This window comes from Patella vulgata, chromosome 7, assembly GCF_932274485.2.
Source record: "Patella vulgata chromosome 7, xgPatVulg1.2, whole genome shotgun sequence".
NCBI lineage: Eukaryota > Metazoa > Mollusca > Gastropoda > Patellidae > Patella > Patella vulgata.
Window position 1 is genome coordinate 57551858 of NC_065885.2, and position 106811 is coordinate 57658668.

Here is a 106811-nt window from a genome sequence, read left to right on the forward strand (position 1 = left end):
CACCATATAAATTAAAGCAGTAGTATCGATTTAGCGAGGACCCATGAACACGAACATAAAGTTTTCAACGATAAACCAAGATTCCAACCATATTCGCTACAGACCATCTAATGGTAGATTGTATGTGATAATATTGGGGAAGCGGAAGTTAAACCACAAAGTGACAGGCAATAGTCAAGGTGAACAAGTCCCTTTTATTTTATACTTTTACTACCAGCATAACATAAATAGAAACAAACATTCTACTTTCATTCCATAGTTTTACAATCAGTATATGTTTTTATAGTTTTACCAACGGTACAAGAGTGTTAAGCCTCATGAGTGACGGGAGATAACTCCATTTTCCGTTTCCGAGTAGAGTTTTTGCAAGTGTAGAGTGAATATAATGTATAATACTTGATTCCAGAGTCTAAGATGGATTTATTTGTTACTACGCTCTCCGAGTGTAGCCGAGGTGTAGAGTGTCATACAGAACCTTTGAAAAGTATAACAAAGAGGATTACAAGAGAATTATTGAAGGCTCATATTAATGCCTTCTCACAAAGGAAATTATGGTTGTAGTTACAATTACTATCGTCCAACAACATGTTTGAATTGTAAACAATCTTCATTGCCACCATTGTTATCTGGTTGGCCAGTTTCCCACCCCTTGGTAGTTACATCTGATCCATCTATCCATGTAAACTCGCTTTTTGAAGTCAGATCATTGCTTCCAATCCAGTGTTCGCCGTCTACAGCTAATATAAAATACAGAATCTAATTTAAAAAATTGTCATAATCGAGGAACAAATAATACTACTTTCATTTTATTGTTTTACCTAAACAGAAACAATGGACATACTAATATTAGGGGCGTTGGGTGGTCTGCCATCGAGACAAGTGGCGTGGTTTCGATTCCCACTTGTGCGTGACAAGGAGTTGGGTCGCCTGCCCAACATGGTGGGTTTTCACCGGGTTCTCCAGTTTTGTCCCACAGCTAAAGACCTTTACGCTCACGCGAATGAAATAAATTAATTTTATCTCTATGTTAGTCCCGAAATGACATAGTTTGTGTCGAGTGGATGTTAAACCAAATTCTCTTTCTCATACTAATATTACGCATTTGCGGTTTGTATATGACTAATTGGTGATGAATAAAATCTTAGATAAAATTGCAGGACTTGAAAAGTGCTAATACTCGGCAAATTTATATGTTGTTGTGTTTAAGACACAACCACGCCATTTGTGAATATACTTTTGGTCTTTTATACATATGGATCTTGTTTAGTAACTAAAATACAATATCCATCCCCGATTCCAATAAAACCGAAGATAAATTGTGGAATGCAGTGACACCTAACTAGTCAACTGACAGAAACGGTTCAAGAAAAGGTGGGGGGAGCAACGACTTGAGTTTAATAACATCTGGACGTTGCTAGATTGCTTAACAAATCCCCGAACTTATAGCTACGTTATATGCAGACATGTGAACAGTAACGTCCAATCAGAAGTTGTGACATAGCGATCTCCACGTAAACCTTGACATTGAACGAAACTTGAACTTTGCAACTCGATTATTACATGTAGACGTTTTAACTCGAAACCGCGAGCCTTGGAATTCGCGATGATCGATGAATCTGATAGGAACCCAACAGCTGGTTGAGTACCCAACTCGATTATCACACGTAGACATTTTAGCTTGAAAGCGCGAGACTTGGTATTCGCAATGATGAAGGAATCTTGCATACCCAATCGAAGTTAGTGCAGAAATATGCAGGGTATTACGTGAAGGCATTGATAAGATGTACGTAGTTTAAGCGTGATCAAGCCTTCTATTGAAGATGGAGCAAGATGTGATGGTGGGAAGTGGCGATTGAAGGGTGTCATTTTGTTTTCTGCACCAACCAGGCTAATAAACACGGAATAAGATACAGATCGTTGCCATGGAAAGTAATATATAAACATTCCCTTACATAGTTGAAGTGTCTTCAATGCCTCCAGTTTTATGTTGAAGACACTCGTTCTCATCACAAGTAACTGTCCACCATCTTGTTCACAAGTTGTCTTGGCGTCTGTCCAAATCATTAATGTGTCATATACCTTTACACACAATACTTCACCAAATATGGCATTATACCCATCTAGATTACAATTATCTGTAAAAAATAATATGGTAATATACTCATCTAGATTACAATTATCTGTAATTATAATATGGTAATATACCCATCTAGTTTACAATTATCTGTAATAATAATATGGTAATATACCCATCTAGTTTACAATTATCTGAAAACATAATATGACAATATGCCCATCTAGATTACAATTATCTGAAAACATAGTATGACAATATGCCCATCTAGATTTGAATTATCTGAAAACATAATATGACAATATGCCCTTCTAGATTACAATTATCTGCAAACATAATATGACAATATGCCCATCTAGATTATAATTATCTATAGACCTGAAAATACGGTAATATAAGCCATCTAAATTACAAATATCTTTAAACATAAAATGGCGATTTAACCATCTAGATTACAAATATCTATAGACATAAAATAGTTATATAACCATCTAGAAAACTATTATCTGTAAACATAATATGCTAATATACCCATCCAGGATTATTGGCATATAGATGCAACAAGTTTTATTGGCGTGGGGATGGTATGAGGTCATTAATAATCTTCGAAAACAATGGGAAATCCGCAGATCGTAATTGTATGACCACCACCTCAAATATATATGTATACGACACTCCACATCATTCTGGCTACAGCGATAAAGATAAATTTAGCTGAAATATATCGGATTCGTGTCTGAAATTTGCGTGGTTTATTGCTGGTATCCCAGTAGGTACAGGTTGTGCGTTATCGCATACTGTTTTGTTGTCCCCCGCCTTTCGAAGAAAACAGGGGACTATTAAAATGGTTCTGTCCGTCTGTCTGTTCGTTACAATAACTCTCCGTCACAAAATCTAGAGTGTTCAAACTTGCTGTGCCTTAATGGAGTTCGAAGATAAGCATTTTCGGTTTAGGGTAAGCTTTGGGACACAATAACGTTAGTTTTAATTAAGTGAATAAACATAGTTCGAAAAATTTGTGTGTGAAATACTCTCTTTTTTTAGTACACTCGCATAATAATTCGGAGCTTGTGTTGTTTTGTATATCTCAGACAAATTCTTTTTAAACGTTTTGATATTTTCTATTTTCTTTGTTGATAAATCCAATAAGTTCTGGTTTCGAAATGTTGACGGAAAGAACGAATTTTTATATAATGATGTTCTACAGTAGGGTCCAAAGTGCGTTTCCATACCCACTCTATACATCACTCTAAGACCTAAATTATATCGAAGACCTGATTTTAATATAATCTGTAAGATTATTTTAAACTCATGTATGAGTTATGAATCTAGGCTAGGCAAATAATCTGAATAGAACCATGGAAGATAATCTCTGTTAGTTTTTAATCGTTGTCTTTAAATCTTAAATTCTTATAGTTCTTCACTTGACACATGTATACCATTTTTGATATTTGCATCACATACAAGTTAATATGTGTACATTGATATCAACGCCTGTGTGGTAAATTCATATTTTGAACTACACAAATGATCATTAAAAATTTTATGGTTGAGTTCGAATTTCGTGAAAATCGGTTCTAAACTGCCCGAAAAAATGGCCGCTCATTGTACGCAAATAGTGTATAAGTATGCAATACCAAGGCCGTGGCCCCTCTAGAGGTCACAATTGTTGTCAGATTTTGATGAGCCGTAATATGTTTAAATTACAAAGATCTCCGCGCATATCGATCGTATCGTCCTGGAATATGGTCCCTGGAAGTACGAAATATCGTGTATTTAGCCTGTGGACACTCACATTTATCACATTTACACTCTAATGACGGTTAAGTTCGAATATCTTGAAAATCGGACTAAAACTGTCCGACAAAATGGCCGCTCCTTGTACGCAAATAGTGTGAAAATAAGTAATACCAAAGCTCTGGACCCTCTAGAGGTCACAATTTTTATCCGATTTTGATGAAACTTAAAAATATGGTTATAACCCAAAGATCCAAGTTCCTTTCGATATTCGCGCATACATGTATCGGGGCGTAACTTCCTGGATTGTGTCCGATTTTGATGAAACTTAAAATATATCTTTTATCCCGAAGATCTTGATTCCTTTCGATATTGTCGCATGTCAGATCGTAACATCCTGGGTTATGCCCCCGGATTGTACGAAAAATCACTTTATTACCCTGTTCTCTGTCCACCTCTGGTAAAATGTGGGCGTATATTGCATGGCAACCGCTTGTTTATTTATGCTTAGGCGCTCGGGAAGGTACAAAACGGACTAGAAAGGAATACAACGCCTGTTTGTGGTCAAGCTGGGGGGGGGGGTCCATCAAATGGGCATAAAACCAGACCCAACATTTCTAGAGTAAAATTTTGCGTAGAATACGATGCCAAGTGGTAATCAGTCCGCCGTTGGGGCGTTTTCGAGATATTCGGGGTCAAAGGTCAAATGAGTTCATTTGCACTGAAAGTGAATGCGCAGTATTCTTGTATTGTGAAAAGAAGCTGAAAATGATCGAAAGTAATCACACTTTCAATAAAAATGTAAACTTGCTAAATTCACCTTTAGTCTTAGTGACCTTGGAGGTCAAAAGGTGAAATTTACCGTTTTTGCACTAAGAAGATTTAAAGCAATAAAATGTAAACGTAAAATATAAAAACTAAAGCGAAATCTGTTCTAATTAATAATAGGAACATTTAAAATTAATCTTTAGGTGGTCTTAGCACCGAACCTTTACTTTGGAACGTCGAAAATGATCTTGCATAACAGAACCAACAAACTTTGTAATCTGTTTCAAAAATACGTAAATCAAAATCTCTAAAGATAAATTTTAAATGTTCCTATTATTAATTAGAACAGATTTCGCTTTACCGACATTTATTACTTTAAATCTTCCTAGTGCTAAAACGGGGTCACAAAGAACAAAAGTGAATTTAGCAAGTTTAAATTTTTACTGAGAGTGTGATTACTTTCGATCATTTTCAGCTTATTTTCATGATACAATAATGACCGCGCATTCACTTTCAGTGCAAATGAACCCATTTGACCTTTGAACCCGAATATCTCGAAAACGCCCCAACGGCGGACTGATTACCACTCGGTATCGTATTCTACGCAAAATTTTACTCTAGAAAAGTTGGGTCTGGTTTTGTGCCCATTTGATGGACACCCCTCCGCGCTGACTATCTGGTCTCCTGTAATTGAGTCAAACAGCGATAAGTCGGAAAAGCACAACGATAAGACATATGTATCAAATATTCAGATTAGAAATGTCGACATTTAGTAAAACTCACAGTAGCATCAATGGAGACAGCCGTTATGCTAACGCATTACATATGTTGATTCCGAGGTAAATGAGAGGGCCTATAGCTTTCAAGTAGACAGAAATTGATCTAAAAGTACTATATAAAAGATACATTATGGAAAATTGGATAAAGAGCTGGCAGTTCTCACTATAACAGTTAAAATCTAGATAATGTAAATGGGATGTGCTGAAAATGTCAGTCCAATTGCTCCACTATGAACCGAGATATTAGCGTTTGAATTTTAGGCCTAGCCTCAATCATCATTACTAAAGTCTGATTGTATAGTCTCGATTATCCATTTTTGGATTACATCATCAATGAGCGTTGAGCAGCAAATCGGATTTAATAAATCCAGAGACACATAAGATGACATCGAGAGTTGAATATGGTCTTTTCATGGGGGTTTTACATGGGTTAAGCCTGTTCCCCAATCCCATCCAGACAACCTGAATAAAAATATTGTTTAAAAAAAATAAATGTCTAATTAATACATGTAGTTCATGAAACATTTCAGGCACATACAATAGGCAGATTGACCTCTTGCATAATGTATGTTTAATGTTATATCAGTATATCGTGATTTACATTCAATTTTTATACGCCCACATTTTCATGTGGACGTATTATGCCGTCGCCCCTGTCCGTCCGTCCGTCCGTCCACAATTGTTTGTGAACTCTCACAGGTCACAATTCTTATCCGATTTCGACGAAACTTGAAATATAGGTTTATCCCCAAAAGATCTCGGCTGCTTTCGATATTGGCATGTATCGGATCGAAACTTCATGGATTATGGCCCCTGTTTGTACGAAAAATCACGTTTTTAGCTTGTGGACCCTATAGAGGTCACAATTTTTATCCAATTTTGTTGAAACTTGAAATGTACATTTATAACCCAAAGATCTCGGTTCCTTTCGATATCCGTGCATATCGGACCGTAACTTCCTGAATTATGACCCCTGATTGTACGAAAAATTGCGTTTTTAGCTTGTGGATCCTATAGAGGTCATAAATTTTATCCGATTTAAAAAAAACCGTATTATTATATCACCGTTACACCCTGAGGACGACTGAGTTCGAATTTCGTGAAAATCGGCCCAAAATTGACAGACAAAATGGCTGCCGTTCGTTCAGTTCCTTTCGATATATGCGCATATCGAATTGTAATTTCCTGAATTATGGCCCTTGATTGTAGGAAAAATCACTTTCTTGTTAGCTTGTTCTCTATCCATCTCTCGAAAATGTGGGCGTATCCTGCCTGGCAGCCGCTGGTTAATATTTTTTTTGTAATATTTTATCAATTATATTCGATGAAATACGCTGAATAACGAATATTATAATATTTTTTTAAATTAGAGGTTTAGTTCCTTTAAAGGTAAGCAAAACATGTTTACCTTGTGATTATGATACTCAAAACTGAAAAGTATGAAGGTGTACATAACGGGTCAAAGGAGAAAACACAGATATATTTAGAAATGGCATGCGATAGGGTTGGATGTCCTAATGCAATCGGCATAATGAGGACGGGCATATGCTCTTCAGTGTGCAGAGGGGAATATTTTCCTGTGACGGCGGTGCTACAGCTTATTCTTATTTCGAATTCGTATTCGTACTTCGAAAAATGTTGTGTTACGTGTACACCAACGCCCTATCCGACCATCCGTAATGAACCGTCAATCAAGCTAGACATTTCATCATTATTCAAGACATACCTGCTGATGGTGGTGAACAACCGTGTAAATCAAGGCAATAGTAACGATATAGAGCGGGCCCATCTTATGAACATCAACTAATATTCCAAACGTATTCGCGAAAAACTTTCTAGAAATTATTTTCTGCGATATATCACTCGTGGAACACAGACGTTAAACCACCAAGTGAAAGACTAGAGTGGTGGCGAGCAATCCCCCAGAGCCGACTTGTAACTGTCGCATGGACAACCTGATCACTATAGCGGTCGTAGGAAAAGATGGCGATGACCTCCCGCGATTTCATCTTGTGAAGAAAAAACATATATTAACATTCGAAACTTACAAGATGATATTAAAAAGACATGGAAACAAGGAAAGGCCAAAATGTGCCCGTTGATCAAGTTTCAACAAAATTGGATAAAAATTGTGACCTCTATAGGGTCCACAAGCTAAAAACGTGATTTTTCGTACAAACAGGGGCCATAATCCATGAAGTTTCGATCCGATACATGCCAATATCGAAAGCAGCCGAGATCTTTTGGGGATAAACCTATATTTCAAGTTTCGTCGAAATCGGATAAGAATTGTGACCTGTAGAGAGTTCACAAACAATTGTGGACGGACTGACGGACGGACAGGGGCGACGGCATAATACGTCCACATGAAAATGTGGGCGTATAAAAATTGAATGTAAATCACGATATACTGATATAACATTAAACATACATTATGCAAGAGGTCAATCTGCCTATTGTATGTGCCTGAAATGTTTCATGAACTACATGTATTAATTAGACATTTATTTTTTTTAAACAATATTTTTATTCAGGTTGTCTGGATGGGATTGGGGAACAGGCTTAACCCATGTAAAAACCCCCATGAAAAGACCATATTCAACTCTCGATGTCATCTTATATGTCTCTGGATTTATTAAATCCGATTTGCTGCTCAACGCTCATTGATGATGTAATCCAAAAATGGATAATTGAGACTATACAATCAGACTTTAGTAATGATGATTGAGGCTAGGCCTAAAATTCAAACGCTAATATCTCGGTTCATAGTGGAGCAATTTGACTGACATTTTCAGCACATCCCATTTACATTATCTAGATTTTAACTGTTATAGTGAGAGCTGCCAGCTCTTTATCCAATTTTCCATAATGTATCTTTTATATAGTGCTTTTAGATCAATTTCTGTCTACTTGAAAGCTATAGGCCCTCTCATTTACCTCGGAATCAACATATGTAATGCGTTAGCATAACGGCTGTCTCCATTGATGCTACTGTGAGTTTTACTAAATGTCGACATTTCTAATCTGAATATTTGATACATATGTCTTATCGTTGTGCTTTTCCGACTTATCGCTGTTTGACTCAATTACAGGAGACCAGATAGTCAGCGCGGAGGGGTGTCCATCAAATGGGCACAAAACCAGACCCAACTTTTCTAGAGTAAAATTTTGCGTAGAATACGATACCGAGTGGTAATCAGTCCGCCGTTGGGGCGTTTTCGAGATATTCGGGTTCAAAGGTCAAATGGGTTCATTTGCACTGAAAGTGAATGCGCGGTCATTATTGTATCATGAAAATAAGCTGAAAATGATCGAAAGTAATCACACTCTCAGTAAAAATTTAAACTTGCTAAATTCACTTTTGTTCTTTGTGACCCCGTTTTAGCACTAGGAAGATTTAAAGTAATAAATGTCGGTAAAGCGAAATCTGTTCTAATTAATAATAGGAACATTTAAAATTTATCTTTAGAGATTTTGATTTACGTATTTTTGAAACAGATTACAAAGTTTGTTGGTTCTGTTATGCAAGATCATTTTCGACGTTCCAAAGTAAAGGTTCGGTGCTAAGACCACCTAAAGATAAATTTTAAATGTTCCTATTATTAATTAGAACAGATTTCGCTTTAGTTTTTATATTTTACGTTTACATTTTATTGCTTTAAATCTTCTTAGTGCAAAAACGGTAAATTTCACCTTTTGACCTCCAAGGTCACTAAGACTAAAGGTGAATTTAGCAAGTTTACATTTTTATTGAAAGTGTGATTACTTTCGATCATTTTCAGCTTCTTTTCACAATACAAGAATACTGCGCATTCACTTTCAGTGCAAATGAACTCATTTGACCTTTGACCCCGAATATCTCGAAAACGCCCCAACGGCGGACTGATTACCACTTGGCATCGTATTCTACGCAAAATTTTACTCTGACAGCCTTTATGATGCAGCGCGCAACGCTAACCATTCGTCTATCCCCTTTAAGTATTGTAATGTATGTAGACTATTATGTAATCTGCTTCTATATAAAGATGTTAAAAAAAATGGTATTCCTGAAACCATATAGTTAGCTGCTGTAAATACACAACGTTAAAGTGGGTCCCAGATACTGGAGAATGTTGTGCTAAACGATTTGATGACACCGCTTTATATATCCGACCGACTGTATTGCTACGGTTGGGCCGCTATCGTGGCTCATAGCATATCAGCCCATTCGGAGCAAAACAGTAGGGCGTTTAAGGCCATTTCATTTCATTTATCTTTTGGATAAAAGCACATAAACTATTCTGAAACAGCTAATGTTTACCAAAGAATAACTCTGTTTATGTATCAACTATCAATTATTCATTGTAGTGCATGGGATCTGACTTCCCTTCAATTCATGTATGTTAAGCCAATACTTATTTCAAGATACAATATAATGCTATTATTAATTTAAAGATCAAAAATTCTAGCTATCTTGCTACACCTGATAGGATCACAGCGATTACTCCGCGATTAAAACTACGATTTGAATCGTAGCGCGAATCGTGATAGTGGGAACAAAACGTCATGGAACTAGTCGGGTATGTTTATGATTTGACATCTAGGATGACCACAAGTTTTGGTTTAAACTGATAACTGCATATTTTTTGGTTTTTTGACGGCAAGTTTAGCTAGAGTAGTTAGAGTGGCAGTACTTCGGATGCACGATGCCAGACAAAACTATTGCATCACATCCGTACTTCAAAGCTCTGTTTACCTCTCCCATGGATACTATTTGATTATATGACGAATAATGCGATTTTTCATTATAGCGATAAATTGATGTTGATTTACCATTTCAGTTCGTTATTTGGTCTCATGTTGTCTGTTGCACAACGATGTAACCAACACCGCCTAATACAACTATATCAATAAATATGAGTTAAATCGCGGAAAAAATGCAAAAATAAAAATGTTCGATCTAGGGCAGGGTTTCGTGCAGTAGTGGGAAATTTGATTCTTTAGCAATACTTTAATGGATTTTTTCCACAGACTGCATTATAAAATTAACACTTGAAAACCCATTTTCATCGTCACTTAACATTTTGCTTTGTTGACTTTACTAAAGTGAAAGTAGGACTTAAATCCAGAACGTAATTACTTGCATTAAAGGTAAAAACAGAGCTGTTTTGACTTTGAACCCATATGCATTCTTATTAAATTACGTATTTTATTCCCCTTGTCAGTGATGCAGGACGGAGGGCCTGACAAGGACAGCTGTCTAGTCCTTCGGATGAGACGAAAAACCGAGGTCCCGTGTATACATTGGAATGCACGTAAAAGATCCCTTGGCAGTTGGAATTCGATATAAGAGTAGGCGATAGTGCCGCTGCCCGGGCAAAATTTCCCTCATAGCACACTGTATGGCGTATGCCCGTCTTCATTAGCCCAGTTTGGAGCAGAACAGTAGGACGTTAAACCCTATTTTATTTCATTTCACGTATTTTATTTCCAATTAGGGATTTATGTAATACAGTGTCGTGGTGTTAAAATTAAATGTTTGACTTTCTCTTGAACGAAATGTAAAACAACTGATTGTTTTATTAGTAAATAGTTCTTTCGGCAACTTCAATATTTAAAGTGAAATAAAATGAAATGTCAAGTTTTTCTGCACCAATCGGGATAATAAAGACGCGTAAAATGTCTTTTTGTTGACCAAAAAAATATCCACTGGCGACTCCTTAAAGTTACAATTTCATATTTTTAAGTTATATTTTAAAAATGTATTAAAATAAAGCCCTAAAATAGATGGTATCTATAAGCAGTCATACCTTGTTAAAGAATAATCCTATTAATCCTATAATTCACTAGTGCCAGTTGAGAAATTGGCAAAAATGTCATTTTCTACTTCAAATTCAAACGTTTGAAGATAGCTATTCCATGGTGAGGAATAGGAAAACAAGGGAGGTAATTGTGTTATTATTTCCTGTGTGAAGATTTTTAAGTGTGAGAAAGATAACCTATGATCGTATAATATTGAGTTGACAGCCTACTGAGAAAAAGACATAGAAAAATTATGTTTTGACTTTCTTCGAAAATATGAAATTGTAACTTTAAGCTTAGCTATGAATAGGTTCTCCTAGAAACAATAATGAAAGGAAACGACCTACTTTTCTGCCCCAACCGGGATAATGAAAAAGTAAATACGTCATACAATGTGCCATGGCGGAAATTTTGTCTGGACAATTGCCATGGGTTCTCTTACGTGCACGCCAAATTGTACAAGAGAAAGCCACGCCTGAAAATCCCGAGAAGCTTTCACTGCCAACAGCGAGATCGATTCCAGGATTTCCGGGTTAGCGAGGCAGTACCTTAGTAGCTAATCTCCGAGTATCTGAAAGTAGTAATATTGTTATCACTTTTAAACCCCAACCAGGTCCAGTCTTTGTGTCTTTCTTTAATTGATGATTTTCAAAATAACGATTGTTTACAGAATGTGACGAGGGATATACAATGGACAGTTTCAAAAATATTTCAAATTTCTAAATTAATGTGCATATCCAATAATAAGTTTGACACAAAGCTGATAATATAACCTTGTGATTCGTTTAGGAGCAGTGTCTTTGGAATGGGGTCTAAATGGGTCGTAAGAGAACTATTCAACACTGTATCGCAACAAGGCACGATCGCACCTTTAATTAAAGAAATGGAGGCGATAAACGTGTTTGATCGCTGCTCTTATATCTTACCTATAAGAAACCAGTCTCTCATTTACGACTGTCTCTTCTTGTATATCTCCTAGCAAACACTAGTATCCGATATCACCTTCGGTGGAAGCGAAAGTTTAATTTCACGATCGAACGATTATATCACATTTCTAATATTTCTTTGGTATGTCCACAGCAACGGTTAAATTGCTTTGGTGAATTTCCCACTGAATAGTTAAACAAGGTCTAATTGCTGTAAAAATAGAAATATCGATAGGACAGGTTTTGATTCAAATCAGTTTTGAAAGCATTGCTGAACTGGAAAGACTTTGACCGATGTTAAACATGTCCACTCTCACTGAGAATCATAGTGATCTGAAAGTTTTTCTCAAGCCATATTTCACAGTGATGACAATACTGGGTGTAAACAGCTCTCCAGGAGAAACTAATCAGGTGGATGTGTTCACTGTGGATTCGTCTAAAAAAACAAAAATGATTCGTTGCAGGAGAATTGTCTATAAAGCTTATCAGATACTGATGTTGCTCTCGTTATGGTTACAAGTTATAAGATACAACGTGAGTCTGTTCATCGCACAGCCTATTATTTCACAATCCTCCATCTACAGATTATGTATCCTTTGTTTCTCTCTTCAAATGGCAATTACAACCACCGTCTTTGTCCGGATATTCAGCAAGAAAGATAGGTTCTGCATATTTCTTGAGCGATGGATTGAACTGTCCAAGAAGGCCGCATCCTTAGGACTCAAGCAAGATATAATTTTATTGAAAGTAAAGCGAGTAGTTAGAGTCTTATTGGTAATAATGTTTTTTGCATTTTTTATTATGGGGACGAATTTTACTGTGAGACGACCAGGCGAAAATAAACTCATCAAAGCAACTACCGCCCTATCTTTTAATTCTAAGCCATGGGATGTTTTGACATATGTCTTCTGGGTTTTTCACACATCGATATGGTTTAATTCGATACCGTTCTTTGCAGCTGTTACCACAAGTTTAGCCCTGCAATTTAAATCACTGTCAGACGAAATAACAGAGCTTGTTAATACTGCGAAGTCGTTCCCTGCTACAATTCATCAGTTCAAAAGACTTCATATAGAATTGTGTGAACTGGTTGGTTTACTAAATCAAGATTTCAAGTACATTTTGGCATCAGCTTTTCTTCTGAATATTCTAGTACTTCTGTGTGTTGGCTATTCCTTAATCAAGACAGCTCTTGTTGATGTGTCTCTGATAACTATGCTGGCTACCATTGCTGTAATAAGTAGCTACAAACTTGTATCTCTATCTTTTATATCTGCTTATCTACACGAACACTACTGAAAAGTGAAGGCCGGGCTTCAAAAAGTCATCGATTCTTCACGACTGCCGCGGCGATTCGTACACCCAAATTATGTATGAGGAAAGTATGGAATACTCAGTATATCCTTAATAACGCTTTTAAAAAAAAAACGTGCTCTTTTTCGTTCCTTCTCCAATTGATTTCCTCCAACTGATAAAAACCCATACGCCCACGCGAATTACTGAAATAAATATATACCATTATGTCAATCCTGACGAGAGAGAAAGAGAAATGGGGTTTAACGTCCACTCGACCCAGACTAGGTCATTTCGGGACTATCATATGGTTTAATTTTATTTCAATAATTCGCTTGTGCGTAGGGATTTTTAGTAGTGGGAGGAAACCGTGGGACCCGGAGAAAATCCACGAGGCTGGACAGGCAACCCTTCTCCTTGTCACGTACAATGGGGATTCGAATCCACGCCAGTTGATTCAATGACAGGCCTCATGATACAGCGCGCATGATACAGCGTGGTTCCCCCTTGTCAGTGGTGCATGACAGAGGGCCTGATTGGTAAGGGACAACGTATACTCGTTCAGATGGGACGAAACAGCGTGTACACACTGGCATGTACGTAAAAGACCCATTGACTCAATGGCAGACCTTATGATCTAGACCCTTTCATTAACAAAGTGGATTTAAAATCATGTATTGAACATGCTTTAAACCCAGATGCAAAATTGATTTTCGCCGTTCTTAAGAATACTCAGATTAGATGTTTAGTAATTTATTAGTAAATGTTAATTACATCAAGCTGATCAATTAGATTGCACGATTTATCCTCGGGAGTTCGTTTTAGTGCATGTTGAACAAAACATCGTCAAGTGTTTTGTTAATAAATTGCCATATTATCATTTAATTGAATATTTACATTATCTGAACCGAGATTAGAAGCTGACATCATATAATTACCGACCATGCGATTGGATGATTATGTTAACCTTTAAAATGGGTATTTACTTCATATTTTCATAACTTGTCGATTCTATTATCACAGCTAGGTTTTTGTTTTAAATAGTTTATTTTCCTTTCCTGTCACGTTTATTAAGAGTAGTCGTGGGGCTTTAAATTTTCACAGCAATTTGATACGATATTGCTCAATCTGATTAAAACACATATGTGAGCTGCTCCCACAAAACCAGGCTCTTGGTCATTTTTATAAAGATAGAGCTGGAAGCATATTTGAATAGTCCACAGCCTAAGCTTTTCAAATATGCAATTCTATTTAAATTTGTCGTATCATCTGGAGTTGAGTTAGGCTCATTCACAGCAACCAGAAGGCATACAGTTTATGCTTTTGTGCCCGTAGTACAAAATGAAGTTGCGACAAGCGCCTGGTTTCTTGGGAGCGGATCACATATTCTATTTCGTGCCGTTTTTTTAGTTCAAAAGTTTGTTTTACCTGCCTTCATTACACTAGGATCTGGTTGATGTGAGGGATTAGCCAATGAAATTGTCCCTTGTAGCGTTTTCTTGGCGTGCTGTGAACGGAACTGTGGGTAGATTTCATTTAGAGCCATGGTGTTTAAGTGGGTAAGACGCTGGCTCGCTAGCCTGGAGGTCGGGTGTTCGATCCCTGCATTGGCTGAGAAAGTTCATCCAGATTTTCCGATGTGGTTTCGCCTTGTCAGTGGTGCATGACGGAGGGTCCGACAAGGGCAGTTGTCTAGTCGTTCGGATGGGACTACAAACTGAGGCCCCGTGTATACATTACATTGGCGTGCACGTAAAGATCCCTTGGCAGTTTGAATTCGATATATGATTAGGTCATAGTGCCGCTGCCCTGGCAAAATTTCCCTCATTGCACACTCTGCGGCGTATGTCTGTCTTCATTAACACAGTCGGAGCAGAACAGTGGGACGTTAAATACCATTTTATTTCAGTTTTCCCATTTTATTTATTTCACTTTTCAACGTTGTATTTACATACCGGAGTGTGTTTGTAGATAGTGCTTCTCAACACGTTTGGTGGTACCATAGGATAACGGAGAACTAAATCTACCAAAGCCACCCAAATCGGCCATTAGTTCAATTGGTCAATATGGCCACTAGTTCTAATCACATTCACATCGCTTGATTGAAATTGTATCTGTGTGAGTGCAAGACATCCCATATAACATCACGTCGTTAGTTTTATGTAAAATTAACGTTAACATGGTCTGTCATTTACCAACATGTTGCCGATTGGTTGGTTTAACGTTAGAAATATACATTACGCCATATTGTGTGCTATGAGGGAAATTTTGCCTGGACAGCAATGGAATTCGGAATGCCGAGTGATCCTTGCTAGTCATTCTGAAAAATCGTGGGTAATATTCTCGGCCAATACCAGGATCGAAACTTGTCCCCCTAGTTAGTGAACCAGTGCCTTACTCGCCGAGCCACAATGGCTCTCTGATAAATTAACGTAAATGTTACGCTTGATTAACCTTTCTTTTCCGACGTAAAATTAACCTCATTTTTTTACTTAGATCAAACAAACATATGCGTCAAAAGTGGGGGTAAGTTTGCTATGGATGCATAATGTGTGTTACCGGGAAATACCCGCCTAGATTCCAATAAATATCCATCTCTGCTTACTCTGTTTTAATTCCCACAATGCGGTCCAGGTAGTTAGGCATTTGATAAAAGCTAATCATACAATTATTTTTGTATTTTCCATCTTTTTAGTATTTTCCTGACTTACTTATCCAATTTTCTCTCTGATGGAAACAGAAAAGCGACGAAGACCGAAAAGAAAAAACTAAACATTCAACAATTTTACAAAAACTCCTAAACCCCATCTCCGACATTCAATTTGAACTGCTCGCGTTTCTCGACAAACAAAAATGATCAGAAATTACAATAAAAGTGAATATAACTTAGTTTATATATACTCATATTACATTAATATGTGCTTTTTGACCCATTTTAGTCCATGTTAGGTTCCAAAGAATAGATTTTTAGCTCCTTTAAGGGTGTGATGACCAAGATTAGACACAGAGCACAGACGACCCTTCTCCTTGTCGCGTACAAGCTTTGGAGTATCGAAACCTCGCCACTTGACTAAATGGCAAATCTTATGGTCTAAAGCCACCGCTTAGACAACAGTGTTCATTCACCTGGCTTTAGGGCCAGGAGGATTCCGAACAAGATGTACATAAATGATTACATGCATATTATGATGTTATGGATGATAACACAACGGAAACATTCCAATCTACCTGATTCTATAAGACCACGTTCGACTTTGATTTTATACAACTAAAATTTTGTTTATCCCATGTATTTCAGCAAACACATTCAGCCCAACAAAACAGTGTTCATTCATCTGATTTTAGGGCTAGAAATATACCAAACAATTTACATAAATGATTACATAAATTGATGCTATGGATGATGACGTGATGCTATGGGTGATGACGTAACAGAAACATTCCAATTTTTCTGATTCTATTCTCGGTCTACGACAGCCATACTTTGACAGATGACAAACTATTATGTACTGTGTTTGTAGGGCTGTAAGATATTTCGTTCTCAAAGAGCTTGATTTCTGAAAAGGGGTTGGGGCATTGTTAAACCAAATTAGCAAAGTTCAATTTGAACTGAATTCCAACTGTCAAGAGTTCTTTAACGTGCAATCGAACGTGTACACGGGACGTGTGTCGAGCAACAATACTATTACCAGCTAAAAATGTAAAAAAAACGCAAATCAAAAAAGCAACCATCCTAAGCAACAACGAAAATAATTAATTTAAAAATAAATCCGAGCAAACGAAGCATAAATTGTTGAATTTCTAAAAGCCCAAAAGGGTACACAGCGGTTCAGAAAGCGTCCAGTTACGTTCAATATTCACAAAAATGTGTTTAATAACAAATTCGCAAATTTCTGCATCCTGTGCAGAGATATAAACAAGACAGTGTCAAAATTGCTTATTGAATGCTAGTTCGGTGATTATCTGCCGTTGATGTTTTAATCTTTTCTCACCTGCTAAAGAAAATCAATCTGAATACATTTTAGCGCAAATAAAGCCATGATACCATTAAGTATTTTGATAACAGTAACCTTTTACCTTCATCACGCTAATGATTCATAATATTTCGCTGAATATTTGCTATCGCTGCTTTTGGTGTAAAGGAGGTCGTGTATATATAACGAGGACTTCACGTCATATTTAACTTGCTTTTAAGCAAAACCCGGTATACGATTGATTTCCAAATCTCTTTTCAATAAAAACATAAAATATCATCAAATTGATGTTTTGGTTATAAATTGAATATTTACATTACTTGAGCCGAGATAAGAAGCTAACGTAATTTAATATTTTAATGGCACCGATCTAGCGAATGGTCGATTCGTTTAAAACGAATATTTACATCATTTTATAACCTGTCGATTCTCTTATCAGTTAGCGATATCTGCTTTGGGGAAATTATAGACATTTTAGACCTTAGATACGTTTTATGTCCGCATCAACAGTTACATATACCTACGTTGGAAAAGTTACAGCGATTTCAGACTGATCGGTATAGCAAGAGATATATACGTTTTGATGTTCACAGCGACAATTATTAGGGATATATACTTCGGAGAAGTCAGAGACTTTTCCAATTGAATAGTGAAACAAGTTCTAAGTGTTGTTAAAGAGTGTCGGGATTTCAAATCTGTTTTAATCCAAATCAATTTTTGTAAGTATTGTGGAAGTGCGGAAAGACTTTGACTGCAAAACAATGTTCACTGTCACTGAGAATCATTGTGATCTGAAAATACTTCTCAAACCATTTGTCATCGTCATGACAATACTGGGTATATACAGCTCTCCAGAAGAAACTACGCAGGTGGAGAAGTTCACTGTGGGTCCGTCTACAAGAACAAAGATGATTCGTTGCAGGAGAATCATCTATAAAGTCTACCAGTTGATAGTCTTGTTCACAGGATGGTTACAAGTGATAAGATACACCGTGAATTTGTTCAACGCAAGCCCTATTATTTCAAATTTCTCGGTCTACAGATTGTGTGTTCTTTGTTACTATCTTCAAGTGTCCATTTCAACCGGCGTGTTTTTTCGGATGTTCAACAACAAAGATAGGTTCTATGTATTTCTTGAACGTTGGGTTACACTGTCAACAAAAGCGGCATCTTTAGGATGCACGCAAGAAGCAATTTCTCAAAGCGTAAAAAGATTTATGTGGGTTGTATTAGCGGTAATGTTATCAATAAACCTTATAACAGGGTCGTGTTTTTTGGTAAACCCACATGGTCAAAACGAATTCATCAACGCAGCCTTGGCTCCGTTTGATGATTCTAAGCTGTGGGTTGGCGTAACATATGTATTTATGTTTGTCCATGCAGCAATATGGGCATGTTCTACATCGTTCTGTTCAGTTATTATTAAATGTTTGACTACACAATTTAAATTACTGTCAGACGAAATAACAGAAAGTGTTAAAAGAGCGACGTCGTTCCCTGCTAAAATTCATCAGTTTAAAAGACTTCATCTGGAATTGTGTGAACTGGTTGATTTACTAAATCAAGATTTCAAGTACATTTTTGCTGCAGCTTTTCTTCTAAATATCCTAATGCTTCTATGTATTGGCTATTCCGTCATCAAGATAGTTCTTTTGGATGTCTCTATGATAACTGTGATGGCTATTATTACTATGCTAAGCATTCACAAAATTGTATTTCTGTCGTTAGTGTCTGGTGATCTTCACGAACAGGTAAGGTGGATGTCGTCGGGGTTTCTGGTGAAAGTAAGATTTAGCCTTTGCAAAACACCAGTTGCTAAAGTCGCAACCTAATGCGTTAAATGGAAGAAGACCGTCATGCAGCATATCGACCTTCATATCTGTCACGAATCTATGAACCTAGATGAGTTAGCTGTGAACCCTAGGACCGGATTAAGAAGGTGCTGACTGGGATGCGGACAAGGGCTCCTGTATTAAAGGGACCTCCCAATCATTTCTAAAAATATTTTGTACCATATAAATAGATATGTCATATGTTACGGTAGTGACCTTTTCAGCAAGTGAGCCCAGTAAGTGCAATATACTCACATTTACCTATAGGCGCGTGTACACAGGAAAACATAAACCTATCGCCAAATAGTAATGGAGAGATAATAAGTGAGATAACCAAATTCAGGGGCAAGTAACTTGTCTCAAAAAGTTCGTTTTTGCTTTACAAACGCTGATGCAAATTCCAGTCACTAGATCTAAAGTTTCAAATGATCGACCAATCAGATTGCTGGTCAGCCCTTAGGTAAGTTGGGAGAGATTAACAAATTGTATTTGTATATTTTCTGTAGATCCACAAACCGTTACCAAGCCTGTACAATGTAAGGAGTGAAAATGTTAGCTTGGAGGATATGCTGGAGGTAATCGTCGTTTAAATGCTCCTCTTTATCATTTATCTAGTTACTGGTGGAGGTGCGCCCATTTTTTTCTGGGCTCGGGCTTATGTCTACTCCATTTTGAAAATAGATATTTCTGCTTTAATATAACTGACAACATTTGGCTACTTTTTTTCTTCCTTTATTATGTAATCTAACAAAATGTAGTAAATTATACCGTGAGTGGGTGCCATTGACTGGGGATGCTGGATTTCAGAAATATTCGGGAAAGCTGTACCCTGGATAGTTTTGAAGTACCGGTGATTATATTTCGTAGTGTTTTGTAGACCTATTGTCTGTGGGTGAAGACGGGCGGAGCCGGGGTACAAATCTATTTCTTGCTCTTCCAAGTCTTTACTAACGTGACAATCACGTATCATTATTGTTTATGGTATCATTATCCTTACTTTTGACATGTTCCACAAACACAATCTTTAGATGCATTTAGTAACTGAGCGGAACAATAATGATAAGTTCGCAGGTTTTGTTTGCATGTAGTGCGGTCCTCCTGCAATTAATATTGGTACTGAACTTGTGACGCTTTACAATGACCTCAAACATTGTGTCATCAAGGGCTCGCTTCATCGGCAATTATGCCTTCTCTGATTCTGTTTGTAGGTGAACCTATTTATAGCTAAGCTTCAAGAATCTGCAGTGGGTATAACAGCAATGGATGTTTTGTTGGTTAAAAAAGGCACCTTGTTCACGGTAAGACATTGCATTGCCTCAGGCGCGGATTTAAAGAGGAGCCAAGTAAGCACCCCTGTGAGACAAAGTCCCAAATTACATATTATCTGAATCTTTTTAGCTCATTTATATTAAATATTGTAGGTAGCGGTCTGAAATTTTTTCGCGCTTACGGCGCTCGATTCCATTATACAATCCTGATCTGTGATCTTATACTCCCTCAACACTATCATATTCACGGTTATAGTAAATCGCCCAGTTAGTAATATCACTAGTGAGTGGGTCGTGGGGCGACAGGCTGTGCAAATGTTTTGTCAACTCTCACAAAACAGGCGGAATTAACATGCTAGCCCCCGGGATTATGTCCATTTCTTATCCTCTCGTTCACAAGAATTTGCTCCCGTCAATGAACTCAAATGCCATGAAATTTAGGCCCAGTCCCAAAAATTAAAGCTTAATTACATATTATACGTTATTATCTGAAGACGGGTATACGCCATAATTATACGTTATTATCTGAAGACGGGTATACGCCATAAAGTTTGCTATGAGTACAATTTATCCGGGCAGCAATTGAATTCCAACTGTCGAGTGATGCTTGCTACTTCTCCTTCCGGGGAATCAAATATTAAATTACTGGACTAATGAAGACGGCTATACGCCATACAGTGTGCTATGAGGGAAATTGTGCCGTCAGGGGTAACCACTCTGAGCAATTGTGGGACAATTCTCGGCCAACACCGGGATCAAATCCCGGACTTCCTAGTTATTGAGCCAGTGCCATACTGGCTCCGACGTTAACTCAACATCTGTTGGGGTTTTTTTGCATCCAAAGCGGCGTTATTCTTCTTGGGAGCTATTTACTGGCTGTTACAGAACACGTCGTCCCTTGAGTAAGATAAGGTCGTAAGTGACAAAATCTGAAAAATCACTTTTTGTTAAAAAAAAAAAAAAAAGACTAATAATACTATATCTATCTTACACTAGAAAATGGTCACAATCGAAGGTTTTTTTAAGTGCATTATGGGTAATTAAGAAAAGGTCGTAAGTGTTGAAGTTCACCATAACTTCCCTGTAATAAGGTCGTAAGTGCATATGTGTGAGTAAGATAAGGTCGTAAGTCCATGTGTGAGTAAGATAAGGTCGTAAGTGTAGCTAGGTATAAAGTAATACTGTCCATTGATAAATGTACTTATCTCCCTTTAACCACTAGATTAATTGAAGCGGCCTCGTTCTCATTCTCTATCGAGAAGACTTGGTTTTCCGCCATTTTATGTTATGCTGATATATCTGTGTCTAGATAAAGTATGTCAAATACTTAAAATGTGTTATTTATTATCAAGTAACATGGTGACAGAAGTGTGGATTTTCCCCTAAGAACATTTTAGGACAACCAGTATCACAAGAAAAACAAACACATGGCAGAGTATCTTCGTAAACCAGGGCCACTGAAGTTCACAGGTAACGTGGCAGAAAATTGGCGAATTTTTGAACTGGAATTTAACATATTTATTGAAGCAGCTCATGCTGATAAATCTGAAAAAGAAAAAGCTTTTACCTTTCTGAATTTAGCGGGGCGTGAAGCAATTGAGCGCGAACGATCGTTTGTGTATGGAAGGGATGAATCACGAGAAAATCTCGACAACTTGAAAACAAAATTTGCTGCTATTTGCAATCCAATGCGAAATCTTACAGTAGACAGACATGCATTTAATTCCAGAGTTCAATTACCAAATGAATCTATACAGACTTTCGTTTCTGATTTGCGCAACAAAGCATCTGTTTGCCAAATGAGAGATTTAAAAGATGACTTAATAAAAGATCAAATTGTGTTTGGAATTCGAGAAAACAGCGTCAGAAGATTACTACTTCGCGAGCCGGATCTCACCTTAACCAGAGCCTTGGAAGTATGCCAGATCCACGAAACTTCTGAACGTGCACTTGTTGATCTTAGCCAACCAATACCAAACAGACCCACTGTCCGTGATGAAAATTCATTTTCCACAGAAATAGATGCTATCCAAGTACCCAACAGAAATCTTATGCCTAAACAAGGTCGTGGAAATCCACCTAGTTATAATTCGCGTTTCCAAACACAGATGCAACCTTATTTTCGACCGAGTTATAATCCACATTTTCTGGGCCCTCAAAACTATCAAGCACGTGGGTTGCGTCCTTGGGAAAACACTCGCTTTATTGGTTCCAGACCCCCGTTTAGCCATCAACGGCCATGTAATAACTGTGGATGTAGTCATCCACCGAGACGTTGTCCAGCATTTGGCAGATTTTGCGCATCCTGTGGCAGACCTAATCACACTGAAGACGTATGCAGATCCAGTGCAAACAGACGTTTTGACAATCATACTTACAGGCAACCTGTCCATGACATCAGTCTTCAATATGACTATTCGAACACAGAATCTCCTCAAAATGATATTACCCAATTCAAGATAGAATCATTGGATGTTTTCGGTCTGTCACCAGACAATCCCTCTGAATTATTTGTACAATTTACCATTCACAACAAGAGCACCAGATTAAAACTAGACACCGGTGCTAAATGCAATGTGTTACCGTTTTCATTGGTACAAACAATAAGGGACAATCGCCTCATCAACACTACAAATGTGGTCAGACTCATATCATATAGTGGGGATGCCATTCAAACAATAGGATGTATCCAATTACCATGTTTTCACAAAGGATCTTTGTATGAAATCTCATTCTATGTTGTCAACGAGCAAGTTACCCCTGTTTTGGGTTTACAAGATTGTTTAGCGCTAGGATTAATCTCTATTAATATCGACACTGTAAAGCACGATACCACACTCCCAAGAGCGCAGATACCACCCATCGGGGAAATAACTGAAGAGTATGTACTACAACAGTATAAAGATTTACTTGATGGAGACCTGGGGTGTCTTCCAATCTCGTATAACCTGGATCTTGACAGAAACGTTTGCCCAATAATCCGTCCACCACGACGTATTCCAGTGGCCCTACAAGACCCCGTTAAGAGCGAATTGGACAGAATGGTTACTATCGGGGTAATTTCACCAGTGACTCAGCCAACCGAATGGGTATCAAATTTGGTTGCAGTAAAGAAGAAAAACAGAAATGATATCCGTTTGTGTATAGACCCTTGTGATTTAAATAAAGCCATTAAGCGTCAGCACTATCCTCTCAGAACTATAGAAGAAATTGTGGCCCGCATACCTAATGCTAAAATATTTACGCTTATTGACGCGTCTAATGCTTTCTGGCAGATTCCACTAACGGAACAGTCGTCCTTTAAAACCACGTTTATCTGTCCATATGGACGATATCGTTTCTTACGCATGCCCTATGGTATAAGGAGCGCAAGTGAAGTATTTCAGAAAACAATGGATCAGCTGTTTAGTGGTTATCCCTGTGAAATTATCATAGATGATATTCTAATTTGGGGTACGTCCAACACCGATCATGATACCAAGCTCATAAAAGTTCTTGAGAGAGCCCGTGAAATCAACCTTAAATTAAAACTCAAAAAGTTCCAGTTTAAATCGTCAAACATAAGTTATATCGGCCACAGACTCACGTGTGACGGCGTTAAACCAGACCCGGATAAAGTGAAATGTATCACTGAAATACCTGTACCAGACAATATTAAGGCTCTACAGCGATTTCTTGGTATGGTTACCTACCTAGCAAAGTTCATACCCCATCTTAGTGACCAAGCTGCTCCGCTTCGTGTCCTCCTTCAAAAAGATGTTACTTGGCACTGGGATACGCATCATCAGGTTGCATTTGATAAACTCAAATATGCTATCAGCAGTCCGCCTGTTCTGAAATACTTTGATGTCAATAAGCCAGTAACTCTCACGTGTGATAGCTCACAAACCGGTCTTGGTGCTGCATGTTTACAAAATGGCCTACTAGTTGCATATGCCTCGCGAGCCCTAACACCGACTCAAGAGGGCTACGCTCAAATTGAAAAAGAGCTCCTTGCAATCGTCTTTGCATGCAAGAAATTTCATGACTACATCTTTGGCAAAACTGTAGATGTAGAAACTGACCATAAACCACTAGAAACAATCTTTAAGCGTCCTCTATTAGCCACTCCAATGCGTTTGCAAAAAATGCTTCTTCAATTACAGCGATACGATTTGAATATTCACTACAAAAAGGGAACCGAACTTCACATAGCTGACACATTATCCCGTGCCTATATACATGATAACACCCCACTGTTAGAAGAGAATTATGATGTTATGTGTCTTATACCCATTACAACTCCAAAGTATGAAGAATTAAGAAACGCTTCGTTAAATGACCACACGTGTCAGAGACTACGACAATACATTCTCTATGGATGGCCCGAATACGAGAAGGATGTCGAGCCAACTGTTAAAAAATTTTACGCCTTCAGAGACCTATTAACAATTCATGATAACATTATTTACAAAGGCGAAAAAGTTGTAGTTCCCCATGTTCTACAACACCATTATGTTGAACAAGTACACAAGGGACACATTGGAGTTGAAGCTACAAAACTTCGTGCACGTGATTTATTTTATTGGAACAACATGAACCATGACATTGAAACCTATGTATCACAATGTTCAACGTGTAATCATTTTAAGCCCCACCAAAGCAAAGAACCGATGATCTCCCAACCAATTCCAGACCGACCTTGGAGCATTCTCGGATCGGATTTGTTTACATGGAATGGAGTCAATTACTTAGTTCTTGTTGACTCGTATTCTGGCTGGATTGAGATGCAGTATCTTCAAGAAACCACTTCGCAGGCTGTAATTAACAAACTCAAGTCGCATTTTGCCAGATTTGGTGTTCCGGACATCTTTTACAGTGATAACGGGCCTCAATATTCCTGTCGAGACTTTGCCATCTTTTCCAAACAATGGAACTTTACACACAAAACATCCAGTCCCGGTTATCCCCAAAGCAATGGTCTTGCTGAACGCGCGGTAAGAACTTGCAAGAATATACTTGACAAGTGTCAACATGACGGATCCGATCCATATATAGCCTTGTTGAATTATCGAAACACCAATCGAGATAGCATTTTAGGATCTCCGGCACAGCGTATCTTTGGACGACGAACTAAGCCCACAATGCCAATATCTTCATCGTTATTATCTCAAGCCAGCATCGACCACCGAATTGTCTATAATCGACTTTCCAATCTACGCGCTCAACAAAAGTCAACTTATGACAAAAACAGTAGACCTCTTCCAGAATTGCAGCCAGGTAATACCGTCCGGATTCAGACTGACAAGGGATACAACAAAGTTGGTACTGTCACGTCAGTTACCAATACGCCTAGGTCATACTTTGTCAACTATCAAGGTCGCACTCTCCGAAGAAACCGGCGTCATTTACTCCATGTCCCAAAAGAGTGTGTCCATCAGTACGAGGAAATAGCACCCTGGATACCTGTTCGTTTTCCACCGGGAAATGTAATCATTCCCCGAACCGAACCTAATAATCAACAGCTGCGCAATCCCGGTACAGACCTCACTAATAACGAGGAGAGGAGTATACAACCACCACAGTTTCAAAACCAGTATTATGTAACAAAGAGTGGACGAGTTTCTAGACCGACTCCAAGATACCAAAACTAACTTTTTGAATATATTTACTTGTGATTATTCAGTTAATAATGCAAGAAGCATTAATTGTTAATTTAAGTTTAAGTAATTATATAATTTGTGAAATCTCCATAATTTCATTCTAGAAAAGGGGGGATGTAGCTAGGTATAAAGTAATACTGTCCATTGATAAATGTACTTATCTCCCTTTAACCACTAGATTAATTGAAGCGGCCTCGTTCTCATTCTCTATCGAGAAGACTTGGTTTTCCGCCATTTTATGTTATGCTGATATATCTGTGTCTAGATAAAGTATGTCAAATACTTAAAATGTGTTATTTATTATCAAGTAACAGTAAGTGAACACTGGGCATGTGCAATGGCGACTTCCTGTAAGGCTTAAAAAATGGCTGCCTTGAAGAACACAAAAGGTTTTATGAACTCTACACAGGCAGTAGCTGCAGTACTTGATTCAGATACAGAATCTGATGCCGAAGAATCATCTGGTGATGAATATAGACCAAATGTGTCAGAATTAAATCAGGAATCAAGCAGTGAAGAAGGTATTTTTTTTAATTTTAGCTTACTATGACATTTGAAGTCAAGGTCAATGAAGTGAGCCTTGATAAAATATTTTTTTTTTTCTGAATTATGTCAAATTTGCATACTTGGGTGTGATTTATAGGAGTTCTCAAGCTTATATATTATATTCTTTAGAGTAATCGGGGACTAGGGTATAGGGGATTAAGTAAAAAAAAATGGGGAGGGGGGGAAGGGAGGGTATTAGTTTTATTTAAGTTTAGGTAAAGAATAAGAGATGACATTGTGATGGGGGTGTTGGTTAGTCTTATTAAAGTTTTGGTAATAAATACACTGGTTTAGTAAAATATTGCAATGAAATAGGGCATATTGGGGGGGGGGGGTGAATGGGAGAGAGAGTTAGTAAGTTTGGGTAAAGAATAAACTGGTTAAATAAAAGACCATTAAATGGCAATGTAATAGACCTTTGGGCGCAGTGTAATAGTGCTTATTTCGGAGTGTGTTTTAGGAGTGGGGTGGGGTGGGGCCGAGGTAGGTCTTGTGGGAGGCGAGGGGGTATTGTGATAGGGTTGGTTAGTTTTATTAAAGTTTGGATAAAGAATAAACTGGTTTAGTAAGGGATGACAATGTAATAGAGCCTTTCGGGTGTTTTATGGACGCAGCGTAATATAGGTTGTTGGTGTGTGTGTGTGTGGGGGGGGGGGCGTCATGTAAGCTAGTTTTAATAAAGTTGGGTAAACATTAAACTGGTTTTGTAAGAGATGGTAATGTAAGTGACCTATGGATTGAGTGCTGAAAGCGGTATTGACCAGGGGTGCGACAGATAACATAGTATAATTGACAAATAGCCTATAAGAGGTCGGGAATTGGGGTGCTTTTAATGGACGCAGCGTAATAGGGATTATTTAAATTCACAAAATATTTACCTCCTGTGCTAATAATATTGTTTATGCCCGTCATTACAATCTTCCTGTTCTTTCTATTTTAGATGCCGAGAAGTCCACTGACGTTTTGACAAAAACCAAAGATGGCATGAGAGGAATGTTAAGTGATATAACGCCTGAAAACAACATTGCTGAGCCAAACGAAAGAGGACGAAAAAGAACAAGAAATGAAGACAATTGGCAACAAAATATAAGAAAGAGAGCTCGAAATTGCGGCGAAGAATACCTAACAAGAGAGAACAAAAAGGTCGAAAAAAGAAAAAGAAAATATCATCGTTGTGGCAGATGTGTCAACCGATGCAATGAACATTTCCCAGATGCTCAGCGTGATATCGTCTTTATGAATTACTGGAAAATGGGCAATAGGCAGAGACAGCGTGACTACATCGCAAATCATGTTAGAAGCAAGCCGACTAAAAGAAATTCAAACCCTGGACGTAAACGAAAACAAACGCTTCAGTATTTTGTAACAGTTGGTAATTCAAAAGTCAAAGTTTTTTTGAAAACACTTGGAATTGGGGAAAAAACCGTTACATACACACTCCAACACAGAGATGAGACAGGTCAAGCTTGTACTGACAAGCGCGGGAAGCAAGCCCCAGGAATAAAGAAATCTGATGAAATAAGAAACTCAGTCAAGATGCATATTTCCTCGTTTCCTCATATGGAATCGCATTATGTGAGAAACAAGACAAGCAGGAAATATCTTGAGAAAAGTTTAACTGTTAGTAAAATGCATGAACTCTACCAAGAAGAACATGAAAATAATCAACCAAAACAAGTTAAACTAAAGTATTACAGGGATGTGTTCAATACAGAATTTAACTTATCATTCCATAAACCTAAGAAGGATGTGTGTAATTTTTGCTTTTCCTATAATAATTCGTCTAAGCAAGAGCAACTTGAAAAACAGGATGACTACGACAACCACCACTCTCGCAAAACTCGAGTTAGACAATTAAAAGCCGAACACAAAGCTCTAGCTAAAGAAGATAAAAGTATACGTGCAGTAACTTTTGATTTAGAGTAGGTATTGCTTAGTCCTAAATTGAATGTTTCGTCTTTATTTTACCGTCGTAAAACTGTCCACATATAATTCGACTGTTTATGATCTCGCCAGCCATGATGTGACCTGTTACACGTGGCACGAAGGTGTTGCCGGACGTGGAAGTTGTGAGATTTCAAGCAGTATCAGCAGTTACTTCAATCAATTACCAATAGAGGTTAAGCGTGTAATTTTGTACTCAGATACATGCTCCGGTCAGAACCGGAATCAGTTTTTTACAGCCATGTGCTTACATGTTATTAAGGACTTAAACATAGATTGCATTGATCATCTGTATATGGAGTCCGGTCACAGTCAAATGGAGTGCGACTCATCACACTCGACCATCGAGTATGCTTTTAGAAACCAGGATGTTTACAGCCCTTTAGATTACTATCGTATCGTAGCCATGGCAAGACGTGAAAATCCATTTGAAGTAAGGCTCCTGTCTACCAAGGACATAACCGATTACAAAACATATAGTAGACAAATCATCCGAAATCGAAGCAAAGATGTGGACGGAAATACAATTCAGTGGTTAAAGTTGAAGTGGATGCGATATTTAAAATCATCCCCAGACACCGTTTACTTCAAGTATGATTATGATGCTGAATTTAAAGCTATGCGAGTAAACCAAGGTCTACGGATAGATTCAGATATTACTTTAAAACCCTTGTTTCAAGAGGCACCTCGTATCTCAAAGGCAAAGTATGATGATTTGAGGTTCCTATGCACCTCCTTAGCAATACCCCGAGATTACCATTCTTTTTACGAGAAGCTCAATTTTGATGGCAAGATAGTTGATGCCCTGACTGAACCCGATGCAGACGAAACTGGCCCAGCTGATTCCGAATTTGAATAGTTATTAAATGTTATTACCTTTATGGTTATCTGTTAAAACGTTTGAAATATATGTGAAATTTGTTTGTTAACATTTTTCTGTTAATAAACTAATGTTTTGACACTTGTAATCTTTTCGATGTAGGCCTATTGTTCAATAATAAAAGGTCGTAAGTGTTCCTAACTAGTTTCATTTTCTACAAGTATTGAGTAAAGTAAGGTCGTAAGTGAAATTTTGAGCAGAAAACACCTGAAAACCGGTGTGTGATATTTGCATGTTAAACTGTTAGAGGAGTTATGGTTAAGTTTCAAAAAGCTAAAAAAAATATTAAAACATCATTTAGTGATGTTATTTTGAAACCTTTAAATGCGATTATCTCGAAATGAAATAATTGTCACTCACGACCTTATCTTACTCAAGGGACGACGTATCCATCTAGATTTATTCTGTTTTAAATCCTAAAATGCAGTTCGGGTAGTTAGTTATTCACAGCTAATAATACAATTATATTTATGTTTTCCAGCTGTTTGGTGTTTTCCTGACTTACTTGTTTGTTGTCATCCAGTTTTCCCTCTGAATTATGTACCATAGACGGAAATAGAAAAGCGGCGAATTCAGATATTTCTGAATATTCTACAATTTTACAGAAACTCTTAAAACCCATCCCTGGCAGGATATTAAATGATATATAACAGACATGGTGGTGGTGTGTATATCGAAGACTCTAATGAGCCATTTTAGACTTCCGATATGGACTGGACTAACAAGGTGCGAGCGACTATACTACCATTCAATGTGGGTAGCTCACGTATTTCGACGAACAAAACTGATAAGAAATTGCAATAAAAGTTTTAAAAAATGAATGTAACTAAGTTTATAGAAGTGTTTTTTTACCCATTTTAGGTTCCGAAGAATAAAATTTTAACTCCTTTAAGTGCGAGACGACTGGCATGTCCCGGATTTGAATCTGGGTATGGGCACAGAAGGCCATTCTCCTTGTCACGTACAAGCTTAGGATCGAAACCTCTCAACTTGACTCAATGGCAAATCTTATCTTCAACAAAAGAAATGAAATAAAATGGGGTTTAACGTCCTACTGTTTTGCTCCGAACTGGGCTAATGAAGACGGGCATATGCCATACAGTGTGCTATGGGGAAAATGTTGCCCGAACAGCGGCACTACGGCCTACTCTTATATCCTTTAAGTGCGAGACGACTGGCATGTCCCGGATTTGAATCTGGGTATGGGCACAGAAGGCCATTCTCCTTGTCACGTACAAGCTTAGGATCGAAACATCTCAACTTGACTCAATGGCAAATCTTATCTTCAACAAAAGAAATGAAATAAAATGGGGTTTAACGTCCTACTGTTTTGCTCCGAACTTGGCCAATGAAGACGGGCATATGCCATACAGTGTGCTATGGGGAAAATTTTGCCCGAACAGCGGCACTACGGCCTACTCTTATATCGAATTCCAACTGTCAAGGGATCTTTTACGTGCATGCCATTGTGTACACGGGACCTCGGTTTTTCGTCTCATCCGAATGGCTAGACAGTTGCCATTGTCAGGCCCTCCGTCCTGCATCACTGACAAGGGGTGGTGGGGGGGGGGGGCACGCCGGAAAATCTGGATGAACTTTCTCGGCCAATGCAGGGATAGAACACCCGACTTCCAGACGAGCGAGCCAGCGTCTTACCCACTTAGCCACCGTGACCGCCCTTCAACAAAAGAGATTTTTCTGATGAAATTCACTTGCGTATTCACACAAATACAATTTAAGGCATTTAAACAAATGCAGATACCCGTAACTCACTATCAGCCTACACCTCGCGATGCAACCTATGCCCCACTCAAATTTTCCCACGCCCCACCTTGGGAATCACTGGTCTAGAGAGTTGATTATATCCTTGACAGGTGAATAAATGTCTAGATAATCATTTATATAACATTTGAAGCCAGAGAAACTCCCTGCAATAGGCAAATATAGGTCTTACATAATGCATTTTTAAGCGTCGTGGGCAAAACATTATGTCCACATAATACAATATAACACCATATCTATACCACCAATAAAATATTTATTTTCAAATAATTTAACAAAAAAAACCCCCAAAAAATATTAATAATTTTAAATTCAAGTCAAATCAAATATATCAAAAGTCCAATTTTCTTTTTATCATAAAACTTTATTCTATAAACGGTTCTAGTTTGGTTTTCTACAATAGTCGGGGGTGGGGGCTGTATACATTTCTCTATTTCAGCAAAACTTTGGACGGTTGAAAAAACAATCTGGGTAACACTCCCAGTCCAAGTACAAATTAATAATAATGGTTTTACGCCAATCGCTAAAATAGCAAAATTCAATTTTCTTGGAATAATTCAAGAGTTGGCAACATTTGATATAACTGGAACATTTATTTATCATGTCTAGACATAACTAACATGTTAACCACGGTTTAACGCCAAAAAGTACACTATTAAGCCAAATTTTCCTCAAAAATCACATTCAGTTGGAAAGTAGCTCAAAATCCGACCCCTTCTCTTACACCTAATTTTGTAGATAAGCTACGAAAAGTGGTATTAACCTTAATTGGTTATATAAATTGGTCCAACATTGAATATAAGTGTGATATGAAGTTTGTTTTGGTGTCTATGCATCGGTTTTTGATAGCAAGCTATTCAGTGGGACCATATTCAACCCCTTTTAAATTGACACAATTTCAAAATGGCCGCCAAAACCTCCAGATTAACGCATCCGACAAAGTAAGTGTTGCATTATGTCTAATAGAGTTTTTTTGTATGGATTTTGGTTTTTCAGTCATGACATATCATTTTATCATTGTTTGGTCCGCTTTTACCTATCTAAATTGGTTACTTAACATAATTCAAGATATAGCCGCCCCAAGAGTAGTGAAATTTACAAGGAATGATAAGTCGCAACCAACCGTATCTCCTCCACAACCGACCTAATATCCTCCCCAACCAAACAATCCGTATTTTCTCCCAAACGTATCTCCCTTCCAACAGACCGTATTTACATAAATTCTTTTCTACAGCTATCTGTGCTGGCAGTGACGCATGCTTCTAAATATATCTATCAGTACCGACAACATATGCTTTTAGAGTATAGCTATTTGTACTGACAGTGACATCTACACTATAGATGTTTATACTGACAGTGACGTATGCTTCTAGAGTATGTCTATTTGTATTAACAGTGACATTTCGTGAGTATATAGCTATTTATACTGACCGTGAAATATATGTATGCTTCTAGACTAGAGTAATTTGTATTGACAGCGGCATATGCTATCAGATTACAGCTTTGTGCTGACAGTCATGTAAGCTTCTAGATTACAGCTATTAGTACTGACTGTGGCATATGCTTCTAGATTATAGCCATTTGTACTGACAGTGAGATATTCTAGATTATAGCTATTTGTACTGATAGTGGCATATGCTTCTAGATTACATGTATATAGCTATTTGTACTGACAGCCGCATATGCTTCTAGATTACAGCTATTTGTACTGACAGTGAGATATTCTAGATTATAGCTATTTGTACTGATAGTGACATATGCTTCTAGTCTATAGCTATTTATAGTGACAGCGATGAATGCTTCTAGACTATAGCTATTGGTTACTTGTTTTGATAATGACAAAATAAACCTGTTATTTACAAGAATTCTACTATATACTAACCAGCAACCCATTCTAAAAGTTACCATAGTAACAGTGTTATATCTATAATTTACCCTTTTACCCCAAGTGTTATCTACGAGATCTAATCTTTACTCCCACGAGGTTGGACAGGCAACCCTACTTCTTGTCACAGACAACTGGGGAATCGAAACCATGCCAGTTGACTCGATGACAGACATTATGATACAGCGCGCACACGCTAACCATTCAACCATCCAACCCCCCTAGGTCCCACAAGTAGTAAATCTGTCCCTGACACCTAGTGTTATTTACGAGATATACATATCTTTCTAACAGACGTAACTTTCAGAATGTTTGAAATAAAAGCCCCAAAAGATGTAATTTTAATGCAAATAGCTGCACCGGATGTAAAATTATTATTATTATTATTTCAAGTGATATTTATTTAGGTGTATGTACATTTATTCTGTTAAATTTGTAATCCTAAGATCTTTGTAATTATTGAATATGATTATTAAATATGAAAATTAAACAATTAAACTATGTATTACATGCAATTCCTTCGAATAATATCCCTTCACAACTTCGTTAATGTGAACTATTGGTTGCCAAATAATTCAATAATAAACAAAAGCCATTTAATTTTTCAATTCAAATTCTGTATTTGAGAAATGTAGAAACTTTGTATATATGATACAGAAAGCTGCAGATGGCTACAATTTAGTGTTACCCATGTAAAGCATGGACATTAATTTCTTACATCAAATATTTACAATATTGCCATTTAAATAAAACGATTTTACATTATGAAAAGCAGTTCTAATTCTTTTAAATCTGCCTATAGCATGTTTTTTTTTCTGGATTCAAAGGTTATATCATGGACCTTATAATATTATAAGGTTCATGTAAACACAAAGAAAAAAGTTCAGTTTTTGTATTTTTCACAAGGACTTGCCTTACAAGGTTTTGGGTTGAAACCCTGATAACATGATCTCAGAAAAACACAATTCATTATTGTGATTGATATGAAAAATGTCACACTTATTTTACACCTGAGAGGCTAGAGGTCCTTTTCAGTGGTGAACAATTAGTTGAATAAATATATATTATCAAGAGATTAAAACAATTAAAAGAGAAAAACGAATTTGATTTTGACTTTTACTAGAGGATTTGCCACTCCTCTAAAACAAGAAGAAGATCATAAAATATTTACAATTATGCAAAAAAAGAAAAAGAAAAAAAGACATAATTCATTCTACATAATATACAAATTAATTATTAATTATACAAAATTATGAAAGCATTTTGGTAATAAAAATAGGAGAAATAATTCTATATAAATATTCATCTATAAATATTCGTAAGATCCATTTATGAGTATTTCTAATGAAAATTCATTGATAAATACCTTTTCATGGATAGATCTTTTAAATATTAACCTATAAATTAACAATGTATAACAGAAAACAACAGTATTCACCTAATAATACACATCGCACAAAGGGATATAACTCTTACTACACAAGGATTCTTAAAGACACCACAAGTCTATTCACTGACATATATTTCAAAAGTAAAAAATATGTACAATTTTAATGTAAACAGTTTTGTAATCAAGCACATGACCATTATGAAGAATGGGATATTAAACTATTTAATACTAAATCGTCTTTTTATTAAAAAAAACAACAAAAAAGACTCTAAAAGTTAAAAGACAAATATATTTTTAATGTCAATCGTCCATATATCATTCACTCTCCACTGCATGTGTGAAGAGTTATATCCCTTTGACCACTAACAACAACAAAAAAAAAACCCCAAGAATTGGATACAAAAGTCTGAATCCTCTTAAATAGTTCAACAGGCAAAACCAAACATTGACTGTGTTATCAAGAAGTCATCATTTACATTTTTTTTTCTTTTTTTAATTTTATGTTTTGAGCACATTTGGGTTATCTTAAGGGCAGTGTTGGAATTTCAAAAATTTTCTTGTCGGACATTTTTACCGAAAATAAAGGGGCATAACATAACTCTTATCGCTATATAAGCAAGCGGTTTCAGACTACCGATTTGATATTTTCAAAAAAAAAAAAAGCAAATGATGCACATAGATTTTAACTTAAAAGTCATTGATTTTAGCAATACAGTTTAGAAAATAACTACATGAAAAGAGCTCTTTTCCAAACACAAGATATTATCCCAAAAGTAGAAAAAAAACAGGTATTTCTTTAAAACTGATAATGAAGTATAGAATATTTCAGGTTTTTAAAAATAAATAATATTCAGATCGCCTGCCACAGGTGTAGTAAGGAATATAAAAATAAAAATCGTGTTTTGGAGAAGAGCTCTATTCCAACATTAATTGTTAGTGTCACTATCGGATATTAAACTATTTAAACTGGTCGTGGATGACATGGAAGGCAGACTCTTTTGTTGTTTTCGGACATTCCAATGTAGACATTCGGCTAAACCATCAAACCAATCATTCATCTGATCCTTGGCACATATCGATGGTATAGGATACCGAGCCGTTGTTATACGCAAACTAGATAATAAAACAAAAATTGTCGATTTTTAAAAGAATTAGAATGGCAATGAATCTATGCGAGTCAGGATACATTTTGTCATTATCAATCAGTCATTTATGATACTAATTGTTGAATATGGCGACCAGTGTTGGGATTTCGCCCATATATTTCGGACATGTCCTACGCTATTTTCCAAATGTCCGATATTGCCGACCATATGCAGAAAGAATGACATGTCTATAATTATTAATACAATGAATCGATCTACACAGACTTGAACTAAAATTAAACCACTCTACTCCACAATTTAATGCGGATTATTATTTCTGAGGAATTTCATTGGACAATTTTTGATTGAAATCTCAATACCTAACGGTAGCAATGGATAAGTGACTTGATAATCAAGTCAAACGTGTTTACTTTTAGCATCAGATCATTGGAGAGACTGATAGATCTGGGTTTTAACGTCCACTCAACACAAACTAGGTGAGTAGGTCATTCCGTGACTAACATATGGTTCAATTTTAGTTCAATAATTCGCTTGTGGGTAGGGGTCTTTAGCAGTGGGAAGAAACCAGAGGACCCTGAGAAAATCCACGAGGTTGGACAGGCGACCCTACTCCTTGTCAAAACTACGCCATATGACTCAATGACAGACCTTATGATACAACGCACGTGTTAACCATTTGGCCTTCCAACTCCCCATGATCATTATTAAACGGATAACAACTCTTCTCCCTCATAAGACTCACAAGAACGACCTGTGGACGACTATAAATAGTGGTTATATGCCGAAAACATAACTGATTTCTCATAGTTGTTTTGCTAGAGACTGTCAAATTTGACATACTAAAACTTGGGAATAATAGTCACACAGGTTATTCCGAGAATATAAATGGACATAAAAACAATTTAAATATCATACTGACCTGTCACTTTGATTTATTTCTATTCTGTTTCTACCATCAAATGAAACCCAAGCTGAACTACGAGCTTCTGGTGATAACATCAGCTGAAATATAATAAACATGTCTTACAATATAAAATCTAAACCAACATCTTGGTTAGAGACGAGAAGCTTTCATCTCCTGGGTTCGATAAGGCTGTTGGTGCAAGACATAGATCTGGCAAGGAATAGGAACTTTGTCTGGTGCCACTGACAAGGGGAATCCTGACTGGAAACTTTCCCCGCCAACAGCGTGATCATACTCATGACCAACGTCTTCTGATAGATCTAATATCAAAGAATGCTGACTGGTTGTCAAATAATGTTGCCATAGTTACCTTAATTTCTACACCTGCTGGAACAACAACTGGTCGGAAAGACAAGGAATGCGGACATATAGGTGTAATGAGTAAACATGGAACATTAGGATGAATCATAGATGCTCCGGCTGCCACAGCATATGCTGTACTTCCTGTCGGGGTGGAGATTATTAATCCTACAAAAAAAGACAAAGAAAAAATATAGACAAGTTTTGTAATATATTCTTTAAATGGCATTTGGTAACTGGGCAGATAAATAAACATTGAGAGAATACTCTTCGAAACGTTGCCTATATAAATCAGTAGCTGTTTTTCCATAAGTATGTTTATAGTTTATTTCTTTGTAGTATAATTGTGGATTGATGCCATATTGAATTATAATGTTAAATGTATATGAATATAGTAACAGTCTGAACTAAATAAGCTATTTGTTCGCTATATATTCATTTACAATGCAAATGATTTGTTTTTAAATTATTATTAAAGACAGGATGTTTTTAAGATGTTGTTTGTCAATATTAGCAGTTCTTATACATAATCCATATTTGGTTAATTCTCTAGTTGGGTATAATCAACCAATCAGTTAATTAATACAGATATCAGGGGATATAAAGGACCAGGACTAACTCATTGCAATTCTTAGAAGGACATGATGCAATGTTTCCAGCAGTAGCTGGTCTGGCTAGAGTGAGCTGAATGGGGTTGAGAGAATGAAAGATATACTATTTTTTGAGTTTTATGCAGACTCGGATTTTGCAAGATTGTGTTTTAGCTTCCATTTTCGACCGGCTATGCTGCAGTTTTTATATATGACTCACATTTATAGGTATATTGGGCATATGAAACAGTGAGCCATGTTGGCTAAGTGGGTAAGATGCTGGCTCGCTAGCCTGGAGGTCATGTGTTGGATCCCTGCATTGGGAGAGATTTTCCAGCGTGCATTCCCCTTGTCAGTGGTGCAGGAAGGAGGGCCTGACAAGGACAGTCGTTCGGATGGGACGAAAAACAGAGGACCCATGTATACATTGGCGGTTGGAATTCGATATACGAGTAGGCCATAGTGCCGCTGCCCAGGCAAAATTTGCCTCATTGTACACTGTATGGCATATGTCCGTATGTTCTAAATTTATCTCATCAACAGTTAAATTATCTTATCAATGGATATCTGGAACTCAATGAGTTCACCCCTTTTTTAATGAGGATGTTTTTGACACAGCGTTATCTGAGAATCAGAATATTTTTTTTCATGGCCCCTGTTGCACTGGGATATAATTCAAAATACTAAATCGTGAAAAATACAAAATTGAGCTACTCACCGTCACCCTGAACAGATGTCACTAATCTTTCTTCAATATATAAATCAATATTACATAAATATGGTGTCGAACCTCGATCAACAACTATCTCATTTAAAACCTGCAATATTCATATCAATAATCAAATTGTTTATATAGAGTTCCATAAAATATTCATATCATTAGACGTTCATGTTGTGATAAGTTATACTTGAATGGTATAGAGAGAGCTCTTAGTCAACAAGCCAACAGTGAGGCTGATGTCCCCCGCCGAAATCCCAAACTAAATTTTCATGGCAATAATTAAATTGTCTGAAGTCGACCACTGAGTTCCTGAAAATATTCATGTTGTGAGAAGTTATACTTGAATTGTATAGAGAGAGTTGTTAGTCAAAAATTGAAATCTTTGACCACTAAGTTCCTGAAAATATTCATGTTCAGATAATTTTAGACCTACTGAAAATCCAACTGCTTACTTTTTTTTTTTATAGGCAATATTTTATTCAGATTTGTATCTGAATAGGGATTGGGGAACAGGCATAATAGATCAGTTAACGTCTTGAAAACCACTAAAAATTGTACACAATCCAAAATCCAGACTAACTCTCTCAGCCAACACCAGGGAATTTTTGGGGGGTATAGAGAAAATGTTAAAATTCTAAACTTACTAGATATGTATTTGCTGGTTTTTGATCGCAGAGTGTGGATGATGAAGATAAGTCTTGAGTTTTTGTTTGTGATAATGATCCACTTGTCACGTTGTCACAATTTATCACACATTTCAAGCGGTATCGTAATAATAATGAGGCACTGCCTAAAAAAACACAATAAAATATACATTAGTCATATCTGACAATACATTGTATCTGTCGATCATTACATACATCTTCCATTACATTGTATCTGTCGATCATTACATTCTATCCGTCGATTATTACATTGTATCTGTTGATCATTACATTGTATCTGTTGATAATTACATTGCATCTGTCATTCATTACATTGGATCTGTCGATCATTACATTGTACCTGACGATCATTACATTGTATCTGTCTTTCATTACATTGCATCTATCGATCATTATATCGTATCTGTGAGAATATGCAAAGGACCAAGTCTGACAACAATTCTATTGCCCTCTCCCCATCACCTCCTATGAAATGAAAAAGGGTTCAACATCCTACTTTCCTGCATCCACTGGGCTAATGCAGAAGGCCATACTCGATACAGTATGCAATGAGGGAATCTTTTTCTCGGAAAGTGGCTTTTCCACATACTCTTTGTCAAATTCCATAAATAGAACCTCGTTTTATTGGCTCATCCAAAAATCTACATGTCTGGCCCTCTCCGTCCTGCACCAATGACTGGGGGAAAATCATGCTGAATAAAGCAAGGACGTATTAGTTAGTGAGTCAGCAATCTGATAAAAACACAGATCCTATTTCATTTCGTTTATTATAGTTCAAAATTTTATTTCGTCTGTACTACACTAGGATCTGGAAGAGTTGTTATCATTGACGCGTTCTGAATGACGTGAGGGATTAGCCAATGAAACCATCTGCTACAGGGACTTCTTGGCATGCGATGCACGGAACTGTGGGTAAACCACTAGAAACGTCAACGCTAATTGATTAATTAATGTCTGATGTCATAGGGTCAAAAGCCTGTTTGTACGACCTCTGACGCGACCTTTTACTACAACCGGTACTAAATATAGATCTGTATTTTAATCAGATTGGTGAGTCAGCATCATATCCATTCAGCTACCTCATCTATGACAGACAAATGAGTTATAAAAAAAAGATATAAAGCAATGAAATACTATGGTAAAATCTACCTCTAAGACATTTGTTGATTTCTTCTTTAAAATGACAGAATTGGAATGGTGTAAGAAAGCCTAACGAACCCATGTTGAAGGCCATGATTGGTGGTACACTTTGCTGTAAGAAAAATATTTTATTTTAATGGAAATACATTTAGTTGAATAAATGCCAAGTTCATCAATACAGTTATAAATCATCATGATTTTATTCAACATTTTCATTATCATCATCTGCATCAAAGGAATTTAAAAACGGAAACTAACCTGTAGGGGCAATCCAGACAGCTGGACATGGGATATATAGATCAAATTATGTGTGAGAGAGAAAGAGAGAGAGGGTTTTGATGTCCATGTCCACACACAAACTAGGGCATTTCGGGACTAACATATGGTTCTATTTTATTTCAATATTTCGCTTGCATGTAGGGGTCTTTAGCAGTGGGAGGAAATCAGAGGACCCGGAGAAAACCCACGACATTGGGCAGGCGACCCTACTCCTTGCCACGTACAACCGAGGAATCAAAACCACGGCAGTTGACTCGATGACAGACCTTATGATAGAGAGCGCACATGCAAACCATTTGGCCATCCAACCCCCCTAATCAAAGTATGATCAATAAATCGGACTACAAACCACCAATCAGATTATGATCAATCAACCAGAGATTATGGTCTGTAACTGATTGATCAACCATCAGGAGATAATTGAACATTTGATGGGTAGAAAGACGATTGACTCTTGTAATTCTTGAAACGACTTAAAGGAGATGAACCAGTTAAAGATTAAACTTTACAAGGATTTCTATATCATTCAAATCACACCCAGAGACCTTAACCCTTAACTGGTCAACGTCTCATTGACGTCATGACGTCAAGTGGTCAGGCTAAATAAAGGCTAAAGTGAAATATTTTGTATGCCTATTTCAATCGACTACTGCCAGATAATTGTAAGTGATAGACTCTTGATACCAATAATAAAGTGGAAGGGGATAAGTTGATCTATAATTTCCAAATCATTCAGAAAATTTTGGTCAAATTACTTCACTCTGAGCCGAGAATAGAGAATTTCTAAAACACTGTAGAATCGATTGTTAGCATTGTTACAATAATAAACAAAGTCTTGATTATCCATTTTTACGGTTAATCATGAACAGCAGATCAGATTCAAATCTGTTCAAAACTGTACCCATCAGATGGCATCAAGAGTTGATTATGGTCTTGACATGTTAATAAATGTCTAATTAATAGTTTATATAACATTTAAGGCCTTGCATAATCTATGTTTAAAGAATCAAATATTTGATTGTACCAACCTGGAATAATGATGAAGCATGGATTAAAGTTCCATCCCCTCCTAAACATATCACAAAATCTATTTTAGCTGTTAAATTGACCTGATCTGTAAAACAAATAAAATGTTTGTCAAAATGTTTGCCATGTTAAGCTGAAATATAAACAAGTCTGTCATCACTTTTCACTCTTTCTCTCTAACGGCATAATACACATCATATGGTAATAAACAAGCCTTGCCATCGTTTCTCTCTTTCTCTGGATCTCTCTCCAAAAATAAGAAGAGAGGGTTCTATAAGATTAACTCGGCTTTAGACAAAAAAGCCTATTACCGTAAACTGATTTACATTCAATGGTTTCTGTTTTGACTGTAATTTCTAAATAGTTATGCTCGGCGAATTATAGATGCAAAGAGTTCCCATTGAATGGCAGTCTTCGGTGCCTGGTTATGCCAGTCTACACCAGTAGTATTCTCCCCTGTGGGATATGTTAGCGTCGTTCATCAAGTCGCTTCATTACAAATGGCTCTCAAAAGCATTCTGGCATGCAATTTGTGTGCCAATTTTTTAATTTTCATTTTATCTTAATATTGGATAAGAGAAGCCCATCTTTTCTCAGTAAGATAACAATGCCAATGTTGATTTAAATTGACCAACAATCTGTGTTTGCAATGTCAAAGGCTGTGGTCGTGTTTGCAATGTCAAAGACTGTGGATAATATTAAGTTAGCGACCTGCCTCCTTTAAAGAGTAGATGTATAGTAAATGTAATTGGTTTTAATGTATTGTGCCACAACTGGACTAATGAAGATATGTTGTGCTATGATGGAAATTTTGTTTCGACAGGGTGCTATCAATTATTTTAATTTTGAGGGATCTTTAGTATGCTGTGTTTTGAAATTTTTGACAATGTTAAATAATGGATGCTGGAAGTCCAAACAGTGGCAATTACCAGTTTTGGGATAATGAATGCATTAAAATGAATTAGTATTATTTAATTCGGGACCTACCTTCGTTAAAAAGGATTAATTTTTGTTTAATTTTGATGAAGTCTGGATCTGTGTCAATCATACAACAGTCGACAGCAGCCCTATCAGCATATACCATCATATTCTTCTCCTATATAATAAAAATAAAACATGAATTCTGGAAATTGAACAAGAAGAGAAGAAGATAGAAATAAGGCTTAACATCCAACCGACACAAATTAGGTAATTTCAGGACTAACATATGGTTCATTTTTATTTCAATAATTGCTTGCTTGTAGGGGTCTTTAGCAGTGGGAGGAAACCGGAGGGCCCAGAGAAAACTCACAAGGTTGGATAGGCAACCCTACTCCTTGTCACGTACAACCGGAGAATCGAAACCACGCCAGTTAACTCAATGACAGACTTTATGGTTAGTTGTGTGTATGGGAAATGGTTCTGAAGATCAATAACTGCATGTTAGGGGATCATTCCTGGTAAACTTCATTAGTGATAATAAAACCCCAATGACTTCGTAAAGGAGAGCGATTTTCAATTTTAAGAGGAGAGAGAAAAACCTCCCCTCGGTCGACATTCAGACACTGGAGAGCGATCGCTTGCCTTAAAAAACAATGACTGATAAATTAATATGCATATTCAACAATTAGTATGCTGAAAGGCTTATTAGATTGTGTTTAAGTTTAAGCTGGGATTACCAGAAAATTGTAAAAGAATTCTATTAGCCATCATTAAATATAACTTGTAACCAGTTGTCTACAGTTAATTAACCCTGGTTTGATTCAGTAGCACACATCAATATATGTAATAAATATTCATTGATGATTAACTTTCATCGACCCTATGTTTAGGGTCTTTACAAATATGTGAGATATTTACTCTAAAATATAAAATAGGTTGCCAGGCAATGAAACATACAGAGAGAGAGAGAGAGAGAGAGAGAGAGAGAGAGAGAGGGGGGGTTAATGTCCACTTGACACAAACTAGGTCATTTCGGGACTAACATGGTTCAATTTTATTTTACTCATTGGCTTGCCCTTAGGGGTCTTTAGCAGTGGGAGGAAACCGGACCTGGAGAAAACCCACCAGGGTTTTCTTAAAGAGATCAAGGGCCACATTTATTCTGTTTGAGGGAATATGCCTTTAATAACATACTGACATTGATAACTTTAAGAGTAAAGATAAGAGAGATGACAGGAAATTAATAAAGGAAATGATATAACCCTTAACCAGTCATGGTCGACTGTAAAAACCCTTTTTATAAGCCGCATTTGAGTATTTAGTTTCGTATTTAATTGAATGGTCACGCATGTGTATCAGGCAGGAACTTGTCTTGTCATGGGCATTGAGAAAAACATGTCTTTGTTCAACATTTTTTGACAAAAAATGTAATTTTTTAACAATGTCGTGAAGGTTAAAGACTCTCAAAGTGATTAAAATGCTTATGAATGATTCCGACTCGGATTATATCGATGACACCGATTCTAAGACGATATTTCTGATGAAAGTGATTTAGAAAACGAGAGACAACGTGCAAATTATAGATCAACTTATCCCCTTCAACTTTTTTATTGGTGTCAAGAGTCTATCACTTATAATTATCCGGCAGTAGTCGTTTGAGATAGGCATACAAAATATTTCACTTTAGCCTTTATTTAGCCTGACCACTTGACGTCATGACGTCAAAATGACGTAGACCTGGTAAGGGTTATGGTTTTAACATAAATATGGCAATTCTTTGTTTCATTTAATTGACCTTGTGGGGGAAAGTGAAGTGGAGAAGGGGGCAAGAGTTAAGTGAGGAAAGGGGCAGGGGTTAAGTGGGGAAAGGGGGAAGGGGGCAGTATATTTTATATCAATAATTTGAATGTATGCAGGCCAGGGCTAAGAGCAAGTTAAAATTTCCTTTTAATTGGCTAATGCATTAAAATTTTAAAGTTAAATAGTTATATATCGAAGCTCCTAAAACATGGTCATTTTCGTACCAAACCTATTTTTATTTTGGACTCCAAATCCAGGATTTTTGGGGGCATTTTGACCGAAAACCGTTTAAAAATTTGGTAGTTTCGATCTTGACCATTGATTCAAGAGAGACTGGAGACCAAGTTATTTCGACCGGAGAATTGCAGAGACCTAATTAAAGTGCAGTGGCAACATGGTCACTTGATGATAATTTGCATGATGTAGGCCCGGTTTCGATTTTCCAGTCGAATATGCATACATGACGTCACAGGTTTTAACGTGTTACTTCATTGCTATTAACGTGTTAATCTCATTTACACATTAACCAGTTAATAAGTTAAATGCTCTCAGCCCTGGTAAAGGCATTTTAAGGCAGTGAATGAATGAATGAAATAGGGTTTAATGACCTATTTTTCTACTTCAACTGGGCTAATTATGAGGAGCATACGCCATGCAGAGTGCTAAGGACATTCTGCATGGGTAGCATAGCTAAGGCCTATTCTTATTTCAAATTCCTTTGGTTCTTTTACATGAACATCCCGGCGGAATTGACAAAGGAAAACCAACCCGAAAATCCTGAAGAACTTTCTCGGCCAAAAGAGGAATCTCCAGATTAGCGAGCCAGCGTCTTATAGTCACTGAGCCCCAACCCCCTCAATCCCAGACTATATAAAATTTATTTACCTCGATGAGCCAGACGACCAGATCTTTAAACGGGTAGGTAATATCAGCATCATATAGTTTACGTACAACTAACACTGATAACGGGGGTTTCCCCCATAACAATTTCTGACTACTTGGATCAGGGATCTTCCTGAAAAAAAAAACAATATTGTAACTTAGACGAGTGTTATAAGAAAAAAAATACCAACTGTTTTGTGGCTATTCTTCGTTCGAATAAGACCCTTGGCATGTAAAAAGTTTTGAGTCTTGAATCCATCTTCCACCATTATATCACCAAGTGTTTAGTGGCTATTCTTTGTTCTATATATAAGACCCAGGTGATACACATGTAATATTCATACATACAAATGAGCTATGAGTGGGGGGGGGGTTACCTCATTAATGATGGGTAGTATTCTGGAGAAGGTGGTTGCTGTTTATCGAAAGTCAAAATCCAAATCCGTTTCCATTTTACTTTATTATATGCAGTTAAAGATACATTATGTGAGATTAGATAAAGAGCTGGCAGTTCTCATTATAATTTTTACAAACTAGATAATGTAAAGGGAATTTGCTGAAAATTTCAGTCAAATTGATCCACTCTGAACCAAGAATTTAGCGATTGAATTTTAGTCCTAGCCTCGGTACGATAAAAAACATAGTCTTGATTATCCATTTTTTGATTTAATCATCAATGAGCATTGAGCAGCAGATCGGTTTCCAATCCAGTAAATATTGCAGGCTAGCGATGACATCGAGAGTTGATTATGGTCTGGATAAGTTAATTAATATCTAATTAATAATCTAGATAACATTTCAGGCCTAAAGAAAGACCTGCAATAGGCAGATTTAGCTCTTGCATAGTGTACATGTATGTTCAAACATACATTATATACAACCCTCGACTAGGTCTCAGTTATCTTAATTCTTTTCTCGCCAACTAAATGATTGTTGTTGGGTCTTTTATTCTTTTAAAGAAATTAATTCCCATACAAATAAAAGTCAACTATTTCGACAAATCAGATTAAAGATAAAATTAGGAATAATAAATACTGTAACAAATCAAATTAAAGAAGTTAAATCCATATATAAATTTCATTGGTTAAAATATAATTATTGGAATTTGTTAATAAGGTCCATATTTTCGAAAAGTGTCTAAAATAATCTGTGTAGTTGACTCAGTTTGGCATTCTCAAAAGTCAGATAAGCTAATCTTGGTTTAGAATTTCTCTTTGTCAACGATTAAGATTAAGTTTTAAAATTTGATTGTAAATCAAACATTTAAATCACTGATTTCATATAATCATTGATTAAAGAGTTTTTGTTTATCATTGACGAAATGGACCAGTTACAGGAAATAGATTACTAAAACATGACATTGGGGTTCAAAGGGATCAGTAGGGTGTAAGCAGGGAGAAAAAGCGGGTCAAAAGACATCAAGCTTTAGGCGTGTTTTGAACGGAACTGTGGGTAATCCACTAGTAACATCAATGCTGATTGGTTAATCAAATGTCTGACATCACAAGGTCAAAAGCCGCTTGCATGACCTCTGACGCGATCTATCGCTACAACCGGTCAGATCTTCATGTAGTGTAGGCCATCGAAAGTATAAAAAAACAAAACGAAATATGGATCTGTATTTCAATCAGACTGGTTGTTGTTATCCCTCACATTTCCCACAAGCGACCTAGTTGAGTTCACAATGGGGAAGTGCGGAGGTGTAATTGTCTTCACATCTGAATTTATCATTATTTGTCAATTTTGTATAAACTTGTAATATTTCTATTTAAAGGGAACATCCCGGATTTTAACTGAGTCTCAGAAACAAAAGCGTACGTATGAAATTTAAGCGCCAAAATATATAGGAATGCTGTATTTACCTTGTCTCAAAATTTCAGTACGAAATATTGAGTCGTTTTCACGTCACCGTCAAAACTGCTTATCCGGATGGCAGATACGTAACCCTTTTAAGAGTTCGATTCAATTTTTTTTGTTGGGTGACTTGATAATCTATTGCCGTTCCTTTAGAGATCTATACAGTGCATGGCCCACGTACTTGATAACGAAAGGTACATTTCACCTACACGTTACTTTTATAAAATAAAAGTCTGGTTTTATCCAGGCAGCGTATAATACTGCTTGGGACACCGGTCTCCATTTCCAGATGAAGACTGACATATTTAAGTTGTTTGAAAATGTATCATGTATATTAAGTTAGTTGCTTGGCCCAAAGATAGAGGATTTTAAGGGCTTTTAACACAAAATTAAGCAGTTTTATTCTCCAAAATATAATCGAGATTGGCCCTTTAAATAAGACTCCAGATGTAGGCCGGTCACCTGGAAGATGAAATGTAATTATAATTTTTAATAAAGTTGTTCGCATCGCTAGACGTCACATGTCATTATATAAACATAAATTGTGTCTATTTCATGTTTCGATTGAATTTAATTGGTCGTTAAGATGCTGCTTTTGTAATTATTATTCATACAACTGGGTGCCAATTACATAAAATTTCATGGGATATATACATATAATATCATTATATAAAAACATGAACAGTATATTTGTAATTATCAAGCTTCAAAGACCTAAAATACAATTATTGAGTTCGCTCCGTTTTGAACTTAAATTGGCTGTTTTTCATTTCTTACATCTCTTTGTTGGAAATATTGTATGAACATATGAAACTGCAACAAAGAATGTAACAAACTCTTTTAATGCAACGAATGTCATTTCTAGTCGACTTTGCCTTGTGTTTTTTTTTTCTCTACATCGTCGCTTGAAAGTGTCACCAAATGTTGTCCTCAATACGCTTGACGTGACTTTTGTCTGGCTGAACTCCACCCTCACCCCTTTTGAAAAGTCATGTATCCACCCTTGTGAATAAGGTGTAGGGTGTGGGGTATGAGGGGAGTGGCATCAGATACAAACAAGGAAGGCCACAGGCTTTTTTCCGTACACCATATCAAGGTTGTAAACTCTCGGTCGTTACTTCAGGAACACGCATCCTTTACAGCTCAAAAATTACTTGCACTTTGTTTGAGAAGGTTCATCTTGATTCTCCTGCCTGGTTGGTTACCCTTTGTCGGTAGTGCAGAACAGAAGGTGCGAAAAACCGAGGTCCCGTAGACCTAAATCAATCCCTTACAGTCGGAATTCGAAATAAGTGTAGTCTGTAGTGCTGCTGTCTTTGATAAAATACTCTGATGGCAAACTGTATTAGCCCAGCAGAAGCATATAAGAAGGACATTAAACCCCATTTCATTTCATTTCAAAATAAAGGTCGTTTCATTCTTATTTGGTTCATAACTGCATAACTGAATGCATCATAATGGCATTACCCCCCTGAGATGACAAATATTAAGTACAAGTGAACGTTCCAGAATATCACATATTTATGGTATTCTCGAACAATGATTAACTTAATGATTAAGCTAATCAAAGTTTATAAAAATTTTAGTTTAAAAGTTAGTCACCTTTCCAGAATATGACTGGTCAGAAAATCGGAGATTAAATCTATAATTAGCACAAATCTACTTTTGAAAATATGGGTCTAAAGAGAGAGAGAGAAATGGGGTTTAACGTCCACTCGACACAAACTAGGTCATTTCGGGACTAACATATGGTTTAATTTTATTTCAATAAACCGGAAGACCCGGAGAAAACCCACGAGGTTGGACAGGCGACCCTACTCCTTGTCACGTACAACCGGGGATTCGAAACCACGCCAGTTGACTCAATGACAGGTCGTATGATACAGCACGCACCTTATACACTGTGTATAAATTTAAAGTCAATCGGATATTAACTTCAGCCTCTGGAGCGTCCACAAGATTTTTCAAAGTGATCAAGGGCCATAACTCTGGCAGCAATTATCAGAAATCGCTGAAAATCAATAGGATTCTTCGTCTCATGACCTTAAACACTGTGTATAAATTTAAAGTCAATCGGATATTAACTTTGACCTCTAGAGCGTCCAAAAGATATTTTGAAGTGATCAAGGGCCATAACTCCGGCAGTAATTATCAAGAATCGCTGAAAATCAATAGGCTTCTTCGTCTCATGACCTTAAACACTGTGTATAAATTTAAAGTTTATCTGATATTAACTTTAGCCTATAGAGCGTCCGGATGTCCGGACCGACGGGGACGACAACAATATACGACCACATTTTCAATGTGGGCGTATAAAAACTAAGGTTCTGTGTGTACATGTTGTTGTGCAAGTAAAAGGACCCTTGACACTTGGAATTTGAAATAAGAGTAGGCCATAGCGCCGCAGGATGGGCAGAATTTACCTTACAGCACACTGCATGTGGTATGCACTTCTTGATTAGCCAAGTTGACACAGTGGGATATTAACCCACATTTCATTTCATTTCACTTCACTATCTCGACTTATTTGTTAACTGAACAATAAATTTAGGGTAAGTGACTGGCTTGCTTCACATGCTTAGTTCACGGTGAACGATTTGCAATAAATAAAACTACAAAGATATATTTTTCTGTACCTGGTGGCGTTAATAACCTTTAACTCTATTGATCGCTCCTTTAATTTAATTTTATCTTACACATAAAAATAACCCAAGTGGAAAATATCGTTCAACGGGAAAAATCATTCACATGGAAAAAAACATAACCCAAAATATTTAGGGTCAACAATTCTCCATAAAAACAAAACCAAGTAGAATAATATCGTTTAACAGGAAAAAATCATTCACATGGAAAAAACATAACAACTGAAAATATTTAGGGTATTGTTAAAACGACTCGTACCTGGTGGCTGTTATGACCAATATACCTAAAATTAATTTGTACTTTTAACTTCGTATGCATAAAATGACCTGTAAGATTGGATGGCCGAGTGAGTGGACTTGTGTGCTTAGTTTAAATCAGTGGTTCTCAACCTTTTTTTGCCAATGGCACACCTTGAAACACATGAAAAAATAGCGGCACACCTGGCTAAATATATATGAAAAATATTTGAAGTATGCAAAATAAAAAAATGGCATGTAATATACGGCATAGTCATAGACGCATAGAATGACAGCTATGAACTTACCAGTAGACACCAATAAATATTCAATTGGGATCACATGGTTTTTCGAATTTCTTAGTGTGTCGTTCAAAATTTCGCAGCACACTGGTTGAGAATCACTGGTTTAAATCATAAGGGTCTGTCACTAAGTCAAGTGACATGGATTCGATCTCTGGGTCCTTCAGTTTTCTCCCACTGCTAAAGACCCCTTACGCGCAAGCAAATTATTGAAAAAATCTTTTGAAAGGATATCTTGTTAATCTGAAGTTAACAAAATAAGTCAAATATTCAGTCGCAAACTGGGTTATTGATAATCTACCTGCTAGACTAAAAAAATATAATTCAGTTGGAACAATCATTGAAGTAGAAAAGAGATAAAAAAAAAATTAGAGGTATGGCAAGTATGTTATCTTCTATATTTATGAATCATGTTATGTTATCTCTTCAATATTCATGAATCAAATTATGTTATCTCTTGTTCATGAATCAAGTTATATTATCTCTATATATTTGTAACTGAGGCTGAAATTTAGGCTATAGGGCAGCTCAAGCCCGGAAGTGACATATGCCTGGGGGTGTTGCACTACCACTTCACAGTTATACTAATTCTGGTTCAAAGCTCTACCCATGCAACACCTGGTCAACAGTTATTAGTGTCTTATAAATATGATCTAAGTGTTGACTGATCTACTGTTCGGGCACAATTTCCCTCATAGTATAGTGCATGGCGTTTGCCCATCTTCAAAATCACAGTTGGTGGAGAAAAGTAAGATGTCAAAAAGTTTCAACAAAGTGAAACAAGGGCCATAACTCTAGAAGCAATTTCCTTCAATTGCTTCTAGAGTTATGGCCCTTGTTTTGCTTTGTTGAACCTTATTCAATACACTTCTTCATTTCACTAATTTAAATAATGCATACAAATGTCATACAGATCGGATGATAAATTTTGTCGTTAAGAGTGTTCACAAGGTGCAATAAAGTGAAACAAGGGCCATAACTCCAGAAATTAAATTTCACTAATGTAAACAACATGATTTTCAACCAATCAGATAATAAATGTATCCTGTAGTGTGTTCACAAGAACGTCTGGACGATGGACCGTCGGACAGACAGAGGCGACGCGACGGCAATATATGATCACATTTCCATGTGGAAGTATAAAAATTAGGTAAGTCTATGGTTATTTTGAACAAACCACAATTGACATTGATGAAAACTTACCAACATTGGGTATTATTTGATGTTCCATTTAAACTCCAAGTCGTCTCTTCATCCAACTTATCCTTTAACTTCAACTTATCACGCGAAAGTTTAACACTGTTCCATGGTTTTGTAGAATCACGAACACACGATTGTTTGAATGCTAGAGAACGGGGCCCACACATCCCCCATAATAAATGCATCTTAAGTGGCAAACTGACCTGCCGAAATATTTCCTGGTTCGAATCGTATCGAAGAAAATCTTTGGCTAATGGATAACACTTTGAAACTATATTTTTGTCTTTGTCGTTATTTTTACCAACTTTGATCAGAACGTCGGTTCCGTTTGTTGGATGGTCATCCATCTTGTTTTGGTTTGTCTCTATCGTGTTCATAATCGTGATCTATTGCAGAGTCTATGACCCCAGCTTGGTCTACAAGCTGATTGTTCTGTTATGTAGTCGTGTTATCGTTGACATCACCAGTAACAATATTAAAATCCATAGTGATACAGTAATGAAACTGAGAATTTTATGTTCACAGTGCACTGTTTTACAGTAAGCAGTAATCATATTCCATAATAATGAAACTTAGAATATCAATTTTCATTGATGTCCACATTCATGATGTCATGATCGTATTCCATAGAAATGTGTCCTGTTGTATATAGTAATAAAAGTTTGAATATCAATTTCATAGAGTTTTTGTTTGATCTCCACTGTTCACGATGTGATGAAGTTCTGTTTTACAGTAGACCATGATCGTATTCCATAAATATGTGTCCCGTTTATTGTATAGTACAGTAATGAAACTTTTCATTTGATATCTGCTAATACTTCCTTTCAGGGTATGCCTAGTTTTTCCAAGGTATGCAATCCTAATAAAAAATTTTACATTCAGTTCAGATTTTCAGAAAGATAATATTTTAATACACTGTTTGTAAATTTAAAAATAATGATTAAAATATTTTCAAAATATACTTTTGATTTCCCAAAGATAACTGAAACTGATTAAACTGTTAGCATAAATTGATGTTGACAAATCAGAATGTTCCAGCTGCCATTTTTTATATTTCCCAGATCTCATTTCTCTAACCTTTAACCGGCCGATCATCATTTCAGCAGCATCAATTTGTTTTCAATTACTCAAAGAACTGAAGATGACCATCCATTTATTATGTGATAACGAGACTCCAAAAGAAATACTAGATCTGAACAGTGAAATTGGAAATATTGTCCTAAAAGTGCTATTTGACGATTAGCGGTTTTAATTTCCTTCCATGATCTATAAATTACTCATAAGAACTGAATGCGACCAACCAACCAGACTCCAATAAAGAACACTTCGTAATATCCATCCTGTGAATTACTCAAACTAATGTTGACAAGACTTTCCTCGATTATGACTTGCTTGAGTAATGTGTATGAATACAAATTAAACCCATAGATGTAATCCGTCCTCCTAAAAACTCCATGCACAACTAGTCCATAAATCCATGTAGTTTATGGGTCTGACAGAAAAAAGGTCCAGAGGTGAATGGTCTAATAATGTATGACCATGTGACATTAATAGTTTATGACCGGTTTAATTGTATTTCATAATTCAGTGATTAATAACACGACTATTGTTGATTACCATCATAAGCTACGGGCGAATTACTTCCTATACCTACAATTCTACCAGTAATTAAATCCTTGATCCATGACAAGTCCTTTTAAGAACATTTCTCTAGTTCATTAAATCTAAAATCATTGTCAATAAAACCAAGCAAGTCTTTAAAATCTATGATAAGTTTAATAGTAAAAATCGAATGGAGGTTCAAAATTTCTAATCTTAAAACAATTAATTACAATCCATGTTCTTTCTTATAGCCTAATAAATAATCTCACTAAATTCCATCAAGGGCCATCTCCTATTATAAAATTTGAAACTGTCAATTTAAAATGTTTAACCTCCTCTCTACACAAACTAGGTCATTTCGGGACTAACATATGGTTCAATTCTATTTCAATAATTTGCTTGCATGTAGGGGTCTTTAGCAGTGGGAGGACCCGGAGAAAACCCACAAAGTTGACCAGACGGCCCTTTGGCGCGTACAACCGGGGAATCGAAACCACGCCAATTAACTCAATGACAGACCTTAAGATACAACCTGCAGGTGCTAACCATTCGGCCATCCACCCCCCCCCCACCCAGTAATTGAGAGAAAAACACTCTAAAAAAATTATTTCTCCTATAACATGATCATAAAATTTCATCAATTCGAAAGTCATTGTTGGGGAAAAATTCTTGAAATATACCATCCAATTATTCTGAATTTCAAAAGGAGTTCTTCTTAAATGAAACAGCTGACAACAATGTACATCATCATTAAATGATTAATAACCCAATAACACAGAGGGAAAAAGTGTGTATATAAAGTACAAACAAATGAAATGCAATGGTTTTTAAAGTTCTACAGAACTACGGATATCCTGGTTAGTGAAATGAAATGAAATGAAATGTGGTTTAAAGTCCCACTGTTCTGCTCAAACTGGGTTAGGGGGGTTGGATGGCCGAATGGTTAGCACATGTGCGTTTATAATAAGGTCTGTCATTGAGTCAACTGGCGGGGTTTCGATTCCCTGATTGTACAAGACAAGGAGTAGGGTCGCTTGTCCAATCTCGTTGGTTTTCTCCAGGTCCTGTGGTTTCTTCCCACTGCTAAAAGACCCCTATGCGCTTTGAATTATTGAAATAAAATTGAACCATGTGTTAGTCCCGAAGTGCCCTAGTTTGTGTTCAGTGGACCTCTCTCTCTCTCTCTCTCTCTCTCTCTCTCTCTCCAACTGGGCTAATGAAGATGTGTGTGCTATGAGGGGACTTATGCCCGGACAGCTAGGCTACAGCCTACTCTTATATGGAATTCCAACTGCCAAAGGATCTTTTACATGCAAGCCAATGTGTAAACAAGACCTAGGTTTTTCTTCCAATCGAAACAAATAGACAGCTTTCCTTGTCAGGCCATCCAACCTGCACCACTGATAAGGGGAAACGCCGGAAAATCTTGATGTCTCGGCCAACACCGAGAGCAAAATCCTGGCTAGTGAACCTGCGTCTTACTCATCTAGCCACTGTGGCTCCCTTCTGGTTAGTGAACCAGCATCTTAATCTCTAAGACACCATAGCTCTAGCCCACACAAACCATATTGTCAAATCGAAAGGCAACACCCTGAGCCACTAAGTCACCATAGCTCTATCACACACAAACCATATTGTCAAATCGAAAGGCAACACCCTGAGCCACTAAACCACCATAGCTCTAGTACACACAAACCATATTGTCAAATCGAAAGGCAACACCCTGAGCCACTAAGCCCTGTAGCACACACAAACAACAATGTCAAATCGAAAGACAACAACCCGACCTGAGCCACCATAGCTCTGCAGCACACACAAATCGAAATGTCAAATCGATAGGCAACGCCCTGAGACCGGTGCATTATTACATACAAGACAAAGGTTACCAGTCAACAAAACATAGGCTTTAAACAGCATTTCAACTACTTCATTGAATAACTTGTCCTGTATCGCATTCACAAGATTTAAATAGGAAAATTGGACCAGAAAAACAACATTACATCCATGTTCAAAATGATCCATATGAATATTTTGACATTCACAAGAGTTTTTTTTTTCAAACCCTATAATGCTTGATTTACTAAGTTTATGCTTTTAATTTTTGAATACTTCTTCCGTTCTTTATTAGCTCAATTGCAGCAGAGCAGTAGGACGTTAAACCCATTTCATTTCATTTCATTGGTATTATGTTTCAGATTTGGTGGCCTTGACATCTCTTCATCCTGGTATAACAAACAAGGGAGGAGTTATTTTTTATCCAACTGGAGAGATATATAATTATCCTTTATACAGCATCTTACTCTTATAATATAATCAAGTTATTTCATCCATTAAAATAAATTGCTTAAATAACGTATCGTAATTGTATTCCATAGAATTTGTGTCCCATGTTTATCCACTTAAACATACATTATGCAAGAGCTAAATCTGCCTATTGCAGGTCTTTCTTTAGGCCTGAAATGTTATCTAAATTATTAATTAGACATTAATTAAATGAAATGAAAATTAAAATGAAATGGGGTTTATATCCTACTGTTCTGCTCCGAACTGGGCTAATGAAGACGGGCATCCGCCAAACAGTGTGCTATGAGGGAAATTTTGCCTGGACAGCGGCACTGTGGCCTACTCTTATATCGAATTCCAACTGTCAAGGGATCTTTTTTACGTACAGGCCAATGTGTACACGGGACCTAGGTTTTTTGTCCCATATGAACAACTAGACAGGTGTCCTTGTCAGGCCCTCCGTCCTGCATCAATAAAAAGCCATGCTGGAAAATCTGGATGAACTTTCTTGGCCAATGCAGGGATCAAACACCCGACCTCCAGGTTAGCGAGCCAACGTCTTACCCACTTAGCCATGACCTACAGACATTAATTAACTTATCCAGACCATAATCAACTCTTGATTACATCGCTAGCCTGCGATATTTACTGGATTAGGTTCCAATTTCCATTCATAATTTAATCATGAAATGGATAATCAAGAATGTTTTTTATCGTACTGACTTTAGTAATGTTAATTGAGGCTAGGCCGAAAATTCAATCGCTAAAATCTCAGTTCAGAATGGACCAATTTGACTGAAATTTTCAGCAAATTCCCTTTACATTATCTAGTTTTTAACTATTAGAGTGAGAACTGTCAGCTCTTTATCTAATCTTCGATAATGTATCTTTAACTAACACGCTCACCCTGTTTCAAAAGCTAAAAGTATGCTGGGAACTAACTCCTCCCTATAATGAATTTTTAGATCTGTATCATCAGCCTGATTCAGATTGAACCTAATTTCCACATTATCACATGGAGTCACAAACTGAGAAGAAGTGAAGCCAATACACATCATGGTTAAAAATAGCCTTGAAAGTTGAAACTGTACACATACATGTATCCCCAGAATCACAATAGGGTGAGGGACTAACACATGATTTAATTTATTTCAACAATTCGCTTGCGCGTAGGGGTCTTTAGCAGTGGGAGGAAACCGGAGGACCCAGAGAAAACCCACGAGGTTGGACAGGCGACCCTACTCCTTGTCACGTACAATTGGGGAATTGGAACAGGGGAATCGAAACCATGCCAGTTGACTCAATGACAGACCTTATGATACAGTCCGTGAATCACAATAGCCATTCTTCCATGTTTAACATGATGAAGTATAAACTATCTTGTATGATGGGTAAATTATCACTGCCAGAAATATAAACCTTTGATGTAAATAGATAGGAAACAATTTAATTGGGGGGGGGGGGGGGCTGCAGGGGCAGGGAAGGGGAAGAGAGAGAGAGGGGCTCACTCGTCACAAACTGTCATTTCAGGACTTAGCAGTGGGATGATACTCGAATACCCTGAGAAAACCCACGAGGTTGGACAGGTGACCCTATTCTTTGCCACATACACAAGCAGGAATCGAAACCATGCCAATGACAGACCTTATGATTAAACGCGCACATGTTAGGGCCCCATTACCCCAATTCTATGCAATACAAGTACTGTTTATTACTGACTAAATAACCACTAAAAATCCTAGTAATAAACAGATAAATGTATTCCATAGAATGTATCCTGGCTATTTCTAATTCAAAATTACATACTACATGCCATTGAAACAATATGTGGTATAATTATAAATACTATGGTAGGTGGTAACTAGTGGATGGTAACAGACGAGTGGTAATTGGTATTTCTCCACTCCTTTAATATTTTATAAACACATTAAGGATTAACATTTTCGCCTATTATATTATGATGCACAGTTCAACATATGATGATGGTACAAGAGATTATAACCGATTTCTTCTAGGCCTGCACTGGATCTCAAAAGACACAACTGAGCCTTTAATCAAGGAAATGAAGCAGCTAAAAGTTCTTAATCGCTCTTTATCTCCAACCTATGCTAGAAGAGCCTCTCACCCACAACTGGCTCTTCTTGTAAGTTTTTTTAGGAAACACTCTGGCTTTGATATCACCCTTGGTGAAAGCAGACGTTATGTCCCACAAACAAAGCCCTGCACATTATATAAACACAAACATTCTTCACTACTTTCACTTTCATTGTCCGTATTATATCTCAATTACTTCCTGTTAGTAAACAATTCAAATAATGAGCTAGATATATAACTATTACCATCAATGATAAGCAACCCTTCTGACTGTAATAGTTTGTATTTACTGCGGATATAGAATTATTGGACCATGACACACCATATCAACGACTGACATTATGCACTATTACTACTACTATTATACAAAAAGGATTTCGAGCTTCAGTGATCATAATAAAGATTTTAATTTACTTACTAATAACAAAAGTCATTGAGAGAAATCGTGACCCCAGAAATATCGTGACGACAACATAATACAACAACAAAATGAATCCAAAAGAGAATTGTAGTATGTTGTATAGTATGTACATTTTACCTATCCAGAATAAAACAAATAAATCCTTTAACTCAACTTCTTTCAAACAATACATATAGATACATGTATATAGGTAAATCCCTCGGAGCATAATATTTTAATTTTACTCAACATCAAAATAAATTTTATAAAGCTCCTCAAGCATACTTTGTAGGCTGGTCTTGATAGGCAATAAAATCAACCAATCCAATATGGGAGTAATATATGAGATGAAAGTTTGGATTGTGTTTAATATCAATTCTGCAGAATTTTGCAGTTTATAAGACAATACAATTCACCAATCTATATTATATCCTTATTTTCTACTATGCATAATTACACGAAATGAGGTTTAACATCCAACTTTTCTTTATCAATTCTTCTAATGAAACGCATGTTCCTGAAGCAACAACTGCGAGTTGTAAATTATCTACATGTAGACATTGCTAGATTGGTCTGCAATTCCTGAACTCAAAACCATGATACATGTATCTCCCTTTAATGCAGACACAATCAGGGGTTGTTACACAAACACACTCAAATCAAACGAACCTTCAACTTTGTAACTCGATTATCACAGGTAAACATTTTACCTGTGATGTTGTCCCTTGCTGAGTCAGTAGCCAATCGTAATTAGTGCCGAAATATGAGGGGCTTGATAAGATGTACTGAGTTAAAGCAAGATTAAGCTTTCTATCGAAGATGATGAAGACGGGAATAGGCCATACATTGTGATATCAGGGAAATTTTGCCTGGACATGCAGCCTACTCTTCATTGAATTTCAAATGACAAGGACAACATCTACATGTATCGTACCTCAGTTTTTGGTCCCATCCGAATGACTAGATACTGTTTCTTGTCAGGCCCTCTTGTCCTGCACGCCTGACAAGGGGAAACCACGCTGGAATATCCTGGGCAACTTTCTGAGTAAACAGAAAAAACTGGATCCAGGTAAATATAAAATATGGTATAGAAAATGAATTAAAAGAAAAAAAAAAGTTGAAAACATCAGACAGGTGACCCTACTCCTTGTCACGCACAACCAGGAAATCGAAACCATGCTAGTTGACTAAATGACAGACCTTATGATAGAACACGCACGCGCTAACCATTTGGCCATCCACCAACCCCTCAGTAATTGTATTTTACACAGAAATTATGACCTGTACAAAATGTATATAACTAAATAAGTTAATACAGTTATCATTTACAACTGTCAAATATCCATAGACTTCAGCCTTGTCATGACCTTGGTAAAAGTTCAAGATGACATTTTGTATATTCAAAAAAAGTGACAAGTGTTTTCCGGACAAGATTAGGACTCAGGATGTAAACAGTTATTTGATTGACAGGTCATTGTACGGTTAAACAGGTGAACCGATTCAATAACATTATTAACCAGTATTCCTTGTCTGTTTTGTTATTGTTTAAATACAGGTATTTAGTGTGGGTACATGTATTTACTGTGTCACTTCCAGTCTTTTCACCGCCACTAACAAATATGCATTAATTAGCATTCTTGCTGTTGAAATTTTGAACTGATGTTGCAAAGAAAATTTTGAACAGACCCCATACCATCACATCTTCCAGCCTAAAATTGAAACTTTGGTTTATGATTGTTTCTGTTTGCCATTTGCGTATAAATGTTTTTTGTTCCATCATCTAATGGGTTTGGATTCAGCTCAACAATTTAATTAGCTGATCCTGCAAGAAGCATGAGGTTCTCTGGGGAATTGCTTCATTTTTCTAATAAGGGCATATCTGTAATGCAATCTAATTATATTTAATTACTTTCAGCACCCCATCTTCAATAGAAGGCTTGATTTCGCGATTGCTAAGACCCCCTAAAGATAAATTTTAAATGTTCCTATTATTTATTAGAACAGGTTTCGCTTTAGTTTTTATATTTTACGCTGAAATTTATTAGTTTAAATCTTCCTAGTGCTAAAACGGAAAATGTGACTTTTTGACCTCTGGGGTCACAAAGAACAAAGGTGAATTTAGCCAGTTTACATTTTTATTGAAAGTGTGATTACTTTCGATCATTTTCAGCTTATTTTCATAATACAAGAATGACTGTGCATTCACTTTCAGTGCAAATGAACCCATTTGACCTTTGACCCCGAATATCTCGAAAATGCCCCAACGGCGGACTGATTACCGCTCGGCATTGTATTCTACGCAAAATTTTATTCTAGAAAAGTTGGGTGTGGTTTTTTGCCCATTTGATGGCCACCCCCCTCGCGCTGAGCCTTCGGTCTAAATGTATGTTATCTGTTAATATAATATATTGTACTGGGTACTTAACAAATTATAATAACTATGGTTTATAATAAATACAACACTATATGTTATCTGTTAAAAATTGTACCGGGTGTAAACAAATTATAATATCTATATAAACGTCAATATATTGACTAACCAATCATATTGATCCTTGTTGTGGTCTATTCACTAATGGATAACTAATAATAAACATATAAATATCAACAGGATGTATAGAATGTTCATAATCGGTCGGATCAGTCACATCAGGATGTATTGAAATTTGTTTCATCTGATTGGTCATATACTCGGTCAGTCACATTAGGATGTCTGCCATATCACCTCAGAGGAAAGACACGTTAAAATACATGTGGCAAGGTCGTTTTTAAACATACATTATGGAAGAGCTACATGTAAATCTGCCTATTGCAGGTCTTTCTTTAGACCTGAAATGTTATCTAAAATATTAATTAGATATTATCAAGACCATAATCAACTCTTGATGCCATCATTAGCCTTTGATATTTAGTGGATTTGAATACATGTACTTTTTTGTTGTGGATGAAATAACCGTAAAAATGGATAATCAAGGCTAGCTTAAAATTGAATCGCCAAGGGTTGAGAGTGAAGCAATTTGACTGAAATTTTAAGCATATTCTCTTTTCGTTATCTATATTTTAACTATTATAATGAGAACTGCCAGCTCTTTATCTACTCTTACCTAATTCCCCTTTAATCTATAAAAAAAACAACCATGTCCAGTCTTTAAAGTATTAATATTGTTATTAATTTAAAAAAACCAAAAAAAACCCAACATATTGTGACATGCCTTCTAACAACTTCTTTCTATGGAGTTACAACATACTATATTATGGTCATCTTATCAAAGCTTATTATTATAAACCTCCACATTTCTTAAATACAACTTTTGAAAACTCTTAATTCTTAAATTAATTGGCTGCTAAAATAACTTTGTTTACACAGAAAGTGACGTTGTCCAGAGATAAACAATGGACATCATTCAAAAATATCACAATAACCAGAGCATAAAAACTGTGAGAATTTCTAAATTAATATGAATATTCAACACTTAGCATGATTAAAAGTTGATTTATGACAACAAATTTGTCTTGCGTACATAGACTTATTGTCTTTTTAAGAAAGTGACAGAGAAATGAGATTTAACTTCCATATTGTCTCTTTAAATAAACTTATTTAACACCCACACACTAATATTAGAGAGAGAGAAATGGGGTTAAACGTCCACTCGACTTCACTCAACACAACTTCGTCATTTCGGGACTAACATATGGTTCAATTTTATTTAAATAATTCGCTTGTGCGTAGGTGTCTTTAGCAGTGGGAGGAAACCAGAGGACATAGAAAAAACACACGAGGTTGGACAAGCGACCGTAGTCCTTGTCACGTACATCCGTACAATCGAAACCACGCCAGTTGACTCAATGACAGACCTCATGACACAGCATGCACATGCTTTCAATTCAGCCATCCAACACCCTAGGAAGTGAGAGAGAGAAATGAGATTTGACATCCATATTGTCCCTTTAAATAACCCTATTTGACACACACACACTAATATTAGATGTCATGGTTGATTAACATTGATGAGCAGCAGGACATGATTATTAAAAGTTCATTTCATTGGAGGATCGGACATTCGCCTATTTATTTCATTTTTATTTAATTTCATATGATTGTTCATATCAACGCATGGTTAGCCACACCAGGATGTAACTATCACATTATCACTATCAGGAATAATTATTTTTGATCCAGTTTAATTAAAATTAGATGTTCTTCAATTCCTTTTCATTCGTTTTATATTCTGTATTTAATATTTACCTGTTTAAACTTTACTTACTAACGAAATGAAATGGGGTTTAACATCCTACTTTTCTGCACCAACTGGGATAATGACCAAGAGAATATGCCATGCAGTATGTTATAATGAAAATATTGCCTGTACAGAAATATTTCCATTTACTCTTCTTGAAATTCCAACAGCCATAGGATCTTTTACATGCATGCCAACATGTACAGACGACTTTGGCTTTGCGTCCAATGTAAATGACTACATGCTGTTCCTACCAGTCGATGCTGAACAGTAGATTTCATTTCATTTCTTTAATACCACTGGTATTTAAGGCTGGGAATCGATATGAAATTTCAATATCGATTATCGGCAAGAATTTGTCAGCGATTATCGATAATAATCGATTATCATTTTTCTGGAAAAATCCGAACTTTACCGACCTGCTATTTGTGTTGGTCGACACAGGCTACCACTATTTTGTTCTATTTGTTCTTCTACCGATTATCGATACTTTTGCACAGCCTTACTGGTATTACCAGCCAAAATGTGATAATATATTCTGTTTTATGAAAATCCATTTAGTATACATACAGTTATTGAAATATAAAAGGGAGAGAGAGAAATAGGGAAGAAACTAAAGGACAAGGAGAAAACCCACATGGTTGGACAGGCAACCCTACTCCTTGTAATGTACAATCGAGGAATTGAAACCATCCGTTAACCATTCCGCCACCCACCCGCCTCCCCCTCCCCAAATTTAAAAGGAAGGACAGACAAAGGAGACAAACTCACATGACATATCATTGACAATGTACATGTAAACCATCAGTAAAATATAAATTTATGCAAAGGTTTGAAAACTCTTACCACTGGTATTTAAGGCTGGGAATCGATATGAAATTTCAATATCGATTATCGGCAAGAATTTGTCAGCGATTATCGATAATAATCGATTATCATTTTTCCGGAAAAATCTGAACTTTACCGACCTGCTATTTGTGTTGGTCGACACAGGCTACCACTATTTTGTTCTATTTGTTCTTCTACCGATTATCGATTATATCGATATTTTTGCACAGCCTTACTGGTATTACCAACCAAAATGTGATAATATATTCTGTTTTATGAAAATCCATTTAGTATACATACAGTTATTGAAATATAAAAGGGAGAGAGAGAAATGGGGTTTAACATCCACTCAACACAAACTAGGTCATTTTGGGACTAACACATGGTTCAATTTAATTTCAATAGCAGTGGGAAGAAACTGGAGGACAAGGAGAAAACCCACATGGTTGGACAGGCAACCCTACTCCTTGTAATGTACAATCGAGGAATTGAAACCATGCGTTAACCATTCCGCCACCCACCCACCTCCCCCTCCCCAAATTCAAAAGGAAGGACAGACAAAGGAGACAAACTCACATGACATATCATTGACAATGTAAACCATCAGTGAAATATAAATTTATGCAAAGGTTTGAAAACTCTTTCCAGAACACAAGCTTTCAGGCAAGTCTGGAAATAAGGCACCTGTCTCAGACATTGTCAGACACAGATTCAGGCTTTTTCAGAGGACCTCTCTGAAGCCGGTCATTTTTTCTGGCACAGATTTGCCTTTTTCTATGTTTTTATTGACATCTTTAATACATGATACATGTCCAACACAAAGTTCAGGAACTAATTCATTAATGACAACATTTTGTCAGGTCAAAATAAAACCAGGATTTCTAAGCCAGACATTTTGTCATGTACCCCAGTACAACTAAAATGGTTATTTCCTAGCCTGGATGTCGGGTACTAGTATATTATAACCCAACAATTTTTCCAGATCTTAATTGCCACGTAATAGTTCAATATTGCCGGACATTTTGTCCAGTACAACTAAAACCGTCATAGAGCACAATAAAAAAAACCACAACCTAATTTATATGGAAAACAATCACTGATTTGTACACATATAGCAATTTGTGCTTGATAATGATAAAAGAACAATTGTTAAAACATTGTGCTATATACCAGTGATTGTTTTCCATTGGGTTGTGTTTTTTTATTGTGCTTAATCATTGAATGCCCCTCACAGATTACAACTAAAAGCCGTTATTTGCAGCTTTTAAAAGAACCTTAATTTTACCCACTTGAAATGAAATAACAGTTTAAACTTCTTACATTTGTTTCATTAGGAAATTCACATACATGTTTATTGGCCACAACGTCTAACAAAACACTAATCACATTAAATTCCTCCCAAACTATAGCCTAACTATTCATCAAGACTGATGATCAAAATATTTTTATTGTAAGATATAATGTAACTCTGTTTCCATATAAGTTAATTCAAACAGTAAAATTTTATAATTATTGCTGAGTCATTCCTGTTTTGAACACCATTTTATTTTAACAGAACTCTCCAGAATCATATCGAAAGGTCTTTCAGCTTTAAAAGACATCAAGAGAAAGCCAGAGAGAAGGGCAGGGTTTAAGAGTTAAATTTTATCATTATTGTCAAGTCATTCTTATTTACTTCCATTTAAAACTTAAAGAGAATCTCACTAAAGTAACAATAATATTGTTTTTAACTAATAAAAATACAACCATGTCCATTCTTTGCATGAAGTTAAAACACACAATAGTATTGATATGGTCATTACAATTATGGAACTTACAAACCATCAGGTGGTTGACTCATTCCCTTTTAAGATTTGTTTTACTCATTCATTTTGAAATTTGTTTAACTCATTCCCTTTTGAAATTCGTATTCGTTTAACTCATTCCCATTTGAGATTTAACTCATTCCATTTTGAGATTTGTTTAACTCATTCCCTTTAGAAATTTGTTTAACTCATTCCCTTTTGAGATTAACTCATTCCCTTTAGAGATATGTTTATCTCATTCCCTTATGAGATTTATCTAACTCATTCACTTTTGAGATTTGTTAAACCCATTCCCTTTTGAGATTTTTTTTAAACTCATTCCGTTCTGAGATTTGTTAAACTCCCTCCCTTTTGAGATTAACTCTTGATATTAACTATTCCCTATAGAGATATGTTTATCTCATTCCCTTTTAAAATTTGTTTCACTCATTCCCTTTAGAGATATGTTTATCTCATTCCCTTATGAGATATGTTTATCTCATTCCCTTATGAGATTTATCTAACTCATTCACTTTTGAGATTTGTTTAACCCATTCCCTTTTAAGATTTGTTTAACCCTTTCACTTTTCAGATTTATTTAACTCATTCCCTTTTGAAATTTGTTTAACCCATTCCCTTTTGAAATTTGTTTAACTCATTACCTTTTGAAATTTGTTCAACTCATTACCTTTTGAAATTTGTTCAACTTTTGAAATTTGTTCAACTTTTGAAATTTGTTCAACTCATTACCTTTTGAAAATTGTTCAACTCATTCCGTTTTGCGATTTGTTCAACTCATTCCCTTTTGAGATTTATTTAACTCATTCCATTTTGAGATTTGTTCAACTCATTCTGTTTTGAGATTTGTTTAACTCATTCCCTTTTGAGATTTAACTCAATAACTCATTCCATTTTGAGATTTAACTCATTCCCTTTTAAAATTTGTTTGACTCATTCCCTTTTGAGATTTGTTTAATCTCATTCCCTTTTGACATTAACCTTTTTGATATTAAATTATTCCCTTTTGAGACATGTTCAACTCATTTCTTTTAACCCACCATTCCTGAAAGTCAGGAATTGAAATTGAAATTGCTTCATAAAAATAAAATTCCATGACAGTGCCATAGCCTTCCATATTCCAAATAATAGTCAATGTAATCCAGAAAAAAAAGTCATGCAATAGGCATATTTGAGTCTTACATAATGCATCTTTGTTTCCTTTTTTAATGTCTGCAAAGTTTGTGTTTTGTCCACGGCTTTGTCTTGTCCGTTTCGTACTTGTGTGGTGCAGTCCTCCTACACTTAGTATTACTAGATTACATACAGGTGAAATTAAGATGTTGCAACACCATCAAGAGTCATCCCTCTATTCATACATGCGATTATCGGCCATTCTATAATAGGTTTAATACTGCTATATCATTCTTGTGTATTTAAACCAGAAATACCTGTATCTCCATAATAAACGTATCCTCTACCTTGATAACGAACAAACCCAAACTGTTTGGTTTTGTTGAGAACAGGATTAAAAAACAATATGATCTTTATTCTATAAATTTCATTGGATATATTTGTTAAAAAGCTAATAATGTTGACATTTATATATTCAGCATGGCTAGGGTTGTGGTGACCATTATTGATATGTTTTGGTTTTTTTATTAAAGTTAAATTTAGCCACACATACCGTATTATATATCACAGTCAGAGAAATCAATTTGTTCATATTGAACCAGTTTCATTTGATTTTGTTTGTTTAATAAGCTAATTAAAGTCCTGAAGGAACTATATTAGCGAGCAGAAATTTGCCTGTGTATCCGTTATCGCTCATTACTTCAGTCAGTTATATAGAAGGATAACTTGTGTTTTCCATTTGCTATTGTCCCTTCTGCTTCTTGGAATCTTTGTTACGCATCTATCGTAGCAATAATCTATGTGTTAAAATTATACTTTGAATGCGTTTCACCAGTTCTATCACATAATAATGTGATAATGACTGACGACACCAACATTGTCCTTTATCGTTCAATCAAAGAAAACCACACACACTTATACATGCATATATATGTATATCAAACAAAACAAAAGTGTTAACTTACAAGAAAAAATCTGAGTTTTCCTGAAGGTAGGCTTTTGGTCCAAATTTACAGTCAGGACTGACACCATATAAAGATCTTGTTTTCCTGAAAAAAACAAATAAAGTTTTAAAATGATAATAGTAAGGCATTTAAAATAGATCTGTTTCTTGAACATCAATGCTAAAATGTGTTAAAATACTGCTCAGTATTCTTTTCGGAAATATAAACAAAAAGTAAAACAACACAGATCAGTCATCAACATTTGTTTCCACAAAATGATAAAATCCAAGAAATTTCTAATTAACAAAAGGCACATAATAGGTTGATAAATTTACAAAGTCTCATAAATGAAATGAAATGGGGTTTGACGTCTTACTGTTCTGCTCCGACTGGGCTAATGAAGACGGGCATAAGTAAGTCAATTAGAGAGCAATGAGGGGAAATTTTGTCCGGATAGCAGCACTATGGCCTACTCTTATATTGAATTCCAGCTGCCAAGGGTTCTTTTATGTGCACAACAATGTGTACTCGGGACCTTGGTTTTTCATCCCATCCGAACGACTCGACATTGTCCCTTGCAAGGCCCACTGTCCTGCACCACTTATAAGGGAAAGCCATGCCGGAAACCCTGATGAACTTTCTCGGCCATCGCAGGGATTGATCACAGGACCTCCAGGTTAGTGAGCCAACATCTTACTCACCGAGTCACAAGTTTCATTAAGATTTATAGTTAATGGGAGTCTCTTGATATAAAACTGGGATACTTGGACAGGTGGAATTCCTGCCTAACCTTGTTACATACAGGATATAAATCAAACGACCACTTGCAAAATAAACTTTTGAAACAGAAACTGGTTCTGTACATGAGTACGACTGACATTTAACTTAAAGTCTTAAAGATACCTTCCCGCGAACAAACTGTTTGATTTGATGATATATATTTTGATTGAAAACATATTCAAACTAATTAATCTATCAAAAATCTTGCTTCAAATCCCTCACAAAGCTTTGTATTTGCTGGGAGATTCCTATAGCTATAAATAAACTGTTGTTAGATGCCATGGCTGTCACCTTACTTCATTGTGAGGGAGTCCATTTTTCAGAATGTATTTTTCATTACTAACTCTCCATTTACCAAACATATTGAGGTCTAAGTAAATTCTTAATTATTTTCAGCCAACTTCTTTTTCCGCAGTTTTATTGCAGAGTCTTTTGTACGTTGACACCCCTCAATGTTCCCAAAACTGACTGACCATTTGATCAAGAAATAACAACTGCTCCCTCAGTCAAGCTATCACACAATAAGCTGGCAGACAACAATTGGGTTGCCAGTTAGTGATACCCTGATATTTTTGCCCAGTGCTTGTCACACTTGGTTTTTTCGGGTAATCCATTATTTTTCTTGTAAGATTGGGTGTCTTTACTTTCCATACAGTGTATATACCAAATTTGCCATATATTTATTGGAAATAAAATAACCACCCGATAAATACTTTCGGGAAAATATATCTTTAAGATTCAAACCTGGTAAATCTTAGTCGAGTGGTCAGTGTCCGACAAACAAGACTTCCTATCCACATATTTTCACCTCACGACAACTCCCGCTCTAAATATAGCTGTGTCTACCTAAAACCAACACTAATGGGGTTTAACGTCCACTCGATACAAACTAGGACATTTTGGTTGACCCGGAGAAAACCCACGATGCTGAATAGGCGACCCTACTCCTTGTCACATACAACCCAGGGAACCAAAACTACGCCATTTGACTCAATGACAGATCTTATAATACATGTATGGCCATAATCTATTACATGTATAGTCATGAATAAACTCAACAAATGAATTATTATGCAATTCTAAATTACAATTTGATTTAATAAATTCTATGTACATGTACATATATATGTATGTAATTTCAGTCATAATTTGAATAAAAGCTGCCACAAACAAGTTCCTGGTCTCATAGCTAGTACATGTAACGGTAGGTAAAACTATATTTACTGTGTCAAATTTAATGACTAGGCCTACTGAATAATAAATAATAAAACTATTCAGTCGTGAAGCTATTCTTAAACCAGGATTTGTATATAATGTGTGTTTATGAACAAGGGAATTATAACATACCCAATTCAACCAATCATTAAAGAGATTGAAGTGTAAACAATGCGACTGGTATTCAAATATCTTCCTGATCTTGTTTTTTTCAGTAATTAGGTTTAATAAGACATGAGCATTAGATAACTCTTAAAGGGACACTGCCTGGTTTAGGATGAAAGAGATAAAAAGTCTGACGTGAGCGAGCAGTTCATGCTCCATGTTTACAACCCTTGTCCACACGACACAAACTAGATAATTTCAGGACAATAACATATGGTTTAATTTTATTTCAATAAATCGCTTGCGCGTAGGGGTCTTTAGCAGTGGGAGGAAACCGGAGGACCCGGAGAAAACACACGAGGTAAGATAGGCGACCCTACTCCTTGTCACGTACAACCATGGATTCGAAACCACGCCAGTTGATTCAATGACAGGTCTTATGATACTTGCTAACCATTCGTCCATCCACCCCCCAACCCCCCCTTGGAAATAAGAGAGAGAAATGGGATTTTATGTCCACTGGACACAAACTAGGTCATTTTGGAAGAAAGACATGGTTTAATTTTATTTCAATATTCCTTGTCACTTACTAGTGGGGAATCGAAACGCGCCACTTGACTTAATGACAGATCTTATGCTCTAAGGCACACATGTTAAATCATTCGGACACCCAACCCCAACTCCTGGAAATAAGGCACCTGTCACAGCCCATGTACGTGTACCTTCTGGTGTCTGTCATAATGACGGGTGCAGATTTGTTTTTAGCAAAGTTAAAAATGTCAGGCACTAGATCATTCTGACAGTTTGTTAGGTACACGTACTACTAGTACTAACAACATTATTTCCAGACCTGATCTTCCATATAGTACTACGAAACATGGATTTGTGGACTTTTCATTATTCCTACGGGCGTATATATAAATATAAAGGGTTTCATAGACAGCTTGTCCATATGCGTGGACCCCAGTTTTTGGTTTTAAATTAAGCTAATTTGATTAATTCTATGAGTCCAAGCCTGGAAATAAGGCACCTGTCACAGACAATGTCAGGCACAGATTCAGGCTTTGTCAGGCACAAAACCTCTGGTACCTGTCATTTTGTCCGGCACAGATCTGTCTTTTTTTATTGATATTATCAATACATGTTCGGAATTAAGTTGAAAATGTCAGGTACTATTTCATTAGTGCCTGACATTTTGTCAGGTACATCTAAAACCGTTATTTCCAGGCCTGTCTATGACTATAAAACAAGAAATATCCACGCCATTACAAATTATCCAGGTTTTTTTTTCAAATGTCAAATTTTTACGCTAAATAATTGTTTTGTCTGTAACTTTAAGAAGATATCATATTTTGAAACTAAATCCACAGTACAATTACAAAGAGAAATATATTATTTATTCATTGTATAGTTTTCTTCTGGTTACACTAACTAAATAGCTTGAGACATCCTAAATTTTGGAGGATATGTCATTATTATTAAAGTAGCCAAGTCTTTAACTCAATATCATTAAAAATCTTTGACATTGAAAACACGATTTATTTGTCGCTTTAAATCAACATTGATGTTGTGATCTTACCGGGAAAAGATAACCTTCTTATATCCAATATTTAAGACAAAATAAACATTTTACAATGCTTTTCATCTCTATTTGTAATAAGGGACTCGAAAAACGAGGCTAGGCATATCCCACAAGTCATGTCAAATGGTGACGCTATATTCTTATCTGGAGAGCATGCCCAATAAATACTATCGGTGTAGACTGGAAAAACCAGACGCTAGAGATTGAAATTCGATTGAGAATACTGGCGTATTTCGCCGAACCTAACTGATTAGAAATTACAGTAAAAACAGAAACGATTGAATGTAAATCAATTTATATACATTCATTTTACATTATTGTATGCGTTGTGACCGATTTGTGTCAATTTCTAGGTCCCAAATATTAGCGACTTAGCTCCTTTAACAAGAAAGGAATGTATGTAAGTTTAGTAACTTCCTCAATCCAGCTTCTTTGGTTACTGACATTACTGGTAGTTGTTTGCATTTAACGTTCGTTAATTGTCATCATATTATTTTAAGTTTAACATTTCACATGGGATTTATCCTTTATAAAAAAAATTATACAACATAATGAAATGGGTGTATTATAACCATCTTACTGTTCTGCACCAATCAGCTGGCTAATGGGCATACATTGTATGAGGGAAATTTTGGCCTGACAGGGTTCAGTGTTTCCTTCCTCATCAAATTTAATCTGTCAAAGGTTCTTTTATGTACATGCCATGTGAAAACAGGAGCTTGTTTTTTTTTCATACAATCAGAGCGACTATAATAGTAATAGAGACTATTCCTTGACATGTCCTCAGTCCTGCACCACTGACAAGGGAAAGCAATCTGAAAAATCCTGGGGAACAGCTTAACAAAGCCAAATGATTTCAATTTTATCACAGATGTTTTTTTTTTTTACATTTTATGGTAAATGTAGTAATCAGATTGGTCAAACATAAGCCTTCTGTACTGGGAACCATTCCAATTTGGACCACAGAAGTGAGGTGATCCCAGAACAGTTCTAAGTACTGCACGGTTAAATTTTCATAATGTACATTTGTAAATGGTTCTCAGTACAGATTATTGCACATGAGTCAAATGAACCTTGACCTTCCCTCGTTTTCTGTCAAAATGGTTGTCCGAGGAACTGTATGGGGTGTGATATCATTTGAGTACCTTGACGGTACTGCTGACTGAATCTAAATGGGTATCAAGTACTTAAAAAATAACCATTCCTTCTTGATATTTTTTTTCGTACTCTCAATAACAAAATTAAAATAAAAAAGAGTGAGCCAAACAGAACTAAATCACCCGCCATAACTGTTTTCATACGGGTAATTTGCATAGGAACTGAAATTAACTTTTCGGTGAAGAGTTCCACATTTAGCACACCTGGAACGGTTATGAGACTGGTTATTGTAGAGTAAATTTACTTGAAATTTAACGCGGCCTGGGACCGTTTTGAGAACAGAATGCTTTTCCCAGTCAAGTGTAAATGCAATTTGGTGTAAATGTATATATATTTAGCTATACACAGGTTGGATTTCAGTTTTAGGATCTACTGTCATAGAACATTATTAACATCAGACTTCCTTTGATAAGGCCACAAAGTTGAAATTCTTGTATAAAGGGAGAGAGAGAGAGAAATTGGGTTTGATGTCCACTCCGACACTCGACACAAACTAGGTCTTTTCAGGACTAACATATGGTTTAATTTTATTTCAATAATTCGCTTGCGAGTAGGGGGTCTTTAGCAGTGGGAGGAAACCGGAGGACCCAGAGAAAACCCACGAGGTTGAACAGGCGACCCTACTCCTTGTCACAATTTTATCTCAATAATTCGCTTGCGCATAGGGGTCTTTAGCAGTGGGAGGAAACCAGAGGACCCAGAAAAAAAACACGAGGTTGGACAGGTGACCCTACTCCTTGTCATGTACATCTGTAGAATAGAAACCACGCCAGTTGACTCAATGATAGGCCTTATGGTACAGCACGCACATGCTAACCAATCTGCCATCCAACCCCCCTCTTGTAAGTAGTGGAAATGGTATCAAATATCCTGTCTGTTTCCTGTAATCATTAATTAATGACTGTTGATGACAGTTAACAATTAACACTAGATAGTATTTACTATGCATCCTTGACCATCAACAAGTTTTGTCTATAACTGGGGTTAAATATTGGTCATATTATACATGTATATTATAGGGTCAAAATCTTGGGGAGTGAACAAATGGTGCTTGTAAGATTAGTCTAATTCCTCAACTGTACACACAGGTGCCTGTCCATATCATTAGGTCTATAATTTTGGGGCCAGGAACGCATTATGCGGGCCGATGCTCTTCGAAAATAGTCTACGGTTCCGCTGACTTAAGCTCGATTGAACATTTCGAACTATATCGATTGATGGACTTCAATTTTCAATAACAAGTCACAACTGCATGATGGCGGCAAATATGTCATGCTTAGTTCCTGATCCATCTAGTACTTTGTTTATATATATATGTTATTTATGCTCCATGTACAATGTATTAGGTTAATCATTCTATTAACATCTAAAGCAGTCCTTTACGTTTATACATGTAAACGGGAGCCATTAAAAGCTCCTACTAATTCAAAAATGAGAAAAAAAGTCTTGAAAAAAACTCATCTTAATTATGTTATGTTCTTGTGGAAGATACTGACTTAACATTAGCTTTCGATATCAGAATGAAATCGAAGGCGATATGTTACATGAATATGGTAGCGTCAGAATTATCATCATGGAAACTGATAGCTTGAAAGTATGCAGTTAAAAAATAAACAAAATCTTAAAGTAGTTTATTAATCTCATACAATTTAGGAGAGGGATCTAGCTAATTTGCGGGAGTCTTTAATGACTCCCACGAAGGAAAGTCGAGGTGCATTGAGAGGAGCAAGATCAAAAGCAGACCTTTTTTTAACATGAAGGACTGCTTAAGATATATAAAATGCATTCTTGGTCTGTGATGACATTTGAACTAGATTAGACAGCCATTCAAATTCTCCATATAGAAGTCAAATATTGTATTTATCACAGGTGTTCATTGGTACATGTAGGTTCATGTAGAGTTGACCAATAGCATTAACAATCCGAACATTACTAATCATACCTTATAAAGAATTGTCTCCAGACCAAAATGAAAAGGGGTAGGCTTAATAATAATAGAACAATTGGGACTAACATATGGTTCTATTTTATTTCCATAATTCGCTTGCTCGTAGGGGTCTTTTGCAGTAGGAGGAAACCGGAGGACCCGGAGAAAACCCACGAGGTTGGATATGTGACCCTACTCCTTGTCACGTACAACCGGGGAATCGAAATCACGCCAGTTGACTCATTGACAGACTTTATGATACAGCGCGCAGGTGCTAACCATTTAGCCATCCACCCCCCAACTATCACCGAATAGTGATACTAAATTCTACTTCTTTTTCAAATTTTATTTTAAGGATATACAGAATTTATTTCTTAAAGTATATAGACAATATAGCTAATAGTAAGGTTATCATTTGGTCTTTCTTTACTTTTAGTGTTAATATTTTGATTTAAAGTCTATAATAAGTAATTGCCTAAAAGCATGATTGGCTTTGACTGTTTTATAATCTTTGGATGCCAGTAGGCTTATTAAGAGAAACCTTGAGCAAAGATTTATACAGTTAACAATGCAGTCTGATCAATGCCAATCAAGTGTCAATGCTTTTTAATTCTTTATGGCTTAAAGCTTATTAGATCCTATAAATTATATTTCACTATGAAACTTTCAACCAATGAAATTTATATATTTATTTAACTTCTTTTCATTTGATGTGTTACAATATTTTTATCTTTAATTAGATTTGTTGAAATCATTGTCCTTTTGTCTGTATACAAATTAGTTACTTTAAAAGACCTCTACACACAGACAAGAGGGCAGATGAAATTAGAGACACACAGACAAGGAGATCGAATGCCTTGTATATAATTTGTAAATAATGTATTTTTAAAACTGTATATAAAGTAATATTGAAATGAATTTGGAATTGGACTTTTAATGAACAGTGACCGCCTTCACCAGAATACTTCTCCAGTAATGAGCTATACACCCCCAATCCTAGCTCACGGGAAGAGTAAAGTCAAGTTGGAGATAACAAGAATCAGATCCTTCCTTGACTCCGCACATTAACTAAAACCACGGACCATAGAAGGTCATGTTAAAATTATACAAGTAAGCTTTATACCCGGTACTTAAAATAGCATGTTTAATCATCCATGCATCAATCAATAGCCATCCATTGTTTGTGTGTGGTGCAGTCCCCCTCTGCACTTACTATTACATGAAGAGAAAAACACCATTATCACTATCAGACTGAAACTGTGAAATAAGCACCTTTCATTTCACTTTGCGACAGTTATAAACAGTAGGCCTCAGTAGCCTAATTGTATACACAATTGTGTCCTGTCCTATGTTCCATTTCGATTGCTAATATACAATTGACAGCAAAATAATATAAACTATTGTATCTAGGTCTAATACATGTACGTAATTATAAGCCTGAAAATCATTGTGTTCTGTGTATATTCAGTTCAATTACTAAATTAATATCTAGGTCTAATCCAAACAAAAACAAAAGTTTAGGTTTAGTATCATATGTAGATCAGTAGATCTAATAATAATATTAAAGGAGCTAAATCGCTAATATTTGGGACCTACAAATTGACTCAAATGGGTCGCAACGCATATAATAAAGTAATATGAATGTAAATAAACTGATTTACATTCAATCGTTACCGTTTTTACTCTAATTTCAAAGCAGTTATGCTCGGCGAGATACGCCAGAAGTCTCAATCGAATGGAAATCTCTAGAGTCTGGTTATTCCAGTCTACACAGATAGTATTTATTGCGCATGCTCTCCAGATAAGAATATGGGGTCACCGTTTGACATGACTTGTGGAATATGTCTAACCTCGTTCTTCCGAGTCGCTTGTTACAAATTGCACTATATATGGTACACGATTCATGTACCAATCGTAAAATGTTTATTTTGTCTTAAATATTCGATTTTCAGAAGCCCATCTTTTCCCGGTAAGACCACAACACCAATGTTGATTATATATGACAAATTATTAGTGTTTTCATTTTCGAAGGTTTTGGATGATATATTGATCGAGTTACAGACTTAGCTACCGTACCCTACTTTATTAGATTGATGTCCAAAATATTCCTACCTATTTCTGCTCAATGCTCCTGGTTTAGTCACTTTGCGAACTTCAGCAGATTTCGGCAATTCTGGTACAATTTCACCGTTGCTACTTCCATTGCCTCCTAACTTTAATTTTCCAATAAATTTTGACGTTTCCGTTAACTTTTCTTGAAAACTGACTGAATGTGTCGTCAGCGGAGACGGAGTCGTTTCACTGCGAGGTCTCGACATTTCTCCGTTCGACATCGTAGTACGCTGTCTTGTTGTCGTGCAGACGACAGTAGTTGTACGCGACCTAACTGTGGCACATAGATAACAACAATGTACTACCTCTCTTCAACCATGACAATTGAATTTGAACTGTGTGATCGCCTGATGTCAAACGAACGTGGTTTTGTTTAGATTCTACCGGAAGTTATATTTTCCTGATCCTGCGCAACGCAGTAAACAATAGTCTTGTTTAACATGTCGTTTTTTAGAACACGCAAACTGAATGAGTGAATGAATGAATGGATGAAATGGGTTTTCGGTGGTTTTAACGGGAACAACCGCGTTTCCGCTTATTCTTAACCAAATTCTTCCAGGATTTATTGAGTCGTTGTTTTTTTTTACCACCCGAAAGACTATACATCATTCCTTGCCATGGATCGAGGCTCTCCTTATCTATATAATATATATATGCACCTAAATTCTAATATATAGAGAGATGCGGTGTAACGTCTACTCGACACAAACTAGGCCATTTCTCGACTAACACGTGGTTTAATTTTATTTCAATAATTCGCTTGCGCGTATAGTGATCTTTAGCAGTGGGAGGAAACCAGAGGACCCAGAGAAAACCCAAGAGGTTGGACAGGCGACCTTAAAAAATTACTCCTCTTGTCACGTACAACCGGGGAATCGAAACCCCGCTAGTTGATTCAATGACAAACCTTATACAGCGCGCACGTGCTAGCCATTCGGCCATCCAAACCTCCAAAATTTTAATAACGATGATATAAGGTTCAAAAGTGCAATATCGTCGAATGATATATATATTGATAAGTATTTGGATCCTTTAATATGAATATAAATAATAATGTTTCCAAGGCGCGCAGAAGGCGCTAACTATATCAGTTGTCGATTCAAAATAGCTATCAGTCAGTGGGCTAGAGCGTCCATATTGGGCAAAAAATGCAATATACAATGTATGTTCTCAGGATCAATGCTAATAAATAAAAGCGATGGAATTTTACAGTGCGCCACCCACGCGCCACTGAGCCATCGTAAAAATAATTTAAAGTGTACGTTTCTGTACCGGATAAACAAACGACTTAAAGATACGTAGCCTACATTATGGGAGATTAGATAAAGAGATGGCAGTTCTCACTATAATAGTTAAAAACTAGATAATGTAAAGGCAATTTGCTGAAAATGTATAATTAAACATACATTATGCAAGAGCTAAATCTGTCTATTGCAGGTCTTTCTTTGGGCCTGAAATGTTATCTAAATTATTAATTAGACACTAATTAACCATAATCAACTCTAGATGGAATCCCTAGCCTGCGATCTTTAGTGGATTGTGAGCCGATTTAACGATTAAATGGCTAATCGAGACTGTTTATCGTACTGACTTTAGTAATGATGATCAAGGCTAGGCGGAAATTCAATTGCTTTGTTCTCGGTTCATAATGGATCAATTTGAATGAAATTTTCAGCAAATTCCCTTTACATTATCTAGTTTTTAACTATTATAGTGAGAACTGTCAACTCGTTATCGAATCTCCCATAATGTATCTTTAAAATTTTAAATAACAAGAAAGATCCGCATTTGGCAGATTTAGCTCTTGCATAATGTATGTTTAACTATGGCTTTTAAAATCCATTGAACAAATTAATATTCCAACGAATACAAAAAGTTATTTTATTGAACTCCGTGATACTTTTTGGGAGTGTTATCCCGGGGACAAACCATCGCCCGACCCCCCCCTCCCCCGCCCCCCTTGAATCCGCGCCTGTGTGTGAGAAGGTGTGAGATGGGGAAGGGTGCGGGGGGGGGGGGGGGTCCAATCAAAGAGAAATTAAAATTAATTTGAAATTGGACATTAATTAACATTTCCAGACCATAATCAACTCTCGATGCCATCGTTAGCCTTCGATATTTAGTGGACTTGAATTCATTTTGTGATAAATAATTTAACGTAAAAGTGGATATTTGCGAATTTGTTTATTATCGTACCAGCGTTAGTAATGACGATCGAGGCTAGCCTAAAATTGAATCTCTAATATTTCGGTTCAGAGTGAAACAATTTAACTGAAATTTTCAGCATATTCCTTTCTCAGTATCCATTTAAATATTATAGCGAGAACTGTCAGCCCTTTATCTAATCTTACATAATGCCCCTTTAATTTGGATAAACAGTTTACTTCATCTGTTTTTACATATTTAAAACATATTTAAGATAATGCGATACGCCTATTGCTCCGTTGGTTTGATCGCGTACTGCGGTAGGTCAGGGGTTCGAATCACATCGAGCACAAACGCGAAAACTTTCTAAAAACATATACATGTATAGTGTTTGTTAAAATGAATTATTCTGGAGAACGAGGTATAGCGCCTAAGCTGGTATAATAATGTACAGACAGATGGTACAGGTGTAACTAACTTCGAGGTAAACGCAGCTTGAATGAATGGGTGTTACCAGAGAAAATCTTTTTTAGCGCATACACAATGAATGGGTATTCCTGGGAAAATATCCTTAGCGCATGCACAATAACTATCTTGTTGTAGGCCATATTGATAAGCTAAAGTTAATAACATCGCGGTATTAATTGTGTAAAATTCAGGTGAGTCCAAATTACTTTTATGATTAAATGTTCTTAATTTATAGAACTACATTTTGAGGTTCACTGGGAGTTGGCATATTTTAAAATATTTTCCGAATTAAATAATTATTTTTTGGGTTGGTGGAGAACGTCGTCGTGCCCCCTAGCTACTGTCTGCTACCAACGACACCGCTACATTTGTGTTTTTTTTTAAATATTAAGTCTATGTTAACATCTCGCCTTTTCTCTCGAATCTAAATGGGTTCGAAGAAAGAATTCTCAAAACGACAAGGTAAAATAGAGAACAGTAAGATTTTGACATAATATATGTTTAATATTTTCATAAGGAAGTATTTTATTTTACGTTTTGAGTTGGTTATTTCCATCATTTCTTATAAAATAAAACTTTGTGCATTATCCATATAGTATTCCATCTGCAATCGCAGGTAGATTTAAATATAGTTTGGCTCAAGAAAAAATTATTAAAACAATTTTTAAGCATATTTATTCTAAGGGCCACTGGGTGGTTTCATTGGATTCGAAACCGAAACTAGTAACGACGTAATGTGCTACCACTCGGATTATGTCAACAAGTTATAAATAAATATAACATTTGACTATATGTATGTATATGCATATCCGTGTCAGCGATCTGACATTAAGCTGTTGGTTCATAAGATAGCTAAAACTGTACAGTCCATACCGACTATTATCTTCTTATTATTTGAGAAACCATGGTAGATTTATCATTCAAGCTTTTACAACGTTCATGGTTGGTGAGATAAACCATGATAGGTACATTCAAGCTCTTATAACGTTAATGGTTGGTGAGAGAAACCGAAATGACATTTCCAACCTCGTGGGTTTTCTCCGGGTCCTTCGGTTTCCTCCCACTGCTTAAGACCCCTACGCGCAAGCGAATTATTGAAATAAAATTAAAACCATATGTTAGTCCCGAAATGACCTAGTTTGTGTCGAGTGGACGTTAAACCCCATTTCTCTCTCTCTCTCCGAAATGACATGAAATGAAATGGGGTGTAACGTCCTACTGTTTTGCTCCGAACCGGGATAATAAAGACGGGCACTCGCTATACAGTGTGCTATGAGGGAAATTTTGCCCGGGCAGTGGCACTACGGCCTACTCTTATATCGAATTCCAACTGTCAAGAGATCTTTTACGTGCACGCCAATGTGTACACGGGACCTCGGTTTTTCGTACGCTCCGAACGACTAGACAGCTGTTCTTGTCAGGCCCTCTGTCCTGTATCAGTCGGAAAATCTGGGTGAATTTTCTCGGCCAATGCAGGGATCGAACACTCGACCTCCACGCTAGCGAGCCAGCGCCTTACCCACTTAGCCACCGTGACCCCCTTGAGAGAAACCATTGCTAGGTACATGTGCATTCAAGCTCTTATAACGTTCATGGTTGGGGCAGTGTGAAGTTAGCTCGATTTTCGTTTTTCGTTTTTCGATATTGGTGAATAACGAAAAACAAGCTACTCGTTTTTCGATATTGGCGAATAACGAAAAACAACTAGCTCGTTTTTTGATATTGGCGAATGTGTAGCTTGTTTTTCGATATTCAAACTTGAATCTCAAAAAAGTATATTTGATGGTTGTATATCTACAGAATTTCTCCAAAACACATTTGGTTAAATACGTTTTCTAAAACGAACTAAAAATATCATAAATGAGGATGCCTGAGCAGTGGATTCACATAAAACTGATATTTCTCCTTGTTTTTTGATATTGGCGAATCTCGAAAAACGAGCTACTCGTTTTTCGATATTCAAACTTGAATCTCAAAAAAGCAGATTTGATGGTTGTATATCTACAGAATGTCTCCCAAACACATTTGATTAAATCAGTTTTGTAAAAAGAACTAAAGATATCATTAATGAGGATGCCTGAGCAGTGGATTCACATAAAAATTACTCTTTCTACTTGTTTTTTTGATATTGGCGAATGTCGAAAAACGTGTAGCTTGTTTTTCGATATTCAAACTTGAATCTCAAAAAAGTAGATTTAATGGATGTACATCGACAGAATGTCTCCAAAACACATTTGATTAAATCAGTTTTGTAAAACGAACTAAATATATCGTAATAGAGGTTGCCTGAGCAGTGTATTCACATAAAACTGCTCTTTCTCCTTGTTTTTTGATATTGGCGAATCTCGAAAAACGAGCTACTCGTTTTTCGATATTCAAACTTGAATCTCAAAAAAGCAGATTTGATGGTTGTATATCTACAGAATTTCTCCAAAACACACCTGATTAAATACGTTTTTTAAAACGAACTGAAAATATCATAAATGAGGAAGCCTGAGCAGTGGATTCACATAAAACTGATATTTCTCCTTGTTTTTTGATATTGGCGAATCTCGAAAAACGAGCTACTCGTTTTTCGATATTCAGGCTTGAATGTCAAAAATACAAATTTTAATCATGTATATGTACAGAATGTCTCCAAAGCACATTTGATTAAATCAGTTTTGTAAAACGAACTAAAGATATCATTAATGAGGATGCCTGAGCAGTGGATTCACATAAAAATTACTCTTTCTACTTGTTTTTTGATATTGGCGAATGTCGAAAAACGTGTAGCTTGTTTTTCGATATTCAGGCTTGAATCTCAAAAAGCACATTTGATGGATGTATATCTACAGAATGTCTCCAAAACACATTTGATTAAATACGTTTTCTAAAACGAACTAAAGATATCATTAATGAGGATGCCTGAGCAGTGGATTCACATAAATATTACTTTTTCTCCTTGTTTTTTGATATTGGCGAATCTCGAAAAACAAACTACTCGTTTTTCGATATTCAGGCTTGAATGTCAAAAATACAAATTTTAATCTTGTATATGTACAGAATGTCTCCAAAGCACATTTGATTATATAAGTATTCTAAAACGAACTAAAAATATCATAAATTAGGATGCCTGAGCAGTGGATTCACATAAAACTGCTCTTTCTCCTTGTTTTTTTTTATATTGGCGAATCTCGAAAAACGAGCTACTCGTTTTTCGATATTCAAACTTGAATCTCAAAAAAGTAGATTTAATGGATGTACATCGATAGAATGTCTCTAAAGCACATTTGATTAAATCAGTTTTGTAAAACGAACTGAAGATATCATTAATGAGGATGCCTGAGCAGTGGATTCACATAAAAATTACTCTTTCTACTTGTTTTCTGATATTGGCGAATGTCGAAAAACGTGTAGCTTGTTTTTCGATATTCACGCTTGAATCTCAAAAAAGCACATCTGATGGATGTATATCTACAGAATGTCTCCAAAACACATTTGATTAAATACGTTTTCTAAACCGAACTAAAGATATCATTAATCAGGATGCCTGAGCAGTGGATTCACATACAAACTGCTCTTTCTCCTTGTTTTTTGATATTGGCGAATCTCGAAAAACGAGCTACTCGTTTTTCGATATTCAAACTTGAATCTCAAAAAAGCAGATTTGATGGTTGTATATCTACAGAATTTCTCCAAAACACATTTGGTTAAATACGTTTTCTAAAACGAACTAAAAATATCATAAATGAGGATGCCTGAGCAGTGGATTCACATAAAACTGATATTTCTCCTTGTTTTTTGATATTGGCGAATCTCGAAAAACGAGCTACTCGTTTTTCGATATTCAAACTTGAATCTCAAAAAAGCAGATTTGATGGTTGTATATCTACAGAATGTCTCCAAGCACATTTGATTATATAAGTATTCTAAAACGAACTAAAAATATCATAAATTAGGATGCCTGAGCAGTGGATTCAAATAAAACTGCTCTTTCTCCTTGTTTTTTTTTTTTATATTGGCGAATCTCGAAAAACGAGCTACTCGTTTTTCGATATTCAAAATTGAATCTCAAAAAAGTAGATTTAATGGATGTACATCGACAGAATGTCTCCAAAACACATTTGATTAAATCAGTTTTGTAAAACGAACTAAATATATCGTAATAGAGGTTGCCTGAGCAGTGTATTCACATAAAACTGCTCTTTCTCCTTGTTTTTTGATATTGGCGAATCTCGAAAAACGAGCTACTCGTTTTTCGATATTCAAACTTGAATCTCAAAAAAGCAGATTTGATGGTTGTATATCTACAGAATTTCTCCAAAACAGACTTGATTAAATACGTTTTTTAAAACGAACTAAAAATATCATAAATGAGGATGCCTGAGCAGTGGATTCACATAAAACTGATATTTCTCCTTGTTTTTTGATATTGGCGAATCTCGAAAAACGAGCTACTCGTTTTTCGATATTCAGGCTTGAATGTCAAAAATACAAATTTTAATCATGTATATGTACAGAATGTCTCCAAAGCATATTTGATTAAATCAGTTTTGTAAAACGAACTAAAGATATCATTAATGAGGATGCCTGAGCAGTGGATTCACATAAAAATTACTCTTTCTACTTGTTTTTTGATATTGGCGAATGTCGAAAAACGTGTAGCTTGTTTTTCGATATTCAGGCTTGAATCTCAAAAAGCACATTTGATGGATGTATATCTACAGAATGTCTCCAAAACACATTTGATTAAATACGTTTTCTAAAATGAACTAAAGATATCATTAATGAGGATGCATGAGCAGTGGATGCACATAAATATTACTTTTTCTCCTTGTTGTTTGATATTGGCGAATCTCGAAAAACGAGCTACTCCTTTTTCGATATTCAAACTTGAATCTCAAAAAAGTAGATTTAATGGATGTACATCGACAGAATGTCTCCAAAACACATTTGATTAAATCAGTTTTGTAAAACGAACTAAATATATCGTAATAGAAGATGCCTGAGCAGTGTATTCACATAAAAACTGCTCTTTGTCCTTGTTTTTTGATATTGGCGAATCACGAAAAACGAGCTAATCGTTTTTCGATATTCAGGCTTGAATGTCAAAAATACAAATTTTAATCATGTATATCTACAGAATGTCTCCAAAACACATTTGATTATATAAGTATTCTAAAACGAACTAAAGATATCATAAATGAGGATGCCTGAGCAGTGGATTCACATAAAACTGATATTTCTCCTTGTTTTTTGATATTGGCGAATCTCAAAAAATTAGCTACTCGTTTTTCGATATTCAAACTTGAATCTCAAAAAAGCAGATTTGATGGTTGTATATCTACAGAATTTCTCCAAAACACATTTGATTAAATACGTTTTGTAAAACGAACTAAAGATATCATAAATTAGGATGCCTGAGCAGTGGATTCACATAAAACTGATATTTCTCCTTGTTATTTTGATATTGGCGAATCTCGAAAAACGAGCTACTCCTTTTTCGATATTCAAACTTGAATCTCAAAAAAGTAGATTTAATGGATGTACATCGACAGAATGTCTCCAAAACACATTTGATTAAATCAGTTTTGTAAAACGAACTAAATATATGGTAATAGAGGTTGCCTGAGCAGTGTATTCACATAAAAACTGCTCTTTGTCCTTGTTTTTTGATATTGGCGAATCCACTGCTCAGGCATCCTAATTTATGATATTTTTAGTTCGTTTTAGAATACTTATATAATCAAATGTGCTTTGGAGACATTCTGTACATATACATGATTAAAATTTGTATTTTTGACATTCAAGCCTGAATATCGAAAAACGAGTAGATTCGCCAATATCAAAAAACAAGGAGAAATATCAGTTTTATGTGAATCTACTGCTCAGGCCTCCTCGTTTTTCGAGATTCGCCAATATCAAAAAACAAGGAGAAAAAGTAATATTTATATGAATCCACTGCTCAGACATCCTCATTAATGATATCTTTAGTTCGTTTTAGAAAACGTATTTAATCAAATGTGTTTTGGAGACATTCTGTAGATATACATCCATCAAATGTGCTTTTTGAGATTCAAGCCCGAATATCGAAAGACAAGCTACACGTTTTTCGACATTCGCCAATATCAAAAAGCAAGTAGAAAGAGTAATTTTTATGTGAATCCACTGCTCAGGCATCCTCATTAATGATATCTTTAGTTCGTTTTACAAAACTGATTCAAGTTTGAATATCGAAAAACGAGTAGCTCGTTTTTCGAGATTCGCCAATATAAAAAAAACAAGGAGAAAGAGCAGTTTTTTGTGAATCCACTGCTCAGGCATCATAATTTATGATATTTTTAGTTCGTTTTAGAATACTTATATAATCAAATGTGTTTGGAGACATTCTGTAGATATACATGATTAAAATTTATATTTTTGACATTCAAGCCTGAATATCGAAAAACGAGTAGCTCGTTTTTCGAGATTCGCCAATATCAAAAAACAAGGAGAAAGAGCAGTTTTTATGTGAATACACTGCTCAGGCATCCTCTATTACGATATATTTAGTTCGTTTTACAAAACTGATTTAATCAAATGTGTTTTGGAGACATTCTGTCGATGTACATCCATTAAATCTACTTTTTTGAGATTCAAGTTTGAATATCGAAAAACGAGTGGCTCGTTTTTCGACATTCGCCAATATCGAAAAACGAGCTAGTTGTTTTTCGTTATTCGCCAATATCGAATAACGAGTAGCTCGTGTTTCGTTATTCGCCAATATCGAAAAACGAAAATCGAGCTAACTTCACACTGCCCATGGTTGGTGGGAGAAACCATCTACACACGTCGAAGTTCTTATGACGTTCATAGTTGGTGAGAGAAACCAGGGCCCTCCTGGGAAAAAAGTTTCAGTGACGCCCCCATCCCTGCATACTGTAACTGCTTTGTCCAGTTTACCTGTGCTCAGTTTACATTTTATGATTAAAGGAATTTTAAAATACAACTTTTTATACGTTTAATACTTTATCTAAATAACTATTTATTAAATCAACCTTTATGTTTATTTTCCCTTTAACTCTCCATTTCATCGAAATTTCTGGTATGCACTTAGATAATTTGCCCCCCCCCCACCCCCACGCCCCAAAAAAGTGTCGCCCCTGGCATAACATAGGCCTGGTGATACCACATATGTAGGGGTGGATCGCAGCATTGCCGTGGGCGAACACACACACATGCAAACGTACACACACACACACACACTCCCACACCCACACACACACCCACACATCTTTGATTTTATTTATTTAGATGACACTAGTTGGACAACGCGTTGTAAGAGGGCCTCATTGGTCTGGTGGTGATGTTGATGGGGGAGAAGGACATGTTGGTACGATTGTTAGTGTTGGTGGGTTAGAAACGGCAGAAGTTGTCTGGGATAATGGTAAACGTAACAGCTGTAGAATTGGCAAGGGTGGAAAATATGACCTGAGAGTCTTGGACAACGGTACAACCGGTGAGAATTTTAATTCCTTCGTCAATTTCCGAAATGTTTGAACTTTCTGTGTGTCTTTTCTTTTGAGAAGAGACGCCTTTAGCTAAAGATGCCAAATATCCATATTGAGAAAAAGCCACCATTTGTATAATAAACAAATGATTGTTGTCCCATATAATCTCTAAATAATATCTCTAAAGGATTAGTATCAACGATTTTGTTGCGTTTCGAGTATCTTTGGGCTAATTTCTTGTCGGGGTTTGGGCATACCTGGGCTAATACGAAATGAAATGGGGTTTAACGCCCTGCTGTTTTAATACGACTTGGCTAATGAAGACGGCTAATACTTCCACTAATTTCGTGTAGCCTTAAGAAACGTATTACTTTTCTGCAGCGGAAGCAAAGACAGGAGTTACTTTTTGTATATAATGGGTCAATATATTGAGAAAAATTGCATTGATCAAAAGATTTTACGTGTAGACCTTTAACGATGGGCTATTAAAGGCCCTCGGCCCTCTTATTATTCTTTCACTTTTTTAAAGGCGTTCGACATACTCAGTTTATATGTACTGTGTGTTCTGAAAGAGGAATATTTGGAATGAGATGGACTTGTAATGTCTGTAAAGACTGTCATCTTTGCCCGGTGTGTTACGTCACAGATAAACACGATATACAACACGAGTTTAAAAGATATGTTACGCCAGGCGATCCAGGGTATGGATGTGCTTATATGTTTTGATAAATGAAATGGGGTTTATCGTCCTACTGTTCTGCACCCAAGGGGTTAATGGGTACCGTCAGACGCCATACAGTGTGCTATGAGGGACATTTTGTCCGGATAGAGGTACTTCTGCCTACTGTCAAGGGGTCTTTCACGTACGCGTCCACGTGTACACTAGACATCGGATTTTCGTTCCATCCGAAGGACTAGATACGCTTTCTTTCCAGGCTCCCCGTCCTCCGGCACAAAACCACACTAAAAAAAACACGTCGTACTTCTCGGACAACATCTCGATGCAACATCGGCCCATCTGGTTAGTGAGCCAGCGGCTTTCTGATGGGGATACCGTGGCTCCATATTCCCGGTAGAAGATAACCTCGTGAACTACAGAACAGCAGACCACGGCCTTTTCGAGATAAGGACACAAACTTCATTGTTACCCAAATTCCAATTCCATCCGATTGTTAAGCCAGATCGTTTACTAATTATAGATCGACCATTTTATCTTTTTAGTACACTAGTGCCGAAACGGGCGACCAGTGTTAAACACCAATCTATGGGTATCTTTCCTGGTGCCATTGTAAAGAGAGGTTGTGATTGGAAATGGAGAGATCACGACGGTAATATACGATATAAATTTATTGGAATAAAATGAAATTGGCTCTTACTTTTTAGCATCAACCGGGAGAATTAATAAGGTGGATATAGGCTTACGACATACAGTGTGCTGAGCGAGGAATTTTGCCCGAACAACGGGCTACGCGCCGTGAGATATTTAACGTGTTGGCGACGGTATACACGGATCCCCGTTATTTTGTCTCATCCGAACAACTAGACGCGTGTCCTTGCGAGGCCCTCCTCCCAGTAGGCTATACTCACAGGGGGTAATGTATTGTGTTCAGAGACAACTTATCGATTTCTGCTTTTCATGTAAATGTATACATAAATATGATTATTTATCAATCCGCGACAACTTTTCTTTCGGTTCTTCGGTGATGTTTGGTACACATTGGTATTCTTATTTTTCTCGTGCACTCTTTAGGTACTATTTTGCCTTGCGAAACCTGCAATTTGCCAATTAGTTAAATCCGCAATTAACCTTTTTGTGGGCAATTACGTCATTATAATCCTAACCCTGGATTTTTAGATTTTTATTATCTAAATCCTAACCCCAATTTTAGATTTAGATTGCATTCCCAACAAAATAAAATTTATTTCTAGAACTGTTGGCAAAAAATATCGCAAAATCTATTTTATGAAATAATTTTAAATTCATGGGAAGTAACTCCAAATTGTCATTGATTTTACAGCAAAAGGGCAACAGAAATTCGCCATGCAAACGGGACTATAAATATAAGGGATTACATTTGTGGGTAACCAATTGTAGGAATTTGTGCGTGTCCTGTGTCAAGATATAACGTCACCAACTGGAGGAATATTTTGGTGTGATGTGTCCATGTAACGTCAAAATTAGTGCAGTCCTTCGAGAACGTTATAAGCGTATTCTACTGTACTTTGTTTCTGTTCAACAGGTGGTGATGGTAAGACTGGTAAAGTGCTAGCTATAGAGAACAGTGACAAGTGGAATTCTGTCAGAAACAGTATCCGTGTCAAATGGTCATCAGGTGATGTTAATGTCTATCGACTTGGTGCAGAAGGTGGGAAAATAGATTTACAATTTGTACAAGAATCGCGTGGTGTATTTTATTACCGGGATCACCTGCCTGTCTGCGGTAAGTATTCCCAATCATTCTCTCAAGCAGTTGTCTTCCCTTGCCAGTTCACACTGATGCCTGATGGCAGACTTGGTGGTGACTGATTCCCAATTTGTAAACGAATATGTATATATCATTACCCTACAAGAATCACCTGGATTACAAAGCCTGTCTGTGGTAAGTATTACCAATTCATACAAGAACCATGAGAGGTATGTGTTATTACCCTCCTAGATAAGAAACCTCATCCCCTAACCCCCCGTGTTTCGAGATAATAGATGGTACTATATAGATCCACCTGTTAATCCCGATGCAGATCAGATCGGGATTTTAAAGATACATTATGGGAGATTAGATAAAGAGCTGGCAGTTCCCACTATAATAGTTAAAACTAGATAATGTAAAGGGAATATGCTGAAAATGTCAGTCAAATTGATCCACTTTGAACCGAGATTTTAGCGATTGAATTTTCCGCCTAATCTCGATCATCATTACTAAAGTCGGTAGGATAAAAAACATAGTCTCGATTATCCACTTCATGATTAAATTATGAATGGAAGCCGAACAGCAAATCGGAACCTAATCCAATAAACATCGCAGGCTAGCCATGACATCGAGAGTTGATTATGGTCTGGATAAGTTAATTAATGTCTAATTAATAATTTAGATAACATTTCAGGCCTAAAGAAAGACCTGCAATAGACAGATTTAGCTCTTGCATAATGTATACCTAACATTTTTTTTCTTCAAAACTACGACTGATTATTGTGATTTATAACATTTCTGTCACATCCAACTACAATAAAGCATATAATCCCACCTTACACGCGTATAAACCATCGCCTTTTCAGTCAAAGCGATAATAGCTGGCTTTATTCGGCATTTTAAATTTGGCATCTTTACGTCATGAAGGCGGCAGGGGCGGATCCAGAGGGGGGGGGGGCGTTGGGGGTCCAAACCCCACCCTGCTCAGCTACATAAAATAAAATGAATGCCTTTCATCAATGAAATTAAATCAGAATGTGATCCTACATCATTACAAAAATGAGTTCTCTCTTTAAAAAGCTCAATTTGTATGTATGCCTATGTAATTTAGAGACGATGATGACAGATTTCCTTAACAGGAACCTGGCAAACCCCCTCCTGCAAAAATTGCTGTCGTATACAACAACCAATCAAAGTACAAATGCACTGTAATTATGTCCGTATTAATTTTGGTAAAAACAACGCCTGATGATTATTCACTTTATTGACAATATTTGCAGATAAACGAAAGATGTTTCACTAGATTGGGCTGTGTAATGTGTGTATGTTTAATAAGTTTTAATAGTATAAAATTAACTTATTTTTAATATCTTACATGCATTAATAATAAAATTAAGTTTGTCAGGTGAAACTAAGGACATCCAGTCGTAGCTAAAATATATCTCAACGTTTTTAACTACGTTCTCGTAGCTATTACCCTTCCTGTCTCAGATAAGTATTCTCAATTTGTCCAAGAATCATGTGGTATGTATTTTAAGTCAAGTGTATTCGGGACCTCGGTTTTTCGTCCTACCCGAACGACTACAAGAACTTCGAATCTTTTCCTTATAGAGAAACCAAAAGAAAACGCTTCTCCAAAAGATCAAGAACGTGATTTAGTTACCAACACAGAGGTTTTAAAAGAAGGTGATCGGGTGTGTATAATGGTCTCTTCGGAAAAAATTGAAGAACTCCAGAAACAGCATGGTAGTTTTTCTAAAGGAATGTTAGGTGTAAGTTTACATACAATGCCTTTTGATTAATTATTGCCGGTGGTGGGGGGGGGGGGCAAAAGGTTAACGCGTGTGAGTTAGATCATAAGGTCTGTCATTGAATGAAGTGGCGTGGTTTCGATTCCTTGCTTGTACTTGACAAGGTATAGGGTCGCCTGTCCACGTTGGTGAGTTTTCGACGGGTCCACCAGCGAATTATTGAAATACAATTGAACCATATGTTAGTCCCGTAAATTTTTAATTAAAAGATGCTTTAAAACAATCGACAACTCAAACCCATGGACCCCGACGTTTCCGTCTACTTTTTTTTGAAGCAATACGATCTGATTAAAATACAGATCTATATTTCGTTTCGTTTTTTTATACGTTTGATGGCCTACACTACATGAAGATCTAATCTGTTGTATTGGGAGGTCGCGTCAGAGGTGATTCGAGCGGCCTTTGACCCTATGACATCAGACATCTGAGTAACCAATCAGCGTTGATGTTTCTAGTGGATTACCCACAGTTCCAAAAACTTGCCGTAACAGACCGTTCCATTGGCTAATCTCCCACATCATACAGAACGCAGGCGATATAACACTTCTTCCAGATTCTAGTGTAGTAAAGACAAGTAAAACCAAATATTGAACTATAAAACACGAAACGAAATAGGATCTGCGTTTTAATCAGATTGAAAGCTATAGAAATACAATATACATGTATAATGATTCATTTAAATAGCTTGCATATCAACCATTTATTCGTATTTTTGCAGTGTGCTGGAAAGACCGGGGAAGTTACAGGATTTGTTCAAGGCGATGCATTGGTCGAATTCGGTGATTTTAAGTTTCGATTCTTCCCAGGATTGCTGAAAAAAGTAAGTTATTATTCAAATATATTTCAAAAAGAAATCACAGATTGTGTGTTATTTTTTGGTGTGGGGGGGGGGGGGAGTACGGGGTACAACAGATTTTGATAAAAAAAAAAGGGTTATTTGTGTGTTTTTGTCCCAGATTTTCATGAACAGTCTTATTATTGGGTTTTGTCCCAAATTTCCAACCTAATGTTGGATTTCTCTTCCTATTGTGTAGGTTTATGAACTTTAATGTTGGTGATATTGGATTTCTCTTCCTATTGTGTAGGTTTATGAACTTAAAGTTGGGGATATTGTTCGCATTTTGTCTGATGAAGAGAAAGTGAGAATATTACTAGAAAATCACGGAGGTTACAACAGCAAGATGAAACAGGTAATTCTATTTTTACTAAAAATGAGATATACAGGAATAGTCGAATTATCTTGTCTGAAACATTCAACTTAAAATATTGATCCTTTTCCAAGTGATCATTACGTCTTGACCATAATATATGAAATACAACCTTAAAAGAACCAATTGCCTGATTCATGGAAAGGGTCACCTTTTATATTCTCAGTTTGACTCTGATTGGAGCCACCGTGGCTCAGTGAGTAAGACGTTCTCTCGCTAACCTAAAGGTCTCGTGTTCATCTGGATTTTCCGGCCCGGTTCCCACTTGTAAGTCTGACAAGGAACAGGGTATAGTCGTTCGGATGGGACACAAAACCACGAGAAACTTTGACAGTTGGAATTCGAAATAAGAGTAGATCGCGCAAAATTGCCCTCATAGCACACTGTATGGCGTATATCCGTCGTCATTAGCCCAGTCGGTGCAGAACAGTAGGACGTTAAACCCCATTTCCTTTCATTTGACTTTGTCTCTTGGTTCATGTCGATTTTACTCGTATTTCCGCAGTACCTAGGTAAAGTTGGACAAGTAACTAAGATAGATTCTGATGGTGATGCTGTTGTAAAGTTTGGTAGAAGAGTGTGGGTGTATAACCCGGCTTGTTGTATACCAGCACCAGGTGAAATGATCGATGAAGAAGAAGAAGAAAGTGATGACAGTGATACTGTTGATATGTCAGGTACTGACTGACTTATTTTAATTCGCATACTTATCGTAAAATGGTTGAATTAATAACATAGGAATGTGAGTTTGTGACCCATTGAAAAAAGATGAACAGATAAATAGGGTTTAACGTCCACACAATACAGCATATAGAACAAGTGGCATCTTGTTAAAAATGAAAGGAATTGAATCATTTCTGAACTGACATTCCTATTAGAGAGTAAACTTTTAAAATACTGTAGTTTGCAAGGGATTCGTATAGCAATAAATGCCGTATCGAGCACAGGGCCCTATCTAGCGGGGGTGCAGGGGGTACATTGCACCCCCAGAAAAATAAGGCGCCCCAAGAAATTGCGCCCCCACCCCATCCAAAAAAAACAAACCCAAAATTATTTGACAATCTTTCAATTATAAAATAATACACTTGATTGTATGATCACACAGTGATGCTCTTAATGCACTGATCAGTCGATCGGTTTTAAGGGCGCCCACACGCCAATAGGTTCGTTTGCTCTGATCCAAACTTTCTTATATCACATACGTGGAGGCTATGGCGCCCCACCACTCTGCCGCACCCCCACTTTTAAAATCCTGCATACGGCCCAGATCGAGCCTTTAACCAATGTGGCACTACTCGTTAGTCGAATATGGAAAGCAAAACCGTCAAAAGCTTACCACATCCGAAGTGTGGCACATTTTCAGCTAAACATCTTTGTATCGGCCTTGATCTCTGGGTTTGACTGGCGTGGATACTGTTGTAACCCTCTACTCGTGGACTTACCTTATTTCTTTAAATCCAGCTACCCCAATCAGAATATATATTAGGAACAACATGAGTTTCTTGTATACGTTTTTATATGAGAGATGTATATGTTTTATATGAGAGAGAGAGAGAGAGAGAGAGAGAGAGAGAGAGAGACTATGTCATTTCGGGACTAACACATGGTTCAATTTTATTTCAATAATTCGCTTGCTCGTAGGGGTCATTAGCAGTGGGAGGAAACCGGAGGACCTGGAGAAAACCCACGAGATTGGACAGGCGACCCTACTCCTTGTCACGTACAACCGGGGAATCGAAACCACACTAGTTGACTTAATGACAGGACTCATGATACAGCGCGCACATGCTAACCATTCGGCCATCCAACCCCCCCGTTTTATATGGAGCAGGACACATACCGTAGTTATAAGTAATAGTCTACATACAACATGTCTTCCATGGCGTGGCTAGACTTCTGGAAAACACTACAACATGCTCTTCTTGGAATCTAAATGGCAGCTGATTTTCTAAGCCTAACTTTCTTTTTTTTTAAATTCTGCCATTTCTGCGATGATCGAATTATTAATTATTGGTTTGGTTAATTACGCTTAATGATGTCAAGAATCAACCAAATATGGACTTTGTCATAGTTTATGATTCTAATGCAGCCTTGATTCTAATTGAGTCACAGAGATCATGTCCGGTTATTCTCAAAATATCGTTTCAAATAAACACATATGCTGAAAGAGAACTTTTAGGTCAGACTGTTCTCATATTCACATAACTTATAATTTATCTATACATAAATCCCCAATTATAGTACACAAAGTGTAACTGAATAACCAAAGGGAACAATGTGAAAAAAACCCATGAAATTGACTGCTGTGCTCTATTTTTGTACTTTTTGTTATTTATCAGATTTGAACAATGCTCTATTGAAATTAATGGGCGGTTTGTTAGGTCAGCCAATCATTGGTGGCTCTGGTACTACGCTGGGAATATTGGCACTTTATAAGGTCATATCAGAAAATAACGCAAGCGAAGCGATTTCCTTGATACGACGTCAACCTCAATTGGTGAGTGATATAAACAAATTAAAGATACATTATATAAGAGCTAAATTCGTTCAATACAGGTCTTTATTTTGGCTTCAAATGTTATATAAACTATTATTGATTAGACATTTATTCACATGCCAAGCCTATAGTCAACTTTCTAGAGTATCGGACGTCGGAGATTAAACAGACTGAAACACTATCACTATTTAATGATTTAATTTAAAAATGATAGCTACGATAATAAACATCTATGCCACATCTTGTCAAAACTCCAATCAGTGATAACTTCGCTCAGAATAAAGTAATTTGAATGATATTTTCAATATGTTCATTTTGCCTTATCTACTTTTGAACTATTATATCCAGAACGGCCAGCTCTTTATCTAAATCTTACATAATGCATTTTCAAAGGTAATAAAAATATAAGACAAAGAACTCACGAACAGTTCTATTTTAAACATACATTATGCGAGAGTTAATTCGGCCTATTTTGGGTCTTTATTAGGCCTGAAATTTTATATAAACTATTAATTAGACATTTATTAAAATGAAAAGACCTTAACCAACTCTCGATGCCATCTTATGTGTCGGATTGTCACTGGATTTGAATCCGATCTGTTGCTCAACGCTCATGGATAATCGAGACTGTTTTTTTTATCGTACCGGCATAAGTAATGATGCCCGAGGCTAGGCCGAAAAATTAATCGCTAATATCTCGGTTCAGAGTGGAGCAATTTGATTGAAATTTTCAATATATTCCCTTTACATTATCTAGTTTTTATCTAACCCGCGACGTTTGACAGGCGATGCTACTCCTTGTCACGTACAGGCGTGGGGTCTCTATGAAAGACCTCATGGTCTAAAGGGCTATTGTTAGATGACTCGAACACTAACCGCCTTAATCAAAGAAGAAATATAGTATTTTAAGTGAAACTTTGGATTCAGGTAAACGCAGACTTCAAAGGAATAACACCGCTGGTGCTTGCAAGTCATCAAGGTGGCACAGCGATTGTTGAAGAACTTTTAAAACAGGGGGCTGATATCAATAAAACAGATGAAAATGGTAACACAGCATTGGTAGCTGCCATCGCAGGGTATGTATTTGTCTCTCCAGAAAAGTGAATCAATGACCAGGATAGATTATATGCAAATTTAAGATCAATCGGTCAACCCAAAGTTCAAAATGTAATAAACCTTATTTTAATTTCACTGTTTGATTGGATGCGTCCCCACCGTCCATGCACGTCTTTGGTTATCCAATAGTATAGGCCTTCATTTTACTTTCAGAAAAGAGAGAAGTATAGCAAGATTATTAATCTCCCGAGGAATCAATGTTAAAGTCATTCCTAAAGACAAAAAACCGGCTCTGTTTTGTGCGGCAGTGGAAGATTATGGTGATATTGTGACGCTTATATTACAGAAAGGTGCGAATGCGAACATTCAGGTACACGACTGTGGATTCACCCTCTTTTATTTATGCAACGTGGGGGTGGGGCTGGTGACCGAATGGTGTAACGCGTGTTTTAGATCACAATGTCTGTCATTTAGTGACGTGGTTTCGATTCCTCGCTTGTACGTGACAATTAGTAGGATTGTATGTCCAACCTCGTGGGTTTTCTCCTGCCCCCCCCCCCTTTTCCTCCCACTGCTAAAAACCCTTACGCACTAGCGAACTGTTAAAATGAAATTGAATAATATGTTGGTCCCAAAATGATCTAGTTTGTGTCGAGTGGACATAAATATCTCTCTCTCCCTCTCTCGCTCTCCCTCTCCCCCTTTCTCGATCTCTCCCCTGTCGTTGATAGAACGACATACTGAACTGAGCGGAATTCCTTTAAAGTAGCTAAGTCTCTTAACTCAATATCATCAAAAATCTTCGACATTGAAAACACGAATTATTTGTCAATTCAAATCAACATTGGTCTTGTGATCTTACAGGGAAAAGATGGGCTTATTATATCCAATAGTCAAGACAAAATAAACATTTTACCATTGGTACACGATTCGTTTCAGCGCCATTTGGAACAAGGGACTCAGAGAACAGGGCTAGACATATTCCACAAGTCATGTCAAATGGCGACGCTATATTCTTATCTGGAGAGCATGCGCAATAAATACTAAAGATTGCCATTCACATGAGACTTCTGGCGTATTAGAAATTACAGTAAAAACAGAAACGATTGAATGTAAATCAGTTTATAAACATTCATATTACATTATTATAGGCGTTGCGACCCATTTTTGTCAATTTCTAGGTCCCAAATATTAGCGATTTAGCTCCTTTAACTTTCACACTTTTGTAGTTTACGGGGGATTCAACTTCCCATAAATAACTTTCAGACTTTAACTGACTGTACTTGTTATTTGTTTTTTGCAGGACAGTGATGGGGACACGGCCCTACATGGTGCTGTACACACAGGAAGTGACGACTCTATTAGAGCTTTGTGCGAGTCTCAGAATGTTGACCCAAGTTTGGTCAACAAGAAAGGTTTTAACGCTCTCCATCTTGCTGCCTTCAAAGACAGACCGCTGTACGTAACCTATAACTACTGTTTTTTACTTTTTGGATTTTTGCTTCAGGAACTCGTTCTTGTTCTTTTTGGGGCGACGCGCTTACAAACGTGTCTAAGGCATGAAACGTGACATGGTTGTTCTATCGACCATTGCGTTTAGATTCAAGATGGCTACGATGACGTCAATGCCGGTTCTAGGTTTGCATAGTACGCTCCACACTGATCCGCAGTGAATATTCACTAGGCCGCTACAATCACTGATAAAGATGACATCGATGCGACTTAATGAGCCCCAAATATTAACTTTTTCATTCGACAAATTAAATTCTAAAAACATTTTTTTTTATGCATTAGAAAAATAAATAAAGACGTTTGACGTATTTGTAGGTAAAGATTATTTCCTGTTTAGTGTAAATGGGTATTAAAATGAGTAAAAAACACCATTCTGCCCGAACTAGTAACGTCTTATGTAAACAATGCACGCGACATTGAGCCAATGATTGACGCCGCGTGATGAGACGTCACGTGTCGAAGGCAGGCAAAACAATTTTACAACAAATTTAAATGGCCTGTCTAATACCTTAGATATGGAAATGAAATGGAGTTTAACGTCCTATTTTTCTACACCGACTGGTCTAATTAAGACGGTCTTATGCTAGGTTCCTACAATCACGTCTTGCGTTACGACTGAAATCGTGGTTTTAATCGTAGAGTAATCGTGGGGATATTATTAGGTATTATCATATATTGAGGTCAGTCGCAGTAATCGAAACGTATCCGAACTGATCTGCACGTACCAGATCGAAAACTCATTAGGGACAATCCTATCATAAAGCATCGCACGCCATTAGATATTGCTTTTTATACGCCCACATTTCAAATATATTGTTAGAGATATAGAGTTATGCCTTGCTTTAACGTGGGCTACGAATCGCACCAAATAGTGACGAATCAAAATTAATCAAAATTCGTGGCGATTCGGCAAAAAAATCAAAACGATCGTAGGGAATCGGGAGTAGTTACGTAGCAGTTACGAATAGTTTACGAAAGAGTTATGATAATTCGTGGGTAATCGGGTGAAAGATATGTCGGATTTCAAGGTAGCGTTCTACGAAATGAAAAAAACATCTATACGAATTGAAACGATTTAGTTACGAATAAGTTACGGATATGCCGAATTGCTAACGAATATGCCGAATTCAGTTACGAATAGACTGCGCTCTCCACGAATGATGCCGATAAAGGTACGAAAAATTAACGATATTTGGCACTATTCGTCCAAGAATCACCCACGAACTTCAAGAACCGTCAACGATTCGTGGCATTCGTTGCCCATATAAAGGCTGGCCAGGAAATGTTTTGTTTGTCTGTGATATCACCTCGGTGGAAGCGGACGTAAAATACAACTAACTAAGTAAGTAAGTGTTTTGTTTCAACAATAACTTATGCTCGGTGGAAGCGGACGTAAAATACAACTAACTAAGTAAGTAAGTGTTTTGTTTCAACAATAACTTATGCTCGGTTCCCACTGTTGTGCGATGCGTTACGATAGGATTGTCCTTATTGAGTCCACGATCTGATACGTGTAGATACGTTCGGGTACGTTTCGATATGGTCAGCGCGATTGCTTCGACTGACCATAATATATGATCAGACCTGATAGGATCAGAACGATTACTCCACGATTACAACCACGATTCAAGAAGCGCCTATGATATATCTAGGAATCGGAAAATTATTGGATTCGGAACGATTCTTGGCATTCGTAGCCCACGTGAAAGCCAGGCAGTAGCGACTTGAATCGCTGGAAACATCTGTCTCGATATTCGGCGATCCGTTCCAAAGTTGAAAGAAATTGTTAACGCGATAGAGTCTATACAGTTTTTAACAGATTTTTTTCTAATTCAATACGAATCAATGGGGCAATGGGGGATGAGCCCTATGGATTTCCCCCTTTTCCGTCCATCTATTGCAAAATGTGGATGTATCATTGCATGATAAAAATTATTGCTCGTATTTCATGGATTTGTGTTAATAGATAAATATTAAATGTCATTAAAACAATTTATTTTAGAGCTGTTGAGAAAATTCTTGATAAAAATAAAGAGTTGGTAGAGGTTAAAAAAAGGGATGGCTTCAATGCTTTACACATCGCTACCGTAAATAACCATGTCAACTGTGCTAGAATACTTATACAAAAGGTAATATGTACAATATCCCCAAAGAAACATTTCATAAACACCAACATATGGCTCAAAATTCTAAACGCTTAAAGAGGCAACATGACAGACAGCTCATTTTAGTATCAAACTTAAAACAGGGACTGAAAGGTCGAATGATATCGTGGCCTCGTTGTTACTCGGACAATATTATTATTTCAAATACTCTTAAAGAAATAGAATGCCGTGAAATCATTTGGAATATTATTATTTTGTGTCAAGAGCATTGTCTGAAATTATGTTTGTAGCCATGTTGTCCCTTTATTATAAGCGTGACATGTTATTGTTGACTTTTATATTGTGACTTTGGTTTCGATTTTCTTAGTTCTAAAATTTGAAACCGCCATTCTAGTATGCCAGTATTGGTGACTAATTCTGTATTAAAACTCGTAAAGTATGACGTCCTATAAGGGCCGATGTAAGGGTCAATTCTGTTTGCCCTATAGACTTGACAACTAGATAACATCATAAGTTCATTGATGAGTTTTATAGCCCATGAATACTTACCACCTTCCGTCTAACCATTCTCCCTTTCAAAACCAACGTGAAATTTCAGCTAACTATTAAAACCATTTTGCTGGTATCTGTAAGCTACGAAATTTTCGGATTGTTATTAGTGCTCTACACCGGAAATGCCACCATCTTGACAAACTAAGTCTTAGACCAAATTTTATCCAACAGACGCGGGAAATGAGCCATTTCTTTACCATGATATACAACAGTTAACATACAAAATGGTTGACTAAAGTCCAAATTAATCGCCATTTTGAATTGAAAATTAAAGACATTACCAAAGCCTAATGTGATCGCCATTTTAAATTGAAAATTGAATACATTATCAAAATCCATATGATAATTGTTGACCTTTTCCGGGATAGAACTAACTATATGATAATTGATGTTGTTTCCGACTTTTCCCAGGGTAGAGCTGATGTAAACTGTAAACGTGATGATGAATCACTACTCACACCACTCCATCTAGCTTGCTTAGAGGGTTATTTCGAAACCGTTGAATTATTGGTAGAGAGAGGTTTGTAAATGGATTTAACGTCCTAAAATCTGGATGATGAAGACGAAATATGTGTTATGAAGGCAATTTTATATGGGCAACGGCGCCTCCGCCACTCCTTAACGATTACCTACTGTTATGGATTCTTTTACGGGTACACTGGGTTAATGAAGAGGGGCATACGCCATACAGTGTGCTATGATGGGACTTTTGCCCCGACAGCCGCGCAACGGCCAGCTCTTATATCAAATTCAAACTGTCATGGCATCTTTTACGTGCAAACCAATGTGTACACAGAACCTCGGGTCTATATGATGCGCATGATGCCAGTCTCCGCTGAGAAGGGGGAACTGATTAACTTTCTCGGCCAACACCGGGATCTAAGATGAGAATTCCAAATTAGGTTCCAAGGCCTTACTCACTAAGCCACTGTGTTGGAACAGGAAACCAAGATGGAAAATCGGGAACGCACCTGGTTAGTGAGCCACAGTTGCTATACACTTTAGTTGTTAATATTAGCAAGGCATACAAAGGAAGAAAATATTAATCAAAATAGAACTCAAATACAGCAATACTTTAATTATATATTGAATTCCGATGGTGTATTGTTAATCTGTCCGTTTCTCAGTCCGTCGGGGCATACCTACTTGTACAGCGTTTAGCACAGCAATAGTTAGATTTGGTGGCAAAGATGGCATTTTCTCAAAACAAGAGTTATTGTCGTAACAAAATTCATATTGACGGGCCCGGGATTTTGAGCATAACGATTGAAAAAAAGGTTCCGAAGTTTGCCTTCAGGAAAATGTTTAAACTAGGGAACACATATTTGCAAATAATTGTGGGGCTAAAGCCCTGCCCTCACCCCCGGTTCCGGTGGATCTTTTGTATTACCATACTCTAATTACGTTCTTGCCCAGGTCTAGTTCAGTGATCAACAGCAGGATTCTGTGATCGGTATTTACAAAGTTATACTCTGCTGACGAACAGTGTTGCTGGTGGGCTTACAGTGCCGGATTTATCTGTATGCTTAGGAGACTGAATACTAGAGCCTCAAGATCTAGGAAATGAAATGAAATGAAATGGGGTTTAACGTCCTACTGTTCTGCTCCTATACTGGGCTAATGAAGACGGGCATACGCCATACAGTGTGCTATGAGGGAAATTTTGCCCGGGCAGCGGCACTATCGCCTACTCTTATATCGAATTCCAACTGCCAAGGGATCTTTTACGTGCATTCTAATGTATACACGGGACCTCGGTTTTTCGTATCATCCGAAGGACTAGACAGCTGTCCTTGTCAGGCCCTCCGTCAAGATCTAGGAGGCCGTTTGTCAAGATGTATGAGTGGAAAAACCTATGGCCCGTCTTCATATAAATCCAGCACTGTAGATCTTATACATGATTATCAATATGGTTTTTGTTTATTGTAGGAGCAGATGTGAACATACCTGACCGTGCTAGAAATACTCCTCTTCATTTAGCTCTTCAAGGTCGACCGGGTGTTGATAGGGGACACGGACTGGTAAAAATACAAACACACCTTGTTTTACGTTTTCCATTTTTATTCCATCTGGGCTAATGAAGACGGGCATACGCAGTATGCTATGAGGGAAATTTTGCCCGGACAGCGGCACAACGATCTACTCTTATTTCAAGTGCCACCTGTCAAGGGTTCTTTTACGTGCATGCCAATATGTACATGGGACCTTGGTTTTTCATCTGTCCTTGTCAAGCCCTTGTCAATGTGTACACGGGGCCTCGGTTTTTCATCAATTCGAATGATTTTACGATGCTTCTTACCAGCTCCCTCACCCAACTTGTCCCTGTACCATATAAATACATTGTCATTTTTGTAAACGAACCGTCTGTAATAAATTGATTGTTTAAAGATGCAGTATTTAAGATTTAGATAAAGACCTGACAGTTATTGCTATAATACTTCAAAACTAGATAATGAAAAGCGAATATCTTGAAAATTTCAGTCAAATTACATCATTTTGAGTGACGTTAGGGCTGTTTGGAGAATAGCGGAATCTCGATTGTCATTGCTACCGTGGTTACGATAGTAAACAAAGTCTCGATTATCCATATTTTTACTTTTATCATTATCCGCCGATCGTGTTTAAATCCGTTCAAAATCTATGGTTTTGTCAAGTTAAAGCATATCTAATTAATAATTTATTTAACAATGACCAGCAAAAGTCAGATTTAGCTCTTGCATAATGCATCTTTAATTTAATGAGGCCGGGTTCGGGCGCTCCAAGTGGTAGTTCTCACTATAATAGTTAAAAACTAGATAATGTAAAGGTAATTTGCTGAAAATCTCATTCAAATTGATGCACTATGAACCGAGAACTAAGCGGTTTAAATTTCCGGCTAGCCTTGATCATCATTACTAAAGTCAGTACGATAAACAGCATAGTCTCGATTATCTATTTAATCGTTAAAACGTGAAGGAAAGTTATGCAGTAAATAGACTCATAATCCACTAAAGACCGCAGGCTAACGATGCCTGGATGGGTTAATTAATATCTAATTAATAGTTTAGATAATATTTCAGGCATAAAAAGACCTGCAATAGGCAGATTTAGCTCTTGCATAATGCATGTTTAATTTTTATATTGCAGCTTGGAGCGTTGTTGGGCCTGGGTTCATCATCTAAAACAGAAAATCGTATAAAGATTGCCGGCCTGCTTATGCAAAATGGTGCTTCTCTGGAACGAGGAAATGTAATCGGACTAACACCAATTGATGTCTGCGGGGATCCTGCCGTTAAGGCAGCTGTTAGCAAGTATGCCCAAAAACGGTAAGTTTGAGACCCAAGTTTCAGTAGTGTAGAAGATTGTTGGCGAAAGGGGATTTGGGTGTTGAGTTTTGATGGGGCGCAGCACTAGCGGATTAAAAATTATGCCCTGCTCTTTCTTTCTTTCTGATTTATTCTCTGCTCAAAGTTACAACATTAAAATTGTGCTGGTTATAACATTTATTTGGTACAATTATTAACTTGATTTTCTTTTATTACCTTTTTGTCCATTACGTATTGTTTCTGTAAGTGTTTTTATTATTATTTGTGTGTGTGTGGGGGGGGGGGGGGATTTAGTGAGAGCTTGCAGGAAAAACTGTACATGGGTACAAACTTTCTTCCAACATAGATGTGGTCGGCCTCCGTGGATCTATTTATTGCATTATGCAATATTAAATAAAGAGCTGGCCGTTCCCGCTTTAATAGTTAAGAATTAGATAATAAAAAGGGGTTATTTTTAAAAACAATTCAGTCAAATTACTTCATTCTGGCTAAGTTAGGGATGTTTGGAGAATATCGGAGTCTCGATTATCATTACTACAATTTTTACGATAGTAAACAAAGACACGGTTATCCATTTTTTAATTAAATCATTAACTGCCTATCGTTTTTAAATCCGATGAAAATCAAGAGCATCCGATGGCATAAAGAGTTGATTATGCATTATGCAAGAGCTAAATCTGATTATTGCAAGTCTTAATTTAGGCTTCAGATGTTATAGAAATTATAAATTAGATCTTTATTTAAACAAGTAGACCAAAATCAACTCTGTAGACCCACGGATGGCTCGGCTACAGCTCGGATTTAAATAGGATTTCACTAATTGATTAAATCAAATAACCTGATGAAAATACATCAGTTAGATCGAGGCTAAATGATAGAGTGTACTTAGCGAGGCCGCTGTAAAGCGTTTCCGTATGCCATTGAAAACTTTACTTGATAATCGAGATATGTAGGTGGAGTTAACGTCTGTCAATCAAACGATCAGCGAAGGTGAAGACGCATTTCGCTACCATTTCTAGTGAAATATTACAACGATGATAACTATGTTCAGAATAAAGTAATTTGACTGAATTTTTCAATATATTCTTCTTTCATCATCTACTTTTTTATTTGCATTCGTTTAGTATCAATATATTACATAATTCTTCCCTCCCTCCCTTTAAACCATATATAAATGTTATCTATTTTTAGGCAGTCTACTCAAGAAACTCAAGGTTTGGGAACCCAAATAAGACTACCATGTACCCGGTGTTTTTCCAAGGCAGCCGATATTACCTTAAAGCCATGTGACCATACTTGTGTCTGCGATAAGTGCGCATTGCAGATTGAGGATTGTCCTCTGTGTAACCAGACTATACACAGAAGGTTACGATCCAAGAGTGGTCAGGGTTAGTATTGCATTCACTCGATCAGGAGTCTTTAGTAGTGGGGGGGGGGGCATTCGGCCACCCAACCCCGCTATAACTAATCAGCAGGCATTGTACGTAAACTTACACCTAACTTTCCTTTCCTTGAGTCACTGACAGACCTTATGATACAAAGTGCGTTTGTTAGACCATTCAACCGCCCGACACGCGCGATAAATGAAAGAATTCGATCACATTTTCAGGCGCGAAATTAGCAGGCAGATCTCAAGATTCTGTCCCATTGACTGCCATTTCTGATCCCCTCGTTCACAAGCATTTGCTCCTAGGAATGACCTCAGAAGCTGAAACATACCCCTGACCCCACCCCTTCAGGTTGCTTAGTGCTATAGTCACTTCTCTAAGGTTGTCGAAAATCAATAACAAAATCACAATCTGATTAAATCACAGATCCATTTCGTTTCGTTTTTATAGTTCAAAATTTTATTTTACTTGTCTTTACTACACTAGGATCTGGAGGAGTTGTTATCATTGACGTGTTCTGAATGGTGTGAGAGATTAGCCAATGAAATGGTCTTGTTACGGCGAGCTTTAGGCGTGTTTTGCACGGAACTGTGGGTAATCCACTAGTAACATCAATGCTGGTTGTTTAATCAAATGTCTGACGCCATAGGGTCAAAAGTCGCCCGTATGACCTCTGACGCGACCTATCGCTACAAGCAGTCAGAACTCATGTAGTGTAGGCCATCGGAAGTATAAAAAAACGAAACGAACTATAGATCTGTATTTTAATCAGCTTGAACAAAATCAATAACTTTATGTCAACTTTAATAAAACTGCTTTTCAGCGAGATAACGATTAGCGAACAATTATATAGGCAATACGATCTATATTCTACCGGATGGTCATAGCCATATTTTGTTGACATTCATTGTAGGCGGGATTGTGGATGGCGCCCTAGATTTGGAACCGTCCTTGCCCCCCATATTCACAGCTTCTAGATCCGTTACTGCACATTTTGAAAGATTGCTGATTTGGTGATGCCTCTTTTCTTACTTGTCAGTGGTACAGGACCGAGGTCCTGCTAAGTCGTTCGGATGGGACGAAAAACCGAGGACCTGTGTACACATTGGTGTGCACGTAAAAGATCCCTTGGCAGTTGGAATTCGATAGAAGAATAGGCCGTAGCGCCCTGTCTGGGCAAAATTTCCCCCATAGCACACTGTATGGCGTATGCCCGTCTTCATAAGCCCAGTTGGAGCAGAACAGTAGGACATTAAACTCCATTTCATTTCATTTCGTTTCAGATCGGACACAGGAAGATTGTAAAGTACAGTAAACACATTACTAGCTCTGGGCCGACATACGGTATTGTCGAATATTGCGGGACCAAATATTGGCCGACAAAGGAATTGGGAGGTCATTGCTTATTATTTTATTTACTCAAGCGTGTGCACATGCGCAATCTATTTAATGTATGGTTTTCCTAGTAATAGAACAGGTGTGCGTATTTAATTGTAAATGGACAACAATTTTTTTTTTTTGGGGGGGGGGGTGATTTTAGGGTTATGCAATTAGAGATTATTAATATAGTTTATAGTTCACACCTAAAAAAACCTACCTATGGTTATGGGACATTACAGCTAACAACGTCAGCCTCTGTCTACATGGTAAATCGCACCGTTAAACAGCTATAATATATGTGACAATGTCCCTCTCTTCTGGCTCTCTCTTGGCTCTCTCTTGACCCCCTTGACACCCTCCACACACGCACCCATGGACACGCGCCTAAGGACAACGCTACACGCAAACCTATTAGATAAAACTGCGGGCAAGAAATGAACAACAGAAATAACAATCAAGCGAATGGATCCGGGTGTGTGGGGAGGGGGTGTGGGTGATGTAACGGAAGCGTCCACTGTGTTGTACAGTTCCGGACCAATACAGGCTTCATACGCAATGGAAAACAATTTCACAATATTTTTATTATAAAATATGTATTGTATATCCCATGTTGTGGTTTGTATATTTATATATCTATATCCTGTAATTTCTAGGTTGTGGTCTACAGCTTTATAAATATTATAAATACATATATTGTTGTCTATAAACTCACGGAAACACAGATAATTAATAAACAATGAAGGTGATGGTAAAATATATATTATAGCCCACCACTTAGAACGCTCCAGTGCGCCACTTAGAACGATCCAGTGCGCCACTTAGAACGATCCAATGTGTCATTTAGAATGGCCCAGTGCAATAGATTGTAAGCTAGCCTACTGTCTATCTTCATGATGTTCTATCAGTATAAGCTTTATGCATATCGGGAACCACTGTGGCTCAGTGAGTAAGACATTGACTCGCTAACCTGGAGGTACACTGCTCGATCCCGGTGTTGGCAGAGAAAATTCATCTGGAATTTTTGGCGTGGTTCCCCCTTGTCAGGTGTAGAATAGAGAGCATTGAAGTATTAGTCATGAGAGGATTACTAATCTGTGGTTCGTCTCCACCAATTAAAATATGGTTGTCTCCCTTTCACCCCTTTTGTTCGTCGTCTGATTTTGGTTGGGCTTTTCACCAAACGTCGAATTGGGCAAAACCGAGGATGGTGACGAATGTTTAAGACATGCATATAAGAAAGGCTTATTCGGCAGTGTCAAAATATTATACACCTAGGCCTGTGGCCCCCTAATGTTTGAGGCTATTCAGCAGCCTATAGGAAAATCCGGCACTGGATGTTTACCCTGTTTATTTAGAGTATCAAGGTAATTTTAATATATTTATCTGGAAAATTCAAACCAAATCCAGGGCTATTGAAGATGCAAATAAAATGCTATGCAATGGGGTTTAACTTCCTAATGTTCTGTTTCTGCTGGGCTAATGAAGATGGGCATACGCCATACAGTGTGCTATGAGAGAAATTTTGCCCAGACAGCAATTAAATTCCAACTTTCAAGGGTTCTTGTACGTGCACAAGGTGTACATGGGCCCATCCACACGACTAGACGTTGTTCCTTATGAGGACCTCCGAGAAACTTCCTCGGCCAAAACCGGATCGAACTCAATGCACCACCGCGGCTCCCACCAAGACGAGATAAGATTTGTACAAACCAACCAGGACCAGCCTTTATGCGTGGAGTTGAAACTCTGGCCATCTGCAAACTGGCTGAATCCATCAAACTCATCCACAACGTTTGGAAACTCTAAATCTTAAAGGAGCTAAATTCCTATTCTTTGGCGCCTGGAAATGGACACAAATGGGTGGCAACGCATATAATAATGTAATATGAATGCATATAAACTGATTTACATTCAGTTGTTTCTGTTTTACTGTAATTTATAAGCAGTTATGTTCGGCGAAATACGCGAAGAGTCCAAATTGAATGGCAGTCTTTGGCGTCTGTTTATTCCAGCCTACACCGATAGTATTCTCCTGTGGGGTATGTTCATCGAGTCGCTTCATTACAAATGGCACTCAAAAACATTCTGGCACGCGATTCGGTGTCAATTTAAATATTTTCATTTTGTCTTAAATATTGAATATCAGAAGCCCAAATTTTCACGGTAAGATAACAACATCAACGTTGAT

The 106811-nt window shown here is 36.7% G+C and overlaps 2 protein-coding genes across 6 annotated transcripts; one reads left to right on the forward strand and one right to left on the reverse strand.

Annotated features, from left to right (window-relative positions):
* Positions 1–31463: 31463 nt before the first annotated feature.
* On the reverse strand, positions 31464–75689 carry LOC126827546 (NAD kinase). Of its 3 annotated transcripts, none has more exons than XM_050557007.2 (11): positions 75317–75689; positions 66459–66542; positions 44899–45028; positions 42280–42388; positions 41295–41380; positions 39997–40099; positions 38827–38972; positions 38180–38279; positions 36882–37039; positions 36527–36609; positions 31464–35614 (listed from the first exon to the last, which is right to left on the reverse strand). In XM_050557007.2, the coding sequence occupies exons 1-11, from the start codon at positions 75535–75537 to the stop codon at positions 35428–35430; spliced, it is 1407 nt and encodes a 468-aa protein (XP_050412964.2). In that variant the 5' UTR covers positions 75538–75689; the 3' UTR covers positions 31464–35427. The 3 variants fall into 3 exon arrangements, with proteins under 3 accessions (XP_050412964.2, XP_050412965.2, XP_050412963.2); XM_050557008.2 differs by lacking the exon at positions 75317–75689 and adding an exon at positions 67962–68199; XM_050557006.2 differs by lacking the exons at positions 66459–66542; positions 75317–75689 and adding exons at positions 51137–51992; positions 56865–57207.
* Positions 75690–77814: 2125 nt separating this feature from the next.
* On the forward strand, positions 77815–105312 carry LOC126827518 (E3 ubiquitin-protein ligase MIB2). Of its 3 annotated transcripts, none has more exons than XM_056102148.1 (19): positions 77815–77945; positions 85205–85409; positions 85931–86102; positions 86623–86729; positions 87642–87842; positions 89421–89581; positions 90339–90440; positions 90706–90810; positions 91334–91505; positions 93168–93325; positions 94253–94401; positions 94595–94751; positions 95685–95839; positions 97896–98022; positions 98962–99070; positions 100480–100571; positions 101677–101855; positions 103047–103243; positions 104527–105312. In XM_056102148.1, the coding sequence occupies exons 2-19, from the start codon at positions 85205–85207 to the stop codon at positions 104556–104558; spliced, it is 2580 nt and encodes an 859-aa protein (XP_055958123.1). In that variant the 5' UTR covers positions 77815–77945; the 3' UTR covers positions 104559–105312. The 3 variants fall into 3 exon arrangements, with proteins under 3 accessions (XP_055958123.1, XP_055958122.1, XP_055958124.1); XM_056102147.1 differs by lacking the exon at positions 77815–77945 and adding an exon at positions 77969–78120; XM_056102149.1 differs by lacking the exons at positions 77815–77945; positions 85931–86102 and having other exon boundaries at positions 85273–85409.
* Positions 105313–106811: the final 1499 nt, after the last annotated feature.

Bases quoted from the DNA above. Each gene is read 5' to 3' on its own strand.
- LOC126827518 (XM_056102148.1), top strand. From the start codon at position 85,205: ATGACACTAGTTGGACAACGCGTTGTAAGAGGGCCTCATTGGTCTGGT. The intron at 85,410-85,930 runs GTGAGAATTTTA...ACTTTTTTAAAG, and splicing joins CTTGGACAACGGTACAACCG to GCGTTCGACATACTCAGTTT. The intron at 95,840-97,895 runs GTACGTAACCTA...AATTTATTTTAG, and splicing joins GCCTTCAAAGACAGACCGCT to AGCTGTTGAGAAAATTCTTG.
- LOC126827546 (XM_050557006.2), bottom strand. From the start codon at position 51,510: ATGAACACGATAGAGACAAACCAAAACAAGATGGATGACCATCCAACA. The intron at 41,381-42,279 runs GTAGGTCCCGAA...TTTGTTTTACAG, and splicing joins ATTAATCCTTTTTAACGAAG to ATCAGGTCAATTTAACAGCT. The intron at 38,973-39,996 runs GTAGATTTTACC...GTGTTTTTTTAG, and splicing joins AATCAACAAATGTCTTAGAG to GCAGTGCCTCATTATTATTA.